At 38.2% G+C, this 144,179-nt stretch overlaps 10 protein-coding genes and 1 long non-coding RNA gene across 11 annotated transcripts; 5 read left to right on the top strand and 6 right to left on the bottom strand.

The window, feature by feature from the left end:
• Positions 1-10,399: 10,399 nt before the first annotated feature.
• Positions 10,400-12,673, bottom strand: LOC136259321 (uncharacterized). Its single transcript, XM_066052815.1, has one exon. The coding sequence runs from the start codon at positions 12,670-12,672 to the stop codon at positions 10,561-10,563; it is 2,112 nt and encodes a 703-aa protein (XP_065908887.1). The 5' UTR covers position 12,673; the 3' UTR covers positions 10,400-10,560.
• A 120-nt stretch (positions 12,674-12,793) lies between these two features.
• LOC136259320 (uncharacterized) lies at positions 12,794-13,758 on the bottom strand. Its single transcript, XM_066052814.1, has 2 exons — positions 12,918-13,758; positions 12,794-12,804 (listed from the first exon to the last, which is right to left on the bottom strand). Exons 1-2 carry the CDS (start codon positions 13,756-13,758, stop codon positions 12,794-12,796), a joined length of 852 nt encoding a protein of 283 aa, XP_065908886.1.
• A 10,275-nt stretch (positions 13,759-24,033) lies between these two features.
• Positions 24,034-25,469, top strand: LOC136257446 (uncharacterized). The gene is made up of 4 exons (XM_066050660.1): positions 24,034-24,065; positions 24,868-24,911; positions 24,998-25,285; positions 25,362-25,469. Exons 2-4 carry the CDS (start codon positions 24,887-24,889, stop codon positions 25,415-25,417), a joined length of 369 nt encoding a protein of 122 aa, XP_065906732.1. The 5' UTR covers positions 24,034-24,065; positions 24,868-24,886; the 3' UTR covers positions 25,418-25,469.
• Positions 25,470-26,719: 1,250 nt separating this feature from the next.
• On the top strand, positions 26,720-41,476 carry LOC136258953 (ankyrin-1-like). The gene is made up of 19 exons (XM_066052345.1): positions 26,720-27,376; positions 30,516-30,620; positions 30,713-30,811; positions 31,236-31,334; positions 31,410-31,508; positions 35,852-35,950; positions 36,017-36,115; positions 36,190-36,288; positions 37,344-37,442; positions 37,779-37,877; positions 37,953-38,051; positions 38,119-38,217; positions 38,358-38,456; positions 38,517-38,615; positions 38,679-38,777; positions 40,323-40,421; positions 40,497-40,595; positions 40,654-40,746; positions 41,320-41,476. Exons 1-19 carry the CDS (start codon positions 26,894-26,896, stop codon positions 41,350-41,352), a joined length of 2,199 nt encoding a protein of 732 aa, XP_065908417.1. The 5' UTR covers positions 26,720-26,893; the 3' UTR covers positions 41,353-41,476.
• Positions 41,477-52,888: 11,412 nt separating this feature from the next.
• On the bottom strand, positions 52,889-53,732 carry LOC136258694 (uncharacterized). Its single transcript, XM_066052040.1, has 2 exons — positions 53,319-53,732; positions 52,889-53,269 (listed from the first exon to the last, which is right to left on the bottom strand). Exons 1-2 carry the CDS (start codon positions 53,725-53,727, stop codon positions 52,911-52,913), a joined length of 768 nt encoding a protein of 255 aa, XP_065908112.1. The 5' UTR covers positions 53,728-53,732; the 3' UTR covers positions 52,889-52,910.
• Positions 53,733-54,437: 705 nt separating this feature from the next.
• LOC136258335 (uncharacterized) lies at positions 54,438-55,847 on the top strand. The gene is made up of 4 exons (XM_066051657.1): positions 54,438-54,648; positions 55,176-55,273; positions 55,601-55,764; positions 55,817-55,847. Exons 1-4 carry the CDS (start codon positions 54,438-54,440, stop codon positions 55,845-55,847), a joined length of 504 nt encoding a protein of 167 aa, XP_065907729.1.
• Positions 55,848-72,384: 16,537 nt separating this feature from the next.
• Positions 72,385-108,181, bottom strand: LOC136259111 (uncharacterized). Its single transcript, XM_066052534.1, has 5 exons — positions 106,827-108,181; positions 78,937-79,069; positions 75,230-78,619; positions 74,784-75,146; positions 72,385-73,431 (listed from the first exon to the last, which is right to left on the bottom strand). Exons 1-5 carry the CDS (start codon positions 108,051-108,053, stop codon positions 72,560-72,562), a joined length of 5,985 nt encoding a protein of 1,994 aa, XP_065908606.1. The 5' UTR covers positions 108,054-108,181; the 3' UTR covers positions 72,385-72,559.
• Positions 108,182-109,424: 1,243 nt separating this feature from the next.
• On the bottom strand, positions 109,425-109,895 carry LOC136259136 (uncharacterized). Its single transcript, XR_010703222.1, has 3 exons — positions 109,799-109,895; positions 109,609-109,731; positions 109,425-109,544 (listed from the first exon to the last, which is right to left on the bottom strand). It is a non-coding gene; the product is annotated as an uncharacterized lncRNA (long non-coding RNA).
• Positions 109,896-132,761: 22,866 nt separating this feature from the next.
• LOC136259319 (uncharacterized) lies at positions 132,762-133,563 on the top strand. Its single transcript, XM_066052813.1, has 3 exons — positions 132,762-133,142; positions 133,201-133,505; positions 133,555-133,563. Exons 1-3 carry the CDS (start codon positions 132,770-132,772, stop codon positions 133,561-133,563), a joined length of 687 nt encoding a protein of 228 aa, XP_065908885.1. The 5' UTR covers positions 132,762-132,769.
• A 1,060-nt stretch (positions 133,564-134,623) lies between these two features.
• On the top strand, positions 134,624-135,439 carry LOC136259318 (uncharacterized). Its single transcript, XM_066052812.1, has 4 exons — positions 134,624-134,647; positions 134,698-134,886; positions 135,019-135,148; positions 135,204-135,439. The coding sequence occupies exons 1-4, from the start codon at positions 134,624-134,626 to the stop codon at positions 135,437-135,439; spliced, it is 579 nt and encodes a 192-aa protein (XP_065908884.1).
• A 138-nt stretch (positions 135,440-135,577) lies between these two features.
• On the bottom strand, positions 135,578-136,516 carry LOC136259117 (uncharacterized). The gene is made up of 2 exons (XM_066052552.1): positions 135,853-136,516; positions 135,578-135,808 (listed from the first exon to the last, which is right to left on the bottom strand). The coding sequence occupies exons 1-2, from the start codon at positions 136,509-136,511 to the stop codon at positions 135,802-135,804; spliced, it is 666 nt and encodes a 221-aa protein (XP_065908624.1). The 5' UTR covers positions 136,512-136,516; the 3' UTR covers positions 135,578-135,801.
• Between the last annotated feature and the right edge of the window lie 7,663 nt (positions 136,517-144,179).

The following is a 144,179-nucleotide window of genomic DNA, read 5'->3' as shown; positions in this document are numbered from 1 at the left end:
TAATTCATGAAATATTCGTAGTTCATTCAATTACGTTGCTATGCACTGCTAAGGAAGCGTTTGTTAAATAAACCGCTTTTACCAACATATTACGCACAAAACTATCTTCTAAACTGTTTTATAGTGTGACTAACGTGTTTTTTCCCACAAATTCTCTCGACAAAGCCTCAAAGCTGCTCTTCATTTTTGTTCGCGTACGTAAAGGATACGCCCCCTTTCAACTCGAAGCGATAGGCTATTCCTGGCAGTGTACAAGGCCTGCACCGTTGTTTTTCAGTTGCTAAATGCCTGAAAACCTCAAGGGGAAGGTAGTCTGAGGAAAGTCACCACACCCGTATTTCAGTCCGCCGAAAAGAAACCACCTCAAAGCAAAGTTCACCTGTGCAGAAGTTTAATACAGACTTCATTTCACTTTTACTTCTTACGTAAAAGCTGCTTTCACCGTTATTAAACTATTTTGCTCACGTGGGTGCGTACGGACAAACATAGGTAGATAGGTAGATAGATAGGTACACACACACACTTTTACGGAAACAATTACAGTAAACTAGGCGCACGCCCACAGCCGGCCTTCGGCCGGCTGTGGGTGTGCGCCTGGTTTAAAAAGTTATGAAGTTTCAAAGTTCAAAAAATAGGTCAAATTTTGTGAATATACAACACGGAATATCAACATCAACTAGAGCTACATAGGGTTCATCAGTGGTGTAGCAATGGCACAGTGATGGGTGACACACTATAATTATGCATATACAACTTTCAGGAGATAGCTACACAATACTGTAGGAGTATGCAAGCCAGATGAACCAGATAAAGGAAGACAGCCAAGCCAGCCAGAACCTAGTAGGCCAGGTGAAGGCAAAAAAGATTAAGCATGTATTGAATTGCCTGACACCAACACAAAGGAATTTCACCATGCCAGCTGCACAAGACAAAATTGTTTATTTGTATTTTATATGTAACTGTATTGTAAAGAGCACGGCATATGTTTTAATGTTTTCTTGTATTGTTTATTTACGTCAATGAATCCACTGGCAGCTGGCATGGAGACTTGAGATGTTACAAACATAAAAACTTACTTGTAATCTTGTTTACATGTAAAGTGGCTTCTGGCATCGCTAATCTTCTCCTTCCTGCAATCTGTAAATAATTAAGCAAGGGTGTGGTACTGGGCATTATATAGAATTATACATATGGTCAAGCCATCAACACGAACAGGAGCAAAGATTATACGTTTGTGCCTTCATTCACAGGCGAATCTATCCCCAGTTAGTTCATGTCTTTAGACCTTGTAGTTTTCGAGAAAATTATTTATTATTTATTTATGACGTAATTTTAACTGCATTTCGTATTATCTTTAGTACTTGGTTGTATAATTTTATTTTTTTAGTAGAAGTCAAGGCATTATCTTTAAATGCTTTGAGTGAGGACAATGCAATGGAGTACCACCCCTTGTAAAGTCAAGATTGACCATGTACTTAATTTGTTTTAGGTGATTCTGAAATCTCACAGGTCATTAAAATTATATTTATGTATTTCAAGAAGTGGACTCCTCCCCCACTACTTGGTTTGTGGGATGTGATGTCTGAATAAGTTTGTCATGCCCTTTAAGGTAGTAGCATTTATTGAAAAGGCACAAGTGGTACTGGACACAATGATATAGTGACGTGATTAATTTACTGTTTTGCTTGGGGGATCAAGTTTGCTCTGTCAAGCTTTGACAGTTTCACTGCTGTAACTGGATTTTTCTGGTGCAGTGGAACAGAATATGTACTCATTGCAATTCCAACGTGCTGATGCTTCTATTGTACTGGGGTAATTGGAAACAGTGGATGAAAAATTGAAATGGTCAAGTTCTTGTATGTATGTGTGTATCCTAGAGCAAAAACCTCACTTAATAGTCACGTCTTAAATACCACATTGTTCTAAAGACAGCTAAGACATACTTAATGATCTAAAAGATTAGACCACTTTATGGTCACCTTTTATAAAGACTACTTCTTTACAAAGACCACCTCATTACATGGTAATATTTGGTAAGCTCCAAATGTGCATTTCATGACTTATAGAAAGGGGTCAATGTCATATCCCATATTTTGGTCCACACTTCACTCAAGTCACCTGGCTATCTGTACCACTTAGTTTGTACCAGAATGTGTCATACAAAAATAGTCCACGCAAGTGAAGTGTATATAGCTACTGTAGTACACTATGATCTACTGTATCAAAGTCTCATAAAGGAGGTGGTGACCTTGAGAGCCTAGCCTTTTCTAGCTGTTATGATATAGATGTTTGGGGTTAATATCAAACCAGGAAGATATGGCAAAAAGATCGAGATTCTCTAATAGAACAGTCAAACACTCTAATAGAACAGTCATCGCATGCGACAGAAAGAATGAGAACCATTTAAGTGTTTATCCCCATGCAAGAGGCTACTAAGTTCTTTGCAAATGCGAGTCACATGCATATTATACTGAGCAGTTGCTGTCCTTTGAATACCAATTGCTAGAACTCAGAAGATCAATCAGAAACCATGTATAATATTTTATACATAATTATTTGCATACAAAACTACAAACAATAAAATGTCATGTCTTTAGCTTCTGACAGACTACCCCCTGCTCTAATATGTCTACTAACTATGGAGCACATCCCCTTTTCAAACTAGTGTTATTATTTGTATGTTGCAGTTGAAGTGAAACTTCTCCATAATTTTACATTCTATTATATGAAAAACTATTCTGCACAAAGAAAAAAACACAAAATAAAACATAATGCATTTCTGAAAAGCATGAAAAACAAGCATAATAGTCAGAAAATTGGGGAAATGCCAAAAAGCATAATAGGCAAATTTTGGAGCTTAATAGACTCAAGCCTACCTTCAAACTGGCCTTCACACGAGCAAGAGAAAGCCAAACCACCAGTCAGTATACATTATCCAGGAGGGATGATTAATGTCATTACTACATCGCTTTTGAATGCAATCACCCAGACGTGATATTAAGGATTTCAACAAGATAAAATAGAAACCACAATCAATAATGTTATTAAACTATCTCGTGATAATTAATTAAATCTCGCTACCAGATGCTGCATAAAGTGTTCCATGATTTAACAAAGTGTTATCTGAGAGTGTATCGTGTTACAAGGAGATGTGGGGCCAGGAGCGATTTTATTCTGTGAACAGAAACAAACATAGTTTCAGTTGAGGTAGCCGTGATGTCTGGACACGATGATATCGTTGGACACGTTCCCTGAACAATTTCACACTTGGTACTTCATCCAGCATCGAGGTGGCATATTATGTGAGATCACTGGGAATCCTCAGTACTCAAGAGACCTTCGTTATGTAGTACTCCAAGTGCCGAAAAATTAGTGCACTTATAAGTAGAAACTTCCTTGTGCTTGCTGAAATTTAGAACACATTGTGTTCAAAGCACGAGGAGTGTCGAATATTTAGAGATGCCAAAATTTTTGGGAATCTACGGTATGTTGCATTGTGTACTGAATAAGGATACAGTGTGTCTGTGGATATTGAGAGAAATGTTGTTTGTGACAGATGACAATGGCAGGTGCATATCAACTATAATTTCAGCAGCAATACTATTAGTAGGCAATCCAGCCCGATTTTTATATTTTGGAAACATTTTTTTTATATGCTCAATAGATAGAGTTTTGATTGTTGATCTCAGAAATATATAGTTTGTTGGGTTGGAATTAGCTACTTTGGCATGCACAGTGCTTAAAACTGAAAAAGGTACAATTTTTTCCCCAGGGCTCTCCGCACATTTTAAAGGTAAAAATGGCACAATTGAATCAGGAAGCCATCTGGCAAACTGGACTGTCTTGAAACTGCAGTCGTTTCTAGCTGCAAGTTTGTACATGTAATGAGAGATCTTATCTGAACCAGCAATCTTTGAATGCTTTCAAATATGTTTCACCTACTGCATACTTCTCAATACAATGGTGTATACCCATAGGCAAGTGGCTATCTCAAGTAAATAAAACATCAAGTTAACAACTTATACTGGTTAAAGTACCACCGCGAGTGCAATATGGAAATGGCGTGATTGATAGACTAACATTTTGTCTTGTACCATATTACCATGCCCAAGTGCTATTTTTTTCATAGTGCACAAGAAAATGCGGTGCTTTAACTGGTTTATTGTACTGGGTAAACTGGTTGGACTGGTGTAACTATTCACTTATTTACGATGTGAACGAAAGGAAATGGCAAGAAGTTGTAGTGATCTGCCTGTTGTTAGCCCTTCACTTATCAAATGGAAACCCGGTATTTATTGAACAGTTTGATCTAGGAATTAGCGAAGTGTGGCTGCAGCATTTGGGGTCAGTAAAATGGGGGAACTAATAGCGAACTGGGTGATTTGACTAGTGATATGACAGAGTGATTATCAAGTTTACCAGACATGCAATCTGAGTATGGTAGCACTTCTCAGGCTATGTTGAGCGGTGAGAGCAATGCTGAGCATAGTTCAGTAACCAAGAAAGTGCAGTTATTGCTTCGAACAAAAAGGGAGTGAGAGAGGAAGGCAACTGAGAAGAAAACAGCTACAGAACCTATGAAAGATTGTACTAATAGTGTTAATTTTAGTTGTTTCATTGCTCCAGTGAGTTCTCCTAAACGTGAAGAGGCTACCAAAGGAGTAATCCCTGCAAATACTCGGGCAAATTCTAATTGGGCTATCAGGAATGAGCGTCAAATTGATCAGCGAATATACCTGATGATCCTGTACCAGCTGAGTTACTAGAAAGTCAAGATCCTGAGCTACTGTGCAAGTGGTTATGCCAATACTTCATAGAGATGGACTGACGGATCACAATATTCTCCTGCAATTTTGAGGTCATTGTTGAGCTCATTCTAGTTCTACTCAGTCTAGTAGTGGTACTACTCAGCCAAATCTCTCTGGAACATTTAGCAACTGTACTATCAATCTTTGTGTTAAATAGACAGCTAGTGATTGTACCTTCATGATTTTTACAGGTTTTGTACTGTATACCCTGTTGTTGACTTAGGAAGGAAAACGTAGTTTGTAACTCCATATTGTCTTTTTGTACTCTTGGTTTAGAAAAAGGAATGGTATCATAGCTTACTACATATTGTGGGTACATTGTTTACTGTTTGGGATTGTGGTGTAGACTGTGCTGTATTAGATCAAAGGAAGAATACAGCACTCTTGGACAAATACAGCACTGTTAGAATATGCAGCACACCCGTGGCCTTTAAAAGGTGTACAATATGTAAATAAAAGTATAGTTTTCACTTTCATCTTTTCACCCAAAGTACAATAAGTTATAGGTAAAGCACCACCGCGTATGTGTATGGAAAATACAGTACGAAGGGGTGCGTCAGGAGTCTAATACAGCATGAGGCGAAGCCGAGTACTGTATTTGCCTCGAGACACCCCCGAGTACTTCCAATTTCCATTCCCCTGACTTGATAGTGGGATGGAAAATGGAATTGGTCAAATTGTTGTATGTATATATGTAACCTACAGTAAAAACCTCACTTAATGGTCATGTCTTGAAGACCACATTGTTCTAAAGACAGTTAAGACATACTTAGCTAATGATCTAAAAGATTGGACCACTTTATGGTCAACTTTTATAGAGACCACTTCTTTACAAAGACCACCTCTTTACATGGTAATATTTGGTAAGCTCCAAATGTATATTTCATGACTTATAGAAAGGGGTCAATGTCATCTCCCATATTTTGGTCCACACTTCACTCAAGTCATTATGGTTATCTGTATCACTTAGTTTGTACCAGAGTGTGTCATATAAAATAGTCCATGCAAAGGAAGTCTGTAAGCTACTGTAGTACACTATGACCTACTGTATCAAAGAAAAATGAGGTCTCATAAAGGAAGTGGTGACCTTGAGAACCTATATAGCCTTTTCTAGCTGTTATGATATAGATGTTTGGAACTTAACAATGTGAAAGAGTGGTCTTTGTAAAGAGGGTGGTCTTTGTAAAGAGGGTGGTCTTTTATAAAGGCAACCATGAAGTGGTTTATTTATGTATAAGTATGCCTTAGCCATCTTTGAGAGGTGTAACTACAATGTGGTCTTTGTACAGAGGTGGTCTTTGTGGTCTTTAAGAGGTGGCCACTAAAGGGTCTTACTCTGCATGGGATGCATTTACATGACAATTTGACCATTTCCATTTTTGTTTTCCATTCTGGTTTCCATTTCCATTGTTTCCAATTGCCCCTGCTATTGTTAATTTTATAGTATGATGTGTTTATCTTGAAATGGACACACCCAAAGGCTTCATTTTTGGGTTGGCCAGATTATTTACACACTATTGTGGAATTATCACATGACCAGTGAAGTTTTCTCTTTAGAATAGGGATGTTTCATTTATATCCCAGTTGAAATGTACATTATAAGACGACTGGCGGTTTTCAGATGTTTGGTGTTATCCATTCATGTGTGTATGTATATACACACACGTTACACCTGAAGTGTGATAAATTTGAAGATAAACCAGCTGTGATGATGATCATGCAGTAAGAAGACATTATAAGCTATGTAGTTTCATACATTGTAACACTGGTTTATGAGATGCTTTATTTGTGGCCAACCACTTGTTAAGGTTGCTTCTAGCATAATTTGTGGTTTGCTGTGTAATAAATACTTCGTGGTTTCATTTATGTAAACAAAATAACATAGTTAAGATTGTTACCCCATAGTGTTTACTTAGAGGTGTAACCAAGGGGTAGTTAGAAAAGGCGGATACGGTCGGACACGGACGCGGACACGGACACGGACATTTTCAAAAAGCACTTTTACATTTATATAACAGTTATTTTTCATACCTAACGCTGTTTTTACAGCAGTCTTCGCTTCCAGACCCAGGCGTCGACTTTTTCATAGCGCTTATCCATTTATAAGCGCACGTGTGAAGGATAGACTAGCACTCTAAAGACCATTATAGTGTTGTATACGTGCTCTAGAAATCTAATTTAGAGTCACAGAGATTAATGTAGCATGTCCCAACGTAATCTTGTAGGCCAGGTCTTTGAAACCCTCAACACTCGGTATAAGCGCCTGCGCCTTATACTGAAAGACGTAAAATTGTGGATTTGGCCTGCTAAGCTAAGTTGCATGGGGCATACAAGCTAATCTCTACAACTATATAACTCTGTATTAGACTTTAGAGCATATGTATAACACTATATGGTCTTTGGCATGCTGTTGAGTGCTGGTCCAGTCCTTCGCACGTGCGCTTATAAATGGATATTCGCTATGAAAAGATCGACGCCTGGGTCTGGAAGTGAAGACTGCTGTAAAAACAGCGTTAGGTATGAAAAATAACTGTTACATAAATGTAAAAGTGCTTTTTGAAAATGTCCGTGTCCGTGTCCGCGTCCAACTGTATCTGCCTTTTCCAACTACCCGTAACCAAGTGGTTTAGTGTAATACAGTTTAATTTGGCATGTCTTGTAAGGTGTACCATAAAATTTGTCTGTTTCTAGTGAACTGAGGGAAGTAGTGGTTCCTTACAAAAGTTGACCAAGAAGTGATTTATTTATGTATAAGTATGGATTACCCATTTTTGAGATGTAACTACAATATGGTCTTTGTACAGAGGTGGTCTTTGTAAGAATGTGGTCTTTAAGAGGTGGCCACTAAAGAGTTTTACTCTGCATGGGGTGCATTTATATGACAATATTTGACCATTTCCATTATATTTGTTTTCCGTTCCAGTTTCCATTTCCATTGTTTCCAATTGCCCCTTCTATTGTGCATTTTATAGTATGATGTGTTTATCTTGAAATGGACACATCCAAAAAGGCTTCATTTTTGGGATGGCCAGATTATTTACACACTATTGTGGAATTATCACATGACCAGTGAAGTTTTCTCTTTAGAATAGGGATGTTTCATTTATATTCCAGTTGAAAGTTACATTATAAGACGACTGGTGGTTTTCAGATGTGTGGTGTTATCCATTCAATTTAATTTAATTTAAATTTAATTTTAATTTGTTTAACCAAAAGGTAAGGTGAATACAAAAGGCAAATATGCCTATATGAGTACCACCTACAAAAACGATACAATACAAAACCAATGAACTAAGGATACATTACAAAGACAATTACAGTACAGTGAAATAAAAAATTTTACATTAAAAACATACATGACTTAACCAGAAACAAAATTGTAAAGCATTCACCTAAAAGTAGTGCGGCGTGTAGTAGACAGATTGTCAAATGGGATGGAGTTCCACCAGAAAACACTGTTCACAAAAAAGGAGTAACGGTAAGAGTTTATGGATGACTGCTTACATAGAATAGACAGTGAGTGTGATCTGGTAGAGGCAGCAGAAGAAAAAGTGAAGTAATCATTAAACTTTAGAGATATATGATGGTGAAGAATATCATAGATAATAGTCAATGACAGATATTTACGTCGGGTGGAAAGAGATGGCCATGATAGCTCTGCACAGCATTCCTAAGATGATTTAGACCATTTATAGGTCCTAGGACAAAATGTGCTGCCACAAATCCAGCGAGCACCACGGTTTTGTTCTCGTTCAAGGGCACTGGAGTTCTTATGAGTGTGTGGATTCCACACAGTACTTGCATAATCCAGAATAGGAATCACAAGTGCCCTAAAGGCCTTTTGTTTTGAAGAAGCTTTGCAGGTAAACATAGGAGATTTAGTACTCTCATGTGTGTATATACACACGCGTTAACCTGAATTATGATAAATTTGAAGAAACCAGCTGTGATGATGACCACTCAGTAAGAAGACATTATAAACTACATAGTTTCATACATTGTTACACTGGTATATAAGATGCTTTATTTGTGGCCAACTACTTGTTAAGGCTGCTTCTAACATAATTTGTGGTTTGCTTTGTAATAAATACTTGTGGTTTCATTTATGTAAACACAATAACATAGTTAAGATTGTTATCCCATAGTGTTTACTTAGAGGTGTAACCAAGTGGTTTAGTGTACAGTGGGAGTTGTACAGTTTAATTTGGCATGCCTGGTGTAAAGTGTACCATAAAATTTGTTTGTTTCTAGTGAACTGAGGGAAGTAGTGGTCCCTTAAAAAAGTGTTTATATTGTTACTTAATACAGACATGTATGCGTTACTTTATGGCCTGTGAATTGCTTGCTACAGGTAGTAAAATTGTTACATGCCTGTATAGAACTGTTATTCTAAGTTGGCTAGTGTTACAGGCCGGTATGGATCACATTATAAACACCCTCAAATTCAAATAATTTTATCCTGTGACTCTCATAAGTACAAATGTCACAAGCCTATGGTATTATCTGTATGCACAAATTATTTTAGTTAAAAATAATTTGTCGTTCTAATTTTCGTTGATGCAACCAGTGACGAAAATTTTTGACAATGAATTTTCCTGATTTACAGTAGCCAGCCCTCATAATGCTAGTGTAATAGGAACAAATTTTTGTGCATTGGTTATCAGAGAAGCTGAAGCTCCACATATTTTACATGATGCAGAATGGGATAGTGTGCAAATGCAGATTTATGGCTACTTGTGAAGGAAAGACAAGCTAAAGGTCGTATCACTCTAGAACAGGCATTGAATGTTGAAATATCTTACTGTAATAGAACATTAAAAGATGTATTACATACATACTCTAATAGAGTATTCAAGAAATAATTCTATATGAGTATACTTGGAGCATGATTGGACAGAACTGGGCACAATGGGAGCATAATAGAGGAAATTTTGGAGCATTACTCAAAAGCATAATAGGCTCACCTATCTGACATGTCTGTTAGTCAGTCAGCCAATAACAACACATGTTGTGTATGCAACAAAAACTTATTATCTATGACCTTATTTGAAAATGGTTGATTTGCTGTTAGTACAGCAAATCATGTGGTTAAATATGTATACATTGCAATCTTTTAATCACTCCTGAAATTGATGAAAAGACCACATTCACTCATTATTATTATTAGTTGGTATAAATTATTTTTATAACTCGTGTATTTCTTAAGGACTAGTTTAATAATGTCTATTGCCTCATAAGTGAATGTCTGGGTCTTCTCCAGACTCTCCATCATCAATGCAATTCTTGCATGTAATTCCTTTGCAATTTCCACATGCTGAGATGCACTTTAAGGGTGCTCGCTGATATTTGAAGCCGTATAAGTGCCAGCCCAGAAACCACATGCGGCCGTTGCATCATAATTGGCATTACTACGCATACTTGTAGTATCCGTGTTAAGCGCCTGTGTTTTGTGCCAGAGAACACGAGGAAGAGCAGCGTGTTTTTTACTTTAAAATCGTCACTGAAGTGTTAGCAAATGATTGGCTGATGGATCAAGAGTTACACTAGCGTGAATTAGTCTAAAAGTAAGTTGTTGAAACCATCATACATGTATATACATTTACAAATTCAGTAACCCTCGGTCACATGCGACCACAAGGCTGGTGATCAAGTGATACCAACGTGGGCATGGCAAGGGAGAAAAGTAATTACAATTACAAACAAAAACAACAATTACAAAACAAAACAAAAATATTAAATTACAAGTACATTATCACAACCACTCTCGGCAATCCCTTGCCATAAAAATCCTCTGGGATGCAGTCATACAAACCTTCGAGGCATCATCCAGCATCCGTCGAACCAGTGACCTTGTGATATTGATGTCCTTATCAATAAAATGTAGTACATTGTAAGTGTTAGCGACTGAAAATTGCTGGAAGTGACCTAAAACGCTGATCTCAAGAGTCTCATAAAAGTTGGTAACATTTAACCGATCTAGCTCTGATAGAATTTGGTGGTATTCAGCCTTATTTTGTTTGCGGGATCTAGCCTGCTCAAGATGGTGGCCACTGTCCAATGGACATGTCAGTTCAAATAAAAGTATACTAGAAGTGACGGTATTATGGATAACAATGTCTGGTCTAAAGGGGGTCACAATCACATTAGGTGGAAGTGTAGATGGGGGTGACTCACTGGCTCGCAAGTTAGGAAGGTCAGCATAAACCCGGATATAGGGCAAGTCAATGTAAACCCTGATGAAACTGTCAACCAAAGACTGAATGACTAAATCATGTCGATAAGTGTACCTTTCCTGAGATAACGCAATCGGGCAACCCCCCAAGACATGAGCAGTAGTCGGACGTGAGGAATCACAAAGTACACATTTTGCATGACATTGTATATTCCACCTTCGCAAATTCATGGCAGTTGGCAGAGTGTCCGAAGCCGCCCGCAAAAGAAACGACAGTTGACCAGGATGCATACTGGATAGCAATCGGTTCCAAGTTCGACAAGAGGTCTCAAGCTCGGCAGAGTCTGCAAACTTGCACTGAACAGAAAGTGTTTGAAGGTGATCCTCAGAGGTAGATTTAACCTCGCTAAGTAGCTGAGTCTTAGCTGTCACATACAATGATCTCGCAGTAGGTAATGAAGAGAGTTGCTTCCTGGCTGTAGATAGGATGGAATAATCACAATCCTGAAATTGCAGAAATTCTTCCCCTAAATGTAGATGCACACCTAGCTCTTGGAACTTAGGGTCTGAGGAAGCACTGATACATGACAACAAGCTAATCTTGGCCGCCCTTGTAACATTAGATACACTTGGACAGCATATCCCCGGGTAATAAAGGACTACACGTGTTGCACTTCTTGGTAGATGTAGCCATCTTTTCAAGTAGCGAGTAGCCATAGACTCCATCTTCGATATGGCAGTAGGTGTAACTGCATCCACACTAAGGTGGAAACGCAACAGTGATAAAATGTAGTTTCGATAAATCCAAAGTTTGTATTCTCCACGTATGCGCAGGGTGTCAGTAGCTGATAGTAATTCTGTTATCCGGCCTACCATACGTTTATTAGCAGATCTCTTTGTAGCACTTAATGATACACCAATGAGCTTTCCCAAAAACTTTGTACCGCCTTCAGTAATTGACCTTGTAACACCTTTAGATAGAACTATTCCTTTCTGCAAACACTTATAGCCGTCGAATAGGTACGATATACACTTCACAGGTTTGAAAGATAGATCCAGGTCACATGCTCTACGGTCAACTGTTTGAAGAACACTAACATGTATATCAAAGTTATCAGAAACCAACGTAACATCATCAGCATAACCCATCACTGAATGCCCACTGGAGTTAACTACTTTCAATGAAGGCCTCCATTTAGCTTTACTGGTGACCGGATCTGTCTCAAGAGGAACGAATTTCCTAGCTCTTTTAGAACAGGGTAGCCACTGCGTCCTATTGAGATCAACTGTTTCATATACCACTTGTCCATTATCTTCACTGTACACAATTTTACAAGATCCATCTGTGTAGTACTCATCAACATAAGCTTTGTACCGTCCTGGCAATTCTCCATTGTCCTCAGTCCATTTTATATACACATAGGTACCAACAGGTGGAAGCATCTCAGTGTCCTTGATCTTCAACTGAAACTGATAGCCGTAGGAGGAGTTCAATGACTCTGCTAGCTTGAGAACAGGGTTGAACACAAGTAGGAAGATTATAGGAGAGAGTGTGTCTCCCTGAAAAACACCTCGTTTAAAAGGTATCTGGTCTGTTTCCCAAGAATTACCCTTAACGATGACAAACAACTGTGAATAAAAGGATTGAACGTAATCTTTAAAAGAAGGTGGCACTTTTACTGCTTCCAGCATATTGAAAATCAGTTGGTGGGATACAGAGCCGAAAGCATTCTTCAAATCGAGGAAAGTCATCATCAGTGGCTTTCTATTTGTCAAAGCATCCTCCATGATAGCAGATAGAGAGTATATGTACTCAAACACGCCCTGCAAGCCAGAAACAAAACCCTTCTGGATACTAGTATCTATAACATTGTTTGCTCTCAAGTAAATCTCAAGATGGCGGCTCAGAATCTTATGGAATAACTTCCCCACCACACAGGTAAGGGCAATTGGACGGAAGTGAGATGGATCACTGGTATCACCAGATTTATGAATAAGCCTTAACCGGGCAACTCCCCAGCTAGGTGGAGCAGTTCCTGTCTCAAGTAATTTATTAAACAGGGTAGCCATGAAATGATGACTTGACGGAAGGTGGTAGAGATGATAATAGGTGATGCCATCCATTCCTGGAGCAGACTGCATAGAGCAGTGTTTCAATGTAGATTTCACTAATCCAGGAGTGATCTTCTCTGTGTTGAATAATGACGGATCACAATCAGGTATAAATTCATGGGTCCAATCCGGTAATTTGTTGTAAGTAACTGTACTATCAGAGTAAGTTTCCTTAAAGTAACTGGTAGCAGAGCTATGATCGAAAGATGGATCAGGATTATCAGATGGTTGTAACTTCTTGTGAACATACTTCCAGGGATTCTTTCGGAACTCCTGCTCATTCTTACACATTTCCCTAGTGATTTGCTGGCGGCGATGACATTTTAAAACTTTATTGTGCGTTCGCACCAGTGTAATAAAATTCCCGTCATCGCCCTCCATATGTCTACGAGAAGCGTTCTTCATGTCAGTAAGGTTCTTCAAAATTGTTTCCATTCTACGAGGACGATGGCGTCCGTTACAGGTTGGCAAAGTTATCACTTCATACTCCAATAGAAGGTCACTCACAATGTGAGAAAACTCTCCAGCACCTTCAGCAGGACTCAACACATCCCTGCCGATCGAGTGGTGTAGCCAGGCTAAACGGTTACGAAGAATGTCATCCAAACGTGGCCAACACGGCGGCGGTTTAGCATATTGCTCTTGAGGGCGATGAGGAGACGCCATGTTCACCACGTCACGTCATATTGTTATTATAAGGCGACAAGTGTGAACGCATGTTTCACTTGTAGCTAACATGCGTTCGTGCCTTGTTTTCTTGAGTGATAGGGTATGCTGGTAGTTTGTATTGTAATTGTAAGCTGCTTATGTAGGGGACTATGTTACCAGCTGGAATCACAAGGCTTTACAAGCTGCTGATGATGGCGTGCCTAGCGTAACCTAATGAAGAGCGGCTTGCTGGAGACTCCAGGCGTAGCAAGAAGCTATTCCCGTGTGTGAAGAAGAGAAAACAGAGCTTCTTTGTGTTTTGAACAGCGTTTATGACATGTTATTTTGAAAAGTTGGTGATTGCGGTTAATAGGAATTTGTGTGGTTATTATATCAATAATGTTGGGTGCACGCAATCTTTGTACATGTTTACTAAAAATAAAACTAGTTTTTGAGCGATAGCCGTAAAAGCTTCAAATTTTGCACGGAGATATATAGGCAGATAAATTCTCTACAGGACTATGAAGAGATTTTGTCCGTAGCACTATGGCTTCACGAGTAATGGCGATGGAGACACGAGGGTTTGGTTAGTGAAACACACTTTCAGGGCTTACTTCTTATCAATGTAAGCTATGGATTAATACTTTTCATAGATATATGAGTTGTAACCTTTAGTATATTTAGCGCAATTTCCAGCGCTCTAGTGGTAAAGATGAAGGACTAGTTTCGATTTAAGCGCTCTGGAAAGAATTTCACGTAGCTATAAAACGGTAAAGGCTAGTGAAATTCTGTTTGGTTTGTGTTGAAGAGAAGGGGAACCACTACCAATATAAGTACCATATGGATTCATTTTACACGTTGTCTAGTTATAAGAGGCAGTACAAAATCACGCATTGTATGGCTTCAAATATCCGCGAGCACCCTTAACATCGTTCTTCTTACAGCTGCACCGTCGGTTGCTACAATCTCCTTTACAATTACAGCTTATGATCTTTAAAAGTTGCATGCACTCTTTCAGTGTGGTGAAGATGGTTCTGTGGTCATTAGGATCACCTTCTATTACTGGAAGGAAGTCAACCTGTGTGGTCTGCTTGAAATTCTCTACATGGATTCTTTTCATCCAGCCATTCCAGTTGCTGTACTGAAATTCGGAATTTCGGGCTTTGATCACCCACCCTGCTGCCCAGAGCACATCTCCTGGAGAAAGCAATGGCTTGTCTTGTGTGATTGAGGAGGAGAGCTGAGCAATGGGAATGAATGTGATGGTGTTTATCCCTGTCTGATTCCTGACAGTGAATGAAAGAATCTTAACCTCACTTCAGGGGCGTAGCCAGCCAATATTTGATGGTTGGGCATAACATCAACTTAACTACACACACCCAAGGAACACGCTCACTTTCATGTGAGACATTATCAAAGAAAAATTTGAAAAGTGTATGCACACAAGGCCTACAGCTACCTATGCTAGTGTAAACAAATGCTACTTGCTTGCATGCATGCAAACAGTTACTAGCTATATGCTATTCTATTAAACTTGTAGGGCAGGCATCCATCGACGATCGTCGTAGCCAAGCATCACGTGACATCAAACTGCTGAATCTACAAGAACCAACAATGTAAACAGTTCATCACATATTTACTACAATCAACTGGCAGTATAGCTTTTAGACCAACCACCACACGATATGTTAAAGTAAACGCCACATGGCCCCAAATTAAGGCTGGGGGCGCTAATTTATGAACTATAATGAGTCTTATCACAAATATCAGCATGCCAAGAATGCTTCGTCCCAGACTTATAGCAGCCAATGTACATTTTGCATAAATCTGGTGCCAACCACAACTCGGTTAATCAGTACAAATTGTGCACGTGATACTTTATAATGACTTGACCTTTCCTCCATTTCCAGTCGTCTGCCATTATTGTTATCTAGAAGAGTAGGTTTTCCCGTTTTCTTTCATCAGCAGTAAGTTAGGCTATACGGTACTTTCCTTATCAAAAAAAATACGCTTGTCAAGTCCACTGAAACGAAATCTTTTGCTGCCAGCACCATCCACATTGAATCCTACTGACGATTATCACTCACTGTGGCTTAGAGATACGGTACTACGACTATAGTGTACCACGCTTCAACTCCATTTTAAATTTCGAATTTAAATCGCGGCAAGGAGCGTAATTATAGGGACTTCCCAAGGGATTTTCCCGCGTAATGGATCACGTGATACACCATCTATCACGATCCCTTCGTCGAAGTCATGGTTCAACAAATGAGGTACACATTTACGCTTTACAGTATTAAAGTAGGATTGTTTTGTGTGCTGCTGTGAATCCTCACGTGAATCTTAAGCTACTTGTGATGGTTGGGCAAAAGTTTGTGATGGTTGGGCAAGAAACTGTGACGGTTGGGCAAATGCCTGCCCATGCCCACCCTTGGCTACGCCACTGCCTCACTTGCCTTCAGAATCTTAGCCTTGTCAAGTGATTTTAACTTCACCCTGTTGACACTCTGATCATCTGCTGAAGGTGGTGCTGGAGAGGTAACCTTAATCAAACCCATAGAATGAAAGGGAGTGTTCCCATAAATAGAAACAATGTTCAAATCTATTTTGTCCCCAACAAACTGAGTGACTGCACAGCTTGAGCTTGCATCCCTAACCTCCAAAGAAACCTCACACTGTATTTCATTTTCAGTTACTGTTGCACTGGCTGATAAACTATCAACATCAACCTCAACCTCAGCATCTATCTGATCATCAGTTTCTTCAATAATGGTATCAAGAGTGCCAGAAGAATCAGAGATGCCAATAGTGTTCTTTTCATTAAGGAAGCAATATTTTAATTTTGTGTCTCTGCATAAGATTCAGTATACCCCCAATTGGTGTAACTTGTTTAGCATCTACTTAGACCCAAATCTATGGTCAAGATGTATGGCGAATTCCATCTGGTATGGTAATACCCCTGACCGAGGTCAATAGGCTTTTATGACGTTTTGCCCCCAAATAACTACTTTTTCATCTGTCTTCACAAATGGTCTCAAGAACATCTGAAAGCTCTCAGGAACAAGCACCAGCTGACCTGAAATATCAGTCATACTATGTGCAGTGGGATATGTCTTTGGATCAAGATCAATAGTGGCAATGTCATTGCAAATGAGCTTTAGTGCAGTTTTTATTATCTGAGTTTTCTCTTCTCCTAACTGAAGATTTGCATGATGCTCTTGTAAAATGCTGCTGGTTTTATCTCTAAAACAAAGCACATCCTGCTTCCTTTCCTGTGATGTAAAATACAGAGTTTCATGGTATTTTTCTTGGAGCTTTTTCTTTAGCCACTTCTTTTAATACGCAAGGCTTTTGTCTGGTGATGGATCTAACTGCTGTAATTTTTCATGAACTTAGTCAAGTGTCATCACCCCATGCTCGAGTTCTGAGTCTAACCATTCACAGAGTTCATGGAAAACTACTTCTCGTTCCTCAATCACTTTCCTTCCCACCTAAGGAAAGTGAAAATCGTTCAAGTGCCAGAATGTGAATAAAATTTAATTGGATCACTTATATCTTTAGTCTTGGAGTAGTGGCCACCTGTCTCAAAATTTACTTTGCAGCGCAAATGGTACCAGGGTATCTTCTGCTACCAAGTCATTGATTCCTTCCAGGCGCCTAGCAACTTCAATGCCCCAATCATCCTTGCTATCCTTTGCTGTCTTCAACAAGCTTGCCTTCAGCCCATCTGCAGTCAAATTGTCTGGTACTCATTATCTCTTTCTAGCAGTTTCTGTATAGGAGTGAACAGAGGTTCAATATAATAAAAATTGTGTTCAATGATGAATCCCACCTGGATGATTTGGGAAGAGATCAACAGCCTGATTGCAAAGAATACATATGTTTTGTATGGAAGCTGATTAGAACAAATACTCTTGGAACTACATGCACTTGATGCAGATGAAATCTGTCACCTCTTTATCTGTACTGACTCTTTCTCTGCCATTGCTGCACCTACATTACATGAAAATTTAAAACTGACTTAATAAAATACATAAGTCACTTACGAGTTGATTTTGTGGCGACCTTGACAGACTCGTACAAATCACGTTTGCACTCTCTATGGTACGTCGTTCCTTCAACCTTGTATGCTTCCTTCATGCGATCCAGAATTGCTACATTTCCAATAGCTTCTGCATATCCTGACAGAGTAGGGTAGCCTCTAGAAGTTGCCTGTACCAGCTTCTGAGTTGGTGTTTCAGGACCATCACAGATGCAGCAATTCAGCGGAGTTGTAGGAATACATTTGTAGCATCTTCATCCATAATTCTGCAACATGATACTAAGCTGCTACAGACAATAGCTATGAGTACAAAAACGTTCCTACAAATGCAGTGCATAAAAACAAGCACATCAAAGCAAAACAAGAACTTGCATGTACAAGGATGCATTAAAATACATGGAACTAGTTTGCACAAGCATCAAAGAATTTGCATGAGCAAACAAAGCAAGACTTGAGCTTGCACAAACATGGATACCTAGAATTATAGCTTGCACAAACATGAACCAAAGAATTTGCATGCACATTTTTCACACATTAGATAGTTAGGTGTGGCTTAATTTCAACCAAGGAGTGCAGGGGCAGATTTAGGATTTTGGAGGCTAAGCTTGACAGTGACATTTGTAGTATACCAAACCTTCTCACACAAACCTAAGTAACTACATTAGTGTGTGAAACACACTAGCATGTAAAGCATGCCAACCTAGGGGAGGGGGATGTCACTCTCTAAAGGCAGTGTTTTCAGCTGTTTCTTTTTTTCAGTATCATTCCTGTTGCATGACTTACACTTATTGTAGGATGCTATTGTTTGATATCTATTATCAACTTACTACACTATCACTTAGATGACCTGTTAATAGATGCAAAAGAGCCCTTGTAGAATTCACTGCCAAAAACCCACAATTAAAACCTTTGTAACCATGGGAATAAAACCCACAATCAAACCAAAATGTTTCAAGGAAAGGAAGCTAGTCTTCTGCCTTTACTCATTATTGGGAGCAGTTTACTGAGGTACAGTAATATAAATATTGTCAGGAATGCATTATGTCCTTCATATTATGCACTTGTCAATTTCATGCCCCACCCCCCACCCCCGGGGAGGGTGGGGGAAAAGGAATACAGGGGATTTGACAAATCGTGGTATCAAATTCCCCACTACTGGGGCAAAATCGGCTGTCAAATCCCCACTATGTCCCCACCCCCATAGTAGGGGATTTGACAACACCTCAAGGATTACTAAGCGGTTTGCGGACCCTAACTAAGGGAATTGTATGTAAGTAGCTATACTGCAGCCACTATAGTAACTAGAAGGGCTGTTCCGATAATGACACTAGCAGCCAATGGCTCAGAATCCACAGAGCTACTGGGTTGTGCGAAGCAAAGAGGATTTCCAAAGCAGAGCAGTAGTAAAATCAATGTAGACCTTGATCTCCACAGAGAACACATCTCAACACTATTGTTTAACAAGGAATCTCGTTTAACAATGCTCACGTGATTAGCTTAACAGTCGATACACAGTAAAAACAAACTAGTGAACGTCACTACTAAATGTAGTGAACGTCACTACTAATGTCTGCCACAATACTCACTATTTTTGTGTAGTGACGTTCACTACTAATTTTGTAGTGAACGTCACTACATTGATCACCAAGTAGTGACGTTCACTGCAAAAAGTAGTGACGTTCACTACAAAACGTCACTACTTAAAAGTAGTGAGTATTGTGGCAGAGCAATTCACTACAAATTTTTTAGTGTAGGAATCTCGTTTAACAATGCTCACGTGATTAGATTGCATCACGTGACATTTGTATCAAGTGATCTACAAAGTTACGTAAAATCTTCCCAGGAGTAAGGCTCTCAAGTGGATCTCCAACCTTCTACCAGCATTTTGCGTGAGTGTAAAGCACGTAAAATCTTCCCATGAGTGACCCAAGGGCATAGTGACGTTATTCTTTCCCATGAGTGATCCATGGGACTGCTCACGTTAAATCTTCCCATGGGTGCCCCATGGGATTAAGTGCCTTTTTACGTCAAGATGTAAACGACCATTTTAAACATCATTATGGCTTTCAGTTCATCTCTGCATCGTGCAAGTGTAGGCCAATTAAGGTCTGTAAGCATTTGCGTGACACTAGCATAACGGGAGTAATAGAACTTTGTTGACTCTCAGAACAACCGGTATACCGGTGGACATAGACACTCCGTTTATTTAATCGATAAACGCCGGGCGGAGAGTTGATTCTGGCCACGCGAGACTAACCCGCTGCTGCATGGAAATCCATATAGCTATTTCATCCCGCAGCTTAACTAAACTGGAACGCATAAAATTTGGTGTTTAATTTTTAGTTCCAATTCCGGACAGCGGCAGCGACAGGCTTAAGGCTGTAGCTGTCACGTGTAGTTAGTGAGTTCAATGTTGCTAGCTCTAGTTACATGTGACTTATAGTTGTAAGTTGTATAGTCTTCTACTTGTTTGTCGTCTTGTCTAAAACTATCCTACATGAAGAGGTTTTTACATGGAACGGACACTGATAATTTGACTTAATCACAGAACACTGTAATTTTCGCAAACTAACCTGCAGAACTAATTCACAGTGCTTTTGTTTCATTGTAACACTAATGAAGTGAAGGTTAATGGCTGTCAAGACATCGAAATCAGGGGCGTAGCCAGGATTATTTTGAAGGGGGTTCGGATTTAAAGTGGCGGGAATATCTTAAGGGGAAGGCCTGGGTGCTTCCCCTAGACCATGTTTGAACGAAAATGATGCATACACAAAATGTGCCCTTAGACAGTAACATTAAAAGGTGTTTGTGCATCTAACTAGCCAAAACCTACACACTACTGTTTATGCAGCTTATATAGAAACTATAAACCTATCGTAAAGCTAACTAATCTTCACTTCCAGACAGCATACTGACAGCCAACTTCAATTTCCTAGCACACGTAAGCCCTCCACACTCGAATCCCTTAGTTGGCAATACTTCTTTCCAGCTATATACATTATTCTCGGCCGGTCCTCCTGTTGATGGTCAATAACTTCAGACTAACACTTGGCTTGTACTACAATATGTTCGAGACATCACGTGACACAACATGTAATAAATAAACAATTCATCAGGTAAATATACATCAACAATTCACAGTTCGTGCTAACCTGACACATGTATAACACGACCACTCAACTTAAGAATTTAGCAGCTGCTGCCTTAAGCTTGTAATATGTCTACTGAACAGTCCCTCGCCATTTCACCCGCGCCATTCATCACGTGCGCAATTGATCACGTGATGCAATAGATATGATTTGCAGGGTTCAGCATTAATGTGATGTGACCCTCAAGAGTAGTACAGAGGAGCGCCAGTCGGAAAGTAGATACCGGAGAGCTCCAGGGTTGTAAGATTTGGTGTGATTTTTAATTTTTTAAAATTCTGCTTCTGAAAGGGGGTTCGTCCGAACCATCCGAACCCCCCTGCCTACGCCCTTGGAAATACCTCGTAGCGTTCCCTTCCAAATATCCTCCATTCAATTCGCCATAGAAAAAGTAAGTGATTTTCAACCTTAAAATGCCGCGCTTAAATTTCCTCTGATTTCCTTCTGCTATAGCTCATCTTAATCGCTATTCACTGCTCTTTCCAAATCTGGTTCGGAATCCGAGGTATCTATCACGTGTCGCGGGTTATTACGCCTTTTATTGCAGGCCCCGAAACACCCAATACAAAATGTATGGGGAAATTTGCTACACCCAATCGGTTTAGGCCATTTTGACGCGCCTAAATTTCCGTGAATTGGACTTCTTTTGGTATCATTGTACTAGCAGAGAGTTTCTCTACATGTATCAAATTCGGAAAGTTGCTAAACAGACTCGATGTAGGCGGTACACGATAATTAATTTAATTTTTAATGGTTTTTCAATCAAAATGTATTGGACATGCCTGTTCCAGCTGGCATTTTTGCCATGGACAAAAGTATAGTAAATGTCCGCAAACTTCTTCATATAAAACGTAGTTCTAAAGAACGGAAGGAGTTTGGGGAGGAGGGGGATGGGAGGGAAGTTAAGCTGAAGAGAACTAGCCTAACTACATATGATTGATAGCTACACGAATTCTATTTTGCGTTTTTAAGTGTTTTGTGGTCTATATATAGCGAGCTAGTCCCATGCATGATTGTAATATATATGTTAAACTGTAGTGAAGAGAAGGCATGCGTGATAAAAGTGTCAGTGAAAGTAGCATGCAGGTTCTTCTCACCAGTGTGTGAAGCACCCAGCTAGGTTATGGCCATAACGAAAATTAAGATATGTAGCTATATATCATACATGGAATTGAATTCAAATCTGTAAGTAAATATTGGACAGATAAAAGAGAAATACACAATTAGCTATACTGTATGTATATGATTGCATGAACAGTGTGGGGAACAATGTAAACAGGTCATAGTAGGGGTTTCAATCAATAGAAGAGTGTTCTGTTTTTATTATGGCTATAAGGATCAATATCTTAATTGTGACTAGATGGCATCCCTCATAGATATATCAGTGTATGTGTTGTTTAATATAATTATCAGCATCATAGGTTGGTGTAGCTAGTATTTGACCAAATATAAATGGGAGTATAATGTAACAGAAAACTGGTAGTTCTCATTAGAGATGAGATACACCTGCCATAGAGCTGGAATTTTGAGTATGATATAGAAATTGACATACTATCCTTGATAATGAAAAGTCAGCAATTTCTTTTAAAAGCATGTAGCTTTAAATTTTGTATGAATTATTAAATGCACCTTGTACTAGTACCATCAATGCTCTTGGAGCACAGAGATTTGTTTTTTTTAGTCAGGTAGTTTTCACAGTATGATTCTCTGTGTGGTACTTGTATCCATTAAATATTTGTATAACCAGAATTTGTTCTGATTCTAAATGATTAAAATGGCTTAAATAAGAAGAGCTAATAATGCAATGGAACACATGCAACCCTATAGAGGGCTAAGAGATTCAAGTGGATCTTTGAATCCTGGTTCAGTATTGTAGATAGCTAAGTTAATAATAATTGCACCATTCCAAGACCTTTTAATAATTACGTAGCTATGAAATAAAAGCCACAATGGACACAATGTACATACTTCCTTGTAGCCATTTGTTCAATTGTGTAGTACTATAAGGTTATCTGTGCAAATAGAAACCATGATATTGATACCATTAATTTCACTGTTTGAAGTATCTTAGTTTACTACAGTGGTATATCCCCAGTATATGGAACACTTAATTGTTTGTTATTTTAGTAGTTTTTCAGTAAACCCGCATTCACTGATGTTTTACTGAGAGTTTAAAACTTAGTAAAATAATTATGTTCCATATACTTAAGTTTACTGACACTTTACTATCAGTATAACTACAGTAAGGCATCTTAACAAATTAGTAAACTAAGAACCTTCAAGCAGTGTTTGCTCAAATTAAAAGGGGATTTATTTCTATCTAAAGCTTCTGTTAACACAAGTAATGGTATGGAGTGTACACACACTTGTACGCTATATATAGTAATATTGTCTATAGCACTAGCTAAAAATTATATTAGGTAGGTATATAACTGTGGTAAAAGAGTCACAGTACTGTGTAGATATAGCATTTTCCAAGTTATACATTAATATGTAAATTGCCGGTTCCCTTCTATTCATTGCTCGTAGTGCAACAGAGCAAAGCGTACGACTCAAGAATGAGATGGAATTCCACTTGGTAGTAGCATCTTGAATAACACATTCATAGTCTTTTCCTTGGGCCTGTATCTATTGGGCTTGTGCAGATGTCATGGCAAGTTCCTGTAGTATATAAGTGAATCACCTACATGTGCAGACATATTTCCCAAATGTATTCCATGTGAATTTAGGATAAACATTATGGGATATCAACAACTGCTTTAAGGGTTTGAACATATAGGGATAATGACACAAGTTAAGCATATGACAAGGTTGATTAGCACTATGTAGCTAGTATTAAAACAATCTTATCAACTTGCATTCCAATCAGTGCATTGTGCAAAAGTGTGTTCATTTGCTAACTGTACTCACAATCACTATTAATTTGTGAATACACTTATGGCTCAATCCATTAGTCAAACCATGTTATGTGATGTCGAGCCAGGTGTCTGATTAATATCAGAACAGTAACATAAAACTAACCTGCAATTATCATTTTTTTGTTTAAGGCTTTGATGAAGAAAAGAAAAATTAATTCTTGTGAGGTGTGACTATATTACTGAGGAGAGACATAGCAAAAAAAAGAAAAGTACATCAAGGTAATCTGATAACTAATATCAGCATTATCAAAATATTGCATAGTTGAGGTACGTACTTGTATTCGCACAATGCCATTTCAAAAACTAGTTGAATGTGTGATATATACACTGGCTTTTTTGTTCTTTACACTAAAGTGTGAAAGTGATACATTTAAAGTAATTGGATACTGTTTGCGTAATGCATCTAAAAGTGGAGGGTTATCAGCAAAGTAGCTCGTACTCCTCAGGAGTGCTCCGATGTACAAAATGCATTTGAAATTACAAAGAAAGCTGAAATAAGCAAATACAATTTCATCAACAAAACCACTCATAAAGTTTATAGGAAAATATGGTAGTGTATATATTCATGGCATAGTATAGAGCACACTGTGAACAATTTTAATTTTCAACCAGTCAAAAATAATATCCTGTGTGTTACACCAACACTGAGTGATCATGCATATCCGGGATATTGCCATTGCCCAATGCTTCATGATAGCTATAGCAAAAAGTAAGCAAACTAGTGTATTTAAAATTATCAAATGTCATGTTACGTTTGGATCCACAAGAGAAGAGTATAGTGGAACAAGAAGTATGAGTATGATTGTATACCAAAATGTTTATGTGAGAAACCCATACATAGTTTGGCATACAGTAGCTACTTAGAACAACTTATAACTACAAGATTTATATGAATCATGCCGCTTGTTTTTACATGGATCCTTACCTGATTATTTTATAAATACACTCACTAGTAGTGTATTGCTTGAGATGGGTATTGTGTTGCTAATGGACTATATAGGTATGTGGGTATTTCCTGTAGTGATTCAGTTTATTCACTGATGGAAGACATCCAAGACTTGAGAGGTGAGGCAAAACAATATACAAGCCCTGCAATAAAATGGCATAAACAATAACTGAGATTTTTATCCTTAAATATTTATTTTACATAGATCACGATTATCCAACTCAAAAACAGCTTCGTGCCATTTTGAAACCTGAAGTCAGTGGGGTAGCAGCACAGTGGTATGATCTAGGTGTACAGTTACTGGACAATGCCACTGGCGTACTGGATGTGATCAAAGCTGATCATCCTAATGATGCTAGCAAGTGCTGTACTATCATGTTCGAAAAGTGGCTGATGATGAAGCCTGATGCTAGTTGGAGTCAGTTAGTCACTGCACTGACCACTGTTGGATTGAATTCATTGGCAGTAAATGTGAAGATTCAGTTGCAAACAGGTACAGCGCATGTAATTGTAAAATAGCACATAAAGCAATTACTGCTTTCCATATTGTTATTATTCACTCTGTATAGCTGCATCACTTACCGTGAACAGGCTGGGAATTGTTCACACTATATTAAAGTACTGACAGCCAATGAGTAAATAGAAGACAAAGTTATAAATGCATGTATAAACTGAATGCTATATGAAGAAATTCTGGCAAATAAGTTTACATTTTGTGCCACGATCAAGATACTGTGTTCTAATAGAGCAGTCACTACTCTAATAGAACAGTCACTATTCTAATTGAATTATTCCACACTAGCTCATTAAATGCACCAAGTGATCAAGCAGATTCTATCTCAGAAAGATATTTTTAAGTTAACACATGCTTTTTGAACTGTACACTTAGTTCAATAACTGTCAAAAAGTGCTCTCAGATTCAAACTAGAAAGTCTAATTTAAACAAAATACTCAGAAGACATCCAAATAGGCTTTTAGAATGTAAGTGTTCTTCATTCATCAAGCCATGCCAACCAAAGTTATGTGAAAAAATATAGCAATAAGCATGTGCCAATTCTAGTTTGGTGAATTCTTGACCACCTGAAAGGGAAGAAAGAAGTCCAGCTACATAGTTGCCACTGATGCTCCATGTACAGTATAAAAATGAGAATGAAACTTGAATTACTGTACTGTAACAGACAGTTTTGGCTGATAGTGTTCAGACATTAGTTTGATCAAATCAGACAGAGAGGTGTCTTTTGGATTATTAGGAGCTGATAGAGAGCAAATTAGTCTGTAAGCGCATGCACCACATGCATTTAGCAATATAGCTTGCTTTTTAGCTTTATCTGTAATACTAGCAGCCATGAAATATTGTTGCAAGCATTCAGTATAGGATTGCCGGTCCTCAACTTGGCTGTAAAGTTCATCAATAGCAGCAGGAATTGGAGCAGCCACTTGGGTCGTCATGTCAATATGTAGTAACCCACTTAGATAGCAGCTAATGGCAAAGACTATAATGAAACACAAAATTACAAGACAACTACGGCAATTGAATACCATACAAAAAGTAAGACCTATGTACAATTAACCACAATTCCCTAGTGGCTTACACCAAAAATGCAATTACAAGAAATAATGTGTATGCATGAAAGCCCAATAAGAATAATTACCACAATTCCTGATAGTTATATTTTCTCTTCCTAGTAAAATAAACAATGCTTCACCATACAGTTTTTTGCCCCGTTCCCATGCCCTCCCCCCAACAGTGTCTCCTAGATCCATCTATGAATATGTAGCCGGTTTTTACATTCATGTGTACAATATTCTGTATGTATTTATGCATTTATTCACAGACAATTACAAGGTAAATGCTGATAAATCGAAAAGCAAGTACAATACTTCTCCAGCATCAGCAGTGATCACCACACCACATCAAGCAAGTGGTGAATTTGGAATTCTTATATCAAATATCATTAGAGAATTAAAGCTGAACGAACATGAGAATCTAGAGGTCATAAAGAACGTATGCTCTTATCTGACTATCAAGGATGATTCAAGTGTGCTCTTATTTAATGAAGATCAACTCAAAGAAATAGAAGCCTGCAAATGTATTAGAATAATGTTCATTAAAAATCTACGTGGATGTTGGCGATGGGATGATTTTTCTTTGCTCAAAATTCTAATACAATCACTGGAATCTGCTGATCGCTGTGAGCAAATGCTAACACAATATGAGCAAAAACTAAACAGTCAAATGAAATTGCAAGAAATTTACAACTACTGTATGTCTGAAAAGCAAAAGGTTCCTAAGGGTTATGATAAAATGGTAGCAATTGTAAGCAATAAAATATTCTATCGTATTACCAAAAAGGAATACGATGAACTCAAACAGTTTGTTGGCCGATACTGTGGAGTTAAGCCTTTTGTGATTCCTCCATTTTGCAAAGCAGCTGTGTCTTCTTTACTGCTGGAATTTATCATTCCTAAGACAGCTGTTTCATACATGGCAGAAACAGCTACTAGAAACATTACTGAGTTTATCAAAAAAAGTTTTGTGTACTTGAAAATCTCTTCAACAGTTGTGCTTGATGCAAGAAATGATGTGAGTTTCCTATGTTCAAGTTTATAATATTATTATAATTACTTCCTAAATTTGCAGATTAGCATTTTTGGTTACATTGACATTGGTGTGGTGACATGTAAACACTACATGTTACCAATTATCACATTGTGAAAGATGTGTATATTGTGGTGTGTATGTAGCAAAGAAGAAAACTTGTAGTTGTGTGACAAGCAAGTGCAGGAAGCCATTTGCATATAAAACCATTATTACCATGGTTGTACTACTTGGAGGATTTATAGCTATGTATTTACCTTGTGGAATAAGCATATTATCAATAATATAGTAGCATTTAATCAGGATCAACTGAGTCCATATACTTTAGGGTGACTAAATTTAGCTATATACTAAATTTAGCAATTTTAGCAACTTTGGTTTTTTTTGCTAAATTTAGTACGCACTAAACCTGCAAAATGTGTGGTTAGTTAATTGCACCAATTCACAAATTCATAAAATTACTAAATTTTGTATGCGCTAATGCACTTGTCAATTTCATGTCCCACCCCCATAGTAGGGGATTTGACAACACCTCAAGGATGGCTAAGCGCATATTTCATGCATGCGACTAGTAATAAACCTGCCCTGTAGCTAATAAAATTATAGCAAGTGCAATTTTATTGTTTAGAAATGCAACTACCGAAAATCGGTCAGTGATTTGGACAACTGTCAATTGCCCCAGGGGCGGGGACAAGAAGCAATGTCAAATCCTCACCTGGGGTGTGGGGACGCCTGGGGGTGGGGGGGGGGTGGTGGAGCATGAAATTGGCAAGTGCATAATTCGCCAATATACAAATTTGGTAAATTTAGTGTATCGTTAAAGTAAGTCACCTTAAGTTCTAAGGCTCAAACGAATAGTAGCTTACTGTATTCGAATATTTACTCAACTATTGTCCGAATACTCGAATATTCGGTGTAAGGTTTCATTGCTATGAATGCAATCCAGTAATTAAGGTGGCCACTAATAAGAAACCTATAAAGAACCACAAACAAGTTTGTGGCTTCGTATGAATAACTTACTGAGAAGAAAAGGGTAGCATAGCAGGGCCGGAGGAGGGAAAATTGAGTTGGTCAGGCCATTGACTATAATGTTGAAATTGCTACTGTATACATGCCAATGAGAGAGGAGCTGTTGCACAGTGTGCGAAGCACACTCTGCGAAGTGCGAAGCACGAGCATTCTAGGGGGTCTGGGGGCATGCCCCCACAGGAAATTTTTGAAAATTAGACACTCAGATATGCAATTTTAGTGATATTTCACTGCTAGCTAGCTATATAAATATGCTCAGGTCTATCTGTTGTTCTTCAGACTTTCTATACTATTGCAGACCTGACATACAGGGGACACAGCATGAAACTTGCTGTATGGTTCATTTAGTTATAGCTAGCAATTAGAAGTTCAAGGGGGGTCTGGGGTGCAACCCCCAGGAGCTGCAGAATTTTTGCAATTTAAAGGTTTGAAAATGCCTTAAAATTTAAAATTGATGCTAAATTTTAAAGTAAACTAGCTAGCAAATTGCAACTTTCCCCCCAAATTTCACAGGGAACCCATGCAGCATGGCCCCCTTTAGCTAGGATATAATTACTATACAGTGAATTCACACAGCTACAATAAAATGCTACACAGCTGTATACTATTATACTGGTTTGTATGAAGTGAACGGATCATCACAAAATATACTGGTGGACAGTCACGAGACCAATCAGCATTCGAAAATGGCGCGATGTGGGTGAGAGTGAGAGTTTGCTCGGTATCTTGACAGGACGAGTGGGTAGTTGAAGAGGAGTGATTTCTACTCAACATCTCATCCAGATGGCCACCATGTAATGTATGAGTGTGCAGCTTCTTGCCGAGGAATGAGTCATCTGGTTTGTCACTGCCAGCCCTTCGCCCAGTAAAGGAAGCCAAGAGAGACAAGCCAAGGAATGCTAATGATTATTTTATGAAGATTGAATTGTGATATAAGTGTGCTGGTTTAGAATCAAAGAAGGCACCTGCCTTACACGTGATAAATGCCAACTATCGCAACACGTGATACTGTACGTAGAACCCACAATCATTTATGTACAAAACGATACGAATGCAATGCTGTACTGTAAGGTAATTGGAGGTACTATACGTGTAGTTCTGTGCTTTAGTTAGGCTGAGAAACTAGGTAACTACTCGTGTCATGCATTTTCAATAACATCTGTGAAATGTACGTAGCTACATGTAGATGTGATCGTCCAAAGATTGCATGAGAGTAATGTAGTTCGAGCTGGTCAGCTAGTTGGTTCAACTCCAGATTATTGGTCCGGCTCAGGCCTGACCAACCGGACCGTCTCCTTCGGCCTTGCATAGTGCCCTTTCTGAAAGGATTACCGCAGCGATATTGTGACGGAAAGTGTTTATAACAAAGTAGAAGTATCTGGAGTAAACCATGAATCCATATGAAGTCTTGTGCTTACGGCAATCTGCCACAGCATTAGTACATCTTCACCAATTAGTGGCTGCCTAATGCTATTTCTACTGTTCGCTTCTTCAACACCATTCTTTCCATTCAATGGCATCGTCTCCGCTTCCTTAATTGCTTACAGCTAATCACGTGCCATTGTATAACGATCATGTGCGAATATTCGGGTGTTAATTTTATTATTCGGATACTATGCCAACGAATATTAATACGAATAATCGGCTATTCGTTTGAGCCTAGATACATAACTATCTCTATGCAGTTTCTATGCACTGGCTGGTAGGTAACTACTGTAATCTTCATCAATTTTGTGATAGTATATGTATGTGTTAGTAAAGTAACTCAGTTCAAAGCATCCAGCTGATTACATTTATAAAAAAACTTCTCCATGACTATAGCTGAGAAATTTGAAAAGTTGTGCACATGAAAACCACCTATACCCAATTTTGTAGTGGATGCCCAATTTTGTGGTGGATGCCTGATTGGATGTTGTAGTGCTTCCATATTGCATGTATAGGATCATGGATAGGTGGTAAAAAACCAAGACCAACTCAATTGTGTACTTAGTTGAACATATCAAACAACCACTGGACAGTAATTCATACAGTATAATACACAGAGGATATGCAGTATCTGCACATAATTATGTATGTGTTTAATGTATATACATAGTTCCCAAGTAAAGAAACCCGTCTACACTTTGCTGTTCAGAATAGTGATGCTGATGCGGTGGAGTCTCTTATTTCTTCTGGAGCAGATGTTAGAGTCCTTACTGAAGTAAATCATAATTTTATGTAAAGAGTCAATAGTAGTTTATGTGTAAAGTGAAATGATCAAGCAAAGCATACATTTATAATGTTCCACTTTAGGAAAGGTGGAATCTTCTGCACCTTGCTGCCCAAAGTGGTCATGCTACTGTGGTAGATGTACTTATCAAATATGGAGTAGAAGTTAGGGGTGTGGAAGAAGTTAGTTTGTAATTGTAACAGAACATGCACATATTCACAAAGTGTGTATCTACTAATGTATATGGAAATTATTGGCCTTTCCTTTTTTACTTTTCTGTTGTAAACACAACCATTATGTGTGCATAGGCATGATGAGGTTATTATGCTCATGAAATTGAGCATCATTAAAAGCAATTTAGTTTGGCTTGAAAATAAGGAGTTTTTCATGACAACAATGTTGCCCCTTTCCTTACTGAGTAGTATGATTTTTATAAAATTTCCTGTAACATAACATTATGTTTAAAACCTGATCAGACTTTTGTATAATGCACACATTGGATAAGCTGTTGGTAGCTATGCCAGTGATTATATACAAGACAGATAGTTAACATGTTTTTAGGGTAAACTAATTACAACCATTTTGTGTCCTCTGCATTAAATATAGAAAAAATGCACTCCTTTGCACATTGCTGCTCAAAATGGCCATGTTGAAGTAGCGGAGTCACTTATCAAATCAGGGGCTGATGTTAGCGCTGTTCAAGAGGTAAAATATATTGCGTGTGCAATGAAGTCAAATATGGTAAGATTTGTCTTAATATGTGCCATGTACATATTTTAGAAAAAATGTACTCCTTTGCACTTGGCTGCTCGAAACGGTCATGTTGAAGTTGTTGAGTCACTTATCAAATCAGGAGCTGATGTTAGTGCTGTTCAAGTGGTGAGTGGGTGTGAAGTTTAATGTAAAATAACAGCAGAAGAAGAAATATTGCATAGCCATAAACTTCACAAAACAAGGTATTCATATTTTTGTTCAGAAACAGCCAATGGTGATACATGTAACCTGTAGTTACATTGTCATAAAAGTGTCATCAATTGCAAAATTCTTGAAAATTTCATTCCTTGACAATTTCCATGTACCACTCCCTGTATTATATGTATGGATTACAGCCAATAAAACACAGTTACAAGAATCATCTTAATGCTCAAGTAGTCTTAGCTTAAAAACAGCACTATTATATGATAGCTTTATGAATAAAGCAGAAATTTATGCTTACACTATGATGTTAAGTGCAGTTATGATTGTCCCAAGTGGCATTAAAATATTTTATGCTTTCTTACATTTGTCTGCTCAATGAGTAGTAGCAAGAGTTCATAATGTATATACTAAGGAGAGTATCCTACTCTCATATACCCCTGTAGAAAGGCGTATCGTGAAGTTATGATGTAACACTTCTGAGTTCGCCCGTTTTTTGTGTATAATTAATGATGTCATTAGTTGAACATGGTAGCGATTGAACGCGTGCCTACCAACGTCGCTAGCAACCAAATTAACTCCAGCTCTAAGCGTTTCTCACCCAACTACAATCGTTCCTTCATGGGTTAAGACCGCTTCGTAGGCGTTTCTTACTAGGCCATTCGCGAATACAGCTATCCCCAAAGGGGTGTCACGTCGGCTCACGCTGTAGGTAGATCTGCGACCGCGGTCAAAGTCTTGACCGGGGAAAATTTCACCTTGACCCTTGACTTGCAGCGTTTATCGTCTTTGTCCTGTGACTTGAGCGTTTCTTGTCAAACTTTTGACCTGCACTTATTTCTCGATTTTCCTATACGCACCTGCGCTTGTAACCTAGTATAATATTTTCTTAGTGCGTGCTACCAGCGGCTGGGAGAGAAAGATCATTATAATTACGGCGAAATGCCTGTTGGAGCTTTAAAACATCTTCTTAGAGATCCTTATTTCTTGTGAGTTACGTATAATCCCGTAAACTTGATAATAGCTACGTATAGTTTTCGATTGTGGGTTTCGAACCTTCCGTATCGTCTTGACCCTTGACCCACTGTAAGAGCTATTTAGTGGCCTTGACCGTTGACTTAGAGTTTGACCGCGGTCGCAGATCGACCTACAGCAAGAGCCTGAGTGACACTCCCTTGTATCCTGAGCGTCGCAAGTGTGAACGGTGCTAACGATTCTTGCACTTTTTACGGCTTCCTGTACGTCACTAACCACGACATCTTGTCGTTACGTCATAACTTAACCAGTCTTGAATGGCCTACACTTCAAAACAGAAGAACAATTGCTAGACTCACCTTCCTATTCAAGATTGTCAGGAACTTACTAGCAATACCTGATCATTGCTTACCGTCACCAACTCCAGTGTCCTCCACCCGTGCTCAACATCTTCTCAAGCTAACTCAATTGCAAACAAGAGTTGATGTGTACAAATACTCCTTCCTCCCTCGAACAATTATTCAATGGAACTCCCTTCAAATTCCTAACATCGACACGATAGATCTTGAAACATTTAAGAATGCTGTAAGTAATATAATATAATGTGTGATTGTAATGCTCATTAGCGTGTTGCCCCTAGTGGGCTTTGCTAATTAACAATAATAATAATAATAACTTCACGATACGCCTTTCTACAGGGGTATATGAGAGTGGGATACTCTCCTTAGTATATATTATGAACTCTTGGTAGTAGAGCTGGAGAGTATATCGGTATTATAGTAATACTGTGGTATTCCAATGAAACAATACCAGCATTGTCTAGACTTCAGTGAAACATCAATAATACCATGACACGAGGTCATGACATTGATATACTGCGGTTTTCACCAATATGTATTTGTGAGACCAGAAGATTATTGCACAAATAAGCACATGATGCTATGGAAGACAAGTGCCTGGTATGTACAAGCCCAAAGTTATATAACTGCTTTAGACTCTATTTCACATTACACTCAGATTACTTACCTCACCCACGGCTGTTTCTGCTGTAGGCTCGGCAAAAGCGGCTGGTTTTCTTACGATAATACTAGCACCATGGAAACTATGCATCTTCACGTGACTAAATAATCGCGCTCGTTAAATCACTGCACGTGAATATTGCATAGTGATCGGACAAATCCGATTTTGAGCATATGTCATATTGTGCTTAAAGGCGTGGAGTATATTAGAAAACAAGGTGGAGTATATGAGATTTATTACCCACCCAAAACAGCCTAAATAGAGTCTAATGTATATACATTATAGCTATATTGAGCACTAAAAGTCCAATACTACCAGTGTTGGCAGTAACGCGTTACTTATGTAACGCGTTACGTAATATTATTAAACCAGGCGCGCTCACGTGGGCGCGCACCTAGTTTACTGAAATTGTTATCGTAAAAGTGTGTGTGTGTACCTATCTACCTATTTACCTATCTAAATATCTACATATCTACCTATCTATGTTTGTCCGTACGCACCCACGTGAGCAAAATCATTTAATAACGGTAAAAGCAGCTTTTACGTAAGAAGTAAAAGTGAAATTAAGTCTGTAGTAAACTTCTGCACGGGTGAACTTTGCTCTGAGGTGGTTTTTTTTCGGCGGACTGAAATACGGGTGTGATGACTTTCCTCAGACTACCTTCCCTTTGAGGTTTTCAGGCATTTAGCAACTGAAAAACAACGGTGCAGGCCTCGTACACTACCAGGAATAGCCTATTGCTTCGAGTTGAAAGGGTGCGTATCCCTTACGTACGCGAACGAAAATGAAGATCAGCTTTGAGGCTTTGTCGAGAGAATTTGTGAAAAAAAAACACGTTAGTCACACTATAAAACAGTTTAGAAGATAGTTCTGTGTGTAATATGTTGGTAAAAGTGGTTTGTTTAACAAACGCTTCCTTAGCAACGTAATTGAACGAATTACGAATATTTCATAAATTACGAAATACGAGAATTAGCTAGTATTATTGCACAACCCAAAACTACCCTATTGTAAAGTAGTTGGTTAATTCATAGTAGCATATACTGTCTATAGTTAATTCCAGATGAGTTAGCTAGCTGCATGGCGCCTGGTTTTTAGAAGTAGCACAACATCAACTTGTTACTTTTGTGGTAACTAAGTAATATAACGAAATATGCTATAAAAACAGGTAATATAACTACTTTTCTTACAAATGTAACACGTTACCTAAGTAATATAGTTACTGTAACGAATCTAATATTACGTAATATTATTACTATAAGTAACAAAGTTACTAATCTCGTTAGTAATCCACTGGGTAACGCCTAACCACAACGAAGTAATGAAGCCTACTGAATGAAGCTTATTCACTAGCTTCTTACTTATAACCAAGATTTGCACATTGGCCAACAACGAAATCATGTCACGTGATAAGGTGGTAGTTTCACACGTGACAGCTTAAGGTTGTGGACACAAAGTAATATAATATGTAATATTATTATAGTTACTTTATTTTATGGGTAATATGTAACTGTAACTAAATAGTTCAGTTGCAAGTAATATGTAATATGTAACTAGTTACTTTTAAAAAGTAACTTGCCCAACACTGAATACTACCCAGTCCTATTCAGGAGTAGCGGAGAAGGGGGCAAGGGGGGCTGCAGCCCCTGTGAAAAAAAGTAAGGGGGGCTTAGCCCCCTAAAATTATCTGTAGCTGTAATTCGATGTACTCTAATAGAGCAGTCAAGATCAAGATACTGTAATATAGAAGTCACAGTATTTTTAGAGGAGCAGTGTAACAAGCTACATATTAGTAATATTAACAAAATGGTGTCAGCTATGGTTCAATTATGAATTTATGTATTCTTAATTAAATCAGGGAATGGTGTGTCTGCAGTCAGTCACTCTTACTATCACACTTTTGGACTAAAATACAAAATCTAAATTAATACAAAATACTTGGACTAATTCGCCGTACTTTTTCCCCCACCCATTTTCCTTCCACATTGGTTAGACTGTATGTATCATTGGTAAGATCACAGATTCACAGTTACTCTACTGTACACAAATTTGGCATCCTCACTCAATGAAAGACATTTTAAACCTTGAAAGAATCCAACGTCGTGCCACTAAATACATCTTGAATGATTACACTAGTTGTTACAAAGACCGTTTGATAAATCTGATGGCTTCACTTCAATGGTCAATATGTGTGTGTGATTTTTTTTCCTGAGCATATATACTAGCAGCTGACTGCTCAGTATCAATAAATAAATAAGAAATCATATGTTCCATACATCTAAATACTACCACACATAATGGTATCTTGTAGAAAAAATGGACTCCTTTGCACTTGGCTGCTCGAAATGGTCATGCAATTGTAGTGAAGTCCCTTATAGAATCAGGAGCAGATGTGAAAGTTCTTCAAGAGGTGAGGTTGTTTACATGTGCAACAGTTAATAATAATAACTTTGATATGTTTTGCTCACTACTGCAGAGAAAATGTACTCCTTTGCACTTGGCTACACAAAATGGTCATGTTGAAGTAGTGGAATCTCTTATCAAATCAGGTGCAGATATTAATGCTGTTGAAGAGGTGAGGCTGTGTGTGAATGTGCAGCAAACTTCTATGTAATGAATACTTGGTTACTGCATAACATAATTTTGCAGAGAAAATGGACTCCATTACATATTGCTGCTCAAAATGGCCAAATTGAAGTGTTGGAATCACTCATCAAGTCAGAAGCAGATATTAGTGCTTTTACAGAGGTAAAGCAGTTTGCAACTCAATGAATTCATCACACACATTTGCACGCATGTACGTATGCAAAGCAAAAGCCTCCAGTAACCATGCAAAGCACAGCTATTGCCACCAACTGAATCAGCACTGGGATGAATCTGCATCACTCAGGCATTGGAGACTTGTACAGATCATCCAGGGGAAAAACTAGTAACTCACAATAGGACTGTCCAGGAGAGATCGTGGAACCTGAATTTCTACAATGACCCCAACACTCCTAAGCGAGGAAAGGACAGTTGGGCATTTGCTCCCCAGTAAATACCAGGTTACCTATTAATGTTACAGCTGGGTAGGCTGCTTCCCCAGTTGACACCAGGCCACCATACAGCTGCATACACTGGAGTAATGTAAGTAAAGTAAGAAAACAATTACGCCGATTCGGTATAACTGGGCTCTGATCCTGGTACCTTAGATTATCAGGCTGATGCTCTAGTTACCTGGCTATGCACACATACACACACCTTCCTTCTCTGCTACCCCCTCTGGGTCTTCCTAATTGGAAGGGATAGACAGCAGCAAAAGTGGACATTCATTCCACCAGTACACACCTGATTTACTGGAAATGGTCATGGTGCAGCTGGATGGAAACCAGAGAACCCATTGAACTCCAGCAGCAGCGTGTGCCCTGGAATTATCCATCAAGCTGTGCCTGTGCTAAGTGAAGACTTCAGTATCCACTGGGAAGTTTGCAAAACTTCCACAAAGGAACCAGGTTAGTGTGTACAAAGTGATACCATCAGGTAGCATCCTGGGCTTGGCACGCTGTAACCCAACCTTGTAATCATCGTAAGCTTAGCTGGCTAAACGCCATTGCCTGTGAATCACCTCATGGAGATGCTGACCAATATGGTGTTAAAACACACACACACACACACACACACACACACACACACACACACACACACACACATGCACACGCACACACCATGCACACACAAACATGCACACGCACATGCACACACACACACACACACACATACATGCTCAACTGTGACCATTTCTGGTGTACTAACATTGTACTCAGATGAAATGTACTCCTTTGCACTTGGCTGCTCAGAATGGCCACGTCGAAGTAGTGGAGATACTGATCAAATCAGGAGCAGATGTTAGCATTGTTACAGTGGTGAGGCACTATGTACACTGTAGCATTTATATTAAAGTTTAATTTAATAGATCATTTGATATTATGTGACCAGATTTGCAAAAGGATACCTTTTTCACACACAAAATTTGACCCATTTTGTGAACTTTGAAGCTTCTTAACTTTTTTAACATGGCATATAATTGCCTGAAATTTTCCGTGATTGTAGCTACAGTATCTGGCTACATTTTGATACTATGAGCAAGTTAATCAGTATAAGGTGTCAAGTGTTACATGATTTTGTTTGCTGGTATGTAAAATGTGTGGAAAAGGCACCTTTTTGCAAATCCGGTCACATATGATCTGTATATATTCTAGCAAAAGTGCACTCCGTTGCACATTGCTGCTCATTATGGTCACATCGAAGTAGTGGACTTACTTATCAAATCAGGAGCAGATGTGAAAGCTATTGAAGAGGTGAACTGGTGTTTGTAATGGGATTTAAATTAATTTTTACACATTATATAATATTTACCTTGTCTACTATTGCAGAGAAAATGGGCTCCTTTGCATTTAGCTGCTCGGAATGGTCATGTTAGTGTTGTGAATTCACTTATCAAATCAAAAGCAGATATGTATGCTGTAATAGAAGTGAGCAAGTCCTTGCATGAAACTTGATAAAGACAAGCTATGCATGTGTCCACGCTATATTTTATAGGGAAAATGGAGTCCTTTGCACATCGCTGCTCAAAATGGTCATGTTGAAGTAGTGGAGTCATTTATTAAGTCAGGAGCAGATATTAGTATTACTACAGGGGTGTGTGTGTGTGTATGTGTGTGTGTGTGTGCGTGCGTGCATGCGTGCGTGCATGTGCATGAGTGCGTGCATGTATGCATATGTGTATAATAAACTTGAACCTGAAAAGTAGTTAATCACTTAATTGCTTTGTATTATAGCAAAGGTTTACTACTTTGCACATTGCTGCTCAATATGGCCATGTCAAAATAGTGGAGTTACTTATCAAATTAGGAGCAGATGTTAGTGCTCTTACAGAGGTGAGCAGCAGTTAGAGCATACAGAAATCAAGTATGACAAAATGTCATGTACTATTCTAGCGAAAGTTCACTCCCTTGCACATTGCTGCACAAAATGGTCATGAAAAAGTAGTGAAGTTACTCATCATATCAGGAGCAAATGTTAATGCTACTGAACGGGTAAGGTGGTGTGTGATATAAGGTGGAATATAATGCAATGATATTCCTTGTTTGCTTGTGTAGAAAAAATGGACCCCATTGCATTTGGCTGCTCAAAATGGTCATGTTTATATAGTGGAATCACTTATCAAATCAGGAGCAAATGTTAATGCATTTGAGGAGGTAATTAGCTTGTGTTTATTATTAGTAGTATGAAACAGTAAGTGAGTTTAGGAAATTACTGGACATTACTGAACTTGTAAGGTAGATACTCACCTTATCCAAAGCTATATATAATTCCCCCATAGTGGACAGTTGATTGAGTGTAAGCTCATATGTGACCGGATTTGACAAAACCAGGCTTCCACACACATCCAATTCTTCAACTTTAACCAGTTGTAGCTTGGCCACCAAATATGCTATCGACCTACAATTTTCACAACATTCTTTTACTGCATGGTACAATAACTGTTCAAAATTTGAAAGTGATAGCTTACTCCCAAATTGAGTTATGGTTCTTCAAAGTCACAAATCTGGATGTGTGTGGAAGCCTGGTTTTGTCAAATCCGGTCACATATATGTCCAGGTTCTGTTAGTGTTTTAAGAAAGTGTTTGTGTATGCAGTTATGCTTACATAAGAACAGCTCAAAGAAAATTCCATGCTTACCGAGAATGAATTAATGCTTTATATACACCCGATAAAGAAGGCATGCAAACTTTCTTTTAACCTTGCAATAAATTTTAAATTGCATAATAAATGTATGGGCTGTAATTATGATTTGTAGGTTTTCAACTTTTACAGAGGCTGAGATTGTATCATGTATATATGGTTGCACATGTTACATGTAGTTGTTACATTTAACTTTAACTTGTCATTTATTCTTTCAGTCGGTTGCTGTATTTAGTGTTTCATTGGCTATGCTATATAGGTCTGATCTACCACTGTATGGTTATTCTATTATACAGAATCTGATTCCTCTACTATGTACTGTACTATATATTATAGAAGTCTGACTCCTCTATTAGAGTATAGTGGCTACATCAGCCAAAATCAGTCTAGTAAAATGCTTGAAGTTATAATATTTATCTATTATTTCTAAAATTTGCTATTGCTTCCCCCATACATGTGATGGAACAAGTGATGAAACAGTGTATGAAAGATCTGTTCTACCACATTCCCATATGTTTGAGTGCAATTACCTATTATGTAAATAATATAAGGACCTATTGAAATATAAAGAATCACATTCAGCTAATCAGAATTCTATACTTTAAAGGTAACACTGATGACCACTACACCAACATACTGTTTGAGTTTTAATGTACTGTATGGCTACCCAGCCCTTTTCAAGACACACCGGTTTGTTATTAGTAGGAATAATGAAAATGTTTTTACACATACAATAACTCTGAGCCCTTTTATCTGAATGTAGTGGTTTTTACAGTAGAGTTATCCACAAGGTAGGGCTTCAAATTTAAGCAAAATTCTGTAGCCATGAGTGACCAAAGTTTTAATTTTTTTCTTTGCAGTTATAATGTTGCCTCATTACTAAATTTATTCACATTAACACCTTTACAGCCATTTCTTGGTTGTCACCTTTCAAATTAAAACTTTCAGCCTGATTTTTATGGGGCTGCATCAAGTTTTCATTTTTAAGTATGATTTTACAATCAAATAGCATATAACAAATTATCTATATACAGTGTGTTTTATACTGTATCCTTCAGGTAAAGTTCACTCCTTTGCATGTTGCTGCTCAAAATGGTCATGTTAAAGTAGTGGAATCACTTATAAAACTAGGGGCAGACATTAGTGCAGTTGAAGAGGTGAGCTGATGTATAATGAAGTGCAGTACAATAATCTGCACATTACATGTATTACCTTCTATACCACTGTTTTAGCAAAAGTTCTCTGCCTTGCACATTGCTGCTCAAAATAGCCATGTTGAAGTAGTGGAGTTACTTCTCAAATCAGGAGCAGATATTAATGCCCATACTTCTGTGAGTAGTATGTGTTTTCTTTTTAAAGCTAATGAGTTATTGCGAATTGTCACTACAGGCAAAGCATAATCCTTTGTTTCTTGCTTCTCAATGCAATGATTCTGATACTGTTACATCACTTGTCAATTTAAGACATGATTTAGAAGAAGAAGTGAGCTAATATGGTTATTACAATGGTAATTACATCAGGCACCATAATTTGGTTTACTATATGCAGTCTAGTCTTCAGAAGTTTCCTAGGTTAGGCATGCCCCCAGACCCCCTGCTTCATATGGTAGTGTGTGCAGTTAGTGTGCCCCCACACTTTAAGGTTACATAGCTACATGTACGTATATCAGTTGTAGGGGCCCAAAATCTTAATTTGCCCCAAATTCTCTCAGCAGTTCTGACAGAATGTGTCAAAACAAACACCATTTATTGATCCTTAGTGGGATATATGCTGTCAGTACTTACTTCATGTACAGTGGATCCTCACTAATCCAAACTCCGGTAATCCGAACAGTAGAAATGACTGTTCTATTAGGATATTTTGGGAACAAGTGTATGTTCTATTAGAATATTTGAACTGGGGCCTGTATTATAATCAATGGGTTCACTAATCTGAACAAAAGTACTAATCTGAGCAGACTTTTGTCATCTTGAGAACAGAGCTGTTTAGATTAGTGAGGATCCACTGCATATAACATTTACAGGTAAAAGTGCATTATATTTATCTATGTTGCAGTACACGAAGCACAACATTATAACCAGCTGTTAAAGAATATGATCAGTGATATAAATAATTCCAGTAATTAATTTGTACAAAAGTAACCATTGTGATATTATGTCAGATGTACTATCTACATGACTGAGTTTTTTGTATTATACAGATTTCTAAGATATTGTGCAATCATGCTATATATTTGTGTATTAAAGTTTATTATTAACAATGTAGTGTCTGTTAGCCTCCATAGCTATCACATACTCTACATAATAGTAGCCTGTATACATACAGTGGAACCTCTTTTAATGGACCCTCCCTGTAAAGGACACTGTACATTTAACCTCCTTATAAAGGACAGTTACTGAAGTCCCTATAGACCTTTACCAATACAATTTTACCTCTGAAAGAGGACAACCTCCTTATAACAGTAAAATTTCACCAAAATTGGTTGGTCCCAAAGTGTCCATTAAATAGAGGTTCCACTGTACAGATATACTTGCTGTAAAATATTTATATTGGCTGCATGGGCTTATGCACACGTACTTGATTCCTTACAGACAAGAGAATCAGATTTGTCAATGTGTACAATTATAGAGACGAACAATAGCACAAGATGTACATAAATATTTATGGTTCTCTGATGTGGCAACCAAACAAAGCAAATATGCTTCTACAATGCTGTAAGGTCACTAAAAATATGCAGAACCTAATGGTTGCTACATTAAACACCTCCACAAGTAGAATATTTTCCCATCATGAAGCTAAGATAAACACAAGTTCAGGGTGTTGGGTATCTATTATAGATATCCCATGAATATATATACAGTAAGTAAAGTTAAATTTACATTCATTTGTATACAGTAAAAAATAAGCAGTGAATATTGTGGCAAATAGTGAACATCACTGTACATTTTTTAGTGACCGTCACTAAGAATTTCCAATAACATTCACTATTTGCCACAACTTTCACAACTTATTTTGTACTGTGATATGAGTTTATAGATAATATTTACTTTGTAAATAGCTATAAGCATTTAGTTGTCAAAAAAATAAACATGTCATGCCATTTTCATCACTTACATTAAACATATGGTGTGGTGCGCCAGGCTTCTTAGGCTGGATGACCCAACAATGTGTTTTAGTTATCCCAACTATGCACAAAACAAATTGCAAAGCCTGCATCTGACAGACCACCGGTAGTACAGGCTTTAAAATGAGGGCTATGTCATCAGTAGCATATCCAGGGGTGCATCTGGGAATTGGTGGGCCTGTGCCCTACCAAAGAATTTGGTGCCATACCAGAGGCATTTGTATATGAGAGAGAGATACTCTAATAGAGCAGTCAATCACTCTAATAAAGCAGCCACACTATTCGGAGAAGCAGTGTAGCAAACTATGCAGTTAGAAAATGATTTTATATACTTTATCAGTGATATATTATATGCATTGGTTGTTGGAGGGCTGCCATTGTGAACAAACATTTACCTTTTTTTTGCTTTTGGCCCTACCAAAACCAGAGAGTCTAGATATGCCACTGGGCTACATAAATTCAAAAGAAGTACTTGCAAAACAGCTATGGTAAAAAGGGGCTTGGCATTCAAAAGGCTGGATTTAAGGAGTTGTGAAGTGCGTATAATTATATGGCCTACATAGCTACTAAGTGATTGCATGCAGTGTACTTTTAAGTGTGAACTTCGTGATGCTGAATAGCCAGTGCATTTATATCAACACTAACTTTATTGCAGTCGTTTTTGACTACCATCTCAAGTTTTATTTACAACTTTTTAACCGATGCTATGAATTATAGCTACCGACTTTTTACCATGCAAGAGCCAAAAACTTTGCAAAAATACTGTCAGCCAATGATATAATTTTAATGGTGAATATTAGTCTTAACTTTGGGGATGATTCAGTTGATTCAATTAAGCAACTGTAGCATTTACTATTAAGTATGTATATAGATTAAATTAAGTAAGCCAAACACCGTTAACAGTTGACTACTTAAAATAAGTTGCTGCACGCATGAACTTTAAGAGCTTGTATTTCATTAATGTATTTGGCAATTTAGATTTATGGTGTGCTGGAAATGGAGAGCATTGCATTGTAAATCAAATCAATCAAATCAGTACGTGTGTAAGGACGGCTTATAGCATTAGAGAACAGTGTTATAAATCTCAGAGTGGGGCATAGAACTGTAAGTACTTATGACATTGTATGAAATTATGTTTTTGGTAATTATTTTTTATATAGCTACTTATGGTGTAGTACACCAGTTTTCCTTGCTGTGGCCAGTAATTCTGTGTTTATATCAGTCAGTCTACTACTGATCATGTGTCATTTACCAAATATGGAGTTATATAAACTTACACACATTGTAAATAATGTAGTTAATGACATGGAGAGTCCAAATAAAGTAGGTAAATAGCTACCTGACTGACTGTCTTGAATTATAAATTATTACACTACCTTGTTTGGTCCTCTGTGGGTCAGTTGGTCTTGTAAGAGGCTATAGAAATAAGGTAACTGGATATATTATTTGTATGGCTTGTAACATTATAGCATTATAATAATGCTATTAAATGACTTTCCATGGTGATATAACAGTATTAGTTTACTTTCAGTTCTTATTTAATAGCAGAAAAGACTAATTTGGTTTTAAGGGGCTTTTTGCATGTGTGTACTACAGTTATGCCATTACCACCTATATATATATACTGCATGCCATGTAAATCCTAGAAGCACATGTACAATACATATACTGATAGCTGTCATTACATAGTGCATACAAACACATAGCATTGCTTTCATCAATCATCTGTAGAACAAATGTGGAGTGACTGTAAGTTATTCGTATGTATCACTATTTAACATAGCTAATAGGATTTACTACATATGTTTGTCCTAAAGTCAGTTGAATAGTAACTCACCAAAGTACTGATACTAATATTGGAAAGTATATACTGTAATATGGTACAATGTATATTGTTTCATCCATTCAAAATCTTCTAGCGCAGGAAGAAACTTCCAACTACCAATATTGGGTTTTATTCATTTTTGTAACCCATTAACAACCCACTGAACCCAGCTCTCTTATGGTGGTATGGCATTGTAAATCGCAAAAGGAATAAAATCTAGCTTTGCTATATACAAACTTTTTGTTACAATTCTAAAGCACTGTAGCTATGATGTGTTTACTATAATATAGCATTTGTGTTTCAACATGGTCTATCAACACTAACATTTGGAGACTGGTTGGCTGTTGCTATGGTCACCTTAAGATATTCATAAGGGTTTATGATAACATAATATATAAAATTGTTACATTTTTATGACATCTGCAAAGGTATAATATGCCTAGATGCACACATTTGGTGTCATTCGAGGTGTCAATTTACTGCAGAGTAATGAAATATTCAGCTATTTTAGCAGCAGTGCTGCTGTTCTTGTTCTTGGGCAAGGCATATTGTCAAGAAGGGTAAGTAATGTTAAATACTGCATATATACCTACTCTGTAGCAGCAATGGCAGTTTTTGATGCAAATAAATAATTGCTACTGTTAGTGTGTGCTGCTTGTAAATGATATAATTTCTATTTTTATAGAGGTTTAACAATTGTGTGCTCTTGCTTTTTATTTAAAAAAAGTAGTAGCTACGTGATGTGTATGTAGCTACACGATACTTACAGTAAATAATGTACTTTTGTAAGTACATAATTGTTAAGGTAACCAGATTGGTGAAAAGTGGTCTTCCACACACGCACACTTTCACTGAGATTGCTGACTTAAACTTTGGTCAGTGGTGAGCACCAACATAGGGGATGAAGGAAATTTCAGGGCTTTATGCTTTTGATCATGGAGTTATGGTCTTCCAAGTTCATAGAATTGGAAGACCCCTTTTTGCAAATCCGATAATGTACATATGTCTCACATAATTATGTAGCTTATTATAATTATTTCTTTCTTTTCAGTGTATGCAATAGGACGATGACACAATATGTTATGAGAAGCCGTGCTGAAAATGTCACTTTTATTGAAGAGTTCCGTGAGAACATTTGTGGCTGGTTGGGTTGGGGGACATGTCCAAGCTACAGGTACCTATATACATTATTCTGTATATACTGTATACACACTATAAATTATATTGCATTCATAAGGTTTGTGTGAGGTTGCAAATATGAATGGGTGCAGCTCATGGGTGGAGGTGTGTGGTAGTGAATCTATCATGCATGGAATAATGAATATGTTTCTGTATGTGTCTACATATTTTCAGAATATATTTTTACAGTCTTGGATGTGTGTCTCTTATACATAGTTTAATAGCTGTCAAGTATTATTGCTACAGCATATAATTTATTATGATGATATGAGCTGTCATAACTACTGTACTGTATATTGAGCAAGTGAATGTTAACTGTGCATCTAAAGCCTAAATCTAAAGAAACCTTTCCTTTTCCATGTGTAGTTTGATTAGCTTTTATATTGTACTGTAAGATTACAGTTTATGTTGGTCAAAGTAGCTATATATAGGGATTAATTTTGTAATGAACTTCATTTTTTTAACTATAGTGATCTGTACTAGTTCGTAAAATTCCTGCACTTATTAATAGGGACCCGCCGATTATGCTGGCATAATTTTGAGCATAATAGGTACCTAAAAGCATTGAGCATAATGCCAGCATAATAGGTTAAATATTTGTACGATAGTGTAAATTCTTGCTGGAAAAATGACAATTGCAAAATAAGATCGATATACTCTAATAGAGCAGTCAGTAACTCTAATAGAACAATCATCAAACTGACTGTTCTATTAGAGTATATCAATCTTGTCTCTTACATGCAGGCATGCAGCAAGAATTTATTATTTGTGTTCCAGCCACTCATTTTTTTCTTTCTATATAGTGTTAAACTAGTAGCAAAGCATATGAACTAAGGCATGAACATTGAACATAATCGAGCATAATAGGTAAATATTTCACTGCTTGAAGTATCTTAGTTTACTACAGTGGTATATCCCCAGTATATGGAACAGTTAATTGTTTGTTATTTTAGTAGTTTTTCAGTAAACGCGCATTCACTGATGTTTTACTGAGAGTTTAAAACTTAGTAAAATAATTATGTTCCATATACTTAAGTTTACTGACACTTTACTATCAGTATAACTACAGTAAGGCATCTTAACAAATTAGTAAACTAAGAACCTTCAAGCAGTGTTTATGGTGTAGTATTAGTGTCAAAATAGTACAGTATTATGGTAGATACAGTGTAATTTTTTTGTGTGGGTGAAGCCAGGTGTTGAAATTACAATGAGTTGCACAATTAATTTTTGATGGGTGATGGAATATTTATGAGGGCAGTATAAATAAATTAAAACTGCACATTGATTATTTTCCATAGGGCGATGAATATTTCTGAGGGCGGTATGATTAATTAAAGGGCTGCAAAATTATTTTTAAAGAGGTCGATTCAATATTAATTTTGGCGAGGGCTATTAAATATTCATCGCCCTGAGCATTTGCATATCCATGGTAACCGTAAATGACGTTGGCTTACACACCCCGCCGCCATATTGCTGTACCACCTGTGTCACGAAACACGTGGACAGTGGTTAGTGAGTGGCGTATCTCATGGTTTACTGTTTATTCAAGGTTTTACGGTTTATTCAAGGATTAATTGTTTGTTTATTTGTTGCTTAAATATGGTTGGATGTGCAATAATCAACAGCTCCAAGAAGTCATCCAAGACTAAATGTTCATTTTATAGGCTTCCAGCCATTATTCAGCATCAAGGTCAGCAAATGTTGGAGATTACTAGAGAGCGAAGGAGGGCCTGGCTGAAAGCTATTTCGAGAGAGGATTTAACGGAGGAGAAGCTAGCAAATGTCTGGGTTTGCGAGTGTCATTTTGTGGCTAGTGAGTACAGTATCTATTGAAAGTTCATGCATTGATTATATACAAAATATTTTATAGTGTATTATTTTTTATACTTGTACACTGTATGCGTGTTGGCTTTCAGTTCAGATTATACATTTCCTGAGTAGCTAGGAAATTTATAATCCATGATTTGATATCATTGATACTCATGAGTTTAACATTTGTCAAATGCTCTGTAGGGAAGCCTGCTGACACAATGGATAAGCATAATGTTGATTGGTTCCCCACACTGGAACTTGGACACAGCAAGCTAGATGTGGCAGTAACACATGCAGCTAGTGAAAGAGCCTCAGAAAGAGAAGCACGAGCCAAAGAGAAGAACAAAAGAGTTTTCGAGACGAATTCAAATATTAGTACATCAGGCAGTACCTCAGCCTCTACCTTGGCAACTACCTCTAGTACCTCAACTACAACAACTAGTACCTCAACCAGTACCTCTACAATAACCACTATGTCAACCATAACTTCTACAACAAACAGTACCTTGATCACTAACCCAACCTTTATTTTGACAAACGGTACCTTGACTTCAACTAGTACAACAACAGGACAGTCCAGTCAGTTGTCACTTAATTCAAACAGTGGGCTGATAGATCATGCAATACAGACAGCTGATGGTGAAACTCAAACTCCAAGGCCACCTAAAATGTGTAACAAAGCCGTACAGACGGATGACGATAATTTTTTCTGTGAGAACAACATTATGTCTGATGATGCCAAGGTACAATACTACACTGGGTTAGCTACTAGCCTTCTCCTGTTAAAAACATTTGAACTAGTGATGGGCTCCTTTGCACTAGGTGATAAACGTTCATACTATTGGAGGTCGTTCATGATAGTACTCATGAAATTGAGGCTTAACTTGAGATTACAAGACATTGCTTACCGGTTAGGAATTTGTACATCAACTGTCAGTAGGCGTTTCCATGAAATGTTGGATATAATGTCTTGTCGTTTGGAGTGGCTCATCAAGTGGCCTGAAAGAGAGGAATTATGGAAGACTATGCCCAGCTGTTTTCGGGCAACATATGGCACTAAGGTTGTTGCAGTGATTGATTGTTTTGAGATTAAAATTGAAACCCCTAGTCGGGCAAAATCATCCACTTGGTCTCAATACAAGCATGCAAATACAGCAAAAGTGTTCATTGCAATGTGTCCACAAGGTGTAACAAGTTTCATTTCACCTGCCTGGGGTGGAAGGGTCAGTGACAAACTTTTGACAGTCAACTCTGGATTTTTAAACAAATTACTTCCAGGAGATTGTGTTCTTGCTGACCGGGGATTTGATATTGCTGACGATGTGGCCAGAATGCAGGCAACACTTCATATACCATCATTTACAAGAGGCTGTTCCCAACTCTCACCCATAGATGTTGAGGCAACAAGGAAGTTAGCGAATGTACGGATACACATAGAACGTGTCATTGGAGCTACCCGTCAGAGGTACTCAATTTTGATGAGTTGTATCCCTATTGATTTTTTAAAGCCTAAACACCCTGGCGACAAACCACCAATCGATAAAATAATATTAGTGTGTTCGGCCCTGAACAATCTTTGTGTTTCAGTTGTACCAGTAGAATAGTCATTTAATTGAACAATGATTATTATTATTAATAGATGAACTTTGTCATGTTATTTACTTTATTAAAAAACCTATACAAACTTAATAGTTAATAATAAACTAACACAAGGTGAAGTCACTGCTTAGTCCGCTGCCGTTTACGGGAAAACTCAGGCATTGTCCTGCAGTTTGGACAATACCACTTACTGGAACGTGGTTTAGGTATCTTGAGACATTCAATGTGAAACCATGAGCCATGTAAACAATTAGGATTGTCACATCCAACCATTTCACCACCCTTATCTTCCTTACAGTAACAGTATGTATATTCAGCAGATACCACTGAAGCTGCAGCCGTCTGATCAGGCATAACTGCCTTCCGAGAGTACCACTTAGCAAGTAACTCTGGTAAAAGACAAATTTTGAAAAACTTTTCGGCAGCTTTAACATGTTCTATAAAACTTTCATTTAGAAAGATGCGTTCACATGACAAATTGGGGGAAGCATCACTGAATGTAGCTATAACAAAGTCAGCATAATTTGCTGAACAAACAAGCAGTTGTGTCTGAACCTGGTAATAATATCCATGCTTTTCAGAGAGTTTACCATTATTGAGATAGGGTGCTTCATCTGGAGTGCTCTTTCTGACGCAGTATGGGCATTTGATTTCCAGTACCCCACATCCACAGCAGTCACACTGCACCACTCCATCAGGACTGGCACCAATGTATGGATATTCTGTGCTTACTACGAATCCACTATTTCTGTACTGAAAATTTGTATGTATGGGTTTCATCATCTCAATGTATGCCAATCTTGCAACTGCTTCATGTTCACACCCCCATGTGGTTGCTGGAGTTGTGAACTTTTTCAAATGTGGATAACAGATCTGGCTTAGTAATGATTACGAAGGATGGCTTGGGTCTGTGGCACAAACTGCTTTCATTTTTGATGCAGTAATCCTTCCTGCTCTTTGTTTAAACCAAGCTGGACTCTTGGCTTGCTCTCGAGTGTAAACTTCAATATTCTGTACCTCTTCTGGTCTAACCGATAACTGCAATTCATCACATACTTCCAACAACTCAGTGTAAAGCAATTCTTCATTTTCTGGGTTGTACAGATCAAGCAGTGATGGAGGTAGCTGAATAGTATTTGCTGTGGGTTTAAATTCATTAGAAAATGGAGGTACTATGGAACAAATTGCCGGTCGGTTGTGAGCAAATATCTCTAAGGAAGACCATTCGCTCCTCAGCAGATGGAGGAACACACAACAAGAAACTTGTTGACTGACAGGCTGATGAACTAGTGGATGGGAGCTCAGAAACTGACAATTCTTCTGCTACCTGAAACATATCCTCAAGTGGTGTAATGTCACTTAGATAATGAGCCCCTCTCCTTTTGTTACAGCTGATTCTAGGCTTTGGTTTGGACAGTGGCAGCTCTGAAATTGGCAAGTATGGAATAGCATCAACAAAGGTAGGTTCCTTCCACATACAACTAGTTTGTGTGCAAGTTAGTTTTGATCGAGCTGCAGATTCCAGGTAGAAAAGGATTGCTGCTACATGAGAACAAACTTCTCCAAGTCCTGCCATGCAGGTACAATGTCCACAATCAACAGTTCCATCAAGTAGACACATCACCCATGATTCAAGTGGAGGGTCATTAGCTCGTTGCGAATGTCTCACCTGTAATTGTATTAAACTACTATACTACATAATATGGGTACTTATCTTTCTTACATACCTTGGCAACTGTAACTATTTTACTACCAATTTTCTTTGATCCCAAACAGTTCACAAAGCCACACATAAAGTACTTGTAAGCATCAAAGCTTTACACATCTCAGAGGTACAGAAGCTTGTAGTCAAAACAAGATAGTTGAAGATGTCTGTGTTTGTGACCGACGGGATAACTTCCTTACTAAGCTGTGCACTTGGTATACAATAGGGATCGCCAACATCCGCTATCTTTGTCAGGTACCTTCGTTTATCACTCACTTTCAATAGCTGTGCGTGCTGAGTCTGCTGACTAAGACAAACATCACTAGATGAATCCTATCAACAACAGCCATGCAATAGTAACAGCACTACTATGTATTCGCATTGATTTCATACCATATTCACTATCTAAACAGTCATTACCACTTCGGTTACCACAATCATAGGACCACGCGTATAACAGGTGGTACAGCAATATGGCGGCGGAGGTGTGTCAGTCAACGTCATTTACGGTTACCATGGATATGCAAACGCTCTATCGATGTGCAGTTTTAATTTATTTATACTGCCATCATAAATATTCCATCACCCATCAAAAATTAATTGTGCGACTCATTGTAATTTCAACACCTGGCTTCACCCGCACACAAAAAAATTACACTGTAGCTATCTACCAAAATACTGTACTATTTTGACACTAATACTACACCATAAATATTGAGCGTTAATTTAAGCATAATAGGTGAATTTTTGAGCAGTGCAGCATAGCATAATAGGTAAAATTATGAGCATTATCGGCGGGTCCCTACTTATTAATATCAACTTTTTATAACATGCAGTAAATAAATAAAGTATCACACTGTAATAATGGAAAGAATGGTGCTGAGTGTATGAGGCTATAATAATTACAATAAACTCATGCCTCTATAATAAATTTTAACCTAAGTAAGAAACTACATGTAGCACTCATTTTATTTATTACAGTGCAAGTGTTGAAGGTTTGTAGCCCAGTAGGCCTGGTCCTACAGCCTGGTTAAAGATGTTGTGTTAAATATATTTTACTGAGTCTTTAGCTTTGTTCTGCCTAATACCAGGTATGTTACAGGGCAAATTTTGGAAACTATTAGACTGCTCAGAAATTACCAAAAGTGGCAATTTCTGGCAACCAGAAGTTACCAATTTTAGCTACTTTTGAGCTGCTCAAAAGTAAAAATAAGCCAATTTTGGCAGGTTTATAGTTGTCCATAATTGCCATTTTTGTGTAACTGCAAAGTTGCCAAAATTGGAAGCTTCCAAAGTTGGTAAATTCAATGATTTAAAGTTACCAAATCTGGCAACAAACACGCTGTCACTTTTATACAGGACAGTTAACAAATTAATTGTGGGATTTAGTTTGCCAAAAGTGGCAAATATTTGGATTGTTTCTGGGTGTGTTACAGATCACATTTTACCAAAATGGCAATTTCTGGTAACCAAAAAAGGCAATTTCTGGTAACCAAAAAAGGCAATTTCTGGGTATGTTACAGATCAAATTTTACCAAAAATGGCAATTTCTGGTAACCAAAAATGGCAATTTCTGGGTGTGTTACAGATCACATTTTACCAAAATGGCAATTTCTGGTAACCAAAAAAGGCAATTTCTGGTAACCAAAAAAGGCAATTTCTGGGTATGTTACAGATCAAATTTTACCAAAAATGGCAATTTCTGGTAACCAAAAATGGCAATTTCTGGGTATGTTACAGAACAAATTTTACCGAAAGTGGCAACCAGAAGTTACCAATTTTGGCTACTTTTGAGCTGCTCAAAAGTGAAAATAAGCCGATTTTGGCAGGTTTATAGCTAGTTGGAATATTTGGCAATTTTGTGTAACTTCAAAGTTGCAGAATTTAGAAGTTTCCAAAGTTGGTAGCTAAATTCAATGATTTAAAGCTACCAAATCTGGCAACAAACATACTGTCACTTTTATACAGGACAATTAACCAATTAATTGTGGGATTTAGTTTGCCAAAAGTCGCAAATTTTGAATTATTTCAGAATTGTCCAAAACCACAAGTTGTGATAAACAAAATTTACCACTTTTGGTGACATTCTACGTACGTAGTTGCCACTTTTAAGCTATGCAATAGTTTTCCAAAACAGAAGTTCTACTATAAGTAGCTAACTTTTCAACCGCAGTTATCTCAAGGTCACCAATACTGAGATTATTCCATAATTCCCCAAAATTGGCATTGCCTTTGTTGCTTTAAGCAGAAGCTAATGGTCCTCAAAAACCACCTAATCTGGGACTTGGTGTAATTCTTTATAATAACATATGCAATCTTGTAAATGAATTGATTTGAAAGCAAATTTGATTAAAGCACTTAAAAGCAGTTTCTACAGTACACAGCTATAAGAAATTTGAAGTTTAATGTTCTCCATATCGTGTCCGCTTCTTAATAACCCTTTTACATCTACGTTTGGCCAATGGTGTAAATTCTTTTAATCTTTTGTCATCATGTTCATCCTCTTCATTAGTCTCTTCTTCATTATTTGATGATATAGGAGATATAGTGGCCTCTATTTGTTGTCTTATCTCCCACTCTTCCTCAGCTTCTTCCTCAGCTTCTTCCTCACCATGACTTTGCATCTCTACCGATTTCCTATTGGAGCTACTAACTGCATCTGAACTTGTAGCATTCTTCAACTCAGAAATGGAAGCTCCTTCTCCTTCAAACTTCCTGTAAATTTCTTTCAGCACTATTCTTAGGCATTCTGACCATTCACCTACAATACAACAGAACTATCAAACAATTATACAATAAATAATACTGACCTTTGTATTGTGTTGGAACCTCTCTAGGATGATTAAAAGGCACTGTATTAGGCCACCACTCAGGCTGGTCTCCTTTCCAATCAATACCAAAATCTTTTCCAATTCCTACAATGACTGAGCTAAGTGTCCTTCCATTCATTTCATCAATTGGTTGAGGCAAAGCAGGAAGAATCAGCTTTGGAGATGAAACATCCTCTTGAGACTCCTCTTGAGGCTGATGTTTTAGAACTTCAAGAAATTGAAGTTTGTTATCTTTTACAATGGAAGCCATTCGTTTGTCTCCAGCAACGCAAAGACCTCCAGTCCAAGGTGTAGCATAAACAAACAAGCTTGGTATTCCATACGTCTCAAGGTCTCCAATCTTCTTAGTAATAACATCAATTCTCCTTTTAGAGTCCCTTGAAATCATCTTGTTTTTAGAAGCCATTCTTTTCCGCCAATAGTTGCCAAATGCCATAGGTTGTGTGATAGTGTAAATTTATAGCTGAAAACGGCTGATCCTTGCAAAACAGCAAGTTTAAACAGGTTAGACCAGTCTTTAAGCAAAATAAATTATGCTACAAAAGTCTTTATTGACTTTAAGGAATTATGCACCTTTTTACTATAATTACTTCAAAGCAGTTTTCCTCACATGACATACACTTTCAAGTTTTACAATCCAATCAACACTTCTGAGTAGCATTATACTTAATCTCTATGAATCACAAATCTGCACATTTGAAGGGCCATGAAGATAGGAAGGAGTTTCCAGGTCAAGAAAACTTCAGGAGTCAAAACTTCAGGAGTCAAATCTTTACCAAATCCAAAGCTTCAGTCATCTACATTAGTTTATCAAGAAAAGGTATGTACTTACATAACTGGCAAGTACTATATTACGTAGTTTGATTCCCATAGGTCTGTGCACTGCCTAAAGATATAGTTTACTACCAAACTGTACTTCAATCAGAAAGGTTTATACCCCTGAGCAAGCAATGGTATGCCATAGCAGATTGCTTTGAAAATGGACAGCTCAAGTCAGAGTACTGTTTGATAAAGAAACTGAAGTTTCATTCCATGTCAAAGACCTCATTTTTATTTACCTGCTCATGTCAAGAATCAAAAGTACTAAGCGATGGGTTGATGTGCACCTCTCCAATAATCACGGAAAACTACAGCGCATTTTGCTTAAAGGAGGAGTCACAATACTGCATTCATCGTTCGACCATTTGTAAGCTTCAGAGCCATCAGGGAGGTTCAGAACAAGCTAATGATGAAGAAGATAGTGGTGTTAAGGAAGCTCAGCAAATAGTGGTATTGAGCATAAGTCCACTGTGTGTTGCCGTTGTTTCAGGTACGCACACTTTATAGTTTATACTGACATTTGCTCATTGTTTACATACACATACTGTGTTCTGACCCACTAAAGCTTTACATCAAAGAAACAAAGTGTGCAATAACTAAGTTATGCCAGGGATATAACTACCAGTTATTGCACTGAGAAACATTTGAAGTGCATGTGTTGATGATAATTACTATTAAATAAGAAGTGCTCAGATGAGGATAGCATTTTTTAGTTATTACCTATTTGGGTTTTTTGACTGCAAACTAGCAAAGCATTTAAAATCACCTATACATATGTAGCTGATCTGCTTTGCTGGTTACTAAACACAATAATTGTAACTTGAAAAGCAAGACTAATCACTATTATTATTGATGAACAAAGGTGGTGGGTTAGAATCCAGTTATATCATATGCAAGCACTCATATGATATCAATGTTATTTACACTCAACCTCGGCTTTTGCCCTCTGTATTGTGTAATAGCATTGATGTCACATCTCATGCTTGTGATATAAATATATAACTTTTTATATGATAGAAGATGAACAGAGTGCAGGCCTGATAATGAAACACAAAAGAAACAGTTCAACCTACAAATGTATTGTATGTACCGATCCACAGTGCGATCATCTCAAGGTGAGCAGTGTAGTGGAAATTTAAATAATATTATACCGTAGAAGTGGAAATATAAAATTTGGTGTTTGGCCTTGTTTTAGCTGTTGGCGTCATTTTAATTTGTCGATCTCTAGAAAGCAGTGCTTTGGTATAAAGACCTTGTTGAATTGATGCGGCTTGGCATTATTTTAATTTGGCAATTTGGTCGGAAATTGCCAAACTGCCAAATTAAAGTCACTGCCAAATTTTCTGAGTAAACGGTATTGCATCAATTGAAGGATATTGCAAATCACACACAGTGTACTATATGGTTGTAAATTGTTTTGATAAAATTTTATTACCTTGCAGATGTTCGAAGAATGGAGAGAAAGATCTGAGTTCACACCTGATGAGGACACTGATGATGGCAAGGTAGATGAAGTACCCACTGCAGTGTCATGGAAGAAAATACCTTATCCACTCTCAAAAGTGCTACAGAGTCGTGTAGCTGAGCATGAAGGAGGAAATTGGATGTTCCCAATGCATTTGCCACCCTTCATTTCAGGTACAATTAATTGTCTACAGAGCATGGCAATCAGCATATGTGTATCAGTAACTTACATTGAATGCTATTTTAGATGAACATTGTAAACATGGAAATTCATGGAATCAAAATGATCCTATTGCAAATAATTGGATTGCTGGTACAGGTGTTGTGATTTATAAGCAAAACCTTGCTATGCATGACAAGACAAGGAAAGTGTACTACAGGCCAACTGTCGGGGATTGTTCATGTCGATACAACTTTGATGGGCAAGATTGCTTACTTTTTAATTTAGATAACAAGAGGTTATTTTACTATGGAATGCTGTTTAATTATTTGCACCTCATGATTGAAGGAAGAAACCCACTGATAGCTTACCAAAGGTACGTTGCATCTGTGTTCCTTCTATGACTGCACTTTGAGAAATATTATACTTTTGTAAACTATATACTTTTACTATTTACCTACGTACCTTTAATTTATTACGTAGATGTCTTCAAAGAACATATACATGCTTTGGAGAAGATGCCACACCTTCAATACATTTTTTGAGAAAAGCATGGTATGCTTTTAGTAGGCTTTTAGATATACCAATTGATGAGTCCTTTGTGTGTGAAAACTGTGGACCCTGTCCTGACATAATAGTATGCGATGGAACAATGATTGGCATGCGGAAAGATCTTATGCTACCTATAAAAAATTGTGATTTGGATGAAAGTAAATTAGCACCTATTAAAGGAAGTTCACATGTTGATAGAGTTTTGATCAAGACCAAAAAAGCTCGAGATTTACTACTGCAATATTCTTGTTTCAAAAGAGATAGAAAGCCAATTGTTTGTCCTCAAAAGCTTACTGACGTAGAATTTAAGCAGCTCACTGAAATACTACATTCTGATGGTTTTATAGCACTCGAAAAACTGTTACTCAAAATTGAAGATGAACACCAAGAAAAGTTAGCACCTGTGCTATACAGAAGGTTTTTTTCTGAAATTGCAAGAAATGCACCAGCGTGTGGAATGGTACAAATTGCAGGATGTAAAGAGGCATGTGATACGCTGAAGAAAGTTGCTAATAGATCAATAGATGTATTTATGCCACAAAACAGCTACTATTGGAATTTGCTGTCAAAAAAGGCTCCTGTTATTTCATCTTTCTTGTCGCTCTGCCATCAACATATTTCTTCTGAAATTCCTCAAGAGGTTTTTGATTTGCTGGGTCATATATCTGTGACTATACAAGCTCCATTTAAAGTCTCAAAAGCTGACAAGTTCCATTATCCTGAGCCAAGCAGGACAAATAGTTAAAGCTATTTTCCAAGTTTACCACAGTTACATGGAAATGCTGTATACCAGATTGACAAATCCAGAATAGCAGCTGGCAGTGATGTTTGTAATAAAACAAGTTCTAAGCATCCAACGCTTACTCCTGGAATTTTTACCATATACTGTCCCCACGCAATATGCTATGGTTTCGAAGTCCTAAAAGAATGTGAATCACCGCGGCATCCATTCCAGATATTCAAGACGCGCTTTTTGAAGCCTCCTAAAATTATTGTTTATGACAATGCCTGTGGTCTTCATCAGTATTGCCTGAACAGAGAGCCAGTCTTTTTTCAAAACACTTCTTTTTGTGTTGACAGGTTTCATTGGAGAGGGCACGTAGGATGTCCATCTGGCTACTGTCTGGATCAATACAATACATTGGATACAAAGAGCTTGAATTCACAAGTGAATGAGCAAGCAAATGCTGGTATGCAGCGAATCAAGGGGCAACTTGCATATATGAAGCATTCCAACTTTGTTTTCCATCTAAAGCTGTTTCTTTCAATAAAAAACAGTGACAGTAAGCGGAAACTTTCCTTGAAAAAAAGTTGCTGATGTTTCTTTTACAAATTGCTTGGACACCATCTTACACAATCATATACTAGTAGAGTAACAAGTCGCTAACTATTTATCACTTTGCTAATTAACTTTGATTACGTATGTAGAAGTTCAATACTAAATTCAACACTATGACACCTCATAATCACTTGAAATATGTTACACAGGGTTATTTTGAAAAAAATGACGATATACAGTATATATACCACTTTGACACCTCAGATTAAAGGAAATCACAGGGTTATATATCACATATTTCCCTGACCACAGGGCAATATCTAGATATTGTCCTGTGGTTAGGGCAATATCATGATATAGCCCTGACCACAACTGCCTTTGATGCTGAGGCAGCTACAAAGCATCAGTTCCCTTTGATTATTTATATAGAGATGCTTAAAGTTTTGCATTGTGGGTTTGAATTAGAGCTGCTTAAAGTTTTGCATTGTGGGTTTGAATTAAACATTGATTTAGTCAGGGGCATTGTTGTGAAGTAAAAAGAAATGAGTGAGTCATTGCATAGTTCAGTTACTAAGCATCACTAAATAATCATTTTTGCAATGTGGATTGTTTTTCTACAGAGTACATTTCAACTGCACGAAAAGATGCCTCAAACATTCACAACCTATATGTCTAAGTGTTTATTTTAGCACCTTAGGTAACTTTATTCATCCACAAAGTGATTACTTTGGTTTAAAATGGTATCACTACAACCAGTGAAACCCACAATCATTTCTTTTTTGTGCCCACAATTTAAACCCACAATCGATTTTTGCAAACCTCTGTATAAAAGTAATGTGGTGAATGCAGGTTTGTCTTCCTTCACCTATTAGGTGAGCATGCCAGAGTGGTATATATTACTTATACCATGGCCACTCTGGATTTGCCTGATATATATGCCCGCGCCCTTGGGCCTGCGGCCCTCGGGCTTGGGCATATATATCAGGCAAATCCCTCGTGGCCATGGTAGAACTATTAAATATTACTGTACATATTTGCGTGCGCAGCAGTTTAATATAATTATTGATGCACACCATCTTATACGTATAATAGTAGTAGCTATACTGTAGCTATTTATAAATTTGTAGATTTTAACTTTGCTCTCTAAGATGACAGATCTTTAATAGTAGCCACCCTAGAGTGGTTCCACAATTGGTTTTAAAACTATAAAATTGTTTTTAGAATTGAGTAGCAGAAAGAGTTCATATTATGAACTCTTGGTAGCAGTCAAGTTTGATTATTCACTAATTCAGTAAGTACGTAATTAGTTGCTGAATTAGTGATTAAGATATAAAACGCCTCAGCATTTAACAAAGAAAACACAGTACAGCGAACTTGCAAAATGCATGCAATTATATGGCCAGCTTAAAATTGCCAAAAGTGGCACAAATTTTGACTATCTCAAAGCTTGCCAAAAATGGCAATTTTGAAACAACAAATAACTACCAGTTTTGGAAACCAAATTCCACAATCGATTAGTTTATCGTCAGTTATAAAAGCACGATTACAAGTATTGCCAGATTTGGTAGCTTTGGAGTGCCATTCATTGTGGCTGCTCAAAGCTAAACAGAAGTTGCCAATTTTGGAAACTGTGATGACTTAACCTGAGTTTCCATATTTAGCAGCTTTTGAACTGTTCGGAAAATTGCCAAATTTGGCAATTTTCTAGTGACCCTTCGAGCAGTTCAAAAGTAGCCAAAATTGGTAACTTCTGGTTGCCAGAAATTGCCACTTTTGGCAATTTCTTGGCAGGCCGAATGTTGCCACTTTCGGCTTGTTACATACCTCCTAATACACATCCCTAAATATATACAAAAATTGACACTTACTTTAAACTTTAGACTCTGAAGACATATCTGTGCTTGATTATGTCTAGCAATTTGTTGTGAAGGAAAGTGAGAGTAGTTTTTAGTTGATAGTTTTGGAGGGAAAGTGGAAACTGTCAATGATATTTAGCACAATTATTCCACTCATATTCAGTGATTAGATAAGTATATTGTATATACATCTACCATGATTTGTGTGCACGCTGTAACTTTATATATTTTGTTACAATTGTGTTTAGAATAGCTTTTAGAGAAATGACATTCTACAGCAGTGAGGCTGTGAATAGAACAATTTAACATTGCTACACTGTATATATAGGAAATTCTCCTTCATGTCAACATATGTGTGTATTGAAGCTACAGTAGAATACATCATATAATACTTTGTTTATTACAAATTAAATCCATTTCTGTAGACTTTAATAATTAAAAGTGTAGTACAAGTAGGGATCCATAATTATGATAAAAAGAAATGAAACAATAGACCTAATGGTATTCCATGTGTGGCAAATCTTATGTAGCTACACCAATATTTATTGCTAGTAGGTGAATTCAAAGGAACAGTCTCTCAGCATATAGTTGGTAGTTCAATGGATAACTGAACCATAAAAGTTCAGTTGGTTTTGATAACTATTGTATGCTCACGTTGAGCTGAATCCTCAAAAACGTTTAATAACTCATGGATGCAATTACACATGATCTTGAAATTTGGCTTATCTGTAGCACTGCTTGACCCGCTAAAAATATTTCTAAATCTTTTTGTTCAAATGTTTGACATAATATTTACGGCCAATCAAAAATTTCACAACACATTTCCTATGGGGAAGCCATAAAAAGTACAATGCCTATTACAGCCCTTTCCTGAACTTGTAATGGAGCCAAACCGTATGTATCTGTTGTTGACACCTTTGCTGTTACCGATAATCACCTGGTTGGCTGAAATGTTAACTCTGTTGAGAAAAATCCACTTTTAATTTTTAGCTGTTTTTCAGGATTCAGCTCAACGTGAACGTACTATACACATGCACAAAGATGGATGGCCACCAATCTGTGAAGGGAACATCAATGAGTGCATGAGATTTTATTATATGTTATTCTTGCTATTTTGCTTCATGTATATTGTATATCATTTGCCTAGTACATCGTAGTTCATACAGTCATAGTGTTGGGACATTACACACAGTAATGACCATGGGGTCAGTTAATACTCTGTTCCTAATTATAAAGCAATTGCTTTTCAAGAAGTACTAAAGCACAACTTGTGGTGTTCAAGCTGTAAGTTTACAGTAGTCTGGCATAAAAAGTTATGAAACAAGGGAGGTCTTCTATACCTGCAGATATACTAGTGGACATTTAATCCCTACTGCAGTACTATACCCATGACTGAATTAGTACGCATATCTGCAGGTGTAGGTGACCTCTGTTGTTACTTGTTTCACTACTTTTATGGCTATTATTCCTTATCTCCTATATTTCCTTTTACTTGTTTGTTTACTTTGTAACATGATTATAACTGGTGAACCAGCACACATTGTATCAACGAAAGAATGGGGCCATACTTAATGTGTTAGTTTACACGAGTATCCTAACTATCAATTACTCAAACAGTGAAGTAGTCATTCATTATTGCACTTCATTTTCAGCTATGTTCCACCTGTTACACAATATTACAAGAAGCATCTATGCAATCAATCCAGTCACTACAGACAATTTTCACTGCAAACATACTCTAGGAAAACCACTATGCGCTAACTACAGTGACTTAACACCTAATTGTGTTGTCAGTGAGAAGGAATGGGACACAAAGGAGGAAAAAGTAACTGTGTACATTATACATACTACAGTTATGTCAAAAGGCACCTGTTGGGCTGAAGAAACGTCTAGTGGTGAAAAACTTCAGCCCATACACCTAGCCATTAATGAGTTATGCTTACCTAAAGGCATCAAACAGTTGGTAGATCAATCAGTAGAAAATTCTGTTAAATTTTGTTCAAAGTTCTGTAACAACATAAATATTATTGGAAATGTTTTGGCTGTTCCAGCAGGGGCGTCAGAGTAAAAGTGAAAGCAGTAAGGCTCAGTGTGGGGGAATGTCCCTCACCCTTCCCAATTGGACATTTTGAAATGCTATTTGGAAGCAAATTTTGGGCTGTAGCTAGCATTGTGTGCAAGGTGCTAGTTAATTAGCAAGTATTTAATGATATAACTGGATACTGCCAAAAAGCACCCCCATTTGAGTTTATTGAACGTTTCCAAAATAGCCACATGGATAAACAAAACAATAGCTAAATAATTATAACAGTAATTATTTTAGAGGTGCCTAACACGGATAAATCAAAGTCAACTTAAAGCAAGGGGGAACACGCAGGTACTCATTGTAGGTAGATCTGCAACTGTGGCCAAAGTCAAAGGTCAAGGCCACCAAAATTGTCCCAAGTCAATGGTGAAGGGTAAAAATGTCCAGCCCAAAATCGAAAAGTTCCAAAATAGTGTTGCTAAGTAGGGTCTTAGTCACAAGTCAAAGCAAGATTTCAGCCGGTCAAGACTTTGGCCATGGTTGCAGATCTTCCTACAGCACGTACCTATGTGACACTCCTTTTTAAAGCTGTTTTGAGTGTGAAAATAGGTTGGTTATGGTTAGTTAAGTGTTGTTTCTGTCAATTGTTTTGATTGCATGTTCACTATACTTATGGTTTTGGCTTCTTCAAATTTGATGTTTTTTTTGTTTCCAGCCAAAAGTGGTAAGGCTCTGGCCTCACTGGTCACACCTACTCTGACTCCCAGCTTGCTGGCTGCTCCAATTGGGCCACTACCTAACCATTGCTGCCAAGGCATCATGAAGGTATTGTAAGGCTGGTTTTTGGTCAATATTATTTCTGTGAGAAAGTACAAATTTTGGTCAATATTATCTCTGTGAAAAAGTACAAACCTCCATAATCAAAATTGCAATTTTCAACTAGAGTAGGGACCATAGTACATCAATGAAAAGTAATGAAACAAGTTGAAGTGGTGCACAATATTAAAACACAGCAGGCTTGTTGTAATTACCCACTGAAAGTAATCAGTACAATTACAATTACTTTTTGAAGCCAATCTAATGATTACAATTACAATTACTTCAGTATGTAAAATAATGATTAATAATTATAATTACTTTTCAATTACTACTGTACATTGGGGTACAACAATAACTTACAATTCTCCAGCATTAATCTTAAAGTATATTAACCGTTCAAACTTTTTTTGGTAATAGTGTACATCTACTTGGTCTGGGAACATTGCCACTATGGCTGAATACACACTCAAATGGCGCAAGTGTTGCTGGAACTCCCAGTTATTCTTTGCTATTGTACTTAAAATGGGGTATTTATTTGCTTTAATATTCCAAAATTTTAGAGGACTTTCATCTTTTGTAAACACTGTGTCATTTAGATATGTTTAAATTCTCCTCTACTATTGAACAGTATGTACCTCATGTATATCCCATACTGTACATAAAGTGTTAAACTATGTGGTCAACAAATATATGCCAATAATTTCAATAATTTACTGCAGCTGCATGGGCCACATGTCATACACATGGGATTGTGTACATAGTCACTACTCAAGTTATGGGGTAGTACTTTTATATAGCATGACTTTGATTCCTTACATTTAATTACATAATGATTATTGAATGAACAACTAATTACAATTACAATCACCATTACTTTTATGCTCAGTGAGTGATTACAATTACAATTACAATTACTTGAAAATTCCTAATGATTAGTAATTAATTACAATTATGATTACAATTACAACAAGCCTGAAACACAGTAAAGCAATAAGAAGTATTATTGCTATCCCTACTGTGCTCTTCTTATGGTATCTTGAGTACAGTAGGGATATAACACTTCTTATTGTTTTACTGTGATTTAATATTGTGCAGTGCTCCAGCTTGTCTCAGTACTTTTTATTGATGTCCCTACTCAATTTTTTGCATACGTTTTTGTTCGTTTGAGCTTTTTTTGTGAAATAAAATTATGACTGGTGAACCCATGCATATTGCAACACAAGAAAGAAACAGTACAGCGTGCCCCAGCTATCAATTATTGTCTGAAAAGTGAAGTATCAATCATGCTTCATTGTCAGATATGTTCAACCCATTTCACAGCATTATGAATAAAGAATTGACCTCTGCAATCAAAATAGCTACTATGAAAAATACGGACGATTTCCATTACGAAGGGAAGCCATCACAAATTGACACCTTTCCCTGTAAACTAAGATAAACGAGACACAAAGGAGGACACTGGTAACTCCATGAAGAATGCAATGTATGTACTGCGGTATGCCAAAAGGCACCTCTCGGGCTGAAGTGATGACGAACAGTGAAGAAATCAAGCTTGAGTCTTAGCCGTTATATTGAGTTATGCTTATTTGAAGACATTAGTCAGTCAGTCAGTCAGTCAGTCAGTCAGTCAGTCAGTTAGTCAGTAGAATATTCTATTGAATATTAAAAAAAAATCTGTAGCAACTTGTTGACAGCATTGTGGGTTGATCTGAAAGCTTTAGTTATACCTAACCAATACTGCCTCATTGTTATCAGGGAAAATGAGGCTGGTTTTGGTTGATATTTTTTCGTGGGCCATGCCTACACATTTGTGGTCCCTAATATACAGTATTATTGCACTGTATGATACGGTATTACTGTACTGTATAGTTTGTAGAGTAGGGATCATGAAGGTTTGCACTTTCTCACAGAAATAAACCAGCCTTACAATATCTTCAGTACTTGGCAGTATTGGTTAGGTAGAATTAGTGTCCTCAAAGTTGCTGTGATAGGTTTTTACATAAAAGTGGTTTATTAACACAAACTTCTACTGACTAACGGCCAGTTTGATGCCTTCAGACAAGCATAACTCAATAATGGTGGGAACAAGTGTGATGTTTCTTAAGGGTATGAGTGTAGACATAACTTCAGCCCAACAGGTTCCTTTTTGCATATGGCAGTACATATAATGTATGCACCATGGACTTACCTTTGTCCTTCTTTGTGCCAGTGAAAGGTGTTGATTTGTGGTAGTACATGAGTTATTGAAATCTATCCATATTTTCTGTAATGATTGAATTGATTGCAGAGGTGCTTCTCATTATGCTCTTCATTGGTAACACAGTGTAAGATGCTAAACTAGCTGAAAACATAGCATAAGGGCGACTCCATTTTTTCAGTAATGGATAGTTGGGAGGGTGGCTTATTCAGATGAACACATTAACTTTGGTGCCATTCTTTCGTTTGATGTAATATGTGTTGGTTCACCAGTCATAATTACAAAAATACAAGAAAATGAGCACAATGAAAAGTTAAGAATTTTAAGTGTTGATTATGGATTATAGATAATTATAACAAGTTGATGTTGTGCTACTTCTAAAAACCAGGTGCCATGCAGCTAGCTATAACTCATCTAGAATTATTTTATTATTTTAACCAATAGGTTTTTGATTCTGCAATAATACATAATTAACACTACCGGACAATGATCCATGCTATTACCATGAAATTCCCATTATCCTATTAAATACCCATGAAAGTTACAGTTGGTTTTTTTCATGGATAATGAAATACCCATGAAATGGTGGAGTAAAATAATGTACCCATGAACACACCCATGAACAAGTGAGTTTTCATGGGTTTGTATACCATGAAAATCTGTGAAATCATGGCCATGAAAAACCTGTTTAAAACCCATGAAAACTCGTTCGTTCATGGGTTGTTCATGGGTACATTATTTTGCTGTGTGCATTTCATGGGCATTTCATTACCCATGAAAAATACCAACTGCAACTTTCATGGGTATTTCATGAGGATCATGGGAATTCCATGGTAACAGCATGGATATATTGTCCAGTAGTGTAATTTATTGTATTTCTTGGCTTTCATAATTTATGAAATGTTTGTATTTCTTCAATTACATTGCTGTGCACTGCTAAGGAAGTGCCTGTTAAATAAACCGCTTTTCATATTATGTACAGAAGTATCTTTTAAACTGTTTATAGTTTGACTATCATGTTTTTTCCACAAATTTTCTTGAAAAATCCTCAAAGTTGCTCTTTATTTTTGTTCACATACGATAGACTATTTGTGGTAGTTTACAAGTACTGCACTGTTACTTTTTAGTTTTTAAATGCCTTAAAACCTGTAGGGAAGGTAATTCGAGGAGAGTCATCACACCCTATTTCAGACCACTAAAAAGAAACCACCTCAGAGTAAAGGTTACCTGTGCAGAAGTTTAATACAGACTTCATTGTGTTTTACTTCTTACATAAATACTGCTTTTACTATTTAATGATTTTGCTCACATGGGTGCGTTAGGACAAACATAGCTAGATAGGTACACACACACACACACACACACACACACACACACACACACACACACACACACACACACACACACACACACACACACACACACACACACACACACACACACACACACACACACACACACACGCAAACACATACACACTTTTATGAAAACAATTTCAGTAAACCAGGTGAGTGTCTGCCAGTGAAAGCTGGCTGTGGGTGTGTGCCTGGCTTAAAAGGTAGGGAAACAATTAAGGGAAGCTATCTACACCTGGAAATGTACATTTAATCCCTAATTCAGTGTTGGTTAAATTCCTATTCAAATTTTAGCCAGAATTCCTAGAAACTCACTTGACTATGCAGTTACTGTACTTTCAGAGTGAATTTTTTTTTTGCAAAGCTGGTAGCAGTGATCATTTTTTGGTTACTCCTACCCACAGAAGCCAATAGACATTAATTTTGCATTATTAAGGACTTCAACCAGTGACAAAATACCAACCACTTATTTACACTATTGCTGTTGAGCTTTTGACCATTACTTTAAATATATAAGGAACGAGAATGAAATGAAATAGTCAAAACTACATACAACATGTATAATTATGATACATAACTCACCTAGATAGTGCCTTTTAAACACCACCTTTTTATAGACATCACCTCTTAACAAGGCCACATTGTAATAGTAAGCCTGTCAAGTAGTTAGGCTTCAAAACATTCTATATGACCTCATTAACATGACAACCTTATTATTTTTTAGATTACAAACATAGCTACAGTAAGGCATACTAAGATCATAGCAGGTCCTAACCATATTTAAAGTGTTTTTTATAACCTTATAACAAGACCACATAGGATGGACGAAACTTATATATTTTCATGATAAGGTCAAAGTTATAGCCTTCTTATACCATACTGCAGCTGCCACAATCCCCAACATGCAACTTTCATCCTGAGGTTGTGGGTGCAACTTCTCAACCTGTATGAGCTAATTAGAATACTTGGTAAACCTTTCATCTTTTACTGCAAATGTTTCTATTAGTGTAGTGTACTAGTGGTTAAGAATATTCTTGAATGAACATTTTAATACAAAATGACTATTTATGAGAGTGTTTTAATTGTTTAGCCAGAAAGATCCACAATACTTTAATTGAACGTTGTAAAACCCAACTTTTACATATCTGATCAGCAGCTATGACTTGTGGTACACTGTACATATGTGCACCATCTATGTATTAGTGTATTATGCACAAGTGTAACTTATAGAGTACTACAATTGTGCATCAGTTATAGGCCTAGGGTACCACAATTTTGGAAAAGGTTGGAATTGGTCCAACACTAATGTATATGTCACCAAATACCTTTGTACATTTATGCACGTACCTTATGTGTTGTTATGCAGCTTACTGTGAGCAAGAATGCTTCAATTGTGGCACTTGCACGTCTCCTGATACATGTACATGTATAGCAGGATGGAGTGGCACTAGCTGTGTAACAGATATGAAAGAAATGTGTTTTAAATATGTACGTATGTACTATATATAAGTGGTCATTGCATGTTCGACAACATAAGATAGTCACCCTTATGTGTCTAAGTATGTTATGCTATATTGACTATTGCGGTGCATATTATAGCAGCGTAATTGAAAAATTTTCATCCATTAAAATATATAATTGTAATGATAACTGTTTAAACAGCATAATACTGGACGCGCAAAAATAGAGCATGTTGGTACATACTGTAATTTTATCTACTTTTTCGTACTTCATGACTCATAACTTTTATGTCATGCCATTTTCGTTACAGAATGTAAAAGTTCCATTAGTACTGAGATTAACCTGTTATTTGATAGTTAGTGTATAGTTTGTGTCTACATGCCCTCAAATATTTGAATCTTTTTACAATATACAGTTGAACATAAAGTTACATGCACCTCAGTATGGTGGTTATACACTGCATGTTCAGAAGCATGAAGGTCATACTTAAGGTAGCCTACTTCATACTTCTGAAGTTTGACCTGCACACAAAGTGACCTCATTGGGCATACCTTAAGTATCAACTAGTGCATTTCAAGAAAAATGTACAATGCGCAATAACTCAAGCACTATAAATTTGGTCTTAATTAGTGGCTCTTCCTTTAGGACGGTGAGGACTAAACAAATAACTGTGTTGGCTAGCTAGCACTATACAATAATGCCAACATTAATTATATTTATATATACAAAATTCAAACCCAACAGATTCTCTGAAGGCAATGCACAGATTGTTTAACAACTACATAGTGTGGCTACATCATTTGACACACAGCAATGAGGAGGGCTGGTAGCATTTCCTGCTGCTACTGTATATATGAGGAGCTTGCCTTTTTATAACTACTGTATACATGATTGTATAAAATAGTTATGTAGTTACCTGCAAGGTAGCAAAGGCAGCTACTTAAGATACGGTGCTCCCTCACTTATGTGAACCTCTATTGTCTGATTATCAGGTATGACTGCTCTATTAGAGTATTTTGGTGAAGATGTATGTTCTTTGAACAATGCTTTGTGTATATAAATGAATGGACTTTGATAACCCAAAATTTTTGATTATGCAAACATGTCTTGGTCCCAATGGTGTCGGATAGTTGAGGGATCACTGTACTCAGCAGGATCAGTTCTAGAAAATTTTCTGACTGGTTTCTAGCTGTAAAATAGTGTGACAGGGGCCATACTGAAGTAATTTAGGACTATTCAGATAACTATTATAATAAAAACCACCCCCAACAAAAGGTTTGAGAGCTTAAATCTCACACTCGACCATAGAAAAATGATACCTTATTAAGCAGTTGCAGAAGCATTTAAGAGCTAAAATGATAATAGTATTGTAAAGATGCTTAGCTAACACACTTTAAGGAGCAAGACTAGCAGCAATAGTAAGATTATTGTGTGGCAGAGAGATGTAATTTGATCACTTAAAGTTAATATTTAATAAACTATCCTTTTTGGTAATAAACCTGATTTAAGATTTGAACTTCGTTAAACGTCTTTTTCAATTTTAATAAGCTGACCAGTTTCTAGAAACCAGTGAGACCCTCTAGAACTACACCTTATGCTGAACCTCAATGAATACAATCTTGTACTAAAGTAGATAGAGATAATAAGAGCAATGAGAGATTCTAATAGAGCTATTACATTACACTTGAGAGGATAGTCAGACATTTATAGAAAGAGTATTGGAGCTTCTTGGTCCCAAGATGGGCAGCTAATTACCTCACTATCTTTAAGTACAATTCTTAATAGATTTCTTTTCAGTACAGGATTCTCTTTGATTACAATAAGACAAATAGAGCAGCATATAATCTGAACAAAGAAAGATGTTAAATACAAGTATGGATTCAATTTTTAAAAAACTTTATTAATTTTTCATATAATATAGGCAAGGGAGGATAAAGACAATGCCACAAGCTAGCAGTATTTCTTTTATCCTGAATTCACTGTAGTTTATAACAACAGCTACAGAGCTGTAATAACTATGCAGTGTACTATACTGTAGGAGCTGATAAAAGAAGTATACATACCTAATTTATGACTTCCAGTTATATATACTCAACCCTTCTTGCAAGTCTCTATTGAGATAGTAAATCATGATCGAGCCCAGCTGTAGGTTATCAGCATCTCCTAATACTTCACAGACTATATATTAGATTACAACTATGCTTTTTGCATGCACCAAATTATACACATCAATACAGTAAGTAATAATACATTTGCTGTTCAGCTTGTTCTATTGCAGTATTTGACTTTTCTTTACAGTCTCTTGATCATTTGTGAAGGGTAAAGAAAGTGTTCAGGGAAGATACCTTGTTCCCCCTGCACCATGCAGATTATTAACTGGGCACCAGAATTAAATGAGATAATTAGAGATATGTTGACATTTAGTCATAACTGGTCTTTCTGCTTATAATGTCCTCACATAAGACTGCAATAGTAGCATAAGTAGCTACCCAACGAAAATATTCAATTTTATCCTCATTTTGATGAGTTGCAATGTTTCTGTATAAGAGCTTCTCTTTGCCAAATCAAACTTAAAACTTGTGCAACTCAACAGTACTATACTAGATGGTATTCCTCTGATTTCAATTTAGTTTGGAGCTTTTGACAGCATACAGTGTATAGCTATTAAGGTCTCTTGTACTGCCTTATTATAAATTGCAAATAATTCTGATTGGAATAATGCAGCTCATTGTGAGTTGATTGCTATTACCATTGCATATTTGGATCATACTTTAATATTATGACAATGATATCTACACTGTAAAACTGATACTTAAAACTAACCTTGGTGAATGTAGTAAGTGACCAAGCCAGGCTAGGGGAAGCTGTTTTGTGGTCTTATTACCTATAGGGCACAGAGCACATGTTGGTTTTTCACTAGAGACCAACACTTAAACCATCTAGCCATATACAGCACATGTACTTTACAACGGTGATCAGACCAGCCACTCTAGCAATATAATAAGGTTATAAGCTACAATTATGTACAACCTGAAAACTTCTTAATTTATCTGTATGGAGGTTTACCTGATATACGTATGTATTTAATTTGCTATACACTTGGGAGGTGAATAATTTGGCATTGCAAAAATATGCAAAAAGCCACTAACCGTTGGCAAGTTAAGAGACTCTGACTAAACAGCTATCATGTTCCTATCTACAGTTTAATAATTATATAAAGCCTACTATGTCAGTATTGTTCTCACAGGAAGTCACTGTCAATGATATTGTGCAGTCAGACTTTAATCATACTGTACTCTATAAACATGTTCCTTGATCTATTCTATTATATACTATAGTTAATATACTGGTAAGCCTTGCAAACTGCCAAATGAAGATTGCTGGATGTACACGTAGATTTAGTGTTTGTATTAAAATGTAGAAAAGTAGCTACAACAAAATGGTAGCTACATAGCTAATCAGGGGTGGATCCAGAAACTGGCAAAGGGAGGGGCACAAACAGGCTAAGTTGTAGGTGGTTGGGGAGAACCAGATTCTTTTTGTTAGTTCCTACATTTTTGATGTAGTAAATAATCACCTCTTTAGTGTCTCACTGTTGATTTTTACCATTTTGGCCTTTGAAATATCATGCAAGATGGTTGTGATGTTTTAAAAGCTGTCTAAAGGCTCTGAATGTCTTATACAACAGCAACACAATAGAGGCGCTAATCATGTACGAAGGTGTTTGAGGGAGCTATATACATTTACAGGAAGCTTGTTCTTTTGTGCAGTACAACCCAGTATTTTGACAGAATTGATAATAAATAAATGTATAACTAAGCTATCACAACTACTTTTTAGAGACTCCATTAGGAATTTCACAGGCTTATAATATTATTGTGAGATTTGGCTAACAGCCAGTGAAATGATGCTTGGGAGTGATTATTTGCCATCAAATACTATGCTTCACCTTATTGTTACTAGGTCATGTAATCTTTAAGTCTCCAGTTCCAGTTTTTTAGGCTAGGTTAATCCAAAGACTGCAGCACATGTTGCTGTCAGACCTTCAGTGCTGGCCACTGTAAAGCTTTAATAATAATAATAATAAAGCTACAATACCATGCCTCAGAGCAGAACTCCCTTTTATAAGTATGGATCTGCCACTGATAATACCACTAAAGCTACTGTGCCCACAATAGACATTTTCCAGTATTATATACAAGTAGTTACGTAATTGAAATTAAATTTAAGTAGGTATGGCAAATTTCTATCAAGTGTTGCCTCTCATGTGTGCAGCTCCTTATCCTCAAAGAGTTTCAGTATGATGTTTACGCAGCTAAGTGCTGTCTCTCAAACCCAAGTGTTGGCACATTGCTCTTCATGAGCAAGAGTCAGCTCCACACATGTCAGAGGGCATACCAACATCTGTAACATTTGTGACAATGTTGGCCATCCCACAGGGCTCTAGATACATTTGCAGTATTCCCATTCCTGATAAAGGTAGTATTGGATCTCAATTAGGATGAATGTCATACCATTCAGATACCCCACATGTGGCCTATAGGAAGGAATTTGGACACCTCTTTGCACCAAATTCCCAAGCATTTGTTTGTAGTCAGACATTTGACCTCAAATTCAGACCAGATAATTTTAACTGCAAAATGACAGCCAGGACCAGCCCAGGTGCACATACCAAATCACTGCCACTAACACCAATCTGTGGGAGGTGAATAGCTACCAGCATTAAACTTACCAGGATGCAAAGGTATGTATTGAGGATTATAGTCAGGTGTCAATGGTAACCCCATACACAGCAATTTTCATTTCCATTGAAAGCTTGGATGACAGAGCAATACCAAGTTAAACATGCATTGTAATTTTGTGCCAGGGTTCTACTGGGGAGTAAATGGAGGCTTTTTAATTAAATCTTGAATACTATTACTATATAGTATGTTGTGTAGTGAAACATGGCTTACTTTGGTGTATTGCTATAATTCTCCATGTATACTTTTTGTATGTAGCTCAACAGTAAAATATTTGCTTGAGCCACCCTAAATATCCCACCATGATGAAAAATGTTGTGTATGGAAGACTGATCATAAATTGTAACTATTAATGAAACTCGTATGCATACTCTTAAGCATACATCAAAATATATACTATGATTGTCGAAAGCTAGCCTGAAATGTTTAAATGGTAACTACAGTATATACTACAAACTATGTAAACTAAACAGTTCATTTGAGATGGAGTTTAGAGTTCTGCTGCAATGATGCCTTTAGCCCATTGAAGAACTTTTACATCTTGTATTTTTGTATTAGCAATAAACGATTTCTCTACTGTGCACTGTCCAGAAAAGCTGCTTGCTATTCCTGTAAAAATCATCTTCCCATTTACACCATTGTTAATAATTGCTGACCCAGTGTTTACAGCACAACTATTATCTTTGCTGAAACCCACACAAAAGATAGCAGGGTTACTTTCAAGATCAACAGCTTCTTTATAAAATTTCTGCAAGCAGGTAGACAATGGTGTTATGAATACGTGAGCTAATCTCAGTGCTGCATTTTCTTTAACTACATTATCAGAATTTTTTAGACCAAATGTAATATAACTATTACGCTTGCCATATTCATATAAATCATCATCACCAGAATTTTCAAGGCATAATGGAAGGGTTTCATTTAACACATATACTGGTATAGGAGATTTGGCTTTGATTAGTGCAAGATCCATAACTTTAGCTGAGGAGCTACTGTTATAATTTGGATGACGGTATATTTCTGATGCAGAGATTTCAAGTTCACCATCTTCCTGAACAGAACATGGTCTTGACTTGTTAAGCCTAAGAGAGAGAGAGCTTACATTAACACCACAAACACACTTTGCCGAAGTAACAATCCACTGATCATTGATCAGATTTCCATTGCACACTAGAGATAGATCATTCTTATTGCATATTGTCACATGCCAAGTTGCTCTTGTTGAGTCATAGAGGAATGTTGTAGATAAGTCTGCACATTTGATACAACTTTGCTTATCAGTAGACAGTGTATATCCATCATTGCAACCACATTTAGAGTTGTTGTAACAGAAGTGTTCACATTGTTCACAATAATCATTGTCTACAATTACACAGTAAATGTTTTCATAATGAACAACACAACATGTTTACCATATTAGTGGGCTACACAAATGTACACATAAGTACAGTCATTCAAGTCTTACAGTCTTAAAGTTAGTAGGCTATATACAGTACCACCATTGTGGGCTTGCACATGTTGCATATATACATGATTATCAAAATTAATAACTAACTTTTGGCTAGCCCTATATTATTTATGATAAAGTACCTGGTAAAGGCAGAGCCTGTATACCAGAAGGCCTTATAAAGGCCTAAGATGTTTATATTTAACTGCACTAAGTATCTTAGAAAAGTAGGAGAAAGAAGAAAAAATCCATGACTGGACCTGGGCAGCCTCGAACCTGCAGCCATTTGATTAACACTCGAACACTTATGGCTTTTCTAATAACTAACTAGCCAGAGATGTAATGGGTCCAAAAAGTTAACAGCATTATAGTGGTACCATATTCAATTAAATTTTCATGTGTGAAAGTTTGAAACAGTAAATACAAAATTAATTGAGATGTACCAATTCTCTGATCCTATTTTACTGATAATTTACTGCAATACCTGATTGTAGGGCTCTTTCAGTATTATTTGTACAGAACCCACTAAATGTAATGATTGCAAAGCTAATGAGGTTGAACACATACTGTACCAGTAAAGCCAAAGCAGTTAATTAGATAGGTGGGCTACTGTAGGTCTCTAATAATCACTGTTTATTTCAGGTCTGGCTTGTGGTTACCACAAGCCATTAACAAATTACCTAAATTAGTGATGCACCAATTAATCAGCAAATCATTGGAAATCAGTTTATTGGCCAGATTTTAGATATTGAAAATCACATAGTATATAGCTGATACTGGTAACTGATCTGATATTTACATTTGCCAAAATTTTACAGACAATTTGTAAAAGTGCCATTTTAAAACATTATTGAAAGCAATAACATCAGGGTTAGTAAAATTAATTGGTTAAATATTTGGGTAATAGTTACCAAAACCGACATTGGGATATTCTGCATCTCCTATCAGTGCATCACTAACATAAATACATGTCTGAACCTTTGATACCAGCCCTCCCTGATTGTACTGCACCTAAATAGAGTACCAATCTGCTAGTTATAGCCCATTGCAACCGATTTCCGAGTATGGTACGTAACAACAGCTCAAGTAATTATTGAAATCTACCAAGCATGCACTCATCCGATTATTAGTACATCTCTAAAATTTAAGGCTAACATGTTCTACACACTCTCTTTATGTAGCAATACATAGTAAGAATAACAATTATGTTAAATGCAGTAAAAATGTATTGTATCCATGTAAATACTGCATGCAATGCATATCTTACCAGTTTTATTAATAGGACAAGGAAGTGGATTGTTTTTATTGTTACAATTGAAGCATGATGTAGAGCCATTATTAACAGAGTATGTTCCTGGAGGGCACACTTCACATGGTTCAACACCTGTTACAGAAAACATCCCTGGGGAACACTGTTGTGTATCATAACAACTGTCCTTAAACCTTGCACCAGTTGTCAGAGTTATGTAATTTACTGGACATTTCTTGCAATTAGTTTGACCTTGCAACTCCTGATATTGCCCAATCTGGCATAGTAGGCATTTTGGAGTTAAATATCTTAGAATTCTTCCATCATCTTTCACCAATTTTTCGTCAGCTAAAATTTGATGGCTTCCAGGTGGACAACTTACTGAAAATAAAATAAAGTTATAAGTATAACTACTGTGTAACCAATAATGTGCATAATATAGGATTATTGCTACTACAACTTACCACACAAAAGGTTATTTGTAGTTGAAACTTGCTTTCCAGGAGGACAAGTCAACTTTATTTGGCCAAATCGCATTGATGATGGATCACTTTTATACCCATTGGTATAAAACAGTTCAGAATTACCTTGTAACATTTTCCAAACTGACAGCCATTCTTCTCTGGCTTGTTGTGCCAAGAGGTTAAAATCTGACAGTGACATATTTAGGTAGCTTATATTCTCAATGTAAAGTGTAACACTAATACTAATGGTTGTAGCAGATACAGGAATTATTGCAACATTTTTCACTGTTGTTGAACCAAATGATATCAGTGTGGGCAATACACTAAGAACTTCTTCTTGCAATGTTTTCACTGCAGTTGGTGATAGAATAGTTTTTGCATGTTTATCATTTCCGGTACGACCTGATCCCAAACTCATAATGTCAAGGTTAATATCTGACTGAGATGCAGCAATAAAATTGATTTGACTACTTTGAGTTACCTGAAGTACTGTTGACTCCAACACAGTTAGGTTAACAATCCTTGATCTTAGTTCACCTTGTTCGTTGAAAGCTTCACAATAGTAAGAACCTTCATTTTCTGCTAGTGGACTAGCAATAGTAAGCTCATTCTGATTTTGACCAGGTATCAGACCAAATTCTGAAGCTCCCTTTTGTTGAAAATACCATCGATAACTTGGATATGGGAAACCAGTAGCATTACTTTTAAAAGTAGCACCATTCATATCTCCAGAGTACACATCTACATTTTCAGGTTGAAGGAGAAATGATGGAAACTGTTGTATGTCCACCAAAACATTTGTACTAGTCACACTGGACACCTGATTAGTGACAACACACGTGTAGTTCCCACTGTCACTGAGCCTGACATCTGATAATACCAGTGTGCTACCTCTTTGATTGGGTATTTGTACAGAATTCTTTTTCCAAATAAAACTAGAGTAGTCCTCAATCTCAACTTCACATGCCAACTTTATTGTTGTGTTTTCCCTAGCAGCAAAACGATATGGTGGCTGGATAGATACAATGGGTGGATTGGTGCACCAGTAATTGTAGAGCAAAGGATCATTTGCAAGTTTATATATCTTATGTGTATTATCAACAGCTGAAAATATGCTGAAGTGTTGTATCAAAGCTAAATCTAATAAATTTTCACTAGCTGTAGGAAGTAATCTAGACCCTTCAAAATTTAATACAGGAATATCATTTACAAGATCTTCCACTGTATCCACAACTTCTTGCAAACAGTCTGAAAAGCTCAAACAAGGAAGTCCTGCAGCTCTTTTTGTTTCATTATGTAAATATTCCATCTTAGCTTGCCAGGATTTAAATAAGTCTAGATCAAAAGTGTTATTGATGTACTGATTATTCAAAAGGTGTTCCTTAACCAGTTCTATTGCTTCATCAATTACATTAGATCTGTCAGCAGACTCATTCAAAGTAGTTACATTGTTACTCATCAAATTCGTGACATTGAGAGGAGCAGACACAATGTCCATCAAGTCTAAGATTTCATTAATGTTGTTATCTATATCAGATATTGATGAAAGAGCTATTGTGGCTATTGAGTAAATTGATGTATTGAGTGATTTAACATAGGAAAGTATATTTTTAATATCAGTGCATCTTCTCTGAAAATGAAAATAGTTAGCATCTTCCAATAACTTGTTAGCAGTGTTTCTGTATTGTCGTTTTCTTCTGCGATGTAAGACAACATTATCAGTAATGTCTGCTGCTATGTTCTGCAGTGATGTATTCAGACTATTAAAATTTATATAGGCTCCTTCAGTTGTACTTTTATCATGGGGATGAATTGAAATGTTAATGTTTAATTCTAGTATTGTTGGTGACTGTGTAACTATTGTAGTGTTAAAAGATACAGATTTAATTTCAATGTAAGCTGAAGGTGAAGACCCACAGGTATCTCTACTCTTAACCTTTTCAAGTAAATCAAGTGGGTGTTGCTGTTTTATAAGTTGATATGCTCCTGAAGCAATAGTAAAAGCAATCTGTGTCTCATTCAAGGCAATTTTGCTTGTGTTGAATCGTCTTACATTAAGGATGTGGCGTGCCTTATAACGCCTCAAACGCAAATTTGTAACAGCTTCTTTTATCCTGAAATCATCTAACAGTTCAGAAATTCTAATCGGATCATGCTGTGTGATATTTAGATTTGAGTAAACCATAATTCTTTGATATTGACAATGCTGATTCTCCCTTAAACAAGCAATGTCTTTCGTTTTCTGATTACACTCAACTTTTCCACAGCATTGTGTTTGAAGTGGAACACTGGTATGCACATCTGCACATGGTTTGTGGCAAGTTGTGTTTATAGCTTTTATACAAGGAATTAAACAAGAGCCAGCAGTAACATTTTGTTGGCATAATCGACAAACTTGCTTTGGTATACATAATTCTGGACAATCTTTGATTCTACAAGTTCTATTAATCAAATTTTGAAAGTTATTATTAGTAATCTGTAGTTGGTTTGTTAATGAAACTATGTTATTTTTTATGGTCAGCAGCTCTGCTTCTGTCTTTTGTACCAAGTCATTGCTTTCATCTTTAGCAACTTCAATTTCTTTGTAAGTTAACTGTGCAATGGAATACTGTGATACAGTTCTATTGTATACTTTTTCAGCATTGATTACTTTAGAGGTAGACCGATTGTACAACATATCAAAATATTTGTTTATCTGTTTGCATAATCGGTCTGTAATATTATTGGAAACAGGTGAAAACAGTCCATTTATATGAATGGGTGCATTGTTCCAGTCATTTATCTGTTTAATCTTTCCAGATAGCTTTGTGGAATACCCCTCAAACATATCAACTACTTGCTCAAAATACAATTGTTGGTCATCAATTGTAGCTGTGCAATTAAAATCTACACCAAACAATGAGAGACGTAGATTAAATAACTTTGCTTGCAATGAATAAGTGTTTTTGGAGAATGTGGCATAGAGTGCAGTCCTGTTGGAATTAGATACTGGTAACAATGTGATGAAATTTCCTAAACTAACACTTTGTACATGTGGAGGAAATGTACTCCAAGCTATAAAAGTATCAGTGTAATCCAAGATAGAGCAAAATGGACTGTAAGTGTTGTTGCATTTATCAAAAATGTATAAGTGACTTTGCAAACCAAGAATTGAAAAAGATCCTAGTTTGAGGCCAAGACACTGTGATACAATACTCATAGCTTCCATATCTTCATAATTATCATCCATCAATACAAAACTCTCAAGAGAACATCTAAATTGTGTACGCAACCCAAACATTTTTTTTGGTGGCACTACCAGTAGAGTAGAGAAAAAATCAGTTGAAGAGCTTTTTATTTGGTAAATTAGATTCAGTGCAAATCCTGGGCATCCATGGAATGTGTTTGTATCTGTACATACACATGAAATCGCTTAAATATAGGGTATACGCACTTTTTTGTGATTTAGTGTGATTGCTGCAACATTTTACACAGGCAAAAGACTAGGAATATGAGAGGGGGATAAGCTTAGATTGAATAAATTATTCATACTTCAGTCATAGCCTACACTTAGTTTTGTGACATTACAAACAATATTTTATAATAAGTAGTGACAGGCTGCATACTTTTATAGTCACAGGTTTAAAGTAGTTCATTGTTTAAGTCCACTTTGCTGTGAATCACAATAGCTACGTACACTATAATATCAACTAAGCAAATGTACTTACTTTTGCTGAGGAATAGTGAAGGTTTGGTAGCATTTGTGAATAAAATTTCACCATATTGGTGTACTGTAACTTTCAACTTTATTAATCCCATAAGGTAACCAAACCAAGACAGTTTTTTTCTTGGATGAAACACCTGTGAATTCAACAATATAAGATTTTGCATGGTATGCAAAATTGTATAACAATATTATGTATTTATTAGGGGCATAGTCAGGGTTTTCTAGAAGTAGGTTCGGATTAGTAGTACAAAGATTGTCTTTGTGGGAAGGCCTGGGTGCTTCCACTCAACCACACTTAAATAAAAATATTATGATGTATACACAAAATGTTCCTTTTGGCAGTAACATTAAAAGGTAATGTTTGTGCATCTAAATGCTGTTTATACACCTTGTGGAAACTATAAACTTAACTAGTGCTCTAAACCTTCCTTCACTATCTTACTGAAGACATCATGCAGATAGATTGATGGTGTACAATATTTTACGTCCCAATGTCACTTCACAGTCTGAAGTGTTTTTCAACAGCAGTTGTCTAGTGTAACGTTCAAGCCGCATGCACAAAGATCTCTTTGAAGTAATTTATTCTCTATATGATTAATAAATGATTGGAATAATCTACCTAAAAAAGTAGTGACAGCTAACTCAGTAAATATCTTCAAGATTCAATTTTGATTATTATTTTCTCTAATGATTTACTTTCTTTATGTACATGAGCAGGACTCACAGGCTTATGCCTTTTCTTTCCTTGTAACAATAATAATTAAATAACCAATAACAAAGTAATAAGAATAATAATACAAAGTTTCATCATAATGCGTCATAAATAAGGCTACTATTTGATTTTCTGTTTTTCAACAGCGCCTACATGTATGTTTACTGCTGCACATATTTCCCCATTATTAAAGACTAGCTGTAGTACCTGCCCTATCGTGCAGGGCAGTATGTACAATGACATGGAAATTAAATGAAATTACAGTTGGTAATATACTATTATAGATACTTTATAAAAGACTAAGGAAACAATGTGGTGTAAGGATTGCATGAATGCAATAATTGTGGAGAAGTGCACTCTTATTGGAATATTTTGTGACTTAAGTTGCTCAAATTCTACCATCAACCAAACATACCATGAATTACTGTAATCTGCACTACAACGATTCTGTTATGACAAAATATAACGGCTTTATAAAATATAACAGCATGGGCACAGAGTGGGGGCTAGCAAGAAATAATAATAAATGAAAACAAAACTTTTTGAGTCATCCAGCCCAAGACAGCTCATGGAAAAAAACCTGCCAGCCTTTACTTTTGTTTTGCTGCACAGGAAAAACCGAAAAATGCTCCACTCTGCTTTGTATGCATGTGTAGAAAGAGTTCAAATCATTGCTGCAAAGTCTATAAATAGCTCCCATTTTCACAATGTGCCGCACGTTGTGAAGAACAGTCTGCCACGGGACTGTGTCATTTCACTGTGTAGTTGCAGTCATCCCTCCTCCGAGCAAACCATCCAGGATATGCATAAAGACAAAAGAATAGAAAAGATAAATAGTTTCACACATACATAAATATACAAAGCAACCATCTGATACATTTTTTTACCATAATACCTTCCTTACCACCATCCACAGGTACTGATCCACAATATCACAAAGCAGCAGTAGCAGCAGACAAACCTAACTAAAGTGCATGTGTTTGCCTATCTAAAAACCTCACTATAGACTACATTACGTGTTTTGCAATCCCCTCTAACTAAAAGTGTCAATCTATCTGCTGAACCTACCCTAGATAGTGCCACATAAAGCATGCCGTGTGTGAAGCTTTCGTCCATCAAATCTAATCCTACAGCTTTAAAAGTTTGGCCCTGGCTTTTGTTAATGGTCATGGCAAAGCAAAGTGCAATTGGAAATTGAAGCCGTCTAAATTCAAAAGGCAAAACCGAGTTACTTGGAATGAGAGGAATGCGTGGTATTATAATATCGTGTCCTGCATATCTACCGTGAGAAATCTTGGCCTCTACTGTGTTAGCCAACAGTTTAGTAACTACACACCTAGTGCCATTAGTAACCCTTGGAGGATCTAGAGAGCGTAGAATAATAATAGGAGCGCCTACTTTAAGTAAGAGAAGATGCTGAGGTAGTCCAGATACCTCTAAAGAGTTCAAGAATTCTGTTGGAAAGTGAACAGCCTGAGATTCATCAGGTATGGTGTCCAAGGACCTGTAGTCATAGCAGTCACCAGGTAACTGCTCCACCAGAGTCATGTTGATGGAATGAGTGGTCTTGTTAAGAGGAGCAAGAATGCAGCGTTCAGAAAGCCAAGCCAAGTCCCTAAAGTTAAGAGAGCAAACCTGGATACACCCTGGAAACCAGTTCCTCCTTGCTATCCACAAAGGTTCCCATGGTGTCAGGTAGCTGGACAACATCAAGTAGAGTGTCAATAGGAAACTTCCCATCTCCAATGGCCAATAGTTCTTCAGCGAATTGTCCAGCTGTCACATCCCCACACAGGTGCACTCTCATGTTAGTGTGTAGTTGTTTAACCACCACACTGTCCCACAGATGAGATCACTTGAGGCAAGCATCAACAATGTTACCTCTAGTGCCACCTTGAATGACAGGTAGAATCTGCCTGAAGTCACCACACAGTAGCATGCACTTGCCTCCCATTGGATTATCATTCACTTTTGCCATTCTGTTGAGTAGAGCCAAGCCCGTGGTTTCCCAAAAATCATCTCCTTTGTGAGCATCTCTAACAATTTCTTCACCTTAAGCCTAAACACACGGGCCACTAAGTCTGGACGGTCCAGAGGTTCTTGACCTGGTAGTAGATTGTTCCTAATCTCTGGCCAATTAGGATTGGTGGTCATGGTGATAAAGAGGTCGGGGTGGCCATACTTCCTAACGTAGGTCATTGCATCCTGCTGACACTCATGCATGTAGCGTGGTCCACCAGTAAATGACGACGGTAGGATCACCCTACGACCAACATTCCTGGGGTCACCATCCCCATCTACCATTGCATCCCGCAAATCCTGGTAGCAATCAGCACGTAGTGCCTTTTGCTCACGCCTGAGAAACTGTAAGCGCTCAGTTTCAATCTTACAGTAGGCGTCAACCAGGAATTGCTGGAAAAGCCTTTTAGCCTTAAGCAATACAGGCACTTGCTGCCTGACCATGATGTGGTAGCGGTAATACACCATGGCTGTCAATTTCCTACCATTAGCCAATTTCAGGTTGATGTGCCATCCATCGGTGCCATAAGAAAAGAGTAAAGGATACTGTAAAGGATCATACCCCCTATGAAGTTCAGAAATGTGCTGCAAAGACCCATCCCTATAGTGCAAAACTATGTCCCTATTATTTACATTATCATTAGGCATTAGCACTCCTACCTCGTCACACATCGGGCTATTGTACCTCCTAGCATGCTCTCCTACAGGCCGTTTGTTCTCATTAATCACTACCCTAATATTTGCTGGCTCATCATGCTGCTCAAATATTTCTTTAGCTACCTTAATAAGTTGAACATAGTGATTATTGTCATGCAAAAGCTCAGTAATACCCCTAACTATGTCAAGCCTTAACCCATCAACTATCCCACATCTTGTAGCTACTTCAGTTTGCTGGTTGTCGATAAAATAAATTTGGGAAAATTTAGGAGACTCACCTGTTGATGGAACTAAACTACCTATACGATGATAGACTTGACCCTGTACACTAAAAGATAGTTAAGCCCCCTAAAGCTTGGGTGTGTGCTTGCACGTACCTGTTGTCTGCGTGCTGTGTTAGCCTGCTGCTCCAGAGCTCTGTAGAGTGGATCAGCTCGAGCTTGTTGATGGGAAGCTGTATCTTGTTGTTGCCCCTCCCTCCTTGTTACTGGGTCTTCACGCGCAAGTCGACGGGCGGCTGTTTCACGCTGCTGTTCTTCTTCTCTGGTGGCCGGGTCCGCACGCGCAAGTCGACGGGCAGCTGTATCACGCTGCTGTTCTTCTTCTCTGGTGGCCGGGTCCGCACGCGCAAGTCGACGGGCAGCTGTTTCACGCTGCTGTTCTTCTTCTCTGGTGGCCGGGTCCGCACGCGCAAGTCGACGGGCAGCTGCATCGTGGATCCATTCCTGTGATCTTCTTTCTTCGTCCTGGCGGGCCTCACGATGGGCTTCTGCGTCACGTTGTCGTCGTCTCTGTTGTGAGTCCAGTTCACACCTAGCACTGGATGAGGTGGTAGCTCCAGTTGAAGCCTCCTGGCGACGCAGTGTTTGTCGTTCTGCTTCTTCCCGTCTCTTCTCTGGATCCAATTTTTGGTTCTGCTTGCGTCTCTTTGCTTGAAACGCACAAAAAGTAGACGATCGTTTTCGCTTAGGCGGCATGCTCGGGCATGCTTACACAGCACATCAAATGAATTTGAATTAGAAATATCACGTGTGTACAGTTGGCAAAAACACATGCAGTACAGTGCGAAAAAAGGTGTACTGAAAAGGTGCCCAAAACAAAACAAAAAAAAATTAACACCAGCTGGACTCGAACCCACAACCTCGCGCACATAAGACAGGCACCTAAACCATTAACCTATCTACTTCACCACATTGTTAAAGCAATATATTTGTCTCATAAAGACTTGTACAAATGGACTGAGATAGGTGTTTACTTGCGGTTTGCATGCGGTTTATAGAAAGAATTCAAGCGAATTTTAGTCTACACACCTGCCTTCAACGGCCCCTAGACGACTAACGATAGCTCGCACGAACTTTTCGAAAGCGTCATTGTTGAGCTCAATAATCAGCGCTTCCGTGATGCCAAAGACGCTTCCAAACGCGCAGCGGTTCGAGAGTACAATGCGTGACATCAAATGGAATGCAGACAGACGGACAGACGGCTTTTCACTCTTATAATATAGATTTAACCATTATCTCATCTGATTAACCAAATATTGAGGATGAGCAGTTCAGTTTTCAAGATTGCTGCACTCATACACTAGCTGTTTAGGGAATTGTAGACAAGAGAACGTGAAAGATGGTGCAATGAAGTTTACAAGTAAGAAGTTGATCCTCGACGTGTTTCATGGCTGATGTTGATAAGTTAGCTGTTATGGAGTATCTGGCTATAAATCTGTAGTTGTATGTAATCCAATCTGGGAAAATCGGGCTTATCGCCTGTTTAAAAGTATCGAGAAACGCCGGTTTTAAGTCAGTATTTAGTGCATTGTAGCTCGCCAATGGTTGAAGCTATGTGTACCAAATTTTCGCACGTTTTACACCAATTCCTTACCTTCCACAGCATCCACTGTACAAGTAGCCAACAACTAAGTTTCCTGCCATTTTTAAACTGAGGTTGACTGTATCAGGCGAACTGCAAAATGGGTGGAAGGCAGGCAAAATAGTGTTCAAAAATTGAAAAGGAAGGCGTAGGGATGAATTAGGCCAAGTTTTGGGCTATTGAGGTCTTAAAATTCGCTAAAAAGAAAAAAATTCACAGCAGAGGTTCCTTATTCAACACCACAGAGCTGTACAGCCACATACAGTCATCCTCAGGCTGACCAGAGCTCTATTAAGGCCCCACACTGCACGTACAGATCACCATTGGGCTTGGGAAAAGCAGCCAGCAAAACCAGACCACGAAGATTTTGATTGTGGAATTAGATAGTTTATTCATGTAGCTTTGTGTTCTGGGTGAAATATCAAATCTGCTGACATGGGCGATAAGACCGGTTTTCTCATACTGGGTCACAATTTTCAATTTCAAACTGCCCCCTGGAGTATGACACTTCTACAAATCATGTACGCCCTTCAGTTCCAAATCACAAATCTCCAGCAATTTTCCCACACAAGTAATTAATGCTGCTTGAAAACTAGTCTCAAAAAGATATTTATAAACAATACAAGCTTACAGTAATACAATACTAGCTCTTAATCAAGAGCTAATGTCCTTCAGAACCCAGTAATAACCTTAGAAATCACATTATGGCAATCACACGTGATGTTTCAAATCACTAATCAAGTTTCAAATCATGTACAGATTTGCAAAGGTGTCACACCCCTCGAACTGCCCTGCTAGCCAAGACAAGAAAAGCCAACCCTTCCTCATAGTGACGTGATAAGGATGGATGCATAGTCTGTCTATGCTGTTAGTCTGGAAAAGACCTGAGACTTCTCACCATCTGGGTGAAGAACATAAAAAATTTTCTTATGTCATTTCAATGATGGTTCAAAACATTTGGTAGTAGTAGTAGTTGGTGTTTCTGTGACTACACATGGTGCAATATACCAGCAGCTCACTAGGAGCTCCACCCAGTTCTAATCAAAGATAAAATGTTTTGTGCTTTTTTGGTTTGTTTTGGGATATTTTGCAGCATAAAAGTGATGTAGGGTGATCTAGTGAAGATTTGAAGCTGCTGTGAAGCGTGACAGGTGAAGTCAAACTTGGATGATTTTGCTGTCTCCCTTGATGCATAGCTTAGAGCGAGGCATGGAAGCTGTGGATGAAATAATAATAGTTGACAACCGCTGCAACCAAATGTTCAGGGACATCTTTTGCCATAGTTGTAGTCTATATAATTGATGATCGTTGTGGCTGCAGAAGTGCTGGAAATGGCTAGAAAGAGCAACACGATTCTTTGATACTGCAGACAACTTTGACGCTTGTCACCCAGATTGTGAGAAGTTTCATCTTTTCCAAACTAACAGCATAGACAGACTATGCACCCAACCATATCGAAATACTATGTGGAAAACTTGGTTTCTCTTGCCCTGAGAGGAGGGCAGTTTGAATTTGAATCTTTGTATTCCTTTGTCTGTTTTTTCAAAGAAAGCAACTGTGTCGGGCACCCAGCCAATCATTCACTTATTTCTGTTACATCAACTCTGGATATGATTTGGCTAAGTAGCAAGACTTAGGTTCATCCGGTCCTTTGTGTGGAACACAAAATTTTAAAAATAAATCTTGCATCTTGTGAGATACTGAAAGCGATATTTCTGTGAAGACACAATCGTGCCTCCGGTTTCAGTGGTGGATCAAGCAATGAGATACTACAATGAACATCCCACAATGGTAGAGGCGTTGATTTGTAGAAGATGATTTTTGGATTGGAGACCCTAACATACTACGACAATCGAGGACTTGTTTCTTGCAACTTCATTTTTCACATTGCGTACCCTACATTAGGCTACTACGTATTTGGTGATTTTGCATTTTTCATTCAAAATTCCAAAGAATAGATCATTACCGTTACCCATTATCTCTAGTACTTGCCACAATATAGCTATTCTCATACTTCTAAACTATACTCTGCAGAGCCTGATGCTCTCTGCGTAGCTAACAGAGAATTTGCTAACAACATAGCTAATTAAGCAACTAGCTATACTCTTCAGATATATATAGCTACATAAAGTCATCCTTCATCACTTGATTAATTCCAGTCTGCCACAGCAGCCAGTTTATAACATTGTATTATTGTTTGGATCACGTGATCTCACGTGACACAGTTGTATGTGACCCAGTCTGAAAAAACCGGTCTTATCGTCCATGTCAGCAGATTTGATTTTTCACCCAGGACACAAAGCTACATGAATAAACTATCTAATTTCACAATCAAAATCAGCTTGACCTGCGTGGTCTGGTTTTGCTGGCTGCTTTTCCCAAGCCCAATGGCAATCTGTACGTGCGGTGAGGGGCCTAAATGGAACTCTGGTCAGCCTGGAGATGACTGTATGTGGCTGTACAGCTCTGTGGAGTTGAATAAGTACCTCTGCTGTGAATTTCCTTTCATTTTAGCCAATTTTAAGACCTCAATGGCTCAAAACTTGGCCTAATTCATCCCTACATCTTTATGTCAATGTAAATTCTGTAAATAATTTTAAATCCTTATTAGGTAATTACTTATTTGATTCGAGATTTACTTTTGTAGAATGGTTAATTGTACTTTTGTGTGCAGATCCGGTATACAGGCTGTGCCTTTACCAGTACTTTAATCATAATCATAATCATAATGGCAAGGGTGCCATATGGGCGAGCGGTTGCTCGCAAAGGAGCGTGTTCAGTTGGACCACCACTCGAGCGCATCTTGAGCACAACTAATAAAAGTACAGCTGTGCAACATATTTATACACAAACATGAAAATGACCTAAGTGATATGTGTGCATGAATTCATGTAGCTACAAGGTGAGTCAGCTCTGAGGTAGTTGCTGAGTGAAGTGAGCTGGTCGCTGATGCAACTGTGAACTGCTGAGTGAGCTGGGTCAATCACTGGCTGTTACAGTATTCCCCCTTCAGTGAGCAGATAGTGAACGATATGATCTGATAGGAGTGTGAATGAGCAGTGACAGTTGTAGGTGCCAGTGATGAAGGTTGCAGTAGAGCCTGTCCTGTCAGTGACATGGAGTATGGTGCTGACTTCACCAGTTGGAGAAACCATAGTGTGGGTCAGTCAGCAGTGTGCAGGTGACTGAGTTGATTGACTGATGTTGATGTTGGTTGTCGATAGGTCAGTGAACTGCTGAGTGAGCTGGGTCAATCACTGACTGCTACACCATCCTTTTCAACTTTTGAACACCATCTCGCTCGATACAGTCAACCTTGATTTAACAACTATCTAAAATGGCAGGAAACTTAGTTGTTGGCTACTTGTACAGTGGATGCTGTGGAAGGTAAGTAATTGGTGTGAAACGTGTGAAAATTTGGTACACATAGCTTCAACCATTGGTGAACTACGTACAACACCTTAAATACTTAAAACTGGCGTTTCTCGATACTTTTAATAGGCGATAAGCCCGGTTTTCCCACACTGGGTCACAGTTCGTATTTCGTGTTTCTGCTTTTTGAGAAAAAGCAATCCTGTGCTGGGAACCCAGTGAATCATTCGCTTATTACTCTGTGTTAGGCACCAGCCTATTATGCTGGCATAATTTTGAGCATAATAGGTGCCTGAAAGCATCAAGTATAATGCTAGCATAATAGGCAAAATAATTGTCATACTGTAAGCAAAAATGCATGCCACAGAACAAGGTTGACTTACAATAATAGAACAGTCGATGCCACTGATATGGCTTTAAGTAGTTATCTGACATAACTGTTATTATAGTTTACAGTGCTTGCACAACGAGTACTTTTTACAATTAACCAGTTGTTCATAAGCCAAAGTTTATCATTTATCATTATCCATAGAAAGTAACAAAACATTGGAACTGTGGCAAAAATTTTGAGCATAATTATGAGCAACATTTTCAGCATAGCATAATAGGTAAAATTAAAAGCATAATAGGCTGGTGCCTACTCTGCATACTTTTTAACTACATTAACATCTAGCTAATCAGTGTTGTAAGTGGGTCAGTGCTGTTGACCCGTTTGACCCACTGCCCCGAATAGTAATCCGGATGGGACCCGGATCTGACCTGCATGTGACCCAGTTTAATTAAAATAGAGGCATGCTCCAAGAGCTAGATTAAAAGTACACAAGTTCTACTAGTCAGTCCTACATTTTTTATACTATAAAAATGTCTACAAGAAATGGGTAGCTACGTATTATCAAGTTGGTGCGGCTCCATGTATGTATCATCAAGTGAGGGTGGCTCCACGTAAGTTTACATGCAGTTACAGAATTTCCAGAACTTAGTTACCTACGTTTAAAGTGGAAACACCAATCTGGTGATGCATGCAGCCCACAAAGCACAGCTGGTACAATTCTGATAAGTGGATGTGGCTCTACATACCCTGCACAGACAGCAAAGCATATTCCTGAATGGTGGGTGTGGCTCCACGTAAGTTTCTTGAGTGTTTACAACTGCATTCCATCAAGACAACCAAGCTTGTTAACTTATAGTCACACATGATCGCATCCGGGTCAGATCCAGATATTCAGTGAAGTGGATAAGACCCACTTGACCCAGACAAAATGTGACCCAAATGACCCAGAAAATCCGGATGACCCTGCCCATTTACAACCACTGTAGCTAATATCTAGCTAAGCAGCAAGTTAGATTCTGTTCTTTGTGTGGAGAATGAAATTTTAAAAATAATTTTGCATCTCACGAAATACTAAAATTGACATTACTGTGAAGACAACAATCGATTAATCATACCTCCGGTTTCATGGTGGATCTAGCAATGGGATACTACAATGAACATCCCACAATGCTAGGGGGATCGATTTAGAAGAAGAGCTTCATGCAGGCAGTACAGCTCTTGGGAGATGACACATAAATGATGAGTAATCAGGGGCGGATCTAGGGGGTGGGCTTTGGGGGCTGAAACCCCCACCCCCCCTTTACTTATAGGCTTTACTTGAACAACATGCTGAGGATTATAATGAAATTTTGTTGTAGCATAATTATATGATCACTAATAATACAAATACTCATATACCCACCTTATCAATATCTTTCCAAGGAATTATTAGTGGATACTGATGAAAGCTGGAATGGAATGGAACTGAATGGAACCAATAGGGGGCGTGCGCCAAGTTAAAAAAAATTGTTTTAAACAGATTGTGCACTGTTTCCAACTTTCACACACTAACTAGAATTGTGCTAGAATTAGTTGCTTCTGCTATAGACATGCTAGAAAACATTTGCTTGATGGCTCTATTTAATGCCCACTGTAGGAATGTGTTGTACAATCATCTAAGCTGAACAGCGATTATTTAGCTAAGCTGTTAACCTATTTTTATAAGCACTGTTAATATAACATACTGCGGTTTGCTAACTCTCGTAAATCGCTGCCAATAATGGTAGAATTATAGTCGCTTCAAAAAGCCAGCGACACTTGTACAAAAAGGCTCGAATACTGCTACAACATGAAAATACTACAGTAGTTTACCTTTTGGAATGGTAAGGAAATACTTCTACATCAGGATTAAACTAAACTGGATAGGTTTTATTTACACACCTTGCCACGTGGAGGGAATTTAATAGAATTTTCGATTGAACGATTACTTGCATGCCTATAAACAGAAAGAAACTAATTCTAACATAATTCTAGTTATTGTGTGACAGTTGAAAATAGTGCACAATCTGTTTTAAACGATTTTATACTTGGCGCGTGCTCCGATTGATTCCATTCTGTTCCGTTCCATTCCGGCTTTCATCAGTACCCATTATTAGTGGATTTATGCTAATGGTTATGCAACAAGGACCCAGATCAGCATTGGAGGTGTACAAGATCGAGATGCTCTAATACAACATGCACTGAGTCACCTAATGGAACATTCAGCGTAAACATAAAAGTTGGTTCTGTTATGCCAAATCTGCCTGCACCTATACATACAATTATAAGGCTTGTTCATCTACTTGTGTAGTTATTACCGGTACCAATATACTTAATTCAGGTACACAATTTCCATTGAAAATGCTCTCAGATTTAATCTCATACAGTATCATTCAAATTTCAAATGTTTCCAGTATCAACATTATTATTCTATCATGTATGCAATTGTGAGAGGGTGCATCATGTGCTTGGTTGTCTGAACCTACTCAAACCTTCCATTCTACAAGAGAGCCATATAATCTAAAGGCAGTATATAAAATGTGACTGTCTCAGTGAAAACCTGTCCGGTTTGCACAAGTATGCGTATTGAGAAAACCAGGTGGGATCTATTCTACGGAACGGAACGGAATGATGGATTAAACCACAGGACGGAATGCTTCTCAAATGGAAGCTTACAACTTTCCATTGCTGAAACTTCCCTTACAAGTTATCAGTGGCACCTCCAGCTGAGTCCAGTGGGTAAAATAAAAACAATCAAAGGATCGATTGTGAGTTCTTGTTGGTTGTCATTAGTAATGAAGCACTAATTGTGTGATCAGCTATCTCAGTGATGTTCATCCATGGTTTATCTACAGATATATCAAGAAGGGCATTTGTTCTTACTAGTATGTTAGTTGTTTTGCTTATTTTGACTTTAGAAAACAGTCTGGGCCGACTTCTCAAGTCATAAATCAGTATAATGATGCAGTTATACGACAAATATACGTAGCAAGCAGGAAGACACTGATGAAAGGGAAGAGCCAGCTGGACTAAAACTTGATGAATTTTGTGCAGTGTGTGAGGAGCAAATATTTCGGCAGACACTGCAAGGAGGCTATATATTCTGCAAACATTATTAAAGTACATGCATGCTGTTATTAACAGCTGGTGCAGTGGACTGATGTCAGGTGTAGTGTACAGTATTCAGTATTGAGCTGATTTTTCTGTTGCACAAATGCAAGGATGAGTCTGACTGTCCAGCCATGAATCAGGCTAAATGCCAAACTCCAAGATTTCAATTAAGTCTTTCATGCATGTCAGGGGCAGTTTTCCCCTCTGAAATAGTGTGCGCCCCTAAAATTCATCTGGGTGGAATAATTACAGAGTTATACATACTGTATTATTTTAGGGCTTTATCTATTGACAAAATAATACTTTTACCTTTGAAACACCCTCACAGCATTCAAAAGCAGGTAGTGACCTTTTTATTTTTTGGTCTTCAACTTACACTAGGCTGAAGTTGCAATTCCAGAGAACCTGAAACTCCTCTGAAAATTTCTAAATCCCTCCTGCATGTGAAATCATGCCCATATCCACCAAGCAAACGTTGACATGTATATATATATGTGTGATTTCAGTGTATCTATAGTCAGACCAGAAACATAATCCTCACATTAATCATATACCAACTAAGAATCCTAGGTGTAACATTTCACATGCTTCACTGCAGATTAAATTTGTTTGTCTATTTTCAAGTGATTACTAGTCCAGCTGGTCCATGAAATTACACATGAAGAACAAGAAATTACCACCCTTTTAATCTCCAACCACTGTCATCAATCAAGATCTCACCAGTCTTTTTTTTTTCCATCTATGATTTTGGTTTGGAGCAATTTATCTAAAGGTTGTAATTATCAAGTATTTAATCTACAGTTCACCTTATTGTAATTGTACTATATAATTTATTGATTTTTCTTCATTTTCCTTTGAAGTTGTACAGTATAGGTAAACAAGAATAAAATTTTCTCTCCCATCTTATTCTATGATCAAGTTGTGTGGCGCAAGAAGCCGGCGCCACACTGTGAGTATATTAACGAGAAGAAAGAAAACACAATTTTCACACCTTTGTAGCTCCATACTCCCTTATCTGATTGAAACCAAATTTGCTACAGAAGAGCCAAATAGGTAGGGAAATCCACATTCCAAATTCGAAGAAAATCACTCTAGCCATTACCGAGATAAGAGTGGCCAAAATTTGGGGTTTTTTTTCTTCATTTCTTTTCTTCTACTTCTTTTCGCATACTTAGCAAAATCCACCATAAAACACGAATGCGTACTCTAATCAGGCTGAAATTTGGCACACTTAAAGGGCTCATTAAGGCAAATTTCAGTACCAACATGGTAGGAATCTGATGAACATTCACGGGGTTATGACCGATTATTTGCGTAAAATAAGGTCGAAGGTCTGTCATGCCCACAGGGTAAACCACTTGAAAGAATGAGCTGAAAATTGTTATGTAGATCGAGTAACTATTGTAGGAGTGCCATTTTGTGGTTTGAAAGGAGTCCAATTAAAGGCCATCGAGATATGACAAAACCCAACCTGTGTCACAACTATGCTATCGAAGTTTATGAATAAAAGAAACTATTAGTTTTCACGCCTACCAGACAAACCGCTTAGAGCAACGAACTGAAAATCGGCGTGTAGCTGGAAACATTATCATAGGAAGTCCTTGCAGTAGAACAGAAAAATCAGATTACAAACCACTAGGTAATGATTCCAAAGCCAACTACGTGTAACATATGCGAGATCGAGATACTCTAATAAAAGTCACCCTAATAGAGCATTCACCTACGTTCATAACTTACTCCATTATAGAATTATATTACATTGCATGTTATTCTGTAGGGATACAGCTACAAACAGTTAATCTTATAGACAATTCAGCTACAAGCAAGTCACCCTGTAGAAAGTTCAGCTACAAATATGTCACTGTAGAGATTCAGAGCATTATAAGTCACACTGAAGAGAGTTCAGCTATAAACAAATCACCCTGTAGAGAGTTCAGCTACAGCAAGTCACTCTGTAGAGAATTTAGGTACAAACAAGTCACTGTGTAGGCCACGTGATACTTGAATTGTCACAATGCAGTACGTGTACTTTAATAATAGTATTATTATAAGCTGTCAAGAATTGTTTGTGCGCTGCCGGCTAAAATCATTGGTGTGATGGTTTGACCATATGGTTTGACAGCAGTTATTGTGGGGCAAAGAATGCGAGAGGAACTGTGATAGTCAGTCCCACCCTAGCTGTGTCTATATATAGGGGCATTAACTAGCTTTATCTTACAGCTACTGTATGTTGCTGATACATCAGGGGCACCAGAGCAAAGGTAAAAGTGGTAGCTAAGGTCCCTACTGATATAGAGGCCAGGATAGTCAGTACATTCACAAAGATTCCAACACTGATTGCAAGCATAGGCGGTGGAGGGGGGCCATTGTCCTCCAATTTTATGGGATACTGTTTGGAAAAAAGATCGAAATACTCTAATAGAACAGTCAGGAATGGATACTCTAATAGAGCAGTCACAGCATCCAGAGAAGCAGTGTATAGCAAGCTGCTTAGCCACGTATGCGTATAGTTATAAATAAGGAGATATAATTGGCGGAGAGCAGCTATTGTCAGCAGGCCATGACCTTTTTTTTTGGTCTTCAACTTAAAGTTGGCCTGGCCCCCTCACTGTTTGGCCTGCTCCACCACCCCTGTTGCAAGCTCACCTTGATGTTTATCCTTTTCTCCTCAACTCTTAAAATATGGAACAGTTTACCACTTACAGTTATTGAAGCAACAAATTTAGAAGATTTTAAGAAGAGAGTATTGAAATATTTTTGTATTAACCTAGCTGCTGTAAAAATTTTGTGTAATTGTTTGTATCTGTACGTGCATATAGATACTCCACTTTGGGAGGTTTGCACAGTATTTGATATAAATATAAACATTCAATGACGATAAGGTGGCTTATTATTCTGCTGAATGGGCAAGGGAGTCTGCATGGGGGCATGTTCCCTCAGCAAAGTATAAGTACTGCAACTTTTAGTTTTAAGTTGATTGCTACATCAAGCTAGTTTAAAAGTTTGTTTAATTTCAGTGGTGATCAAGGCTTTGGTCTCATACACTGGTTGGATATACTATACTCTGATATCCTTTGGGTGTACAGTACTGTTTCCATCTCCCCAGGTCTTGATGATTGATCATGAGTCCTCTAATCCTTTCTCTGCTACTCCAATCCTGAAGCTGTGACCGCAATGTTACAAATGGTTATATGAAAATAATTGATTACTTAATTATTTAAGGACTCTATAGTAAAAATAAATATTATTTTAGGTATCATTCAAGTTGTGTATCCACGCAATCTATATTATTACATTTGTTTGTTCGATATATACATCCAAGTACTATTAGAAATGTGCATGAGGTAGCTCTATAGCTAAGTTTTATTGCTGAATTATCTGATGCCTTATTGCTTTACCTTCAGCTTCTATACATCTTCTATAATGTGATCTAGAAAATCCACAAGCCTTCAGTAATTGTGAATCCAGCAACACAAAATAAGAGCACCATGAACTATTTAGACACCCATGACTTGCTAATTATGCTAGCTTAATTTTGAGCATGCATAAGATGCCTGAAGTATGATTAATTTACTACAGATGTGAGATACTGTATTGAATGTCACAATGAAGATAAATCTACTCTAATAGAACAGTCAAAAGCTAGCTGTGTGGTAAATTTGAACTGTTTGATTAGGCACTTGACAATTATACAAACATTTGAGCATAAGGTGTCTGAAGCATTTAGCTATCACATTCAGATATGAGATATTGTAAATACTGTAGTAAAAGAATATCACATTCTAAAGATAGATCTACTCTATAGAAAAGTCAGTATATTCAAATTCATACTTCTGGTGTAATAAAACAGTCAATAGTTATCCATATCCATGCCTTTTATAACACTGTAAAAAAAGATGAAAATAATCAACAGGTGCATCCCAAGATATTTTTTATTATACATTTTACTTTCTCATTTCCAAATATCAATTTGTACCAAGTTGCTGTTCCATCAGTGAGCTTATCACTGAAAAAATGAGTGATATCCACCCCAAAAACACCTTTGCTGTAAAAAAAGGCGCGTCCATGAAACTACAAGTACTAGTAAAACAGCTCAGTAATTGTAGAGAAAGACCTCATGAGAGTAAAAACAACTGGCAACTCAAAGAGCTGATATCTGGAGCGGCCAAGAATAAATCTTATCATACAACTAACTGCCATGCATTGGCTGTAAAATAGGTGCACCCATCAAAGTGAAAGTAACTGGCAACTAAAACAGCTGATATCTGAAGCAGCCAAGAATGAATGTTGACATACAATCAATTGCAATTAACAAAAATTTAACATTGAACCTTTACCATTCAGCTGTGTTCTATATTCACTGTATATAGCTGCATCCTAAATTAATTTCTTTTAGCTCTAATTGGCTGGTAATTTGGCCACCTTTTTTGCTCTGTACACTATTATAAAAGGCGGCAAAACTACCAGTTAATTAGAGCTAAAAGAAATTAATTTAGGATGCAGCTATATACAGTGAATATAGAACACAGCTGAATGGTAAAGGTTCAATGTTAAATTTTTGTTAATTGCAATTGATTGTATGTCAACATTCATTCTTGGCTGCTTCAGATATCAGCTATTTCAGTTGCCTGTTACTTTCACTTTGATGGGTGCACCTATTTTACAGCCAATGCATGGCAGTTAGTTGTATGATAAGATTTATTCTTGGCCGCTCCAGATATCAGCTCTTTGAGTTGCCAGTTGTTTTTACTCTCATGAGGTCTTTCTCTACAATTACTGAGCTGTTTTACAAGTACTTGTAGTTTCATGGACGCGCCTTTTTTTACAGCAAAGGTGTTTTTGGGGTGGATTCTTACTACTTGGTTGTATAATTAGCACTTTACAGTGACCAGCACTGAAGGTCTGACAACAACATGTGCTGCACTTAGGATTACCTAACCTAATTTCATGGACTTAGACCTAATGACTTGACTTACTGACTGATAAGGTGTAACAGAAAAGGGGCCAAAGTAAGGAAAAAAAAATCCCTCCAACCCCAGGATTCGAACTGCAGGTCACCCAATGTCTAGTTGGGGCCACACTCAGTCTTCCTCCAGGAGGGATGGATTTTCTTCCTTAAACCTAAAGGAATATCTTACACAACTTGATATGCATCAGTCCGCTGCGCTGTTATTGATGTTAACACAATATAGGCTCATTGTGGTATCTGAATGTCACACACTACACAAAATCCCTTTAGATTCTGCTTAGACTGAGTTGATTCAGCTTGTCACCATATACTTGTTTCCTATAGACGGGTTTAACAAGTAGGCGTGGTCACCTTACGCAATGTGAAAAATCATGTGAATAATCCATCCGCCATTAAATTTTTGTAGAGCAAATAACATGAAGCTGCTTGACATGAGGGAATGAGTGTTCATACTGCCATCCAGCAGTTGTGCTATTGGATAAAACGCTACAAGGAAATAAAAGTGTAATTGCTCCCTAGAGAATTTGAGACTCGCTATCCAGCACTAGGAGAGCTGGTTTTTTCAGTTGGGGTGAACTATTTAACCTGCTCTGAGTGAAGCCAATTGAACAGCCAGTCTGTATTAAATCAGGTAAATGCTAGATTCTTAGCACGCAGCAGTTAGTCCCAGATAGAGAGTAATTTGTTTAAAACATTACTGAGGAGTCTTCAGTAAATTCAACCACGGGAATTAGCTATCTTAACCTTGCTGTGCCCACACAGATCTCTTGTAAGAGTCTGGTTGTGGTCGCACGAGACCGAGGTCTCATACTGTAATGTATTTACATGTTTCCTCATTTAATAATGATGGTTCTCTCATGCCAGTGAAGCAATTTGTATAGATTAGCAGCTATGTCAGTCAAACTAAATATCCAAGCTCCTACATACTGTAGAGGATAGCAATTTTGATAATCTACTGTAGACCATGCAGTCACCATAGTCCAGGTTACTCTTTCAATCATGGAGAATCACAGTAGCTATTCAGTTATTGAAGCTTATCGCATGAGGAATTCTATTCTACCATTACAAAAATTCTGAAAGCAGAGACAATTAAAGCCAGTTTACTGCATCAGAGGTAGGACAGGTAGTCAGCTACTGTCTAAGGCAGACATCAATCAAGTACAATGGCAGATTGACCATGACCATGCATAGCTATGGAGTTTTCATTAACCTTAAATTCAAGGGTGATGGTGAATCCTCTGTATCTTTACCTTGGTGCTAGCCCAATGTTAGCATGGAAACTGTGATTTCTGCCAGGGAAAATTTATTAGAGAATGTCAGCCAAACTGCCAAAGTCTAATGATGTGAGACACAAATGCTAGAAGTTGACGCATATAGTTACTTCAAATGCACATTTCACACAAATGTAGAGCTTGCATTGTGGACAGGCAATGCTGTCTGGAATCTGGATACATACTGTTGGAGTAGCATTATCATGGCAGATCGGTTTATTCAGTAGCTAATAGCAACGCAGAGGTTACTGAATCTTCACAAGAATTTATAATTATAGCTACTTAAGCAACTGAAGCACCTAAATCACCATGCAACATTTCAAAAGAAGTGGCCCAGGAGTCTCTTGTAAATATTACACATTCAAACTTTCTCTGTGTTGGGAAATATACATCTACCTAAGACTTATTGCATTGATTGTAAAAATAGTTACTGTTTTATATATGATACCTGTTCGGTTAGTAGATTTATGCTCGGCAACATCTGTAATGCATAAAACTGACAAAATTCATAAATATCTCTTGCAATTGTTTGTAGTGTGTATCATGCAACTTGTGACCCTCTGACAGTTTTCTTGTAACTTGGCTCTTCTGGTGTAGGATTCATAACCCCTCCTTGATCAGTTAAACTTGTAGTCTGGCTTAGCTGCAACACCACCGATCCTTCCAGCACTTTATGCGATAATGGATGCTTATACTGCTATGTTAAACATCTAGTTAAAGTTTAGCTGTTTTTTCTCTCGGTAAAATGTGATATTTAACCAGAAAAATATTTTCTCTTGGTAAAATGTGATTTTTAACCAGAACAAAATTTTGTTCTGGTTAAAAATCACATTTTACTGAGAGAAAAAAACAGGACTGTTGCATTCCTGCCAGCGGCCTAGGATGAAAACAGATAATGCACTGTAAATTAAGAAGTGTGAAGTTCATACTGATGGTATGACACCTGCAGTCACTTAGTGTGGTTGTCATACTTCTGAAGTATGAGCATCACACTAAGTGACCACAGGAGTCATACCATCAGTGTGAAAATCACACTTCTGAAGTTACAGTGTGATGCTGTATTATTTCTACATAGAATATAACTATCTGTGCTAAAATCAGCTCATCTACAGTATGTAGAGCTTGGATGGTCTGGTCACATTCCACCGCACTGGTATTCCTGTGGTGTAAGGCCATACCCAGTTTTGGGCAAGTTACTTTGTAAAAGTAACTAGTTACATATTACATATTACTTGCAACTGAACTATTTACGTATTACTCATAAAATAAAGCAACTATAATAAGATTACATATTATATTACTTTGTGTTCACAGCGTTAAGCTGTCACGTGTGAAACTACCACCTTATCACATGACATGATTGCGTTGTTGGACAATGTGCAAATCTTGATTATAAGTTAGAAGCTGGTGAATAAGCTTCATTCAGTATGCTTCGTTACTTTGTTGTGGCTAGGAGTTACTCAGAGAATAACTAACAAGATTAGTAACTTCATTATTTGTAGTAATACTATTACGTAATATTAGACTCGTTACAGTAACTATATTACTTAGGTAATGCGTTACATTTGTAAGTAAAGTAACGTGAGTTATATTACCTGTCTTTGTAACGTATTTCGTTATATTACTAGTTACCACAAAAGTAATAATATTACTGTATGTAATGCGTTACTCCCAACACTGGCCATACCTATTTGAAAAGTTGCTGCTCTTGGATTTATTTTACTGCAAAATGGGTCAGTCGGTAGGCAAAAAAACAAAACAAAAAAAAAAACAGCTAGCTAACTATAATTAGATATGTACGTACATGCTGGCTACAAGCCATATAATAGATCAGTAAGTCACAATAAAGTAGCGATTTCCAACCTACCAATTTTTCACACATATTTTTGCTACTTAAATTATACACCTTTAATAAACGTTTGACAAGTTGCCGTTCCAGTTAATGGTAGCCAATGCTTCGTACTTCGTACTTCGTAATGCACTTTACTGGATTAAAATCCATGCGGTATTTATTGAAATATAGCAAATCAAAGTTTGAGAAATAAAAATCCCCATAGGGAGCCCATACAAATAATTGCATACGTAATTTTAATTAGAAGAATGTGGCACCGGTGATGGCCAAAGTTTCCTAGTGTTTCCACATGAATCTGCGGCTGATGAGGACGAAGAAAGTGTTCCTGGACAAACCGTATAATTATGCTGATTTCGATTTTGCCATGTGTTTTTTGATTGGAGGACAATTGATGTTGGATTACGACAAAAATATGGCCCTTTTAAAGGCAAATCGCCATCTAGCACTGTTCAGAATTCAGCATTACAATCACCCTGGGCTTCAAGGCACCCCCTGGATCGATGCAAGTATAGTTTGAAGGTGAGCAGTTTGTTGCCTTGCACGGAATGCAAAATAAGGTTCAAGATTGAGCATAATCTTTTCAAAAGTGGAGACTGGCATGTGATACCAGCCTTACATGGCTTCACACTTACCTGTTGTTATACTCTGGTGTATTTACTGCTGTTTTGATCCATTTTATAGCAGCTTCAGTGATTGTAATTTTGATCAGAAACTATTCATAATTTCTCTTTGTAGTGTAGTGATGTCATTGTGTTATATAATAATTATTATCCTTAGTGCTTACAATGTGACAAATAAAGCTGAACAGTGTCCAAACAAATCTATTTTTAAAACAATGTTGGTCTTACATCTTGTTATCTGAATGTCATGTTTCTGAAGTATGTGTTAATTGTGACTTGTGATGCCAGTAATTACCATGTTACATGATATTACTGATTTTTCTAGTTAGTTATCCCTGAAAATGCATTAGGTACCTGTGTATACTTAGTGTTACACATCACACACAGTTTTCTTTATGAATCATTTGTTTTATTCATGTAATATTCTGAGTGGTCAGTATACAAAGAAGCGATCATTCTTGAGAGGTTTTATCTAGCTCATATGCTGTTCTCCATAAAATAGATATGTGGTGAAAATTTCATGTCATTATTATTTTCCTATCTAGATTTATGACTCTTTGAATATTGTGTTTGGTGCCATGCAATATACATAAAAAGCATTGAAAATGCTGTACACAAAAATCATCACGCTGTCAACTTCTTTTCCTTATATCTTTTGATAGGAACCACTGATTGAGGTGGGGTTCACACTAAAATGACCCTGAAAAATAGCAAAATATTTTTCATACCAATGAATGTATGGAATGTTTATTATTTAATTTAGTTGGAAATCTCTAATTAAAGCTGTATGCAGACCAATCAAATCCCTCATTATGTAACTATTAAAAACGGATAAACATAACTGAAGTTCAATGAACATTGCACTGATGTTATCATAGAGTTTCTTTGCCAGGGGTGAGGAACATGCTAGTTTTACGCTAGCATTATATTTGAGATCACAACTGTACCAACTGACTGTTCTATTAGAGTATCTCGCTCTTTTGAAGCAAATTTTAAGATGCCACGTGATCTAATATTTTTCTTTTCTAAATTAAAATCTGTGCAAAATTGGGCTGGTCAGGTGCGAGCAACAACATTTCAAATAGGTATGGCGTAATTTTTAAAAAGATTTCCACAGTAGAATCACAGTAGAATCTAAACATATCAGGGGTGGTGGAGCAGGTCAAAGAGTGAGGGGACCAGGCCAGCTGTAAGTTGAAGTCCAAAGGAAAAGGTCACAGTTAGGGACCAGTCTATTTTGCTTTTTTTTCTACCTATTTTTCTTTCCAGCAATTCTTTTATTTTTCACCTATTATGCTCCATATTTTGCTCAAGAATTATAAATTTTGCTCAGCACTGATCTTTGTTAATTGAATATTTCCAAGTGCAAAGCTACAGTTTCGCCTTAAAGTGACTGTTCTATTAGAGTATCTCGATCAGAAATTATTTCTAACATGTAACAGCTAATATTGCATAACATGTGTGACTGTTTTATTAGGGTAGCTCGATAGTCACTCGCTGTTCTTGTAACAATTAGCTATGCATTGTTGATATTTTAGCGTGTCTGACTGTTCTATTAGAGTATCTCGATCTTTTGTGAAATTTTTATGTCCACTTCACAAAAATTTCACCTATTATGCCAGCATTTTGCTCATTGCTTTTACTCAACCATTATGCCAAAAATTTTGCTGGCGAAATCGACGGGTCCCTAGTCACAGTCTGCTGACAATAGCTGCTCTCCACCAATTGTATCTCCTATTTTATAACTACACTTGCGTAGCTAAGTAGCTTGCTACACTGCTTCTCTGAATACTGTGAATGCTCTATAGAGTAACAGTGTCCCACAAAAGTGTGTGTGTGTGTGTGTGGGGGGGGGGGCATGGCCCCCTTGTCTCCACCACCTATGAAACCGATTACTCTATACCTGGCACTGCTGCGTACTAAGATCTAGCATTCACAATTGCTTTCTCATACTGAGAGATAGCATACTTATTAATAGTGAATATGTTCTTGAGTGCAAACATAACTTCTAATTTTAGGTGGTGTCAGGCTAAAACAAGATTATGGGCTTTCTAAATTTTAGTATGCTTTGCTTATCATAAGTTTGAGCATTTAATTTAAGCTTCAAAATATGATTAATGTAAGATGATAAGTATATAATAAGCTTTCATAACCTTATCGTTAGATGTTAGACTTGTTTGTGGAAGTTATTTTATGTCAGCATACATTCTAAAAATTAGAACAAATCATCTAAGTGGTAATACAATGACTTATGCCACAAAAGTCTGTGTAACATTGAATCCCATATGCACCCCCGTTCTCCACTTTTTGCAAGAGGCCTTCCTATGTCACAGTAGCAATAGCACTGAGTATATTATTATCTAGGGCATCTCTCCCAACAAGCTTTAATATCTATTGGGAGATGCATTTAGACAAAAGTACATGGCTAGTTTGTCATTTTGAATGGCACTGCCTGTACAGCAATGGGTCCGCCTATGAGATACAAACCACCCACACAGGGTGCCAACTTTTAAGGATGTCAATGATTAAGTTTGTGATGTGCTCAGTATACTTTAATACGATTTGAATGTCACTGAATGATTACTGCAAACTTTAGTATAAACTAAAACCCACAATGAAACCTAATGCTGCTTGATATAGGTTTCTTATACATTTTGATAACAGAGTTTAGTAAGGACAGATGCAAGTACTGTAAGTTATTATTTCATACCAAAAATACTGTTAAATATTGTTACATGTCTTAACATTCCTGTAGTTACATGCATTCCATAGTGTGATCAAATGGACATCCAGGAGCATAATGGGGACACATAATAAGAAACCAGATCCAAGAGTGTCCTACTAGAAATAAGTATACTGCTACTAAAAAATAGAGATATTTATTAGACTAGATACTCTAACTTTTAATGCATTGCTCTTATTATTAGTATAATAGCTCTTATTATTAGTATAATATCTTCTAATATTTAGCACGCCATTACTTAATTTGAGCCTTAATTTAAGAAAAGTGTGCTTGCCCCAGGGAAACATAAATCCTCTAGCTTCAAGAGTAAAATACTCTTATTTCAAGAGCACCAGTTTTTGCTGTGTTGACCTGATTCACTACAGAGTTTAGTGACTGTTAAAACTGTTCATTTGGTTCCACTCATGTACTCAAATCCGGTTTAGCTAATAGCTCACCCCAATGAAAAACCAGCTCTCCCAGCGCTGGATAGCGAGTCTCAAATTCCCTAGGGAAGAATTCCACCCTTATTACTTCCTTGTAGCATTTAATCCAATAGCACAACTGCTGGTTGGCAGTATGAACACTCATTCACTCATGTTGAGTTTCAACATCTTTTGCCCTAAAAAATGACGGACGGATTATTCATGTTACATAAGGTGACCACGCCTACTTGCTATACCCGTCTATAACATAGTGTAACTACATAGCTAGTGATTATGCTGACTAGAAGGCAGTGGACCCCAGACTGCATTCTGAAGTCAAAAATAAGCAAAGAACAACTCACATACTAGTAAAGACAAGTCATAATTAAGTTCCCTACTTGATACATCTGAAGATGAACGCATTGAGTCAGCTTAGTGCTTCGTTACTAATGACAACCAACAAAAACCCACAATCGATCCTTAAATTGTTTCTATCTTTCTTGGGGTACATTTGATCGTGTTTGATTACCTGCTGGAGGTGTCACCGATAACTTCTACAGCTATGGTAAGCTGCAAGCTTCAGTTTGAAAAAGCATTCTGTTCTGTTGTTTACTCCATCATTCCATTCCATTCCATTCCATTCCGTAGAACAGACCCCACCAGAAAATTGTAATTTAAAAATAATTCGTAAAATCGGCCGAGTTTTTACGCATGCTACAAGAAACGCAAGTTTTTACCGGGCAAGTACTTGAAGAAGGAAGACTCAAATCGATTAAGGTGGTGCTGAACCGATTAAGGGCAGCCGCACAAAGTTCATTGTACAGCATGTTTGTGGTAATGCACGAACAAATGCGGAAATTCATAGACCACAGCGAAGCGTCTCAGTTGACAAACAGAACAAGCTCTGTCAGACTGTCCAGCTACTTTTGTTGATACACCTAACGTTATTCACGCTTTAAAACTATTAGCTTGTCACAACTCTGGTTAATTCACTGGCAAATGGCACCAGCTGCCATCACGTGATTACTGTTATACGGACCGCACCCTGATTAGTCACACCGTCTCCTTTCTTGCTAAATAACTTCAAAATTATGCACCACAGACCATCAAAAGTTGGTATAGGCATCGGGTAAGCGATACTCTACAATAGTACGTTTCGAATTTTCGCGATTCTGGTTTGATGGAGTTGTTAGCCAATGTTGTAGCCAACGGGTGTGCGTTTTCACTACTTTCCATGTTGTTATCAGAGAAAAAGAAAGCGTAGAATTGTTCTACAAGGTGAGAAATGGTTGGAACTGAAGTGGCTTAGCGCTAGGTTGTTCATTGGCCAAGTTATTTTAAAAATCAGGTTAATACTTGCGAGTCTTATAGGCGAAAAATGAAGGCGTGTTATTTCATGGAACTTTGTATGCTAAACTAAAGTATCAAAGGCTATCACAACAGCTTTTAAGACGTAGATTAAGTTGTACACTAGCAAAGTTTTGAGCCACCCTAAAATAGCTCATTAAGTGCGTGGGTTGAAACAAATTGTTTTGTGTGGCTGGATTTAATCGGTTCAGCGCCACCTTGAAACTATATACCATCTTATTTGCCTGCTCATGGAGAGTTTGAAAACATTTCTTTCGTTTTGTAGCTTCAACAGTATGGGTGGGTGTCACATGCATTAATTTTGTTTATGACGCAGTAAACATAAACAAGATTGTCATCGTTTCTTCTACCAAACCGCCTTCATACGCCTACGCGCAAGTGACTGCAAGGAAACTATGCCTTGGTTGATCTGCCAATCCATTGTGAACATTGTAAGCCAAATTCCAACTTTGTAGACTGATCCAAACAGAAGTTATGGCTGCAAATGCAAGTGCCTGTAGTTTATTTTTAGTATAGACCTTTCTAGCACTGTAAGTTCAAAACTATACACACCACAGAAGGCTGAAACTGTGGTGATCCATTCCTTGGATACAGCAGATAATGGTGAGTGATTTAAAAAAAAAAAAAATTGCAGTGGCGGATTTAGAAAATTTCAGAGGGGTTTCAGACAGGGGCGGATACAGGGGGGATCAAAGGGGGCTCTTGACCCCCTTCCAAAAATTTTTAGTATACCAAGTTCGAAATATTCTAATAGAGCAGTCACTCTAATAAAGCAGTCACAGTATTAGAGCAGTGTGTAGTGAGCTATTTAAGGATTTTTATGTACTTTATCAGCTATAAATTCATGGTTGGTGAGGTGGGCAGCTATTGTCAACTGGTTGTGACCTTTTTTTTTTTTTTGGTCTCACCTTATCAAACCAGAAACAATGTAGTGCCTCAGTTCATTTTTGACCCCCCTTTCCATAAGTCTGGATCCGCCCCTGGTTTCAGATTCCACTCAACTTCAGCCTAGCTGTAAGTTGAAAACTAAAAAAAAAGGTCACAACCTACTTTTCAATGCCATAATTGCGATCTCAAAGGAAAAAGTGAAAGTTTCGCCAGTAGAAAGTCCTCCTATAACACACCACGTATAACTCATGGTGATTTTATCACCCACACGACAAGTCGTTAATAAATTTGGGGCGCGTGCTATTCTCAGAGGGGGTTTCAACTGAAACCATTGCAACCTCCTGTATCCGCCACTGAATTGTGCAAACTAGTCAGGGTTTAGCTGAGATGGTTAAAAATATACAGCTACGGTACTCTGACAGGCAGAAATATGCATTTTATGTGGAAATGTCTGGCTCTAAATTCCAGTATGTTAGCATCTATTTTTCTAAAATTTCCTGGGCAGGCATGCCCCCAGACGCCCTAGTTCCAGCATGCTTCGGATGCTGGGAAGGTGTGCCCACCCAAGAGATGAAGTACCTTGAGTTAACCCCCCCCCCTTATAAATCCTAGATCCGTGCCTGGTAATGCCGTTACCAAGCACTTTGAATAGTAAAGTACTTCAGTAATTCTGTGAACACCAACAATGCCAGTATAATTATTTTGCACATAATAAGCTAGCAAAAGTATCAAGCATTATGCAAGCACAATAAGATGATGTTCAAGGTTTCCAATTAAAATTTGCAATACGTAAGCCAAAAATACAGTATACAGTAACTACATATTGTTACAACAGTTCATATCAAGAAATCAATGTTAATATTAATTTTTTTTACTGTTTCTTTATTGATTATTCACCATTCAGGGCAGTCATAGCTACAGATATACACTGTGCTCTAAGATAACAGTCAACACTTCAGTATAATCTTGAGCATAATGAAAGGGTTTGATTTTCAAGCACAGTGAGTTATTTTAGCACCAATTCAATCAGGAAGCCTCCATCACTGGCAGTGACCAGAGCCACGTGACTAATCAGTTTGTGCACAAATCCAGGTATCTGCACTATTTAGAGAGCATTGGAATGGTACAATAATCACCTTAGGCTATGCCCTCGGTGATTATTGTGCCATTCCTTAGGTCTCTAAAATAGCACAGATACCTGGATTTGTGCAATAACCTACAGTATAGCATCTTTAATATAATTTTTTACTTTCTACTCTCTACTACAAGACTTTCAACCAAGAGTGTGTAATATATATTTTTATGAACTCTGATGCGCTATTCATGAACACAGCATGATTGTGCTTTGTGAAGGATCTAGTGATCTTAACCCTGCTGAACTTGTTTATGAATTGTATATTGAACCATTATGATGTAATCACATTTCATGTGTTCTACTAGACTGGTTTGTGCATACTCTAACTTGAATCAAGCATATGGATTTCAATTAATGATGATGCTAAGACTAAAAACAAAAAACTGGTTTATTTTCTCTTTTTTCCTAAATCATGCATATTATCCTCATTTACAGTAGTATAGTACGTAGGTTTGCACTGCATTTATTGTATACCCAAACCAAGACATGTTAGCTTTAATTTACTACATTGCAATAAATTACATTTATACAGAAGTGTTTAGTGTAGTTGCAACTTACTTCATCAAAATTATTGTGAGACAGGTACATGTCTCCTGAAAATGTTAAATCAGCTATTGCAGCTCTGCTTGGTATCAATTTAGAAAGCTGTATATTGGCAATCATGTGTAGTGTTGGCTGTTTGGATAAAATGAAAGCTAGTCCATTCCAGTAAACTTGTTGTGTGACTTGGTGGGAAACTGCAGTCATTGCTGAACTACTCATGGCTATACTGTGAAATTTTACAGCCCATTGTTTAATCTTTAATTCATGCATAAAATTATACGATTCCACTACATTTTGAGCATGATCTGGAATGCTCAAATAGAATGGAGTGTTTGCTGCTTCACAAATATTAATAGCAAAACAAACTGGAGATGTGCCAGGTAGAATTTTTCTACTTTGTCTGTTGAGTTGAACCTTTAAAAGGCCAGTGTAAATCAAAACTGAATGTAACCCCTTAGATGTTTTAGTCATAAATTTACATTCTTTTATTGCATTTAAGCTATCAGAGTGTACCAATTTAACCATGTAGCTGTTTATATCATGACTGTGAGTTCCTTGTAAAACATCAATTTTGAGCCATTTAGGAATCACAGAAATTGAATTTTTGAGGTATGTGAATGCTAGAGAATCGTGATGTAGGTAGCAGTGCACATCTTTTACAGCTGTGAATGCAGTATTGCAGGAGTGATTTGATCCTCCACTAGTATTGCACATTGTGCAAGTATCTCGAAAATTAATGCCAACTAAGTCTATGTGGTCTTCTTTTGATTGAAATTTGGCTCCTGTTATAGCAATTGGCATATTAAATCCATTATTAGAGCTAAAAATCATTCCTCCTGAATATGGTACATTATTTGTAATCCAGCCACACGTTGAGGTTAATACAACCTTACCACCACTACTTGGGCATTCAAACTTTAATCCAAGCTCTACTTCAGTAGCCTGACAGCAACCTGGTCTTAACATAATCCTCCTACGTCTGAAACATCTCTGATTCTTGGTGGCTAAGACAACAGCAGGTGGAATAGGTTTGTAATCTATTGTTGGATCATCAATGGTGAACTCCAATTTATATAACCCTTGCTCTTTTGCCATTACTGAAATATCCCTGTTTGTTACAATACCAGTGAACATCACAGAGGAAGGAATAACTTTCACTGCACTATCTGCTGTTATGTTCAAAATAATTGCTCTGTCTGGCCAAGCAGAAATTGAAAGAGTAGTGGGGGAATTTACAACCATTGCTGGAATTTTAGGTACATCAATTACTAATGTATTGCATAAATCACCAGTATATCTTTTTTGATCACAGTTGCAGGAAACTGTATTGCTTCTAGAATATGTACATTCTCCACCATGCTTACAAGGATTTGGAATACAACCTTGCCGTTCTATAAAATAAGAAAACCTAATTGATGACAATTGTATATAACTGATAGGCTTAACTACAAACATGCTGTGTGCGTTGCCTTTATTTTGTTTATACTTTAGGAAATGTGTAACAAATAAAAGTTTTTAACCAGAATTATCTAAATAAATTTAATGTAAGACATGCAGTGCTACGTAGGTGGATAAATAACCCCAAAGGAATGATGTACATAATAATCACTCAAGTAGAGCCGAGGTGAATATTACATCATTGATCACTAGGATTTTTCAGTGGATAAACACTCCTCAGGAATGATGTAATAATTACTGAGGTGATGATGAAACATTGAGGTGATTATTATATTATTCCTGAGGGCTGTGCATCCACTGAAGAATTCTAGCAATGCATGTCTCAGTAATTTTGACAATGGACTCTGTAATTAGAATTTTGTAGTTAGTCACAAAGTAAGCAATTTGGTTGTAAAATTTTGTGTGTATGGTCTTTTACCAGAATAACACTCCATTGCAAATATCAAAGCATTCTGTGAATGCCACTGTCTAAAGCAAATTTGACACTTTCAATACAAGTGCATTGTGTGTGTACAGTACTTTTTACAGGATTAAAACTACCATGACATATTAACTTGAGATACATAGAAGTGAAACACTAAAGTTATATAATAATTATACCGTAGTGACGCCACAGGTGTATCAATAAAATTTCACTAACCTACACATACTGGAGAAGGAGACCATGCAACTGTATTGTCAGATTGCAGAATGCATTGTTGACCAGGATTAGGTGTGGTGGTATAAAATCCTGGAAGACAGTTGATCCTGCAGGCTGAGTTTAGCTCAGTGGAACAAGGTAGAAGAACAATCCCATTTTCGGGATTGGTTAGTTGTGTGCAGTGTAATATCTCACAAGATGTGGTATTACCAGACCATTTGCTACTACCAAGGCATCTACGTTGTACAGAACCAAGTAAGTGATATCCACGATCACACTGAAAACTGCAAGTAGACCCAGTGACTATCAATTCACTACATGAATAGTTTCCATTTATTGGCTTCATTAAAGGTGGACATTGTTGACCTATAGCACAGTTATAATTATATATAAAAATTATATCTTTTATAGCTACTCAGTGGTTACATAGCTTTATCATCAACTACAAGTGCACATGTACCCGTATCATGATCAACATTACAAAACACAAATGATATATGAATCATAATTACCAATGCAACTGACACCATCATATTGCAACTGAAAACCATCATTGCATGAGCATCTGTAGTTACCCAATGTGTTATTGCAAACTTGACTACATCCTCCATTTCTAACATCGCATTCATTAATATCTACCAAATACATAGATGGAGTATATAAATAGATAAAAATTAATGATTGTACAACTGTATGTACCTATACATGTGAAGTTATCAGCATGCAGTCTATAGCCACCATCACAATCACACTGATAGCTGCCATTTATGTTTTTACAAACTTGATGACATTTTGAAAGTCCCTCAGAACATTCATCTATATCTATTGCAAAGTATTGTACAAATGATAAGCATGTTTACATTAATCACTAATTTTGAGTACAGCATACCTTTACAAGATCTTCCATCACTTTCCAGTTCATACCCCTTATTACAATCACAAGCAAATCCACCATCCAGTTCTACACACTTTTGTGTACAGTTGTGCAAATGATGCGTGCATCCATCAACATCTGAAAGTTTGCAAGAGTAATTAATCATGCAGTACGATAGTACAGTATAGTAGGGACCACAAAGGAGTAGGTGTGGCCCATGAACTAACATCACCCAAAAACCAGTCTCAATATTCTCTGACAACGATGAGGCAGTTATGGTTAGCATAAACAAGCCTTCATATCAACCCAAAACACTTTCAACAAGTTGCTACAGAATTTAAAAAAATATATATATATTTAACTTTATTTTCTACTGACTGATCAAGTGACTGACTAAGTAACTGAATGATGAATTCAGACAGGTGTAACTTAATAGTGGCTAAGACTACAAGCTTGATTTTTTTCAGTATTCGACGTTGCTCCTACCTGAGAGGTGGGTGGTGGGTCCACTACTCTGAAAAATCCTGTACAAGATTTTAAATCATTGCAATTTGGCAAGATTTCAAGCAATTTATGGTAAGATTTCAAGATTTAAGAACATTTGAAATCTTAGATATCTGAAATAGTAGTATCACATGATACGCAGTATATGGAAATATGTGGAATCTTTTCTTGAGTTTTCTGCAAATTTGTGGGGATGCTGGACATAGTATACAGTACGAGATGCTGCAAATATGGCAGTATACAGGAAATACATGAAACTTTGCAACAATTTTCATAGATTTTATATTTCAAAATTAGAGATTTCAACAAGGTTTCAAAGAGGGCTGTACAACACTTTGAGGGAGTTGCGGAGCCCTCACTGAGAGGTGCCTTTTGGCAGACTGCAGTACGTACAATGCATTCTTCATGAACTTACCAGTGTCCTCCTTTGTGTCCCATTCATCTTTGCTGACAGTGAAAAGTGTTGATTTGGTGGTAGCACGTGATGGCTTCTTTTCATAAAGGAAATTGTCTGTATTTTTCTTAGTGGCTGTTCTGATTGTAGAGGTGCTTTTCAAACAGTTCTGCTGTGTAAAGGGTTGAACATAGCCAACAATGAAGCATAATGGATACTTCACTTTTCAGACAATAAATGATTAACTAGGGCATGCTGCACCATTTCTTTCAGATCGTTTTACTGTGGTTTAATATGTGTACTACTCCTGTTTGTTTCAGTACTTTTTATTGATGTGCTATGGTCCCTACTCTAGTTGAAAATTCCAAATATTTTTGTGTACTTGCTACTAGTAAAGCAAGCAGGAGTGTGTCAGTGGTAAGGCTCAGTCTGGGGGAATGTCCCAGAAAAAGGTAACATTTTGATGTAGGGAACGGATCTGCCACGAGGTATTCAGCTATCTCTCACGTGATAGTGCACAATAAAACAAGATATGATCATACATATATATGTGACCAGATTTTACAAAACCGATCCAAATCGCACATCAGGCAAAATCAAACTAACACCACCAGTGGATAGCTACACTATGGTACTACTAGTTTTGACCCTCAATACTACTCAAACTACTTGAGGCTGGTTTTAACAGATGTCTTTTCTGGGTGGTGTGGAGTGCTCAAATGGTGGTTTCAGGCCTTGTGAAGGACCTGGCTTGGCAAGAATCAGTGGTTTACTGGTGGACAGCCTTATAATGTTAGCCAGACATTTTCTCTGTTGATTTTGCTACATATCAGCCACTAGGGAGCCAGCACAGCCCTGTAATCTCGTGTCTGGACTCTAATTGTGGTCTGCCTCCATTTTGAGGTCTATCTCTTGCCCTCCCCGTCACCCCCCACCCCCCACCCCTTTGTGAGCACTCGTGATACTACTTCGCTCATCCAACTGCTCGGATTTTCTATCTTATTTGGCGGGAAACTCTACAAGCAGCCACAAGTACTGGACATGGCCTGAAAGGTAACAGATTGATGCATCTTTTGTGTGAGTTTCATACGCGTGCTTGCTATCCTTGGAGAGTTGTGCTGGCTTCAATTCTTTAAAACCATTTATCTCGAAACTTCTAATGTGCGATTTGGATTGTTTTTCCAAAATCCAGTCACATATTGTGTCCTAGTGTTATAATTGTGAGCATATTAGTGCATGTGCAGTGCTATAGAATAGTTCATAGTTCATGTTCTTACATCCCCCCCACCAAGCATGATTTAATCCACAGGATAACCATGCTGATATCATGGCCATTGTGGATCCTCTATCAGGCGTTGTTGTGGTCTACAGGTATGCACTGATCTATGCAGTTCTTGTGGTGGGGTCTGTGGGTGCTGCGTCGGCATCTGAGGATCTTGTGACGGTGGTGGTAGAGCTTTGAGGTCTTGGTTGTCATTCGGATATCTTGTTATCTCTTCTGGATGGGGTGGAGTATCTGGATGTGGGTTATTTCTATATCTGGATGTTTGGATGCGGGAGTTGTATCTGGATGTGGGAGTATCTGATGAGGGTTATGGTGCACAATGAGGCTGGTGTATGATGTCCTAAAATCTTCTATTACTTACCAGAACTCATCCACTCTGAGTCTTCACTGAGTATCTGCAGTGAGGACTAACATTGACCACAGTGCCATATATGTCCCAGAGCTTTGTCCGAGATTTCTGTAGAGCCACAGTGGATCCCAGTTGAATACCTTGGAGTTCTTGGGCATGGCTGTTATAATATAACTCTGCCTGTGCTAAGGTATGTTATGCCAACTGTTCAGTTTCAAGGGTGCTGCATTGCCACTCCAGTGAAAACAAGCGTCAGTGTGCTGGTAGTGTATCCTATATAGGTCTACCATATAGTTTCTGTGCAGGAGACTGTCCATCTTTGCATGATGGTGTGTTTTGATATTGCAGCAGTGCCCCACACATAATATTTAGTTTCACTGATCTGTTATCCCAGGACGATGCAATGATCTTCTTCATGGAGTTTACAGTGGCCTCAATCTTACCATTACTCTGAGGGTGGTGTGGTGATGATGTCTTGTGCTCAAATCCCCACTGACTGGCAAAATCATTAAAATACCTGGAGGTGAATTGTGGCCCACCATCTGACCACACTATGTCTGGAACTGCAGTGCGGCAAAATGACTGAATCACCAAGTGCCGTGTGGAGGTGCTGTTTCACATTGGGATAATGTCTGGCAGTCTGTGAGACAGGCATCCATGATAAGGAATTGCTGTCCACCATAGCTGCGAAGTCTACAGTAATCTCTTGAAATGGTTGGGATGGCTTTGGTTTAGACATGATTGGCTCTTTGCAGTTGGATGGGAGGTGATCCTGACATTTCTTACACAACAAGATTACATTGTCAATATTGTTGTCAATTCCCGGCCAATACAGTGATAATCTGGCTCTTTCTTTTGTTTGCATGGCTCCCTGGTGTGACTCGTGGAGGTTGGCTAGCACCTTTTGTCGCATTGATGCTGGTATCAACAAGCGACATCCATATACAATGAACCCATCATCTATGGTTAGATGCTCTCTAATGTTCCAATAGTGTCTCTTGCAGCTGAATGCCATGGTTAAGGAAGTCCCAGGTTATTGTGTGGTGCAACTGTTGGTACTCTGGGTACTTGGTGGGTTCTTCACATAGGTTATGCAGCTGATTCCTGTCGTGTTTATCACATTGACGAATTCTGATCTCTGTAATTGAGGGCTCTGGGTGGTGTTGGCAGTCATATTCACAAAGGGAGTCATCCCATTGAGGGTCTGAAACTGGGTTACGTAACAGGCATCAGGTGCATTGTTGCCTTTTCCCTTGATCCACTGAGTAGTAAAGTTGTATGCCATTAGGCGAGACTTGAGTCGTTGAAGCCAGGGATTTTTGATTTCATCCAATCTCTGATTGTTAAGGATGGGGATCAATGGATTGTGGCCAGTTACCACAGAGAAGTGCTGAAGGCCTGCTAGAAATATCTTGCACTTTGTGGCTGTCCAAGCAACTGCAAGTAATTCTAGCTCAATTATTGTGTACCGAGACACAGAGTCTGAAAGAAATCGAGATCCTGCTTCGACTAAGGACCATGTGCCTCCATGTAGTTGCTGAAGGACATACCCTAGCCCTTGCCAACTGGCATCGGTGCTGAGCTTAGTGAGTTTGAAAGAAAGCCAAGGTGGGCTGAGTGGTGAGGGACTTCTTAGCATCTATGAAGGCTGTATCATGACAAGGTGACCATGTGAATTCATTCTTGGTGCTTAACAGAGGTCTGAATGGTGTCAAGAGGGTTGCAACTGCACTTGTGCTGGAGGACAACTGGTTCACTACTCTGATGAAGGAGCAAAGTTCTGTGTTGTTGGTTGGGACAGGGTACTTTGAGATGGCTTCTGTGATGGATGGGTCTATCTGGTAGCCTTGGTTGGAGTGCAAGAACCAGCAACGATGTCTGGGTTTGGAAGAAGCTACATTTTTCAGCATTGAGCGCGATGTGTTTATCCGCACAGTGCTGAAGAAACTGTTTCACATGAGCAATGTGATATGTGATGTTGCCATCATAAATGACAAAGTCATCCACCACATGTCTTAAGCCTGACAATCCCTTGAAAGCTTCAGTCATCTGGCGGTTGTAGTGCTCTGATATCGAGGAGATTCCGTAGGGGTCACGATGACATTTGAATCTCCCAAATGGTGTGATAAATGTTGTCAGCGGCTGGCTGTGTTGGTCTAGGGGGCATTGGTAGTATCCCTTTAGGGCATCAATGACAGTAAAATATTTTGCATCACTAGCTGTGATATCAGCTACAGCGTGAGCTGGTATTAGAGACTGATACCTCTCTCGGACCACAAAACGATTAAGGTGGGAGAGATCCACACACTTACAAATATTATCAGAATTCTTGGGAGCAACCACTATGGGAGCACACCACTCTGTGGCCTCCATAACCGGTGTAATAATGCTATGTGTCTGTATAGTAAGTCTAACTCTGCCTGAAGTTTGCCACGATAGGTGAATGGAACTGACCTAGGAGTGTTGACACAGAAGGGATTGGAATCTGTGGTCAGAGATATATGGAATTCTTCTCCTTCCATTGCCGTAATCCTGCCATCAAAAACTGTAGGGTATTCTTGCTTCAAGTCATCCATATTTGGCAGGGGGTTGGTGGCTTTTGTGGATCTGACACTGCATTCTACAGGGGCAGCTTTGGGGGTGGTAGGGGATAATGTGGTGGGAGGATTTTCAAGTCCTTGGCTGCCCTCCAAGAATCCATGACCCCACTCAAGTGTGGGAAGATGTATACATCTTCTTCATATTCATTACCAGCTAGCTGAAAGCGAATGCTCAACTTTCCAATAGCATGTATCCTCTGTCCATTAGCTGCACATGGTGTGAATTTTGATGGTAAAAGGTTGTCCCTGTATTTATTGAGTCATGGCAGGACATGCTCACCAGCAGCAGATATGTCTGCCCCTTAATCTGGAAGTACTTGGGTGCGATAGGACCCATGGTGTGTATACAAGTGCACTGTCACGGTTGGTACCGAGTCTACTGTGGCCACTTGCTTTAGGCTGATAGTGGATAGCCCTGGTGGCCTCTCATTAGACTCCAGGTCTGGATCTTCTGCAGTTGCAATGGCTTTATCAGCTGGTGGTTTCTTGTGCTGTTGACGACCATGGCAAACCCTAGCAAAATGGCCGACTTTGAGGCAATAGCGGCATATCTGCTTGAAAGCTGGGTACTGCCCCTTGATGTCCTTGTAACCCACATCCTGGGCAAGGTTTCAGAATCATCTGGCTAATGTGCGATGGAACCTGCCGTACTTGTGGTTTTGCAGATTGCCTGATGGCTAGGACAGAGTGGTCAGTTATACGTTAGCTTGTGGAGTAAGTTGACATACCACCAAATATACCATCCAGAGCCTCATAAATGTGGGGGTACATAGTAACCATGACCCAGTCTTGGATGGTCACGTGGTTGCACCTGACATCTAAAGGGGTCAGGTATTAATTAAGGCTACAGCACCCAACCCATTCTCCCAATCTCAATATCTTACAAGGTACAGTCACCAGTATGCAGATTACACACCTGGGAACAAGTTAAGCAGCATGTATATATATATATATATACGCATGTATGTGTGTAGATACAATTGCGCATGTTGGTAGTTTCATGTAATGCAGTGGAGATACAGTCATTCTTGTACATGTATATATTCATAATGACATAAATTGTGTGTTACTGAGGTGACAATACAGAAAATATGTTTTGCAATTTGCGACACTTAAAATAAATTAATAAAATAAATGTTTTTGAATGGCATGGTACATGTTGCCCATTCACAAGATGGTATTTGGCTAGGAGAAGCTTATGTGAGGTACCGTATCACCAATTCTCTAACCTGTCGGCCATTTCAAGGATCCCAACCCCATAGATATTATTCATACCAAAGATACAATGGAGACTATGACCAGAGAATAAGAGGGAAAATTGACAAAGACAAAACCTAAAATGTCGCACCTGGGATGAGGCTAGCAAGCCCAGCCATTCCAAACAACAGCCAGTGAGTTCAATCCCTTGAATGACCCCAATGCTTTATCTGCTATTTTGCAACTTGTAAACAAGCCCAACTGGAAAGAATATCCAGCCTTCCAGGTAGGACCATCTAGTCATGGAAACACACTATGGATAAATTGTTTAAGATTGTTGCTTTCACTAGATTGATACTTCCAGCCCACACACTACCTCGACCCACTAAGGGGATAGTTTAACTTGGCTATGGTACTTTGCTGTTTAAATATATATATATATATATATACATATATATATATATATATATATACATATATATATCACCCCATATCAAATAATTTTAGGTATATGCTTGTCATGCCCTCAAACTTCAATATTCTATTAAACGTCTTACCTTGGACTGTCAAGAGAAGCTTTAATGGACAGCATAACTTGTATGCAATTATTCTAATCTGCAACTATTAATGCATTCCAGGGGCATCGATAAAGTAGAAGTTCACCTGGGAATCATACTTATTATGGTTAGGATGAAGGACAGATTATGTGGGAAAGCAAGTTGTGCCAAAACATTCATGTTCCGCATGTATGCAACAGCAGCCAACATTAAAATATACTTCTCAATGATAAAGTTTCACTCTGATCTGTGGTGGTGACAAACCTTAGCTGATTGGAATAGGTTGTGTCTAGTTTTGTTAAGACAACAGTGCCTGGACTCCCAATCATCTGATCCAATTAGAGGTGCCAGAGTTGAGGTGTCTTTTGGTAGGCAAAAAAAATGACATTGACTATTACATGGGGTCAAATATAATACCATAGTAATTTAAAAAATCCAATTGTTTGAGCTTTGGGAGGAAGTCAGGTACGATTTGAGTTTGACCATTCCAGAGTTGTCACTGCTGTGAATAGGCACTATAAACGACAACGTACTTGTAATGCAGCCTGTGGTTCTTTGTTTTGTTTTTCTCTAATTTCGAGATTAATGTATATAACCTGTAGACATTTAGCAGGGGTACAATAATAGCACAGCTGACCACATCTCCCTGCTTCCATTCTTTTGTTTACATCCACCAGCCGCCTGGCTGTCAACTCCACTACCTCATCCATGACTGCAGATTCTGAGGGATAAATTGGACACACACACACACGCACTCCAGGCAGCTGTTCAGTACTCTATATGAATGGTTTAGTGTCTCCTACTTGAGAGATGCTATTGCTGAGCAGCACTACTGTTTACTACTCCTCACACAGAATATATATCCCAATACCATTCTCCATTTTTAAGCACAATGCCACAATGTTTCAAGTCCACTTCTTCTCCAATGGCAACCTATAGCTTCATTCATCCTTCAATCAGCATAATACATAGTACAAACCTCCTTACACCACACTTTGAACAGATTCTTTGAAGCATTAATAGAGCTAGCTAGTATGCACAGACAATGAAACCACATTCCAATTACTACAGGTGTACCTATACGTAGTTGATCCGATATCAGTTATTGTGTTCAATTACTCCCTGCAGAGGTGTAGTTACAGTGTAGGCAGGTGAGGCAGCTGCCTCACCAAATATTAGTATCTGAAGTCACTGAACTGAGAGCTATGTTGGATCTTTAGATACATTGAAAGCATGCATTAACAAAGTTTATATGCTATTTAGTTGCTATTATGCTATTTATATGCTATTTATATGCTACTTATAATGTGCATATAATTATAGAAAGAGTCAATCCAGGTGCAGCTCTAAGAAGATATATAGCTACTGATGTTTACTTTTCAGAAACTGGTCAAGCAAGTTCGATATATTCTAATGCAGGGTTTTTGATAAGTATTTCAACTCTGAGCCAAACTGGCCCAACCCAGACATCTACTACTCCACCAGTAGTATACCACTAAGCCAATCAGCTTATGTTTGATTTGTATTAGCCACAAAGCTGGACTAGTGCTGAACAAAATGGAGCAGAAGCCATGAGTTGTGTGGGTCATTTTCCATTCACACTGGGCCAATGGAGCACCATACTGCCTCATCAAATACCCTGCTCTAATGGAGCAGTCACCCTAATATAGAACACTCATCCTGATACAACATGCAGTCAAGCAAATTTAAATGCAATGGTTTTGATCAAATTTAACAACTTAAATCATAGTAAAACATGCTGTATACATCATGTAAAATTGTTGAAATGGGGCCTATTTGAGAATTAATAGGAGAATCCATGGAACTCAGCACACCTACCAAAACAACCACCATCTGTTGACAGTGGCAACCCACTCACAACAGGGTAAGCCCTGTTGACTGAGTTAAACAGACAAGCAACATTAAAATTAATGGAGTTTAACTAGTTAAGCTAGGTTAATGTTGCAGTGGAGCATGCGTGAGTGTATTATGATAGTAACTAACCTTAAGTTCCACTATTACTGGAGGGAAGACTGCGCAGGTGCACACATGCAAAGAGTTGGCAATAATTGGAGAACAATATTGCGCATGTGTTACAAGAAAAAGGTGTGTGGAGAGGAGTTAGAATGCATGATGCTGCATGGCATAGTGAGTCTTGTCCCACCCATACCACTCCCCTCTACCGACTATCTTGTCTTGTCTTAGAATTTTAGATGATAATCACAAAGGGATTGTTGGGTGGGGTTTAATGCAATATATCCCCCCCCCCCCCCCCCCCCCCAAAAAAAAAAAATTATAATAATAATGACGAGGTGTGGGGAGGTGAAGCATGTACCTCAGACAGTCCCACAGGGAAGCTTAGTAATCCCCTATTTTTCCCTTTCTTTCTATCTTGAGGCTAGCTCAGGGTGTGACAGTGCAGGGTTTCTATTAGGAACATTGTGGCATGTGGAAATTCTTGTAGCTTCAGAGAATATCAGTATCCCCAAGCTTTCCTACCTCCAAGCCTTTGTAGTAAAACATGCTGTATACATCATGTAAAATTGTTGAAAAATGGGCTTATCTGAGAATTAATAGGATAGTTCATGGAACCCTGCACACCTACCAAAGCAACCACCATCTGTTGATGGTGGCAACCCACTCACAACAGGGTAAGTCCTGCTAACCGGGTTTAACTGACAAGCAACATTAATCCAAGATTCACAATTTTACATTGCCTTAAGTGATACCTTGTCACATCTGTCCTAATACTGAAGTTGTAACACTATGCTTGCTTTCAAGAATGTCAGAGTAGGTACGACCAGTGAAGCCAGAGTATCGCCACTTTTTAGCTGGAAATGAAAAACATTTTCAAACTTGGTGAAGCCAAAATCAGTTATATCAGCATTATATCTTTTTAGATCATTATATCTGCATTATATCTTTTTAGATCATTATGGTGACACTATTGAACAACTACTGAGGCAACAGAACTTTTCCCTTGACACAACCATTACAGTGTGCCGTGCACAAGAAGCAGCAAAAACCCAGACTAGAGGACTAGCAATTACATACCATCCAATATACCATAACTCCAGCCCATTCACCCACTTAAGCAACTGACCAATTGCATTCATGATTGTGCTTTGCTACGCCAACATACAGGGGTCCTATGTGCTATTAAAACTTGTGTACATATGTACATACATACATACAGTAAGTGTTACAGCAGTTGCATCAGTGTTCATGGATAGACAGAATACCTTGGTAGGGCTGCAGACACTGCTGCCAACTGTTGAGGGCTGGTCCTAATATACAGTTTATATGAGGAGCTCTTCCATCGCCCAAGTGTCTGAATAGTTGAATCTTCGAGTCCAGCAGTAGCTGCTGTTGTTGCTGCTCCTATTGTAAAACTATGACCAGCATAATCCTTAGCTGGAAAGTTGGCAGTTGATAACGCTTGTCGTGTAGCTTCTATGAATTTAGTCTTGGACTGAGGAATCCTGTTTCCCACTGAAATAAAGCTCCTGATGCATTATCCCTTTTTGATAGGTTGTCCAAAAGGGCTGAGGCAGGGCATAAATTGTCATCTGTTTTTCCAACGATGATGCGTACACCAACTACTCCTTGGTCCATTTTTGAGCACTTGATGTTCAGGGAAATCACCTTTGGGGATTCAGCATTATCAATTGCTACACCACTAAAAGACAAATGAATGCTTGGGTCATACACGTTCTCATTTTCAGTGGTGATTTCTCCTGATCTGCAAAAGGAGAAGAATGTAGTTGGGGAGGCTGCCCAAAGCATAACAGAGCTGTAAGACTGATCCTGGCCAGCCCAACATAGCTGCATTTTCCAAAGAATTAATGGTGTTATAGGCAGCCGGGCTCATGGAGCTTTTCCTAGCTTCTCTCGTTCTACTTTACTCCTCTAAAAACTTGATGGAGACGTGGCATCTGATGAATATTTGGATCCTTTAAGCCATGACTGATTTACAATTGGCATATTCCCGACAGGTAAGTCTGTATGGATGAGTGAACAAGACCCTGCTATCCTAGGCAGCTACAAAATAACACAAAAGGTTCTCTGATGTTGGTAAGGGTGTGAGTGCAAAGTCAGTACAGAATGCCAAGTAGCGATGCTGTGCTACTTGGTATGTTTTGTGGGAGGCTGCTGACAAGCTGACAAGCCTGATCTGTACAATGTTTGAACAACTTGATCCAACTCGTGGATGTCCATGTTATATTCTGTGACACCAGGGACACCAGGGCTGCTGATGGCTGAGCTGGAAGGTAGTCTGCTTCTGGAGCCTGTGAATGGAATAACGGATGGGGAATCTGCCACTATGTTTCTGTTTCCTGGAATGTGAACAGCTGTAAACCAGAAATTGAATTTATCAGCAAAAAAGACCAATAACTGAATGAGGTGCATCATATGTGTCACTACAGAAAGTGGCATTGAGCACATCCACCACTGCTTTATTGTCAACTATGAATTGTACTACCATCCCAGCCCACCGATGACCAAAGGAAACTGCTGCCAGAATAACCGGGATAAGCTCTTTTACTGCTATGGACAGGTGGCTTAGCCAGGTGTTTCAGCAAAGCTGAAGCCAATGTAGGCCCTGGAAAGCTGCACATCCCCATGACCCTGATGCATCTGAGTAAACCTGCAGGTAACTCTTAAACAGGCCCAAATCCCACATCAATGAAATACTATTCCACCTTTCCTCAAACAAGAACCACCAGAGGATGTCAGCCATTGCTGGTTTGCTTAACCTCACCAGGTGTCTAGGGGTGACTACCCACATTTTGTAGGGCATACAGTCTTCATAAGAATGGCCTTCCTTGCTGCACTACCTTGCAAGCAAATTGAAGGAATCCTGTAAGTCTCTCTACCTCCATTTTCCGAATTGAAGGGCAATCTATGTTAGCAGCTAGAGATGATTTCAGGTCTGTTAACTTCTTATGTGGCAAGCGTAGCTGCAGCCTCTCTGTAGCAATTTCAATTCCTAGGAATGTCAAGCATGTTGCTGGGCCTTGAAGTTTTGATGATTCAATTGGGACTTGGAGGCTCTCAAATGTGGAGAGCAATACCTGCTTCTGTCTCAGTGCTGCATGCATGTCCCTTGCCACCAGCACAGAATCATCGAAATAATGGAGTCCTTTTGCAATGCCCCTCTTGTTTAATATCCAGAGAAGTGCATCAGCCAATGCTGAGAAATTTTGGGAGCAGAGCGGAGGCCAAAGGGAAGAACTTTGTCTACATAGATTGATCCATTCCACCTGACCCCCAGCAGGTGCTGATCTTCTGGATAAACCGGTACCATCCTATATGCTTCTTTTATTCAACCTTAACTAAAAAGGAGCCCTTTCCTGCAGCAACTATTAGGGCAGCCAGATCATCTACTGAGGGAAGCTAGTAATCTATACCGATTCCATCATTGACGCTTGAGTCTTTTGGAGAGGAGAAATCGACAATCATTTGCCATTTCCGGGCTTGTTTTTCTTGGGGATTAACCCCAGGGGTCTAAGGTGGATCCCCTTTAGCACTGCCCCCACCAGGTACTTCCACATTCTGTGAAGAGCCACCTCTCTTGTCAAATACTCAGTCACCTTGCTAGGGTTGTCACAATTCGAGCATGCTGACTCTAGGCTGAGACGTCTATCAAACCCTATGCGAAAACCTTTCTGTGTCCCATGTAGGATATAATTGGCAAATGAAACGTCAGGGTGATCAGACAGTTCCAATATCCATTGCTTTAAACAGAGTGGTGTGTGGACAATCCATGATATTATTAGGCTTGGTGACTGTAGCCCAGGACTAGGCCTCTGGCTATCCAACAAACTCAAGTGATTCATGTGTACATAGTAGCTATCTTTCACCATTCCCTCTGAGAAGAGTGTCACATCTGAGATAAGCAGGGAGAGGTCTGAATGATTTACACACCATATGGTGGAGAAGCCAGGCCTCTCCCTAACACCATACCCTACTAGTCCTTTTAGTTTGCTCTTCTACGTAGTCTAGTGATCTATAATCAAACCAAAACTAGTTAGATGGACCAACAAAAATAGCTTGGACTTGTTGGGTATGATATTATATCATGTAAGGTTGTACACACAAATAGTGAAGGGGACACTGGTCCTTATGATTTAGTTATTCTTGTTATAATATACTATAAAATTCATATAGCTATATGAATTACTTGAATAATGGTTGTCTTGGCATCATGCGAATGATTCTATTCATTATTTCAAGCATGAGCATAAATCAAACACAAAATCACTGACAAGTCAAACAGTTGTCTTTGAAGGTGCCCTCTGTCACCTTGTTGTTTCCTGGCCCTCTTGCGCCTTCCTGGGCAATCTGGTTTCCTGTGAGGACCTTTGCAATCCAGACAGGCATGGACATAAGATCAAAGGGGTCTTACACAGTGACCTTTATCCACTGAAAGTAACTTGGTGTGTCTTTCTTACCGAACCCTTGCATCGTCATGTCAGGTAGGCTGGGCACTTGTACAGGTTGCACTTGAGGTAAGTATTGACCATATATGGCAAGGTTAAGCTCCCCCATACATGAATGTCTTTAGTAGCTGCCCACTCTCTGAACTCGGTATCATAGTTCATCCACTGAATGCCACCTAGGTCATTGTGGAGCTGCAGGATAACACACTGGTGGGCTGCTAAACCAGTTGCCTCCTCCTTTGATGTGCTCTCCGCTGTATGAATTACTGCCATGAACCTGGCATATGCTGTCAGCCACATCATTATGTTTCTGATAGGTGGGGACTTTCCTTGCATTCATGAAGGAGTCTTGTGCTCACAAAGTTCACTGTTAACAAGGAAGGGGGTATCCTCCTTTGAGTCCTGAGGCATCATCAGGTTTTCCAAGTCCACACACTCCCATGGTAGGGGTGTGTCTACCGGTTCACTGTGTGGTAGGGGTGTACCTACTGAGCTACAGTAGTCCAGTGGTTGTGGTTCTACTTGCTGTGACACGTACTGATGTCTTCTATCCATGCACACAGGTGGTACCACCAGTTGGGCTACCCTGGGGTTGCCAGTGGATCCACTGTTATGGACATCATCATCTTTTACTCTCCCTAAACTTCCTCTGCCACTGGGATCACAAGTTTCAATGGTGGCAAGGACAGCAGCCCCCTCAATAGTAATCATTGAGGGAATCCCCCCAGTATCAATCAAGATTGTGGAAAGCACAGCAACCTGATAGATACATCTCTACCATACAGTGGCCCGGTAGGTACATCCCTACCATACAGCAACCTGGTAGATACACCTATACCATACAATAGCCCGGTAGGTACACCCCTACCATACAGTGGCCCGGTATGTGCACCCCTACCATACAGTGGCCCGGTAGGTGCACCCCTACCATACAGTGGCCCGGTAGGTGCACCCCTACCATACAGTGGCCCGGTAGGTGAACCTCTCCACACAGTAGCCTGGTAGGTACACCCCTATCATAAAGCAATCTGGTAGGTACCCCCCTACATGAGTAGGGCTTACCATATTGTAAGGGTTAACAATAAAGTCTTTAATATAAATCACGATTGCCTCAAAAGAAAGTGGGATCCAATCTCTGCCAGTCTCAGCTCTCTACCGAACACGCTATGAATATACTTCCACACTCTAGAGTAAATAGTTAATGTATGCTATATTGAGTCTACCCATTGTTGGTACATAACTAAATACTTTGATGCAAGTAAAAGGGGCTATCCCTAATTGAGATCTCCCTTAAGCGGGTGAACACTTGTGGTTGTGGTGTAGTACATAAAATTGACACTCGAGTTTACAGCTCAACAGATGCTAACTAACTATAGCAGATCACTTATAGTATAACACTTACCTGCACTGGCTATTGCCACGGATGAAGAAACTGCTGCAGTTGTTAGTCCCTCACCAGCAGAAATAGGATTGGCTTGCTGCGACAATGATGTTGAGGTGCAAGGCTGTAAGTTTGCACCTACCACAGCCAATATCTGGGAGATGTCCTCTGGCTTAGCCTGCTGCTGGATGGTTCTGAGGTAGCAGGAGAATGTCCTGTGACAGGGTTCTGCTGCTCATTACTAGGCGGTACTCCTGTATCTTCCATCACCTGCTATAGATAAAGTTTTCCAAGCACTGCAAACAAGGTGTTTCATAGCTGCCACTGCTACACTGCTAATGTAAAGAATGACTTAGAACAGGTTTGGCAGGCAGGCCAAACCTGTTGATGGTTGTTTACCTTGCATGTCCTGCATAGTGTGCAACATAACCCTATTCATAGTTGTTTACTGACACCTCCTAGTGCATATTTGGTATCACAGAGAAACATTGCCATGGACACCTTCAAGTTAACCCTGTTTAACCTTTGGTTAAACTTGTATTATACATATACATGCACACATATAATGTACATATATATATATATATACTAGCATTGGTACCTGCCCTATATACGTGCAGGGATCACTTTATAATAACAACCAAGCATTAAACATCAGTGCCATTCATGCCCTGCAGCATGCATGGTGGTAACATTTTTAATACCAACATCTTGCCAAATGTTAACAATACTACAACATTCCCTCCTGTTCCCTTTACTACACTAAAATCTATTACAGTCATCACCTCTAACCTCCATTATCCCTACATTTACAGTACTACTACTGACTATTATCACCTATTGTCATCACCTTTGTGCAGTAAAATTAGCTACCACAAACTATTATCAACCACTACAGTGGAACCTGTTAATCAGGACACTTGACACATACATAGTCTGGACACTTGGTAATGCTCCTAAAGTATCCCTTAACATGTAACTGAACTGAAAATTCAGGAAACCTTGATAATCAGAACACTATTCGTCAGTCTCTAATACACAGCCTTTACTGTAGAGTGAGAAAACATGTTACCAAAAAGGCTGCCAAACTGAAAAAAAAAGCTGTAGCAAAACAGGTTGTTGAAGAAAAGTTGTAACCAAAAGGTTTGAAAAAGAAAAAAAAGGGATACAACTGGGATTTGAACTCCCATCCTACCAGTTTCTAGCCTAACGCTCCACCACTTGGACTAAAAATGTCACTTGTGGGTACAGAGTCTTTAAAAGTTGTTTATAAAGGCAATTCTTAGATGATGAGTGCTTAGTTTGGCACAAAAAACCGCTTCGATACGTGCATCAGCTGGCGAGAAAATCGTTGGACTCCATCGGAATTGTGGACGGACAGACGGCTTTTAGGTTTTATATTATATATAGATGAAGACACGGTAGTGTGTTGTGCGGCCCAAGAAACCGGCGCGCCACACCGTGAGTATATTAACAGGAAAAAAGAAAACGCGATCTTCACACCTTTGTAGCTCCGTGATTCCTTATCCGATTGAAAACAAAGTTGCTACAGAAGTGCCACCCATTTATGGGAGTCTACATACCAAATTTGAAGAAAATCCCTCAAGCCATTTCCGAGATACGAACGAACAAAATTTCGTTTTATTTCTTCGTTTTCTTCTTCATTTCGCACACTTCACAAAATCCGCCATAAAATACGAATGCTTACTCGGATCGGGCTGAAATTTGGCACACTAAAGGGCTCATTACGGCGGATCTCCGTACCAACTTTGGTAGGAATCCGGTGAACATTCACGGAGTTATGACCAATTACTTTTGTAAAATAAGGTCAAAGGTCTGTCACGCCTACAGGGTAAATGCCCTGGAGGAATCAATTGAAAATTGATATGTAGATGGAGCAACCATCGTAGGAGTGCCTTTTTGTGGTTTGAAAGGAATCGGAATAAAGACCATGGAGATATGACACAAAACCCAACCTGTGTCAAAATTACGCGATCGATTTTTATGAATAAAAAACTATTAGTTTTCGTATCTACCAGGCAAACTGCTTAGAGCAACGAACTGAAAATCAGTATTTAGCTGGAATAGTCATCATAGCAAGTCCTTGCAGCAGTACAGAAGAATCGGTTTGCAAACCGCTGAGTTATGATTCGAAAGACAACTACGTGTAGTAAATGCGCGATCGAGATACTCTAATAGAACAGTCACCTTACTAAAGCATTCAGCTGCGTTTATAATTTACTCAATTATATTACATTGCAAGTTATTCTGTAGGGAATTCAGCTACAAACAAGTCACCCTGTAGTCAGATCAGCTAGAAGACGGTACCTAATAGACGATATGCACACTTTATTACTCGAACGAAAAATGATCAATTAAGCGTAGACGGCGCAAAACTCGACGGTAACTTAAAAGCGGAAGTCCCATACAAAAGTATGGGAAGCAAATGCGGCTCGAGCAATAACTCACCACTCGAGCTAAGGACAGGCCATCTCGCTTGCCATACACTCCTTTTGCACGGAAAGAAGTGTATGGCAAGCGAGATGGCTTGTCCTTAGCTCGAGTGGTGAGTTATTGCTCGAGCCGCATTTGCTTCCCATACTTTTGTATGGGACTTCCGCTTTTAAGTTACCGTCGAGTTTTGCGCCGTCTACGCTTAATTAATCATTTTTCGTTCGAGTAATAAAGTGTGCATATCGTCTATAGAGAGTTCAGCTACAAAGAAACCATCATGTAGAGAGTTCAGCTCAAACAAATCACCCTGTATAGAATTCAGCCACAAACAAATTGCCCTGTAGAGAGGTCAACTAGAAGAAGTTGCTTTGTAGAGAGTTCAGTTACAAAGAAACCATCATGTAGAGAGTTCAGCTGCAAAATACAGCTCCAACATCTTCTGAACAAACCATTCCATCACTCCATCCAGATCAAATAAATTCTCTAACATTCACTGAGGATGAAGTATACTATGTTCTGTGCCAACTTGACCCTAACAAAGCTACTGGTATCGACAAAATTAGTCCCAAGGTCCTCAAAAACTGTGCTTTCTCACTAACCCGTCCATTATGCCATCTTTTTAATCTCAGTCTATCAGCTGGGTTAATTCCTGAGGAGTGGAAGATTCATTTAATTGTACCTGTATACAAATCAGAAGATAGATCTTCAGTAAAGAACTATCGTCCGATCTCCCTCCTCAGCAACACGTCTAAAGTCCTTGAAACTTTAGTTTATAACAACATAATCAATCACACACTCAGCCATATCACAAATTGTCAATTTGGGTTCCTTCCTGGTAGATCAACTACCCAACAACTGTTGCTATACTTGAACAGCATTCATCAAGTCACCACTCAAGGCCATCAAATAGACTCTATTTATTTGGATTTTCGCAAGGCCTTCGATAGTGTTCCACATATGAAACTGCTAAATAAATTGAAGTCTTGTGGAATCTCCGGTAATCTCCATAAGTGGTTCAGCAGTTATCTACATAATCGTCTACAATGTGTAAGAATCTGTAATTCCATTTCCAACTTACTTCCTGTCCTGTCTGGGGTGCCTCAAGGTAGCACCCTTGGCCCACTGCTCTTCCTGCTATACATCAATGACCTACCATCTGTCATAAAATTCTCAAGTATATTCCAGTTTGCTGATGATACCAAACTATCTAAAAGTATTGCTGTTTCTTCTGACCAACTGCGCTTACAAGAAGATCTCAACCATTTATTCACCTGGAGTGTTAACAATGATTTTAGATTCAGTGTACCCAAATGCATCCACCTGAGTTTCAACAGTAAATTCACTACCACATATTCTATTGATGGCTGCCCACTCCCACAGCTTCTTTCTCATCGTGACTTAGGTTTGCAGCTTTCATCAGATATGTCCTGGTTCAAGCACTATCAAATCATAACTGCTAAAGCCTATAAATATTTAGGACTGCTGAGGCGTGTCTTCCATAGCTGCCATTCTATCAGAGCCAGAAAACTTCTTTATTTAACTCTAGTGAGATCTCAGTTAACTTATTGCTCACAATTGTGGAATCCCTATATGATCAAAGATACCACTATTCTTGAAAAAGTACAAAGACGAGCCACCAAGTTCATTCTAGCTGATTATGTCAGTGACTATAAAACACGCTTACTCCGGTTAGGTATCTTACCTCTAATGTATATGCTCGATCTCTATGATATTATGTCCCTTGTCAAAGCTTTACAACAGCCATCTTCTCAATTTAACATATACAACTACATTATCATTTAGCTCTTCCAACACCAGGTCTTCGTCTACTAACAAACTAAATCATGTCTGCACTAATAGTAACTATGCCAGAAACTTTTACTTTAATAGAATTCCCAGGATATGGAACCAATTACCTTGCATTGACATCAACCAGTCCCTACCAGTCATCAAAGCTACTATTCAGAACTATTTATGGCAACACTTCACCACAAATTTCTCTCCTGACAATCCCTGCACCTATCATTACTGCTGTAGATGCAGCAAGTGCTATGATTCTGGACTGACAATTAACTTTACTTCATAAGTTTAATTAACTCCCGGCTGCCAGCACAGGTTGCTGGCAGACAATCAATGCAACTTTTTCTTCATCTATACCCACCTACACATGTATAATTGTAATTGTATGTTGCATTGTAAAGCATTAATAATAATAATAATAATAATAATAATAATAATAATAATAATAAAATCACCTAGTAGAAAGTTCCGCTATGAACAGATCACCCTGTAGAGAGTTAAGTTAGAAACAAGTCATCCTGTAGAGAGATCAGCTAGAAGAAGTCACCTTGTAGAGAGTTCAGCTACAAAGAAACCACCATGTAAGAGGGTTCAGCTGCAAACAAATCACTTGTAGAGAGTTCATGATCAACTAGAAACAAGTCACCATGTAGAGAGATCAGCTACAAGAAGTAATATTGTAGAGAGTTCAGCTAGAAACAAGTCACGCTGTACAGAGATCAGTTAGAAACAAGTCACCCTGTAGAGAGTTCAGCTAGAAATAGTTACATTGTAGAGAGTTCAGCTACAAACAAATTGCCCTGTAGAGAATTCAGCTACAATCAAAACGCCCTGTAGAAAGATCAGCTAGAAGAAGTCACCTTGTAGAGAGTTCAGTCACAAACAAATCACCCTGTAGAGAGTTCAGCTACTAACAATTCATCCGGTAGAGAGATTAGCTAGAAGGATCACCTTGTAGAGAATTCAGCTACAAAGACATCACCCTGCTTCATCTTTTCTTCTTCCTGAGGTAAAGAAAAAATGATAGGTTAAAAAGCCATGGCCTACTTTTGGTATACAAATACAAAAAAAAGTGAAATCTAATCCAAACAGCTAAGCTGTAAAAAAAAGAGTGCGGCCCTCAGAAAGGCTATGGTGAAAAAAGATGTGAAATCCAAGGTGGCGGCCAAGAAATGGCTGTGATGGTAGGTTAATGGTAAAGATTTTAATAACAACAATTCAGGTGAATTTTGTGCCAAGACCAAGCGGTACTAAATTCACCAGAATTGTTGTTATTAAAATTTTTACCATTAACCTACCATCACAGCCATTTCTTTTCCGCCACCTTGGATTTCACATCTTTTTACACCATAGCCTTTCTGAGGGCCACACTCTTTTTTCAAAGCTTGGCTGTTTTGGATTAGATATATATATTTATCAAGACACGCGGTAGTGTGTCATGCGCCCAAAAATTTGGCGCGCCACACCGTGAGTATATTAACAGGAAGAAAACGCAATGCTTACACCTATGTAGCTCTGTAGTCCCTAATCCGATTGGAACCAAATTTGCTAGTGAAATTCCGGCCATTCAGGGGAGTCCACATACCAAATTTGAAGAAATTCACTCCAGCCATTTCCGAGATACGAACGAACAAAATTTTGGTTCAATTTCTTCGTTTTTTCTTCATCTTCATTTCGCACACTTCGCAAAATCTGCCATAAAATACGAATGCGTGCTCGGATCAGGCTGAACTTTTGCACACTTAAAGGGCTTATTAAGGCGGATCACCGTACCAACGTTGGTAGGAATCCGATAATAATTCACGGAGTTATTACCGATTATTTGCGTAAAATAAGGTCGAAGGTCTGTCACGCCTACAGGCAGGGGCGTAGCCAGGATTTTTTGAAGGGGGGTTCCAGCACCAGCATTGTGCCCACAGCCACTGAGAGACTTTCAATATTTTAATAAATCAAAACTCAGCAAATTGCTATATTTTATGTAAAAACTACATTAATTATGATGCATTAAGTGCCCTGGGATGAAAGCAGTACTAGATAAAGTCACCTATTGGAAACAGACAGCATAACACATAGAAACACATATAGTAGTCTGTAAGTGATGGTTATATCTCACTGTGGTATAGGAGCCATGAATCCACTGATGCAAATGACAATCAAAAAAATATAACTATACAAATATACATAGCATGAATTCATTTTGCATAACACAAGTAATAAATTACTGGAGCTCTATATCTTTAAACACTGCACACCAAAGATATAGCAGTATAAGGTCATGCTAAGTTTTGCATTTAATGTTGGAATGTCTGAAAAACTTCATATGGACATGGATATTTATATGCATGTTCTATTAGAGTATACCTGACTGCTCTATTAGAGTATATACCTGGCTGCTCTATTAGAGCATATCGATCTTTTTAACAAGTTTTGAAGAGGGCTCATGTTACCTCTGTAAATCCTTCCCTGACAGATGAATGTAAGTTTTATCAATTGTTGTGCTGTGCCATTACACTATATTGCTCACTCATTTTGTCCTGCCACACTAAATGGTGTGTTAGGATCCAGCTTGCAGAAGTCAAAATTTTACAGGGGGGTTCCTGAACCCCCCGGAACCCCCCTCCCTACGCACCTGGAGAGTTCAGCCGCAAATAAATCACCCTGTAGAGAATTCAGCTACAAACAAATCACCCTGTAGAAAGATCAGCTAGAAGAAGTTACCTTGTAGAGAGTTCAGCTACAAAGAAACCACCATGTAGAGAGTTCAGCTGCAAACAAATCACCTGTAGAGAGTTCAGCTAGAAACAAGTCACCCTGTAGAGAGTTCAGCTAGAGTCAAGTCACCCTGTAGAGAGAATCCTGTAAAGAGCTCATCTACATACAAGCAGATCACCCTGTAGAGAGTTCAGCTACATTTCAAGTCACCCAGTAAAGAGATCAGCTGCAAATTATCCTGTGGGGATTAATTGACATGTAATAAATATATGCAAGAGTTCATAATATAATGAACTCTTGATATATGCATTATATATATAATTTGTACATTTACAGAATGAGTTAAAGTATTTATAAACTATGCTTCATCTTTTTCTTTTTCCTGTGGTAAAGAAAAAATATATAGGTTAAAAAGTCCCAAAGCTGGCCATAGGCTGGCTTTAGGGTATACAAATACAAAAAGAAGTGAAATCTAATCAAAAACAGCCAAGCTGTAAAAAAAGGAGTGCGGCCCTTGAAAAGGCTATAGTGTAAAAAGATGTGAAATCCAAGGTGGCGGCCAAGAAATGGCTGTGATGGTAGGTTAATGGTAAAAATTTTAATAACGACAATTCCGGTGAATTTTGTGCCAATTGACCAAGCGGCACCAAATTCACCTGAATTGTCGTTATTAAAATTTTTACCATTAACCTACCATCACAGCCATTTCTTGGCCACCACCTTGGATTTCACATCTTTTTTCACCATAGCCTTTTCAAGGGCCGCACTCCTTTTTTTACAGCTTGGCTGTTTTTGATTAGATATAGTGTAACTAAACGCTTTTTGAATGAAATCTACGCTTGTACATGAGCAATTCACGTACAGGGACAAGCTAACAATTAAAATATTTCCTTGTATCTCCCTACCACGACCATCTGAGAAGTTCATGCCGGAGATACGAGGCCTTATAGACTTTCACCACTGGAATAACACTGTTTAGCTTTCCCAGGTCATGTGATGTTTGCAATGCAACTCAATTCTTATGTTGAAAATGTCCTTTCTTTGTGTACCTATCTTGCACTCAGGTTAACAGATAGGAAGTAATTCTTGCTATTTTATTTAAGGGTACTAGTTGGGATAATGGAATAATTCATTGTTATCAGCCAAGGATGTTGTGTTAGCCTAGTATTAAGGCTTGAAAGTTGCATATAGCATTCGTCCATGCTAATTTATGGATGTTTTGTGTGATGATGTTAATGCATGCTGTAAGTACAATAGCTGACTGCAATTAGTTTGCTAACATGTAAACACTGTCTTTTACAGAGGTTACTATGGTGAGAAAATTGAAATTTGATGTTAGGAAACGTTCGTCTCAAGGGAAGACCAAATTGACTGCGAGTGATGTTAAGGCTTTGACCCAACCCACCTTTACCATGGTGAATGCTGAGACCCAGACTGATAGCCAGTGGTTTGTTGATAGCAAAGAAGTGCAAACAGAGTCTGAGGAAGATTGCACCAATGCCACTGTTACAATTGGTACACAGACTGAGCCAGATGTTGTCTTGCAAGCACCCCAGGACAATTTGACAAACCAAGGAGTAAGAGCTGTAAATGACGAAAGCATGAAGTGCTGTGAGGGAATAATTGATGAGAAATATGCTTCACTGATTGCAAAACATAATGGTTTGTTCAAAGATGCTACAGGTAAGCAATGAACCATGCTGTGTGTTGTGCCAATTAAAATAATAATTTATGACCTTAGGGAAAGTGATCGGCTATGTTGAGAGGAATGGTGGGATACGCCATGTAGATTGTTTGAAGTACATTCCACTGGAGTCACACTCAAGATTATGTTCAAGGTGCAGCACATTCCGTGAAAATGTATTGCGTGGTAGGCTAGCACGGAATCTCCAAGAGGACAGTTGTCAGTCTGTGGAGGCTAATAGTCATACCAACTTCCGGTGCCTTACCCCATCTGAGAAGTGTGAGAGGATGAAGAACATGGCTACTGTGATTCACAGTAAGGACCAACAGATTGCCCGCCTCAGTGGAAGGATTAACAAGCTGGTTGCTAACCAAGGAATTATGGTTGACCAAGACATGAATAACAATTTAGTGTCCATGATGAAGGAATGTGGTGAAGCTGTTCAAAAGGATAATACTAATCCTTTCATGAAAATATTTTGGGACCAACAGTTAAAAGCAGCTTCTTTGGGGTCAACTCGCCAGATTCGCTGGCAGCCAGCAATTATTAGATGGTACTTGTATTTACATCACCGTTCCAGTGGGTGTTACAAAACACTAAGAAATTCTGGTGTGTTTTACTTGCCAACTGAGAGAACTCTGCAAGATTACCGACACTTTTCACCATCAACTACTGGTTTTTCTAAGTCCTTAGATGAACAGTTGTTGCAGCAAGTTAACAGCCAAAAGCCTGAACATCTGGCTAAGCATGTTGGTATTGTTCTGGATGAAATGTATGTAAAAGAGTCCCTGGTGTATGACAAGCACACTGGATCCCTGACTGGATACTCTGACATAGGTGAAGTGAATAATTTTTTTACAGAGCTAGAACAGGATAAAAAAGGCTCACTTTCCAGACGACCTCTTGCCAAATCTGTTCTAGCATTTATGGTCAGAGGGCTCTTTACCAGCTTGAAGTTTCCCTATGTGCATTTTCCCACTACAAGCACAACAGGAGCAGAGCTATTCCCAATTCTCCGGAAAGTCATTTCAAGGCTTACTATACTTGGATTGCAGATACTGACTGTCACCTGTGATGGTGCAAGTGAAAACCGATTACTGTTTAGCTTACATGACGAGAACAATGACAAGACGGCATATAAAATCAAAAATGTCTATTCCAGTGAAGGCCACTCAATCTTTTTCATATCGGACCCAAGCCATTTAATAAAAACTATTCGAAATTGTTTTTCAAGAGGGAAATTGTGGGTAAGTACGTATTGCAAATGTTTTGCTTTAATAGTATGTATGCACTTCATTTTATTTCTACTGGTACATATTTGCCTGATTTATAGCAATTATTTTTTATGCAGTGTAATGGACAGAATATTGACTGGCAGCTACTCATTGAGCTGTACAAGGCTAATGCTGGACGAGTCAGTGAGACACCAGGGGTCTCCATTGTTCATAAACTCAAGTATGAACACCTTCATCTTACTAAGATGCGGGTGGATTTAGCTGTTCAGGTAAATGTTGTGTTTGCAAGTGCAAGTATGTAATTGTTGTGCTACTGTAGACTTTGTCAGAGTCAGTGGCAGTTGCACTAGATCTCAAGTTTGGTGAAGTAGCCCGTGAGACAGTCAAATTTATACGTCACATGGATCACTTTTTTGACTGCTTCAATGTATCATCCTTCACAAAGGGAAAGGAGAAACGGAAGTGTTTTTTATCTCCATATCGCAAGGAGAATGATTTCCGGATGGGGGTAGGTGGTGGTGAATGTGTTTCTGTATACAGTATTCTGGCAACCATAAAAAGTATGTCTAATGGTCACATACATTGTTTCTGTTTTACCTACAATAATTATTGGGTGTGTGCTTACAATTTTCTATTCAAGTTTTTGAAGGAACTTGTGTGCTATTTGGACCAGTGGAAAGCTTCAGTTGAGGGGCGGCCAGGCTTTGATGATGACCAGAAGCAACGAATGTTGTTAAGTGCTACAACTGAAAATGGTATTAGAATCACAGGTTTGTGTCTGTGTGTGTGTTATAATGCTTATACTGTGATTAAAATTAATTGTAGTGAAATCCTTTTTGGAACTGGTACCATTTCTACTAAGCATCGATGGAGTGAGTGTATTTTTAAGCGAAAAAGTCAGCCAGGACTCTGTAGAAAAGTACTTTTCTATGATACGACAACATGGTAGAGCCAATGAGAACCCAACCATCACCCAAGTTCTAAAAAATGCACAGAATATACGAGTGATAAACTCAATTTGGGTCTGGAAACTGTCGTGGATGCAAGAGGAAGTCATATGACTTGGAATCTGTGAATCTTCATGATTTGAACAAGCCTTTGCCAGAGGCACAGGCGTCGTTCATTGTAAACACAATAGTAATGTAGATCTCTTTTCCCCATAATTTTGGTTGTATTTCAGTAAATATTTACATTAAAGTATTCCAACCCATTTTATTTTCTTACTTATTCATTAACGTATTTATTTCAACAAATGTTTACTTATTTATCACAATACAACTTTGTTCTCAAAGACTTGGACTTTCCGGTGCCTTTTTTGTTCTCTTGCTTGTACATCTCCATTAGGGATGATGCAAAGGAAAATCCACGAATTGTGATCCACTTATTAACTATATGCTGAAGGCACCTTGCATTTTCATCTTTTTCAAATCCTGCAATGCACCGATGGAACAAGACATCGTCATCATTTACTAACATGTTTGTGAGATAGCTTTTGTAACTGTCATCCATTTTTGAGGCTTCCTTAATGGTCAAGTAGCGCCGCACACAACATTCAATAGCCAGAAGTATCTGATATGCCTCAGGTGTTATCTTCACTAAGCCACCCCTGTCTATGGCATTTGTCCAAGCGGCTGATGGTGGACTGTTCTCATCTGACACATCAGTACAGATCATTTCATTTAAGAGTGGCTTAAAATCAGAGCAGCCAGGGTGGGCCTTCAACTTCTTTACTACATATCCACCGATGTATCGGATGGCGTTCTCTTCCTCAAAGCTTAGGTCAGGGCTGTCAATATATTCAGTTTCCACACTAGTAGCGTCAGAGTCCAGGACTGTTCTCAACTTTTTCTGCAGCAAATTATCAAAAAGTTCATCAGTAAAATGCTGATAGAAAACAGGTTGGTCATCCAAGTGACTGACTGTTAAAAAATCTTGCCACCTCTTAGTGAAGTCACCAGAAATTGTCAGTAGGTTAAACTTCCTCCATAGACTTTCCTGGTTCAATTCGTTAGGCTTGCTTCTTTTTTGAGCAGCAATGATAATGGAGTTCAGTGCTGCCACAAGCCAGTGGGCAAATTCCAAAGCTGCCTCAGTGGGTAGAGAACTATAGCACTTGGCCATGTTTTTGGCCATTTCTAAACACGTCTTGTTTCCCTGAGTGGATAGTGTCAGACTGTCGTCCGCTAAAATACCACCAAGAACACCTCTTATCAACCTAGTTTCTTCACTAACAGGCCGCTGAGCTGCCCCAACATTTCCTTCAGCCATACAGAACGTGGCCGCACCGCCTGGTTAAAACAATAATCTGAAGGCCGGCGAGCACCTAGCGGGTGCGAAGTGATAGTGTTAATGTGGCGGTTTCTAATCCCGGGTAAGGCTATAGTATCTATGATTGCATTTATGCTTCTTTGGCAGTAGCAGCCTAGCTACTGCACCCAGCACACATATACACAACCCAAATCCATTTAAATGGGATTTTTACTAACACCTGTCTTAAAAATATCAAAAGTTTCTCTCCAACATGTCCAGGACATTAGCTAGATCGAAACACTCTAATAGAACAATCACCTATACATAATTGGAGCAGTCAGAAAATCTGAGAGCCACGCCCAGGCATATTCACTCAATAAGACTATTATATTTAATTACAAAGCTTAAAACCTGATTACATGTGATAATAAATTAGCTGATCGTTATGTTAGAGTAAGTGACTGCTCTATTAGAGTATTTTAATCTGGCTAACGTCCTGGACATTTTGAAGAGATATTTTTGACATTTTTAAGACAGGGGATAGTCAAAGCCCCATTTAAGTGGATTTGGATTTTGTATATGTGTGCTGGGTGCAGTAGCTAGGCTGCTACTGTCAGAGAAGCCTAAATGTAATGTAGCTATTCTGGCAAAACAAGGCGTGGTCATCCTGCATGTATCTATTTACTACTGAACGGTAGCTGATACCCTCAATGTTCATAAAAATAGCTTTGAATTCGATATAGGTAACTATTAGATTTGCACGAGCTTCACATGTGGCCGAATTTAAGATTGCACGACAGAGGTGACTTTGGAGCTTTGTAATTCACAGCCAATAAGGACTAAGCCAAATATCTGCATATGTTTGGAGAGTATAAGAGATGCTCTTTCATATCAAGCATAGAAATACTTGATTACCTTCAAGCATTACGAGCAGTGCCACTCGACTGATAATACATATTTTTGTCTGAGAATTGAGAACATTCGGACAGGTCACTTTTGCAGCTCCTGCAGCCAGACAAAGAAAGCTGCAGGTCTGAAATTTTGCATGCAAGAGTTTATGGCCTAGACCTCTCCAAAGGCATAGCAAGAGCAGAAACTTTCTTTGTGAGTTTAAAGAAAACTCGCGACCAAACCGATGGTGGTCAAACATTGGTGGCTTACTCTATATTATTATCTATGCCATCACCAACTCCAGTGTCGTACACTTGTGTTCAACATCCTCTCAAGCTAACTCATTTGCAAAAAGAGTCAATGTGTACAAATACTCCTTCCTCCCTCAAACAATTATTCAATGGAACTCCTTTCAAATTCCTGACATTGACACAATAGATCACGAAACATTTAAGAACGCTGTAAGTAATATAATATGTAATTGTAATGCTCATTAGCGTGTTGCCAATAGTGGGCTTTGCTAATTATTAACAATAATAATAATAATAAAGGGGTGGATACAGCCCTCCCCCTAAATCTGCTCCTGCTTGCTACACCCCTGAGCTACACTATCTACTAGATAACTTGAACTTTCTACTGGGTGAATTGTTTCGTAGCTGAACTCTCTAAACCGTGACTTGCTACGTGATTGATCACTCTAAGTACTAATGATGCTGAATGCTCTAATATAGTGTGGCTGCTTTATTAGTATAAGTATTAATTTCAGGAAAAGGGCACAGCCTGTGAATCCTGCTCAATTACATGCATGCAATCAATCGTTATTATAAATGAAAAATGATGATAATCAGTCCAATGTTTATCTAAGAGATTCTTGAATGAAGTTAAAGAATCAGTATTAACAATGTAATCAGGTAAACTATTCCAGTCATTAATTACCCTGTTAGAAAATGTGCAAGCCCTTGCAAACTTCTAAAAACTCTCCTTAGAGATTATCGATCTAGCTTTTGCTACAAGTAGTTCGCTTTTGAATCATAACTAAGTGTTTGTAATCTGATTCTTCTGTACAGTACTACTGCAAAGACTTTCCATGATGATTATTCCAGCTACATGTCAATTTTCAGCGTATTGCTCTAAGTGGTTTGCCTGATAGGCGTGAAAACTAATAGTTTTTTTTAATTAATAAAATTTGATCACGTAATTGTGATACAGGTAGGGTTTTGTGTCATATTTCGATGGTCTTTATCTGGATTCCTTTCAAACTACAAAATGGCACTCCTACGATGGTCACGTTACTCCATCTACACAGCGATTAATTACAACTCATTCCTTCAGGAGTTTACCTTGTGGGTGCAACTAAAACTTCGATTTGTTTTATGCAAATAATCGATCATACCTCTGTGAATCTTTATCGGATTCCTACCAAACTTTGTGCTGTGATCCGCCTTAATGATTACTTTACGTGTGCCAAATTTCAGCTTGATCAGAGTAAGAATTTGTGTTTTATGGCAGATTTTGCAAAGTGTGTGAAAAGAAGAGTGAAAAAACCAAAACTTTTGTGCTCATATCTCAGAAATGACTGGGGCAATTTTCTTCAAATGTCATTTGCTGACTCCCTACCATGTGGGCACTTCTGCAGCAAATTTGGTTCCTTCCAATAACGGATCACGGAGCTACAAAGATGTGAAAATTATGTTTACTTTCTTCCGGTTAATATACTCATGGTGTGGCACACCAACTTAATTCTTGGGCCACACAACACACTACCATGTATCTTGATTACAAGGAATTAAAAAAGCTAAATGATGCAAAACTTAGGTGTAATACACACAACAAAACTAAGATTTCCAGTGTGTGGATAAATGTTAACCCCATAGCAATTTTCATCCCCACTGGAACTCAGTTGACAGAGAATTTCCAAGTTTTAGACTACAACAAGTTTGATACTGAAATTTGATTGGCTGAAAACGTGGTCTCTAAATCTCGTAGAGCCACGGTCATGTCCAATAGAGACCACGCTCTGAGGCGATACGAAACACGATAATTACGCGCCTGTAACATTGGCAGACATTTAAATGGCTAGTAACAGCCGTACTGAATTAGAGGGAGGTGTAATGGGCTTGTTTGTACTAATCAACACTACATTACTTATTTACAAGCAGCTGTCGAGGCACAACAACAGCAACAATGAGTTGTAGTCCACTCGCTGAGTCCAGTACTTCGATACATAGCACGCGCCTATAACATTGGCAACGCATGGGCGTTTAAACGGGTAGCAACAGCCACGCTGAGGTACCGCCATGTCGGGAGGTGTAGAGGGCTTGTTTCTAGTAATTAGCCATACATTTCCTATTTACAAGCAGCTGTCAACTCAAGGTACAATAACGAGTTGTAGTCTAAATAAGTTAGACGTCAAGAACCACTGGGTTCTACGGGATTTAGAAAACCCTCAGGCCCTTAGTAGCGCCCTCGCTGCGCTCAGGCGCTACAGCCCAGGGCCTTCGAGTTTTCTAAATCCCGTAGAACCCTGGTTCTTGACGTCTAACTATTAAAAGATGCATTGTACTTTTGTGTCAGAGTTGCATTGGGAGGATTTTTTTATTTAGAAATCTTGATTGCTGGAATGCCTACTGTTATAATACATTGTTATATAAAGTGAGAATCACTTTGGTGTATTACACATACATGTACATACTTATATACGTAGCATGTAGCTAGAATATATAAACATTGGCTTTGAGCCACCCTTAATGTGATCAAGACACACGGTAGTGTGTCGTGCGGCCCAAGAAGCCGGCGTGCCACCCGTGAGTATATTAACAGGAAGAAAGAAAACGCAATTTTCATACCTATGTAGCTCTGTGATCCCTTATCCGATTGGAACCAAATTTGTTAGAGAGGTGCCGGCCAGTCAGGGGAGTCTACACACCAAATTTGAAGACATTTGCTCCAGACATTTCCGAGATACGAGCGAACAACATTTCGTTTTAATTTCTTCGTTTTTTTTCTTCTACTTCATTTCGCACACTTCGCAAAATCCGCCATAAAACACGAATTCGTGCTCGGATCTGGCTGAAATTTGGCACACTTAAAGGGCTCATTAAGACGGATCTGTGTACCAACTTTGGTAGGAATCTGATGAGCACTCACGGATGTATGACCGATTATTTGCGTAAAATAAGGTCGAAGGTCTGTCACGCCTACAGGGTAAACTCCTTTGAGGAATCAGTTAAAAATTGCTATGTAGATGGAGCAACCATCGTAGGAGTGCCTTTTTGTGGTTTGAAAGGAATCGGGATAAAGACCACGGAGATATGACACAAAACCCGACCTGTGTCAAAATTACGCGATCGATTTTTATGAATAAAAAAACTATTAGTTTTCGTGTCTATCAGGCAAACAGCTTAGAGCAATGAGCTGAAAATCAGTATGTAGCTGGAATAATCATCATAGAAAGTCCTTGCAGTAGTACAGAAGAATCGGATTACAAACCACCGAGTTATGATTCGAAAGGCAACTACGTGTAGCAAATGCGAGATCGAGATACTCTAATAGAACAGTCACCCTATTAAAGCATTCAGCTGCATTTATAATTTACTCAATTATATTACATTGCAAGTTATTCTGTAGGGAATTCAGCTACAAACAAGTCACCCTGTAGTCAGATCAGCCAGAAGAAGGTACCTAATAGAGAGTTCAGCTACAAAGAAACCATCATGTAGATAGTTCAGCTCAAACAAATTACCCTGTAGAGAGATCAGCTAGAAGAAGTTACCTTGTAGAGAGTTCAGTTACAAAGAAATAATCATGCAAAGTGTTCAGCTACAAACAAATCACCCAGTAAAAAGTTCCGCTATGAACAGATCACACTGTAGAGAGTTCAGTTAGAAACAAGTCATCTTGTAGAGAGATCAGCTAGAAGAAGTAACCTTGTAGAGAGTTCAGCTACAAAGAAACCACCATGTAAGAGAGTTCAGCTGCAAACAAATCACCTGTAGAGAGTTCGGCTAGGAACAAGTCACCCTGTACAGAGATCAGCTAGAAACAAGTCACCCTGTAGAGAGTTCAGCTAGAAGAAGTCACATTGTAGAGAGTTCAGCTACAAAGAACTACCATGTAGAGAGTTCAGCTGCAAAGAAATCACCCTGTAGAGAACTCAGCTACAAACAAATCGCCCTGTAGAAAGATCAGCTAGAAGAAGTTACCTTGTAGGGAGTTCAGCTACGAACAGATCACCCTGTAGAGAGTTCAGCTACAAACAAATCACCTGTAGAGAGTTCAGTTACAAAGAAACCACCATGTAGAGAGTTCAGCTGCAAAAAAATCAATCACTCTGTAGAGAGTTCAGCTAGAAGAAGTCACCTTGCAGAGAGTTCAGCTGCAAATAAATCACCCTGTAGAGAATACAGCTACAAACAAATCACCATGTAGAAAGATCAGGTAGAAGAAGTTACCTTGCAGAGAGTTCAGCTACAAAGAAACCACCATGTAGAGAGTTCAGCTGCAAACAAATCACCTGTAGAGAGTTCAACTAGAAACAAGTCACCCTGTAGAGAGATCAGCTAGAAACAAGTCACCCTGTAGAGAGTTCAGCTACAAAGAAACCAGAGTTCAGCTGCAAACAAATCACCTGTAGAGAGTTCAGCTACAAACAAGTCACCCTGTAGAGAGTTCAGCTAGAAGAAGTCACATTGTAGAGAGTTCAGCTACAAAGAAACTACTATGTAGAGAGTTCAGCTGCAAACAAACACCCTGTAGAGAACTCAGCTACAAACAAATCACCCTGTAGAAAGATCAGCTAGAGGAAGTTACCTTGTAGAGAGTTCAGTTACAAAGAAACCAGAGTTCAGCTGCAAACAAATCACCTGTAGAGAGTTCAGCTACAAACAAATCTCTCTGTAGAGAGATCAGCTAGAAGAAGTTTCCTTGTAGAGAGTTCAGCTACAAATAAACCATCATGTAGAAAGTTCAGCTACAAACAAATCACCTGTAGAGAGTTCAGCTAGAAACAAGTCACCCTGTAGAGAGATCAGCTAGAAACAAGTCACCCTATAGAGAGTTCAGCTAGAAGAAATTACCTTGCAGAGAGTTCAGCTACTAAGAAACCACCATGTTGAGAGTTCAGCTGCAAACAAATCACCCAGTAGAAAGTTCAGCTATGAACAGATCACCCTGTTGAGAGTTCAGTTAGAAACAAGTCATCCTGTAGAGAGATCACCTAGAAGTATCACCCTGTAGAGAGTTCAGCTACAAACAAATCACCTGTAGAGAGTTCAGCTACAAACAAATCACCCTGTAGAGAGATCAGCTAGAAGAAGTCACCTTGTAGAGAGTTCAGCTATAAAGAAACCACCATGTAGAGAATTCAGCTGCAAACAAATCGCCCTGTAGAAAGATCAGCTAGAAGAAGTTACCTTGTAGGGATTTCAGCTACAAACAAATCACCCTGTAGAGAGTTCAGCTACAAAGAAATCATCATGTAGAGAGTTCAGCTGCAAACAAATCATCCTGTAGAGAGTTCAGCTATGAAAAGATAACCCTGTAGAGAGTTCAGCTAGAAGAAGTCACCTTTTTGAGAGTTCAGCTACAAAGCAACCACCATGTAGAGTTCAGCTGCAAACACATCACCCTGTAGAGAATTCAGCTACAAACAAATCACCCTGTAGAGAGACCAGCTAGAAACAAGTCACCCTGTAGACGGATCAGCTAGAAGAAGTTACCTTGTAGAGAGTTCAGCTGCAAACAAATCACCCTGTAGAGAATTCAACTACAAACAGATAACCCTGCAGAAAGTTCAGCTAGAGTCAAGTCACCCTGTAGAGAGAATCCTGTAAAGAGTTCATCTACGTACAAGCAGATCACCCTGTAGAGAGTTCAGCTACATTTCAAGTTACCCAGTAGAGAAATCAGCTGCAAATTATCCTGTGGGGATTAATTGACATGTAATAAATATATGCTCTCTTTTTATATTATGAACTCTTGATATATGCATTATATATATAATTTGTACATTTACTGATAAAATCAGAATGAGTTAAAGTATTTATAAAATCTGCTTCATCTTTTTCTTTTGTCCTGTGGTAAAGAAAAATATATAGGTTAAAAAGCCCCAAAGCTGGCCATAGGCGGGCCTTGGGGTATACAAATACAAAAAGAAGTGAAATCTAATCAAAAACAGCCAAACTGTAAAAAAAGGAGTGCGGCCCTTGAAAAGGCTATGGTGAAAAAAGATGTGAAATCCAAGGTGGTGGCCAAGAAATGGCTGTGATGGTAGGTTAATGGTAAAAATTTTAATAACGACAATTCAGGTGAATTTGGTGCCGCTTGGTCAATTGGCACAAAATTCACCTGAATTGTTGTTATTAAAATTTTTACCATTAACCTACCATCACAGCCATTTCTTGGCCGCCACCTTGGATTTCACATCTTTTTTCACCATAGCCTTTTCAAGGGCCGCACTCCTTTTTTTACAGCTTGGCTGTTTTTGATTAGATTATACTTACTGCTGCATAAATACAAAATTGTGTATGGCTCGTTTATCTTAAAGTATATTTCAATTATTGGTAAAACTTGTATGCATACTCTTAAGCGTACGTCAAAATAATAAGTCTGTCAAAAGCTAGCCTAAAGGTTTAAATGGTAACCAAATACTACAGACTACTG

The sequence above is a fragment of the Dysidea avara genome, chromosome 6, assembly GCF_963678975.1.
Source record: "Dysidea avara chromosome 6, odDysAvar1.4, whole genome shotgun sequence".
Taxonomy (NCBI): domain Eukaryota; kingdom Metazoa; phylum Porifera; class Demospongiae; order Dictyoceratida; family Dysideidae; genus Dysidea; species Dysidea avara.
Note: the sequence above shows the minus strand (reverse complement) of the source record. Positions and strands in the feature narration are given on the sequence as shown.

Excerpts from the sequence above, each read along its gene's own strand:
- LOC136259319 (XM_066052813.1), top strand. The coding sequence starts at position 132,770 with ATGGTGAGAAAATTGAAATTTGATGTTAGGAAACGTTCGTCTCAAGGG. Across the intron at positions 133,143-133,200 it reads TTTGTTCAAAGATGCTACAG|GGAAAGTGATCGGCTATGTT; the intron begins GTAAGCAATGAA and ends TTATGACCTTAG.
- LOC136258335 (XM_066051657.1), top strand. The coding sequence starts at position 54,438 with ATGTGCACCTCTCCAATAATCACGGAAAACTACAGCGCATTTTGCTTA. Across the intron at positions 55,274-55,600 it reads CACAGTGCGATCATCTCAAG|ATGTTCGAAGAATGGAGAGA; the intron begins GTGAGCAGTGTA and ends ATTACCTTGCAG. Across the intron at positions 55,765-55,816 it reads CATGAAGGAGGAAATTGGAT|AGCATGGCAATCAGCATATG; the intron begins GTTCCCAATGCA and ends AATTGTCTACAG.
- LOC136259318 (XM_066052812.1), top strand. The coding sequence starts at position 134,624 with ATGCGGGTGGATTTAGCTGTTCAG. Across the intron at positions 134,887-135,018 it reads AGAATGATTTCCGGATGGGG|TTTTTGAAGGAACTTGTGTG; the intron begins GTAGGTGGTGGT and ends TTTCTATTCAAG. Across the intron at positions 135,149-135,203 it reads AAATGGTATTAGAATCACAG|TGAAATCCTTTTTGGAACTG; the intron begins GTTTGTGTCTGT and ends AATTAATTGTAG.
- LOC136258953 (XM_066052345.1), top strand. The coding sequence starts at position 26,894 with ATGTTCATTAAAAATCTACGTGGATGTTGGCGATGGGATGATTTTTCT. Across the intron at positions 38,616-38,678 it reads ATGTTAATGCTACTGAACGG|AAAAAATGGACCCCATTGCA; the intron begins GTAAGGTGGTGT and ends TTGCTTGTGTAG. Across the intron at positions 38,778-40,322 it reads ATGTTAATGCATTTGAGGAG|GTAAAGTTCACTCCTTTGCA; the intron begins GTAATTAGCTTG and ends TGTATCCTTCAG.
- LOC136257446 (XM_066050660.1), top strand. The coding sequence starts at position 24,887 with ATGGAAGACATCCAAGACTTGAGAG. Across the intron at positions 24,912-24,997 it reads AGACATCCAAGACTTGAGAG|ATCACGATTATCCAACTCAA; the intron begins GTGAGGCAAAAC and ends TATTTTACATAG. Across the intron at positions 25,286-25,361 it reads GAAGATTCAGTTGCAAACAG|CTGCATCACTTACCGTGAAC; the intron begins GTACAGCGCATG and ends CACTCTGTATAG.
- LOC136259117 (XM_066052552.1), bottom strand. The coding sequence starts at position 136,511 with ATGGCCAAAAACATGGCCAAGTGCTATAGTTCTCTACCCACTGAGGCA.
- LOC136259321 (XM_066052815.1), bottom strand. The coding sequence starts at position 12,672 with ATGCTGGAAGCAGTAAAAGTGCCACCTTCTTTTAAAGATTACGTTCAA.
- LOC136259111 (XM_066052534.1), bottom strand. The coding sequence starts at position 108,053 with ATGGTTGTAAATTCCCCCACTACTCTTTCAATTTCTGCTTGGCCAGAC. Across the intron at positions 79,070-106,826 it reads CTCACAATAATTTTGATGAA|GTGTTTCATCCAAGAAAAAA; the intron begins GTAAGTTGCAAC and ends TTGAATTCACAG. Across the intron at positions 75,147-75,229 it reads TACAAATAACCTTTTGTGTG|TAAGTTGTCCACCTGGAAGC; the intron begins GTAAGTTGTAGT and ends TTTTATTTTCAG.
- LOC136258694 (XM_066052040.1), bottom strand. The coding sequence starts at position 53,727 with ATGATTTCAAGGGACTCTAAAAGGAGAATTGATGTTATTACTAAGAAG. Across the intron at positions 53,270-53,318 it reads GGTTCCAACACAATACAAAG|GTGAATGGTCAGAATGCCTA; the intron begins GTCAGTATTATT and ends GTTGTATTGTAG.
- LOC136259320 (XM_066052814.1), bottom strand. The coding sequence starts at position 13,758 with ATGGCGTCTCCTCATCGCCCTCAAGAGCAATATGCTAAACCGCCGCCG.